At 45.0% G+C, this 144179-nt stretch overlaps 1 protein-coding gene across 1 annotated transcript; it reads right to left on the bottom strand.

Moving 5' to 3' along the window:
• Positions 1-50563: 50563 nt before the first annotated feature.
• PTGES3 (prostaglandin E synthase 3) lies at positions 50564-90360 on the bottom strand. Its single transcript, XM_077297621.1, has 8 exons — positions 89950-90360; positions 68252-68365; positions 57760-57829; positions 57014-57112; positions 56813-56902; positions 56660-56722; positions 51072-51096; positions 50564-50926 (listed from the first exon to the last, which is right to left on the bottom strand). Coding segments are annotated over exons 1-8 (483 nt in total). The 5' UTR covers positions 89952-90360; the 3' UTR covers positions 50564-50906.
• Between the last annotated feature and the right edge of the window lie 53819 nt (positions 90361-144179).

Here is a 144179-nt window from a genome sequence, read left to right on the forward strand (position 1 = left end):
ACAGAACTGGAACAGGAAAGCAGAACTGTTACTGGTACAGATTAAACTGGACTGGTACAGGAACCTGATCACTAGCTAGCAGATTGCAGACGGACTAACTACAATTGAGGGAGGAGCAGAAGGATGCAGGGACACTGGTGTTACAGGTTGAAGCTGGAGTCCTCCACCTCAGCCCAAATGGTCGAGCGCGTGGTTATGGACAGATTTATTCACTCCCTTCGTGGACTGGTGCAGACCAGGGAGGTCCTTGGAATGCAGATCACCTGGTTGGCCTAGTGAAAAGGTACTAGGTGGTAGAAAAGTAATTAGGGAAACCAGGTGTTATTCTGTCTTCCTACAGGGGTACCCAAAATTAGGCTGATTCATATTTGCCCATTGCCCCATGTCCACTGAACCGATGGACTGCAACCTAGGGCGGCACGGTTTGTATTACGCCTATCCGGCCTCCAGTGTGGAATATCAACCTGGGAGCGGGCTACAGACATGACTCATGACAATAAATGGAGTGTGTGTGTCTGGACTCTTGGATACAGGGAGTTGATCCCCTGAAACAGTGATGGGTGTCCTCTGAATTCACGGAGACACTAAGAATTACCATATTGCCAGAGTGACCATAAAAACAAACTGTAGCACTGAGCCAGAGCCGGACTGGGACTAAAATTCAGCCCTGGCATTTGAAGTTACACAGACTAATAATATCTTTGTACACTTGTAGGTTACAAGAAGTGAGGGGAGTGTAACACGACTATATAACATATAATCACAGCTGTATTCAGCATTACAGCTCAGTCCTATTTATTGCTTTTAGTTGCATTACCAAGAAAAGCCGCTACTTTACCTACATAACTGGATCTCGTAGATAATGAAGGGATTGAGACTACCAAAGGCTATGGAACCGCATTCTGATGCTCCATAAACTTTGCCTACAGCCACTTTTGGTTCCGCTGCGCAGCACGAGACCCGGAGACTCTGAAGAGCGGTGACATCAGTAACGTCACCGCTCTTCAGACATTCCGGGTCTTGCGCTGAGCTTCGTGACTGTGAAGAGCGGTATTGTTACTACCGTCACTGCTCTTCAGAGTTGTTGGGTCTCACCAGGTCTGGGCTAGTAGTGGGAATGTCTGATAGACACCTCTCCATTGCTTACACCAGGAATTGATAGCAGCTGACATTACGCAGCTGACATCAACCCTAAAAATCATTACACATACCAGAATTAAATGCTCTGACGGCTGGGAAAAGCAGTAGAGTTAGTGCTATTCCCAGGCGCCGGGTGCTAACTACAACTGTCATCATCCTTGCCTGGTCTTCCTGCGAATCATTTCTGCTGTATTTACATGCGCTAATCTCAGGCCACTAAACGAGTGTGATCGACAATACTGAAGTCGTTCGCTTGTTTCCTGGCCTCTTTACACCAACTGAGAAAGAATGATGGGGAACAGAACAATCACAATTAGATCAATCTGTCCCCATACAGTATCATGTTTTCAGCAGCACATCTACAGTTTACACCGGCGATGTGCTGCTGAGAACAAGGATTTCTGTTCCCACATAAACAATCCAATCACTCAATGAATACGCAGCATTTTGCTTGCTTAGTGTAAGACACCTGTTGTGAATTTGGTTTCTGGGCTCCCCCGGTGGTTTCTGGTGGTACTGCACTTGTGTGCTTCATCTCCTCTGTTCACCTGTTTCCATCAGGATGTGGGAGTTTTCTATTTAACCTTGCTCCTCAGTCATTTCTATGCCGGCCAACAATGTTACCAGAAGCCTTTCTGTTGCATGTTCCTGCTCCTAGACTACTATCAGCTAAGTTGGACTTGTAGTCCTAAGTTTGTTTTGCATTTTTGTTCCAGTACTCTGTGATTGATTATTTCTGAGGCTGGAAGCTCTTGTGAGCTGAAATTGCCACTCTGGTGTCATGAGTTGATATTAGAGTCTTAAAGTAATTTCAGGATGGTGTTTTGAAAGGGGTTTTCAGCTGACTGTGAAGTTCCCTTTTCTGTCTTCCTACTATCTAGTTAGCGGACCTCAATTTGCTAAACCTATCTTCATACTTCGTATGTCAATTTCCTCTGAAATCACCGACAATATATGTGGGGGCTACTGTCTGCCTTTTGGGGAAAATTTCTCTAGAGGTAAGCCAGGTCTGTATTTTCCTCTGCTAGGGTCAGTCAGTTCTCCGGCTGGCGCTGGGCGTCTAGGGATAAAACGTAGGCACGCTACTCGGCCACTGTTAGTTGTGCGGTAGGTTTAGCTCACAGTCAGCTCTAGTTCCCATCTTCCAAGAGCTAGTCCTTTTTGTATGCTTTACTATGTTCTCTTGCCATTGAGAACCATGACAGACACCCCATAGTCCTCCATATATTATAATGTGCACCTCAGTCCTCCATATAGTATAATACACTCCTCAGTCCTCCATATAGTATAATACACTCCTCAGTCCTCCTTATAGTATAATGTAGTGCCAGTCCTCCATATAATACAATACACTCCTCAGTCCTCCAAATAGTATAATACATTCCTCATAGTGCTCCATATAGTATAATGCCCCACCATTGTCATCCATGTAGTACAATTCACTTCCCATAGTATAATGCACCCCATTGTTCTTCATATAGTATAATGTATTCCCCATAGTCCCCGATACAGTATAATGCAGCCCACATATAATATAATGATGCCACCCCAGAGTATAATGCAGCCACCCCACAGAATATATTGTAGCCCCGAGTATAATGTAACCCCCCAGATAATATAATGCAGCCCCCTCATATAGTATAATGCAGCCCCTGCATATATATGGAGCCCCCTCATAGAGCATAATGCAGCCCCCCATACAATATAATGTAGCCCCTCCATAGAATACAATGCAGCCCTCATATAGTATAATGCAGCTCCCCATAGAATATAATACAGCCCCAAATAGAATATAACGTAGCCCCAGAGAATGTAATACAGCCCCCCCAATACAATGTAATACAGCCCCCCCATAGAATGTAATACAGGCTGTATTACATTCTATGGGGGGGCTGTATTACATTCTATGGGGGGGTTGTATTATACAGCCTCCCCATAGAATGTAATACAGCCTTCCCCCATAGAATGTAATACAGCCCCCCCATAGAATGAAATACAGTCCCCCCATAGAATGTAATACAGCACAGCCTGTTGTGAACTCTATTTTTGGGCTCCCTCTAGTGGTCACAAGCGGTACTGTGTAGTGTTGTCTTTCTGCAGGTTGGCAGCATCAGCTGGTTCGTTATCCTTGGTTGGTTTCCTATTTAGCTCACCTGGATACTCAGTTCCTTGCCTGCTCTCAATGTATTCAGTGCTCTTCAGATTCCTTGTGACTACCTTGCTCCCAGTCTCTCCAAGGCAAGCTAAGTTTTTGTTTGTTTATTTTTTGATTATCAGCATTTATCATGTTTCTTGTCCAGCTTGCTAAAATGTGATTTCCTCGCTTGCTGGTTGCTCTAGGGGACTGAGTTTCTCCCCCCACACCGTTAGTTGGTGCGGGGGTTCTTGAAATCTCAGTGTGGGTATTTTGTAAGGGTTTTTTACTGACCGCACAGACCCCTTTTCTATTTTCTGCTATCTAGTATTAGTGGGCCTCATTTGCTGAATCTGCTTTCACCCCTGTGTATGTGCCTTCCTCTTACCTCACCGTTATTATTTGTTGGGGGCTTCTATATCTTTGGGGATTATTTCTCTGGAGGCAAGTGAGGTCTTTCTTTCTCCCTAGGGGTAGTTAGTTCATCAGGCTGGCTCGAGACGTCTAGGATTTTAGTCACGTTCACCGGCTACCTCTAGTGTGTTGGATAGGTTCAGATTTGCGGTCAGTCCAGTTTACCACCTCCCTAGAGCTTGTCCTATGTTTTGTTACTTAGCTGGAGTATTTTGTGATCCTCAACCACTAAGGATCATAACAGTAGAGCAGGCCAAAAAGTGTTTAATGCATCGCAGAAGTGGGATAAAAAGAAGACCTGAGTACATTTTTTTTTTTCTTCCTCCCGCTTTTCCTTTGCTGCAGTCTGTTTAGCTTCTTTCATCCCCTTGAACTCTGGGTGGTTTTGAGCTCAGCTGCAGACATGAATGTTCAGACTCTGGCTTCTAGTGTGGATCATCTTGCTGCACAGGTGCAAAGTATTCAGGATTTTGTTATTCATAGCCCTATGTCAGAACCAAAGATACCCATTCCTGAGTTGTTTTCTGGAGATAGATCTAGGTTTCAAATTTTAAGAATAATTGTAAGTTATTTCTATCTCTGAGACCTCGTTCCTCTGGTGATTCTGCTCAGCAAGTTAAAACTGTTATCTCCTTGTTGCGTGGCGACCCTCAAGATTGGGCTTTCTCTCTGGCGCCAGGAGATCCTGCATTGCTTAATGTAGATGCATTTTTTCTGGCTCTTGGACTGCTTTATGAGGAGCCTAATCTTGAGAATCAGGCAGAAAAAGCGTTGCTGGCTATCTCTCAAGGTCAGGATGAAGCAGAGGTGTATTGTCAAAAATTTCGGAAATGGTCGGTGCTTACTCAATGGAATGAGTGTGCCCTGGCTGCAAATTTCAGAGAAGGTCTTTCTGAGGCCGTTAAGAATGTTATGGTGGGGTTTCCCACCCCTACAAGTCTGAGTGATTCTATGGCTTTAGCCATTCAGGTTGATCAGCGTTTGTGGGAGCGCAAATCTGCTCATCCTTTGGAGGTATTTTCTGAACAGAGACCTGAGTCTATGCAATGTGACGGAACTCTGACCAGAATTGAGCGACAAAGTCATAGACGTCAAAATGGGTTGTGCTTTTACTGTGGTGATTCTACTCATGTTATCTCAGCATGCTCTAAACGCTTAAAAAAAATCGCTAAACCTGTCACCATTGGTACTATGCAGCCTAAATTTATTTTGTCTGTTACTTTGATTTGTTCTTTGTCGTCCTACCCGGTTATGGCTTTTGTGGATTCGGGTGCTGCCCTGAATCTGATGGATTTGTCGTTTGCCAGGCGCTGTGGTTTTGTCCTGGAGCCTTTGGAATTTCCTATTCCTCTGAGGGGAATTGATGCTACGCCATTGGCTGAGAATAAGCCTCAGTATTGGACGCAAATGACCATGTGCATGACTCCCGTACATCAGGAGGTGATTCGCTTTCTTGTTCTGCATAATTTGCATGATGTTGTCGTTTTGGGTCTGCCATGGCTGCAGGCTCATAATCCAGTTTTAGATTGGAAAGCTATGTCTGTGTCAAGTTGGGGTTGTCAGGGAATTCATGGCGATGCTCCGTTGGTGTCTATTGCTTCTTCCACTCCTTCTGAGGTCCCTGAGTTTTTGTCTGACTACCAGGATGTATTTGATGAGCCCAGGTCCAGTGCCCTGCCCCCTCATAGGGATTGTGACTGTGTTATAAATTTAATTCCTGGTAGTAAATTCCCTAAGGGACGACTTTTTAATCTGTCTATACCAGAGCATGCCGCGATGCGGAGTTATATAAAGGAGTCTTTGGAGAAGGGACATATTCGCCCATCCTCTTCCCCTCTTGGTGCAGGATTTTTTTTTGTGGCCAAGAAGGACGGTTCTTTGAGACCTTGTATAGATTATCGTCTTCTGAATAAAATCACAGTCAAATTTCAGTATCCTTTGCCATTGTTGTCTGATTTGTTTGCTCGGATTAAGGGTGCCAGTTGGTTCACCAAGATAGATCTCCGTGGTGCGTATAACCTTGTGCGCATTAAGCAGGGAGATGAATGGAAAACAGCATTTAATACGCCTGAAGGCCATTTTGAGTACTTGGTGATGCCTTTTGGACTCTCTAATGCTCCTTCTGTGTTTCAGTCCTTCATGCATGACATCTTCCGAGAATATCTGGATAAATTTATGATTGTTTATCTGGATGACATTTTGGTCTTTTCTGATGATTGGGAGTCCCATATGAAGCAGGTCAGGATGGTGTTTCAGGTCCTGCGTGCTAATGCTTTATTTGTGAAGGGCTCAAAATGCCTCTTCGGAGTACAGAAGGTCTCCTTTTTGGGTTTTATTTTTTCTCCTTCTACTGTGGAGATGGACCCAGTCAAGGTCCAGGCTATTCATGACTGGACTCAGCCCACGTCTGTTAAGAGTCTTCAGAAGTTCTTGGGTTTTGCTAATTTTTACCGTCGTTTCATCGCTAATTTTTCTAGCGTGGTTAAACCTTTGACGGATTTGACCAAGAAGGGTTCTGATGTGACTAATTGGTCTCCTGCGGCCGTGGAGGCCTTTCAGGAGCTGAAGCACCGGTTTTCTTCAGCTCCAGTCTTATGTCAGCCAGATGTCTCTCTCCCCTTCCAGGTCGAGGTTGATGCTTCTGAGATTGGAGCAGGGGCTGTTTTGTCGCAGAGAAGCTCTGATGGCTCTGTGATGAAGCCATGTGCTTTCTTTTCAAGAAAGTTTTCGCCTGCCGAGCGGAATTATGATGTTGGTAATCGGGAGTTGTTGGCTATGAAGTGGGCATTTGAGGAGTGGCGACATTGGCTCGAAGGAGCTAAACATTGTGTGGTGGTCTTGACTGATCACAAAAATCTGATTTACCTTGAATCTGCCAAGCGCCTGAATCCTAGACAGGCTCGTTGGTCGTTGTTTTTCTCCCGTTTCAACTTCGTGGTCTCATACCTGCCTGGTTCGAAGAACGTGAAAGCTGATGCACTTTCTAGGAGTTTTGTGCCTGACTCTCCGGGAGTTTCTGAGCCGGCTGGTATTCTCAGAGAGGGAGTGATTTTGTCTGCCATTTCCCCAGATTTGCGACAAGTGCTGCAGAAATTTCAGGCGGATAGACCTGACCGTTGTCCACCAGAGAGACTGTTTGTCCCGGATAGATGGACCAGCAGAGTTATTTCCGAGGTTCATTCTTCGGTGTTGGCGGGTCATCCTGGGATTTTTGGTACCAGAGATTTGGTGGCTAGGTCCTTCTGGTGGCCTTCCTTGTCGCGGGATGTGCGTTCCTTTGTGCAGTCTTGTGGGATTTGTGCTCGGGCTAAGCCTTGCTGTTCTCGTGCCAGCGGTTTGCTTTTGCCTTTGCCTATTCCGAAAAGGCCTTGGACGCACATTTCCATGGATTTTATTTTGGATCTTCCAGTATCTCAGAAAATGTCTGTCATCTGGGTGGTGTGTGATCGTTTTTCCAAGATGGTCCATTTGGTGCCCTTGCCTAAGTTGCCTTCTTCCTCCGATTTGGTTCCTCTATTTTTTCAGAATGTTGTTCGCTTGCACGGCATTCCTGAAAATATTGTGTCTGATAGAGGATCCCAGTTTGTGTCCAGGTTTTGGCGGACTTTTTGTGCTAAGATGGGCATTGATTTGTCTTTTTCGTCGGCCTTCCATCCTCAGACTAATGGCCAAACCGAGCGAACTAATCAGACGTTGGAAACTTATTTGAGATGTTTTGTTTCTGCTGATCAGGATGATTGGGTGACTTTTTTGCCATTGGCCGAGTTTGCCCTTAATAATCGGGCTAGTTCTGCTACTTTGGTTTCGCCTTTTTTCTGCATTTCTGGTTTCCATCCTCGTTTTTCCTTGGGTCAGGTTGAGCCTTCTGACTGTCCTGGGGTGGATTCTGTGGTGGATAGGTTGCAGCAGATTTGGAACCATGTGGTGGACAATTTGAGGTTGTCACAGGAGAAGGCTCAGCGCTTTGCCAACCCCCGCCGCGGTGTGGTTCCCCGACTTCGTGTTGGGGATTTGGTGTGGCTGTCTTCTCGGTATGTTCCTATGAAGGTCTCCTCTCCTAAATTCAAGCCTCGCTTCATCGGTCCTTATAAGATCTTGGAAATCCTTAACCCGGTGTCTTTTCGTTTGGATCTCCCAGCATCGTTTGCCATTCATAATGTGTTCCATAGGTCTTTGTTGCGGAGGTATGTGGTACCTGTGGTTCGTTCTGTTGAGCCTCCTGCTCCGGTGCTGGTCGAGGGCGAATTGGAGTACGTGGTGAAGATTTTGGATTCTCGTATCTCTAGACGGAGGCTTCAGTATTTGGTTAAGTGGAAGGGCTATGGTCAGGAGGAAAATTCCTGGGTTGTTGCCTCTGATGTTCATGTGGCCGATTTGGTTCGTGCCTTCCACGCGGCTCGTCCTGATCGCCCTGGGGGTCTTGATGAGGGTTCGGTGACCCCTCCTCAAGGGGGGGGGTACTGTTGTGAACTCTATTTTTGGGCTCCCTCTAGTGGTCACAAGCGGTACTGTGTAGTGTTGTCTTTCTGCAGGTTGGCAGCATCAGCTGGTTCGTTATCCTTGGTTGGTTTCCTATTTAGCTCACCTGGATACTCAGTTCCTTGCCTGCTCTCAATGTATTCAGTGCTCTTCAGATTCCTTGTGACTACCTTGCTCCCAGTCTCTCCAAGACAAGCTAAGTTTTTGTTTGTTTATTTTTTTATTATCAGCATTTATCATGTTTCTTGTCCAGCTTGCTAAAATGTGATTTCCTCGCTTGCTGGTTGCTCTAGGGGACTGAGTTTCTCCCCCCACACCGTTAGTTGGTGCGGGGGTTCTTGAAATCTCAGTGTGGGTATTTTGTAAGGGTTTTTTACTGACCGCACAGACCCCTTTTCTATTTTCTGCTATCTAGTATTAGTGGGCCTCATTTGCTGAATCTGCTTTCACCCCTGTGTATGTGCCTTCCTCTTACCTCACCGTTATTATTTGTTGGGGGCTTCTATATCTTTGGGGATTATTTCTCTGGAGGCAAGTGAGGTCTTTCTTTCTCTCTAGGGGTAGTTAGTTCATCAGGCTGGCTCGAGACGTCTAGGATTTTAGTCACGTTCACCGGCTACCTCTAGTGTGTTGGATAGGTTCAGATTTGCGGTCAGTCCAGTTTACCACCTCCCTAGAGCTTGTCCTATGTTTTGTTACTTAGCTGGAGTATTTTGTGATCCTCAACCACTAAGGATCATAACAATAGCCCTCATAGAATGTAATGCAGCCAGGCCCCATAGAATGTAATGCAGCGAGCCCCCATAGAATGTATGCAGCGAGCCCCCATAGAATGTAATGCAGCCAGCCCCCATAGAATGTAATACAGCACAGCCCCCATAGAATGTAATGCAGCCAGACCCATAGAATGTAATGCAGCCAGCCCCCATAGAATGTTATGTAGCCAGCCCCCATAGAATGTAATGCAGCCAGCCCCCATAGAATGTAATGCAGCTAGCCCCCATAGAATGTAATGCAGCCAGCCCCCATAGAATGTAATGCAGCCAGCCAGCCCCCCATAGAATGTAATGCAGCCAGCCCCCATAGAATGTAATGCAGCCAGCCCCCATAGAATGTAATAAATCCCCCCATAGAATGTAATACAGCACAGCCCCTATAGAATGTAATACAGCCCCCCATTAGCCCCACAATCCAGTTATCACTCATTGATATATTTAAAAAAACAACAAAACACTCTCCTCACCTCTCCTCGTTCACCGCGCTACTCCTGGCTCCGGTCTCAGCGGCTGCAGTCTGCCCGGCACACAGCAGGTACGCGACGATGACCTCATCGCGCACCCGCAGTGTCAGAGGCAGAGCGGGGAATGATGGGAGAGGGAGCGACAGCGGACGCTCTCTGTTCCATCATTGCATTCAACTGTACCGGCGTCTCGCCGGTATAGTTGAATGCGGCGGCGTTGGAGGGGGGGCGAGTCGGCGCTGGGGGGAGAGTAGGCGCTGGCGAGTGGCCTACTACTGCCAAGGGCCCTTCTGGCATTTGCCAGAAGTGCCCGATGGCCAGTCCGGCCCTGCACTGAGCCCCATGATGTCGGAGGACCTGATACACCCGGTTATAATAGGACAAGACTTCACCTTATTCTGGGACTTTTGGTGAAAGGGGAGGGTGCCACGTTAGTTAGATAAGAGCAGGCTCGCTCTTTAAAAAAACCCTGAGGCGGATGGGTTTAACCTGTGTATGTGTGTTTGTTGGCAATGAGGACGAGACAGCGACCCAGGAGACTGACATCCCTGAGGCTTTTGGGGAGAAGTTTGGGACTGCTCAACTGAAGGACCCTATGCTAAAAGGGGGTTTGATAATGTCACTGGTCTAAATGAGGATGCTCAGGAGCTGGGGCCAACACCAAGTTCCTATACTTCGAGGTAAATGGCGACTTGCTATATCAGGCGGCTAAGGTGGGGGGAAGGTATTGGAGCAACTGGTAGTACCGGGGCCCTATAGGTGCGGAGTTTTAGACAAAACTGTGACGACACAGCATTTAATCTTAATTATCCAGACGGAAATTCAGTAGGCCCATAGACATATATTATTATCTTTATGTTGACTTTTGAATTTATGTGCCTTTCTTTTGTTGGTCAAAAACACAGACTATCGTTCGTATGAGCTTTTAACATTGACTCGTGAGAAGTGATGAGTGAGTGTACTCGTTGCTCGGGTTTTCCCGAGCACGCTCGGGTGACCTCCGAGTATTTGTTAGTGTTCGGAGATTTAGTTTTCATCACCTCAGCTGAATGATTTACAGCTACTACCCAGCCTAAGTACATGTGGGGGTTGCCTGGTTGCTAGGGAATCCCCACATGTATTCAGCCTGTCTAGCAGCAGTAAATCATTAGCTGCCGTGATGAAAACTAAATCTCCGAGCAGTCACAAATACTCAGGGATCACCTGAGAGTGCTCGGTAAAACCCGAGCAACGAGTACACTCGCTCATCACTACTCGTGAGTTGACGTTTGTTGTAGCATATTCTGTTATTATCTTGTAAGACAGGGATGCAGGGTCATTGAACAATTGATGTTTGATAACATGTTGATTGACCATTGTGTGGGACCCTGTGGCTTGCTGACATGCAAAGCAGAGAAGGAAAAGCTATGCAAATTGATTAAATACTCAAACAATGAGAGTTAAACTCATCTGTTATGATTTTCCCAATGGCAGGGAAATCAAAATAACAACGGACTAGCTCTCGGGTGATGGGAACTAAAGTGACCGTGACCTGAACCTGACACGACACTGGAAGTAGCCGGGGAGTGTTTCCTACGATGCCCTAGACACCACGCGCCAGCCGGAGATCTAACTACCCCTATCAGAGGAATATACAGGCCTGCCTTACCTCCAGAGATGAACCCCAAAAGGAGATAGCAGCCCCCCACAGATATTGACGGTGAGTCAAGAGGAAAAGACATACGTAGGATGAACAGCAGATTTAGCACAGTGAGGTCCGCTTACTAGATAGCAGAAGTACAGGAAAGAGTCACTTCACGGTCAACTTCAAAACACTACTCAAAAACACCATCCTGAAATTACTTTAAAACTCCAGTGACAACTCATGCCACTGGAGTGGCAATTTCAGTCCACGAGAGCTTCCAGCTACAGAGAGTCACATTGCAAATAGCTGGACAAAAATAGCATTAACTAGAAACAAAATTCAACTTAGCTGAACAGGATCTTGAGGCAGGAGAATGCAACAGAATGCTACTGATACATTGTTGGCCGGCATCGGACCAGCAGCCAAGCAGCCTTAAATAGGAAACTCCCCTAATGGGTGTCAACAGGTGATCAAGGATAGAAGAAGGCAAATAAGTGGCACTACCATAAAACACCACCGGGGGAGCCCACAAACAGAATTCACAACAGTACCCCCCCCTTAAGGAGGGGGCACCGAACCCTCACCAGAACCACCAGGGCGATCTGGATGAGCACTATGAAATGCACGAACCAAATCAGGAGCATGAACATCAGATGCTGTCACCCAAGAATTATCCTCCTGACCATAGCCTTTCCACTTAACCAGATACTGAAGTTTCCGTCTGGAAACACGGGAGTCCAAGATCTTTTCCACCACATACTCCAACTCACCCTCAACCAGCACAGGAGCAGGAGGATCAGCAGACGGAACAACCGGCACCTCATACCTCCGCAACAATGACCGATGAAAAACATTATGAATAGTAAAAGATGCTGGGAGGTCCAAACGAAAGGACACAGGATTGAGAACCTCCAGAATCCTATAAGGGCCGATAAACCGAGGCTTAAACTTAGGAGACGAGACCTTCATAGGAACAAATCGAGAAGACAACCAAACCAGGTCCCCAACACAAAGACGAGGACCGACACGCCGATGACGATTAGTGAACTGTTGAGTCTTCTCCTGGGACAACTTCAGATTGTCCACAACCTGTCCCCAAATCTGATGCATTCTATCAACCACAGCATCTACTCCAGGACAATCCGAAGACTCCAATTGACCGGACGAAAAGCGAGGGTGAAACCCTGAATTACAAAAAAATGGAGAAACCAAAGTGGCAGAACTGGCCCGATTGTTAAGGGCAAACTCTGCCAATGGCAAAAAATCAAGCCAATCGTCCTGATCAGCAGACACAAAACACCTCAAGTAAGTCTCCAAGGTCTGATTAGTACGCTCAGTCTGGTGTTATGGTTCTCAATGGCAAGAGAACATAGCCCAGCAAACATAAGTACTAGCTCTTGGAAGGATGGAAACTAAACTGACCATGAACTAAACCTGCCGCACAACTAACAGTAGCAGGGTAGCGTTGCCTACGTTTTTATCCCTAGACGCCCAGCGCCGGCCGGAGGACTAACTAATCCTGGCAGAGGAAAATATAGTCCTGGCTCACCTCTAGAGAAGTTTCCCCGATAGGCAGACAGAGGCCCCCACATATATTGGCGGTGATTTTAGATGAAATGACAAACGTAGTATGAAAATAGGTTTAGCAAAATTGAGGTCCGCTTACTAGATAGCAGGAAGACAGAAAGGGCACTTTCATGGTCAGCTGAAAACCCTATCAAAATACCATCCTGAAATTACTTTAAGACTCTAGTATTAACTCATAACATCAGAGTGGCAATTTCAGATCACAAGAGCTTTCCAGACACAGAAACGAAACTACAGCAGTGAACTGGAACAAAATGCAAAAACAAACGAGGACTAAAGTCCAACTTAGCTGGGAGTTGTCTAGCAGCAGGAACATGCACAGAAAGGCTTCTGATTACAATGTTGACCGGCATGGAAGTGACAGAGGAGCAAGGTTAAATAGCGACTCCCACATCCTGATGGAAACAGGTGAACAGAGGGGATGATGCACACCAGTTCAATTCCACCAGTGGCCACCGGGGGAGCCCAAAATCCAATCTCACAACAGTACCCCCCCCTCAAGGAGGGGGCACCGAACCCTCACCAGAACCACCAGGGCGATCAGGATGAGCCCTATGAAAGGCACGGACCAGATCGGAGGCATGAACATCAGAGGCAGTCACCCAAGAATTATCCTCCTGACCGTATCCCTTCCATTTGACCAGATACTGGAGTTTCCGTCTGGAAACACGGGAGTCCAAGATTTTTTCCACAACGTACTCCAACTCGCCCTCAACCAACACCGGAGCAGGAGGCTCAACGGAAGGCACAACCGGTACCTCATACCTGCGCAACAATGACCGATGAAAAACATTATGAATAGAAAAAGATGCAGGGAGGTCCAAACGGAAGGACACGGTTAAGAATCTCCAATATCTTGTACGGGCCGATGAACCGAGGCTTAAACTTAGGAGAAGAAACCCTCATAGGGACAAAACGAGAAGACAACCACACCAAGTCCCCAACACAAAGCCGAGGACCAACCCGACGCCGGCGGTTGGCAAAAAGCTGAGTCTTCTCCTGGGACAACTTCAAATTGTCCACTACCTGCCCCCAAATCTGATGCAACCTCTCCACCACAGCATCCACTCCAGGACAATCCGAAGATTCCACCTGACCAGAAGAAAATCGAGGATGAAACCCCGAATTACAGAAAAAAGGAGACACCAAGGTGGCAGAGCTGGCCCGATTATTGAGGGCAAACTCCGCTAAAGGCAAAAAAGCAACCCAATCATCCTGATCTGCAGACACAAAACACCTCAAATATGTCTCCAAGGTCTGATTCGTCCGCTCGGTCTGGCCATTAGTCTGAGGATGGAAAGCAGACGAGAAAGACAAATCTATGCCCATCCTAGCACAGAATGCTCGCCAAAATCTAGACACGAATTGGGTTCCTCTGTCAGAAACGATATTCTCCGGAATACCATGCAAACGGACCACATTTTGAAAAAACAGAGGAACCAACTCGGAAGAAGAAGGCAACTTAGGCAGGGGAACCAAATGGACCATCTTAGAGAAACGGTCACACACCACCCAGATGACAGACATCTTCTGAGAAACAGGAAGATCCTAAATAAAATCCATCGAGATGTGCGTCCAGGGCCTCTTCGGGATAGGCAAGGGCAACAACAATCCACTAGCCCGAGAACAACAAGGCTTGGCCCGAGCACAAACGTCACAAGACTGCACAAAGCCTCGCACATCTCGAGACAGGGAAGGCCACCAGAAGGACCTTGCCACCAAATCCCTGGTACCAAAGATTCCAGGATGACCTGTCAACGCAGAAGAATGAACCTCAGAAATGACTTTACTGGTCCAATCATCAGGAACAAACAGTCTACCAGGTGGGCAACGATCAGGTCTATCCGCCTGAAACTCCTGCAAGGCCCGCCGCAGGTCTGGAGAAACGGCAGACAATATCACTCCATCCTTAAGGATACCTGTAGGTTCAGAGTTACCAGGGGAGTCAGGCTCAAAACTCCTAGAAAGGGCATCCGCCTTAACATTCTTAGAACCCGGCAGGTAGGACACCACAAAATTAAACCGAGAGAAAAACAACGACCAGCGCGCCTGTCTAGGATTCAGGCGTCTGGCGGACTCAAGATAAATTAGATTTTTGTGGTCAGTCAATACCACCACCTGATGTCTAGCCCCCTCAAGCCAATGACGCCACTCCTCAAAAGCCCACTTCATGGCCAAAAGCTCCCGATTCCCAACATCATAATTCCGCTCGGCGGGCGAAAATTTACGCGAGAAAAAGGCACAAGGTCTCATCACGGAACAATCGGAACTTCTCTGCGACAAAACTGCCCCAGCTCCGATTTCAGAAGCGTCGACCTCAACCTGAAAAGGAAGAGCAACATCAGGCTGACGCAACACAGGGGCGGAAGAAAAGCGGCGCTTAAGCTCCCGAAAGGCCTCCACAGCAGCAGGGGACCAATCAGCAACATCAGCACCCTTCTTAGTCAAATCAGTCAATGGTTTAACAACATCAGAAAAACCAGCAATAAATCGACGTAAGAGAAGAGGGTTGCGTCCAATCACAAATAGCCTGAACCTTGACAGGATCCATCTCGATGGAAGAGGGGGAAAAAATATATCCCAAAAAGGAAATCTTTTGAACCCCAAAAACGCACTTAGAACCCTTCACACACAAGGAATTAGACCGCAAAACCTGAAAAACCCTCCTGACCTGCTGGACATGAGAGTCCCAGTCATCCGAAAAAATCAAAATATCATCCAGATACACAATCATAAATTTATCCAAATAATCACGGAAAATGTCATGCATAAAGGACTGAAAGACTGAAGGGGCATTTGAAAGACCAAAAGGCATCACCAAATACTCAAAGTGGCCCTCGGGCGTATTAAATGCGGTCTTCCACTCATCCCCTTGCTTAATTCGCACCAAATTATACGCCCCACGGAGATCTATCTTAGAGAACCACTTGGCCCCCTTTATGCGAGCAAACAAATCAGTCAGCAGTGGCAACGGATATTGATATTTAACCGTGATTTTATTCAAAAGCTGATAATCAATACACGGTCTCAAAGAGCCATCTTTCTTAGCCACAAAGAAAAAACCGGCTCCTAAGGGAGATGACGAAGGACGAATATGTCCCTTTTCCAAGGACTCCTTTATATATTCTCGCATAGCAGCATGTTCAGGCACAGACAGATTAAATAAACGACCCTTAGGGTATTTACTACCCGGAATCAAATCTATGGCACAATCGCACTCCCGGTGCGGAGGTAATGAACCAAGCTTAGGTTCTTCAAAAACGTCACGATATTCAGTCAAGAATTCAGGAATCTCAGAGGGAATAGATGATGAAATGGAAACCACAGGTACGTCCCCATGCTTCCCCTTACATCCCCAGCTTAACACAGACATAGCTTTCCAATCAAGGACTGGGTTATGAGATTGCAGCCATGGCAATCCAAGCACCAACACATCATGTAGGTTATACAGCACAAGAAAGCGAATAATCTCCTGATGATCCGGATTAATCCGCATAGTTACTTGTGTCCAGTATTGTGGTTTATTACTAGCCAATGGGGTGGAGTCAATCCCCTTCAGGGGTATAGGAGTTTCAAGAGGCTCCAAATCATACCCACAGCGTTTGGCAAAGGACCAATCCATAAGACTCAAATACACAATCATAAATTTATCCAGATATTCACGGAAAATATCATGCATAAAGGACTGAAAAACGGAAGGGGCATTCGCGAGACCGAAAGGCATTACCAAATACTCAAAATGGCCTTCAGGCGTATTAAATGCGGTCTTCCACTCATCCCCCTGCTTAATCCGCACCAAATTATACGCACCACGTAGATCGATCTTAGTGAACCACTTCGCCCCCTTTATGCGAGCAAAAAGATCAGTCAGTAAAGGTAACGGGTACTGGTATTTAACTGTAATCTTATTCAGAAGTCGATAGTCGATACAAGGTCTCAATGAACCATCCTTTTTACCCACAAAGAAAAACCCTGCCCCCAGTGGAGACAAAGAGGGGCGAATATGACCCTTTTCCAAAGATTCTCTGATATACTCCCGCATAGCAGTATGTTCAGGTACAGACAAATTAAACAAGCGACCCTTAGGAAATTTACTACCGGGAATCAACTCAATAGCGCAGTCACACTCTCTGTGAGGGGGGAGAGAATCAGTTTTAGGCTCCTGAAAGACATCATAAAAATCTGACAGAAATGCTGGGATCTCAGAGGGAGTAGATGAAGAAATGGGAACCAAAGGTGCATCCCCATGAATCCCCCGACATCCCCAGCTCAGCACAGACATTGATCTCCAGTCCAAGACTGGATTATGAATTTGTAACCATGGTAATCCAAGTACTAATACGTCATGTAGATTAAATAACACAAGGAAACTAATAATCTCCTGATGGTCTGGGGAAAGATGCATAGTCACTTGTGTCCAATATTGTGGTTTATTGCTAGCCAAAGGTGTAGAATCAATACCCTTTAAGGGAATAGAAACCTCCAGAGGCTCTAAATCAAACCCACAACGCTTGGCAAAGGACCAATCCATGAGACTCAGAGCGGCGCCAGAATCCACATAAGCATCCACAGTAACAGATGATAAAGTACAAATCAATGTCACGGACAAAAGAAATTTAGACTGCAAGGTACCCATAGAAAAAGATTTATCAACCTTTTTATCAACCTTCTTTATGCGTTTAGAGCATGCTGATATAACATGAGCTGGATCTCCACAATAGAAGCACAACCCATTTTTGCGCCTGTAATTCTGTCGTTCGCCTCTAGACAATACACTATCGCATTGCATATGCTCTGGTGCCTTTTCAGAGGTCACCGCCAAATGATGCACAGGTTTTTGCTCAGAAGATACCGCCATATGGTGCACAGGTTTTTGCTCAGAAGATACCGCCATATGGTGCACAGGTTTTTGCTCAAAAGATACCGCCATATGGTGCACAGATTTTTGCTCAGAAGATACCGCCATATGGTGCACAGATTTGCGCTCCCGTAAACGACGATCAATCTGGATAGCCAATTTCATGGCATCATTCAGACCTGTAGGCACAGGGAACCCCACCATGACATCCTTCACGGCATCAGAGAGACCTTCTCTGAAATTAGCTGCTAGAGCGCACTCATTCCATTTAGTAAGCACCGACCATTTACGAAATTTTTGGCAGTATATCTCAGCTTCATCTTGCCCTTGGGAAAGAGCTATCAAGGCTTTCTCAGCCAAAATCTCTAAATTAGGTTCTTCATAAAGCAACCCCAAAGCCAGAAAAAACGCATGTACATTTAATAACGCAGGATCCCCTGGCGACAATGCAAATGCCCAACTTTGTGGGTCACCCCGCAATAGAGAAATAACAATTTTAACCTGTTGCGCAGGATCACCAGCAGAGTGAGATTTCAGAGACAAAAACAATTTACAATTCTCTCTGAAATTCAAAAAACGGGATCTGTCTCCGGTAAAAAATTCAGGCATAGGGATCTTAGGTTCAGACATTGGAGCACGTATAACAAAATCTTGTAAGTTCTGGACCTTTGTAGCCAGGTTATTCAGACCTGCAACCAAACTCTGTGGATCCATGATTCAAACAGGTGTAACCAAAGCCATTCAGAGATTAAGAGGAGAGGAAAAAAAAAAAAAGGCTGAAGACTGCAGTTTAAGCAAGGAGTACAAATAAGCACTAAGGTGCACTTTCCAAACACAGAAGGAAAAAAAAAACCTTTTCATATCCTTTCCTGCTTTAGTGCATAGTTTTAACACATATGGGCCGGCCAAACTGTTATGATTTTCCCAATGGCAGGGAAATCAAAATAACAACGGACTAGCTCTCGGGTGATGGGAACTAAAGTGACCGTGACCTGAACCTGACACGACACTGGAAGTAGCCGGGGAGTGTTTCCTACGATGCCCTAGACACCACGCGCCAGCCGGAGATCTAACTACCCCTATCAGAGAAATATACAGGCCTGCCTTACCTCCAGAGATGAACCCCAAAAGGAGATAGCAGCCCCCCACAGATATTGACGGTGAGTCAAGAGGAAAAGACATACGTAGGATGAACAGCAGATTTAGCACAGTGAGGTCCGCTTACTAGATAGCAGAAGTACAGGAAAGAGTCACTTCACGGTCAACTTCAAAACACTACTCAAAAACACCATCCTGAAATTACTTTAAAACTCCAGTGACAACTCATGCCACTGGAGTGGCAATTTCAGTCCACGAGAGCTTCCAGCTACAGAGAGTCACATTGCAAATAGCTGGACAAAAATAGCATTAACTAGAAACAAAATTCAACTTAGCTGAACAGGATCTTGAGGCAGGAGAATGCAACAGAATGCTACTGATACATTGTTGGCCGGCATCGGACCAGCAGCCAAGCAGCCTTAAATAGGAAACTCCCCTAATGGGTGTCAACAGGTGATCAAGGATAGAAGAAGGCAAATAAGTGGCACTACCATAAAACACCACCGGGGGAGCCCACAAACAGAATTCACAACACTCATCCCACCTCCCCTTGACCTGTGGATGATGACCTCAAACACAGATCTGGGTATAAAAAAGGATTTCTATAACTCTGCAAGGAGACTCTTTACAAAACTACAGACAGGAACAGTCTACATGACAGCAGCCAGGAAATCATGGCTCCATCACGAGAACACAGATTTGACATTTTACAGGATGTTAGTTTAGGGGACAATGGACCCGGATGAATACCGAGCTGCTCCATTGATCATCACTGAACCCATAGATACATTTGAGGAAGCTAGGATTGGGACCCAGCAGTCACCTGGCTCCATGGAGACCTTCAGAAAACCCAGGTTTTGACCATCTGGTCACCTGGCCATGCATTTCAATGGACTGTCAGTTTCCTAAGCTTGTTGTTACCTCCTCTCTTTGGGTGCCCCAAAGCTGCAGCTGATCTAATCCCGGCGAGTAAGCGGAAGGATGAGACTCCGTAATTTTGAACCATCTTGAGTATTTTGCAGGGACTGTTCTATATGCTATGGTGTTTTTTTGTTCAATAAAGTATTGCCACTCTGCTATGCCCTCACCCTGTGTTGTCTTAGTACTATGCTCACGGGAAAAGAGAGTGGGCATTCAGTGTGATGAGCCCCGGTCCATGCGGTCTCGGACCAGTGAATGAGAGCAGCCACTAACACACCCTCATGTCTCCACATTTGGTGGCAGCAGTGGGATACTACCCAGCCCTGCAGATCTGGGGGAGTTTCACGGGACTGTTGTTCTTAGACACCATCCAAGGGCTCCACAACCAGGGAGGTATATAGGCTCCCTAGGTGACCATAGGTGAGGCATACACAGCAGGTGTCACACGTCGCTGTGTCCAAACCCACTAGCTCTGCCTTGGAAAAAGGACCAGAGTGGATGTATAAAAGCAACAAGAAACGGCAACTACAGTAGCTGTGCCAGCTTTGATGGACTGAATACCAGGCCACCGACACTTAATCCAACTTAGTCAAGGAACCACGGGGTGTGGAGGACGCCATGTGTGGACACAATGGATATGAGTCGGTTCTCGTCAATTTATGTGCAGTTTATTCGCAAGGGAAACATGGAATATGCTCCGAGGAAACTGGATGATACAAAGTTTTGTTCTCAAGAAGGTGAGACCTCTTACATTCGTGTCTGTGTCTAAAGATCTGCTGATAGACTGTCCCCGATAAGTGGAAAAGGATGATTGAAAGCCTATCACATCTGGCTAATTAAGATGGGGGAGAAATATGATGACACAGCATTTAATCTTAATTATCCAGACTTAAATTCGGTAGGCCCACAGATTATTATCTTTATATTGACTTTTGAATTTACAGCTCTGGCAAAAATTAAGAGACCACCACATTAAAACCCTGTCATGGGATGCCCAATCTTCAGACTTGAACCCCATTGAAAAGCTCTGGAATGTTATCAAGAGGATGATGGATAGTCATAAGCCATCAAGCAAAGAAGAACTGCTTACATTTTTGCGCCAGAAGCAGTGTGAAAGACTGGTGGAAAGCATGGCAAGAATTATGAAAGCTGTGATTAAAAAATCATGGTTATTCCACAAAATATTGATTTCTGAACTCTTCCTGAGCTAAAACATTAGTATTGTTGTTTCTAAATGATTATGAACTTGTTTTCTTTGCATTATTTGAGGTTTGAAAGCACTGGGTTTTTTACAATTTTGACTATTTCTCCTTTTCAGAAAAAAAATACAACATTTATTGCTTGTAAATTCGGAGATGTTGTCAGACGTTTATAGAATAAATGAACAATTTACATTTTACTCAAAAATATACCTATAAAGAGAAAAATCTGAAAAACTGAACATGTGTCTTTCTTCGGTCAAAAAATACAGACTATTGATCGTATGAGCTTTTAACATTGACTTGGACTCTTGATCATAAGATTTTCATAATTCCACTTTTCTTTCTTGGTGTTACAATTTTAATGGTGGCACAATAAAAAATACTTTGCAAAATATAAATATTTTTGGCACATTTTCGAAGAGTAACAACCTCTTTATTTTTCTGTAGCTATATGACGGCTTACTTTTTTCTGTACAAGTTTTTTTGGGGTACCAGCTTGGGGTAAATGTGACCTTTTAATCACTTTTTTATTCAATCATTTGTGAGACACTGAAAAATAACAGTGATTCACTGGGTAGGATAACTAGAATGCTCATATTTTAGCTTTGCTCATTACAGGCACAATGATGCCTAATAACTAGTTTATTATGTCACTTTTTTTTTTACAATAAAATCCACTTTCATGTTTCACTCTATTGTAAGAGCTACAGCTTTTTATTATTTATTTTCATAAAGAAGCAAGGTTAATTTTTGAAGGACAGTCAACACCATTTTGGATTTCATGAGACTTTTAGTAGTTATAATTCAGTGTTTATTACTTTCACACAATAAAATTCAATTACGGTAACAACTTTTTTTTTTGCTTTGTCTTTTTTTGTTTATGTTGCCAGATTTTGAGAGCAATAGCTATTTTTTCAAGGACGTGGGAAAAAAAGGGTTGGGTTTTTTTTGGTAGGGGGTTGGGAAGAACTGTAATTTCAGTATGTATATTTTGGGGTCTTGTGACTTTTCAATGGTTTTTTATAATTTGTTTTTCTAAATGCAGTCGCACAAAATATAGGAATTTAGGCTATTTTTTTCATGGTTTTCACTGGGTGAGCAAAGTGATAAGTTAGTTTTATAGTTCAGGTCCTTATAGACAGAGTGATGCCAAGTATCTGAGGTTTTTTTTTTTCAATAATAGCCCTTTCTTAGATGAAAGAAAGGGCTACTTCCATTCTTTTTTACCTCATTTTTTTTTCTAAACATTTGCTGGTGTGATACACAAATATTGTTGCAAAGGAACAGGAGATCACACATCTTCTTTCTCCGGTCTCTGCTGCAGTCTGTCAGATTCCCTGCAGCACCCATCTCCTTCCTCACACAGGCTGTTGGAGGGGTATAGGGGGACTTTATAACCTGGGGCTGACACTGACAGCTAGGGGGCCCTGAGCAAGATATGTGTCCGGGCCCTCCACCTTTTATGGCGACAAAGCTATATATACACGTGGTCAAAATTGTTGGTACCCCTTGTTTAATGGCTCCCATTCCCTCAGCGTATCCAGTCCAAATTACTAATACTGACCTACAAAGCCATCCATAACCTGTCTCCTCCATATATCTCTGAACTAATCCGATATCTTCCCTCACGTAATCTCCGGTCCTCCTTCTCTCCTCCACGCTTATTCGCTCCTCACCCAACCGCCTCCAAGACTTCTCCCAAATGTCCCCCATCCTCTGGAATTCTTTGCCACAACACGTCCGACTATCAACCACATTCGGATCCTTCAGACGGAACCTGAAAACCCACCTCTTCAGGAAAGCTTACAGCCTGCACTGACCCTGCTGCCTCCTCACTACTACCGGACAGGGCCGGCGTTAGGGGCAGGCAGACCAGGCAGCCGCCTGGGGCCCCCGCTCCCCCAGCTAGTGGCAAGTCACGCAGCCGCTATGGGGCCTCTGTGAGGCGGGGGCCCGCCTGCCGCCAGCGCTGACTCCCCCGCCGCATTGAACTATACCAGTGTCTGCCGGTACAGTTCAAAGCAATGATGGAGGAGAAAGCGTCACCTGATGCACCCTCTCCCATCATTCCCTGCTCTGCCTCTGACAATGCAGGTGCACGTCATCGCGCACTCACTGTGTGCCAGGCAGTGAGGTGGCAGCCGCTGATACAGGATCAGCACGGGCACGAGGAGAGGAGCTTGTTTTTTGTTTTTTTTACCGGACTGTGGGGCCATTCTCGGGAGGGAAGGGGGGATGTGGGCTATGCTGTATACTACTGTGTGGGCTGTGCTGTATACTACTGTGTTGGCAGTGCTGTATACTACTGTGTTGGCAGTGCTGTATACTACTGTGTGGGCTGTGCTGTATACTACTGTGTGGGCTGTGCTGTATACTACTGTGTGGGCTGTGCTGTATACTACTGTGTGGGCAGTGCTGTATACTACTGTGTGGGCTGTGCTGTACACTACTGTGTGGGCAGTGCTGTATACTACAGTGTGGGCAGTGCAGTATACTACTGTGTGAGCAGTGCTGCATACTACTGGGTGGGCAGTGCTGTATACTACTGTATGGGCTGTTCTATATACTACTGTGTGGGCTGTGCTGTATACTACTGTGTGGGCAGTGCTGTATACTACTGTGTGGGCAGTGCTGCATACTACTGTGTGGGCTGTGCTGTATATTTCTGTGTTGGCAGTGCTGTATACTACTGTGTGGGCTGTGCTGCATACTACTGTGTGGGCTGTGCTGCATACTACTGTGTGGGCTGTGCTGCATACTACTGTGTGGGCAGCGCTGCATACTACTGTGTGGGCTGTTCTATATACTACTGTGTGGGCTGTGCTATATACTACGTGGCTGTGCTATATACTATGGGGGTATATTATATTCTATGGGGGAGGCTGTGTTATATACTATGTGGCTGTTATATATTTGGGGGGTACATTATAGTCTATGGAGGAGGCTGTGTTATATACTATGGGGGGCTGCATTATATTCTGGGGGGCTTTATTAGATTTTATGAGGGATGATTGCATCATACTCATTGATGAGGCTACATTATATTCTATGGGGAGGTGGGCTGTATTATATCCCGTTCGAGGCTACATTATATTCTATGAGGGGGCTGTATTATATTTATATTCTATGAGGGGTGATTGCATCATACTCTATGAGGGGGCTACATTATACTATATGGGGGGGCTGCATTATACTCTGTGGGGTGGTGGCTGCATTATACTATATGTGGGCTGAATTTACTGCATTGAGGACTATGGGGAATACATTATACTATATGAAGAACTATGGGGTGCATTATACTATGGGAAGTGAATTGTACTACATGGATGACTATGGCGGTGCATTATACTACATGGAGCACTGTGAGGAGTGTATTTTGCTATATGGAGGAACTGAGGAATATATTTTAATATATGGAGGACTATGAGGAGTGTATTATACTATATGGAGGACTATGGGAAGTGTCTAAAACTATATGGAGGACTATGGGGTGTTTTATACTATATGGAGGACTATAAGGAGTGTATTACACTATATGGAGGACTATGGAGCATTTATATTATATGGAGGACTATGGGATGTGCATTTTACAATATGGAGGACTGTGGTGCACATTATAATATATGGAGGACTTTGGGGTGTATTATACTAAACAAGCAAAATGCTGCATATTCATTGGGTGATTGGATTGTTTATGCCAGAATAAAAATCATTGTTCTCAGCAGGACATCGCCAGTGTAAACTGTAGATGTGCTGCTGATAACATGATACTGTATGGTGATCTGTTAGTGATCTATTAGTGATCGTTCTGTCCCCATCATTCTTTCTCAGACGGTGGAAAGAGGCCGGGAAACAAGCGTCCAACGACTTCAGTATTGTCGATCACACTCGTTTAGCGGCCTGAGGTCAGCGCATGTAAATACAACCGAAATGCTTCTGTGTGATGTGCAATATGTTAGCATTTGGGGCCCCATTTTAAACTTTGCATAGGGCCCCACTTTGCCTAAAACAGGCCCTGCTACCGGAGCTACCGTCTCACCAACACCAGAGCTGCTGCAACCCCCCAACTTACTGTCTCCTTCCCCACCATTCTGTAGAATGTCAGCCCGCAAGGGCAGGGTCCTCTCCCCTCTGTGATTGTTAGTTTGCTTACTGTGATATCTGTAATTTGTTTGTAACCCCTTCTCATGTATAGCACCATGGAATCAATGGTGCTATATAAATAATAATAATAATGACAGAAAAACCCACAATGGTCACAGAATTAACTTGAATCTGACAAAAGTAATAATAAAAAAATCTATGAAAATGAACAAATGAAAGTCAGACATTGCTTTTCAACCATGCTTCCACAGAACTGAAAAAAAAAAAAAATAAAACTCATGAAATAGGCCTGGACAGAAATGATGGTGCCCTTAACTTAATATTTTGTTGCACAACCTTTTGATGCAATCACTGCAATCAAACAATTCCTGTAACTGTCATTGAGACTTCTGCACCTTTCAACAGGTATTTTGGCCCACTCCTCAAGAGCAAACTGCTCCAGTTGTCTCTTGTTTGAAAGTTGCTTTTTCCAGACGGCATGTTTCAGCTCTTTCCAAAGATGCTCAATAGGATTTAGGTCAGGGCTCATAGAAGGCCACTTCAGAATAGTCCAATGTTTTCCTCTTAGCCATTCTTGGGTGTTTTTAGCTGTGTGTTTTGGGTCAGTATCCTGTTGCAAGACCCATAACCTGCTACTAAGACCAAGCTTTCTGACACTGGGCAGCACATTTCTCTCTAAAATCCCTTGATAGTCTTGAGATTTCATTGTACCCTGCACAGATTCTAGACACCCTGTGCCAAATGCAGCAAAGCAGCCCCAGAACATAACAGAGCCTCCTCCATGTTTCACAGTAGGGACAGTGTTCTTTTCTTGATATGCTTCATTTTTCCATCTATGAACATAGAGCTGATGTGCCTTGCCAAAAAGTTCCTTTTTTTGTCTCATCTGTCCACAGGACATACACACCATGTCACCAAACAGCAAAGTGAGTATCTGTAGCCCTATATACAGGCCCACTCACTGATTCCAAGATTTTAGACACCTGTGATGCTATTTAGTGGACACACTTTGATTTAACATGTCCCTTTTGTCACTTTATTTTCAGGGGTACCATCATTTCTGTCCAGGCCTATTTCATGATTTATTTATTTTTTTTAAATTCTGTGGAAGCATGGTTGAGAAGCAATGTCTGACTTTCATTAGTTCATTTTCATAGATCTTTTATTTAAAATTACTTTTATCAGATTCAAGTTATTTCTGTGACCATTGTGGGTTTTGCTGTCCTTAAACGAGGGGTACCAACAATTTTGACCACGTGTGCGTATGTATATATATATATATATATATATATATATATATATATATATATATATATATATACTGCTCAAAAAAAATAAAGGGAACACTTAGAGAACAGAATATAACTCCAAGTAAATCAAACTTCTGTGAAATCAAACTGTCCACTAAGGAAGCAACACTGTTTGACAATCAATTTCACATGCTGTTGTGCACATGGAAAAGACAACAGATGGAAATTATTGGCAATTATCAAGACACACCCAATAAAGGAGCGGTTCCGCAGGTGGGGACCACAGACCACATCTCAGTACCAATGCTTTCTGGCTGATGTTTTGGTCACTTTTGAATGTTGGTTGTGCTTTCACACTCGTGGTAGCATGAGACGGACTCTACAACCCACAGAAATGGCTCACGTAGTGCAGCTCATCCAGGATGGCACATCAATGCTGCTGTGGCAAGATCTGCTGTGTCTGTCAGCGTAGTGTCCAGAGGCTGGAGGCACTACCAGGAGACGTGGAGGGGGCCGTAGGAGGGCAACAACCCAGCAGCATGACCGCTACCTCAACCTTTGTGCAAGGAGGAACAAAATGACCTCCAGCAGGCCACAAATGTGCATGTGTCTGCACAAACGGTCAGAAACTGACTCCATGAGGATGGTCCGAATGCCCAACGTCCACAGATGGGGTTGTGCTCACAGCTTAACACCGTGCAGGATGCTTGGCATTAGCCACAGAACACCAGGATTGGCAAACTCGCCATTGGCGCCCTGTGCTCTTCACAGATGAAAGCAGGTTCACACTGAGCAAAAGTGAGACGTGAGAGTCTGGAGACGACGTGGAGAGCGATCTGCTGCCTGCAACATCCTTCAGCATGACCAGTTTGGCAGTGGGTCAGTGTTGTGAATTCCGTTCTCGGGCTCCCTCCTGTGGTCGTGAATGGTACTTCGGTGAGTTCTGTCCGTGGACTCCCTCTGGTGGCTGTGAGTGGAGCTGCTGGTTCTGAGATTCCTTCTCCAGCTGCCCTCGTTTGGGGCTAGGCTGATTCTCTATTTAACTCCACTCAGATCGTTACTCCATGCCAGCTGTCAATGTTCTAGTACTGGTTCAGATCTCTCCTGGATCTTTCTGAGGACCTGTCTACTCCAGCACAAGCTAAGTTCCTGCTTGTTCATTTGTTACATATGGTTTTTCTTGCTAAGTTCTAGTCCAGCTTGCTATCATGAAACTACCTGGCTAGCTGGAAGCTCTGGGGGTGCAGAGGGGCACCACCACATCGTGAGTCGGTGCGGGGGTATTTTTTGCACACTCTGCGTGGTTTTTGTAGCTTTTTGTGTTGACCGCAAAGATCCCTTTTCTATCCTCAATCTGTTTAGTTAGACTGGCCTCTCTTTGCTAAAACCTATTTCATCCTGTGTTTGTGATTTCCTCTTATCTCACAGTCAATACTTGTGGGGGGGCTGCTTTTACCTTTGGGGAAATTTCTCTGAGGCAAGTAAGGCTTTGTTTCCTTTCTTTAGGGGTAGTTAGCTCTTAGGCTGTGAAGAGGCGTCTAGGCAGAGTCAGGCACGCTCCACGGCTGTTTCTAGTTGTGTTGATAGGAGTAGGGTTTGCGGTCAGCAGAGTTCCCATTTCCCCAGAGCTCGTCCTGATTCCGTGTTTAACTATCAGGTCATTCCTGGTGCACCTAACCACCAGGTCCATAACAGTACAGCTGGCCCACAAAGTGTTAATGCATCTCAATAGAGGGAAAAGAGAAGTTCTGAGACCATTTTTTTTTCTTTCTCTGCAGTGTGTTTTGCCTTTCTTTTCCCCTTAAACTCTGGGTGGTTCAGAACTTAGGTGTGGATATGGACATTCAAGGTTTGTCCTCTAGTGTAGATCAACTCGCTGCAAGGGTACAAAACATTCAAGATTATGTAGTTCAGAATCCTATGTTGGAGCCTAGAATTCCAATTCCTGATTTGTTTTCTGGGGATAGATCTAAATTTCAGAATTTCAAAAACAATTGTAAACTGTTTCTTGCTCTGAAACCCCGCTCTTCTGGTGACCCTATTCAGCAAGTAAGAATCATTATTTCTTTGTTGCGTGGCGACCCTCAGGACTGGGCATTCGCCCTGGTGCCAGGAGATCCTGCATTGCGTAATGTAGATGCGTTTTTTCTGGCGCTGGGTTTGCTTTATGATGAACCGAATTCTGTGGATCAGGCAGAGAGAATTTTGCTGGCTTTGTGTCAGGGTCAGGATGAAGCGGAGGTATATTGCCAGAAGTTCAGAAAGTGGTCTGTGCTTACTCAGTGGAATGAGTGTGCCCTGGCAGCAATTTTCAGAAAGGGTCTTTCTGAAGCCCTTAAGGATGTTATGGTGGGGTTCCCCACGCCTGCTGGTCTGAATGAATCAATGTCCTTGGCCATACAGATCGATCGGCGCTTACGTGAGCGCAAAACTGTGCACCATTTGGCGGTATCCTCTGAGCAGAGGCCTGAGCCTATGCAATGTGATAGGACTTTGACCAGAGCTGAACGGCAAGAACATAGACGTCAGAAGGGGCTGTGTTTTTACTGTGGTGACTCCACTCATGCTATCTCTGATTGTCCTAAGCGCACTAAGCGGTTCGCTAGGTCCGTCACCATTGGTACTGTACAGCCTAAATTTCTTTTGTCCGTTACTCTGATTTGCTCTTTGTCATCCTATTCTGTTATGGCATTTGTGGATTCAGGCACTGCCCTGAATTTGATGGACTTGGAGTTTGCCAGGCGCTGTGGTTTTTTCTTGGAGCCCTTGCAGCATCCCATTCCTTTGAGGGGAATTGATGCTACGCCTTTGGCCAAGAATAAGCCTCAGTACTGGACCCAGTTGACTATGTGCATGGCTCCTGCGCATCAGGAGGATATTCGCTTTTTGGTGTTGCATAATCTGCATGATGTGGTCGTGTTGGGTTTGCCATGGCTGCAGGTCCATAATCCAGTATTGGATTGGAAGTCAATGTCAGTGTCCAGTTGGGGGTGTCAAGGGGTACATGGGGATGTTTCATTATTGTAAATTTCTTCCTCCACTCCTTCTGAAGTCCCTGAGTTTTTGTCGGATTACCGGGATGTATTTGATGAGCCCAAGTCTAGTACCCTACCTCCTCATAGGGATTGTGATTGTGCTATTAATTTGATTCCTGGTAGCAAGTTCCCTAAGGTACGACTTTTCAATTTGTCTGTGCCAGAACACGCCGCTATGCGGAGTTATATAAAGGAGTCCTTGGAGAAAGGGCATATTCGCCCGTCGTCACCATTGGGAGCAGGGTTCTTTTTTGTGGCCAAGAAGGATGGTTCTCTGAGACCTTGTATAGATTACCGCCTTCTTAATAAAATCACGGTCAAATTTCAGTACCCTTTGCCTCTACTGTCTGATTTATTTGCTCGGATTAAGGGGGCTAGTTGGTTCACCAAGATAGACCTTCGAGGGGCGTATAATCTCGTGCGTATTAAACAGGGCGATGAATGGAAAACAGCATTTAATACGCCCGAGGGCCATTTTGAGTGCCTGGTGATGCCATTCGGCCTTTCTAATGCTCCCTCTGTGTTTCAGTCCTTTATGCATGACATCTTCCGAAAGTATCTGGATAGATTCATGATCGTATATTTGGATGATATTTTGGTCTTTTCGGATGATTGGGAGTCCCATGTGAAGCAGGTCAGAATGGTGTTCCAGGTCCTTCGTGCTAATTCCTTGTTTGTAAAGGGATCTAAGTGTCTCTTTGGAGTTCAGAAGGTTTCCTTTTTGGGCTTCATTTTTTCCCCTTCTACTATCGAGATGGATCCTGTTAAAGTCCAAGCTATTTATGATTGGACTCGGCCTACATCTGTGAAGAGCCTTCAGAAATTTCTGGGCTTTGCCAATTTTTACCGTCGCTTCATCGCTAATTTTTCTAGTGTTGTTAAACCATTGACTGATTTGACCAAGAAGGATGCTGATGTGGTGAATTGGTCCTCTGCGGCCGTTGAGGCTTTTCAGGAGTTGAAACGTCGTTTCTCTTCGGCTCCTGTGTTGTGTCAGCCAGATGTTTCGCTCCCTTTTCAGGTCGAGGTTGATGCTTCTGAAATTGGAGCAGGGGCTGTTTTGTCTCAGAGAAGTTCTGATTGCTCTGTAATGAAGCCATGCGCTTTCTTTTCGAGAAAGTTTTCGCCTGCTGAGCGTAATTATGATGTTGGCAATCGGGAGTTGTTGGCTATGAAGTGGGCATTCGAGGAGTGGCGACATTGGCTTGAAGGAGCCAAGCATCGCGTGGTGGTCTTGACAGATCACAAGAATCTGACTTATCTCGAGTCTGCCAAGCGGTTGAATCCTAGACAGGCTCGTTGGTCGCTGTTTTTCTCCCATTTCAATTTAGTGGTTTCGTACCTTCCGGGTTCTAAGAATGTGAAGGCTGATGCCCTTTCAAGGAGTTTTGTGCCTGATTCTCCTGGGGTTCCTGAGCCGGCTGGTATTCTCAGAGAGGGGGTAGTTCTGTCTGCCATCTCCCCTGATTTGCGGCGGGTGCTGCAGGAGTTCCAGGCTGATAGACCTGACCGTTGTCCAGCGGAGAAACTGTTTGTCCCTGATAGATGGACTAATAGAGTTATCTCTGAGGTTCATTGTTCGGTGTTGGCTGGTCATCCTGGGATTTTTGGTACCAGAGATTTGGTGGCTAGGTCCTTTTGGTGGCCTTCCTTGTCGCGGGATGTGCGTTCTTTTGTGCAGTCTTGTGCTCGGGCTAAGCCCTGCTGTTCTCGTGCCAGTGGGTTACTTTTGCCCTTGCCGGTCCCGAAAAGGCCTTGGACGCATGTTTCCATGGATTTTATTTCAGATCTTCCTGTTTCTCAAAGGATGTCGGTCATCTGGGTGGTTTGCGATCGCTTCTCTAAAATGGTCCATTTGGTACCCTTGCCTAAATTGCCTTCTTCCTCTGATTTGGTTCCATTATTTTTCCAACATGTGGTTCGTTTGCATGGCATTCCGGAGAACATCGTGTCTGACAGAGGTTCCCAGTTTGTTTCAAGGTTTTGGCGGTCCTTTTGTGCTAAGATGGGCATTGATTTGTCTTTTTCTTCGGCTTTCCATCCTCAGACAAATGGCCAAACCGAACGAACCAATCAGACTTTGGAAACTTATCTGAGATGCTTTGTTTCTGCGGATCAGGATGATTGGGTGACCTTCTTGCCATTAGCTGAGTTCGCCCTTAATAATCGGGCCAGTTCGGCTACTTTGGTTTTGCCTTTTTTTTGTAATTTTGGTTTTCATCCTCGTTTTTCTTCAGGGCAGGTTGAGCCTTCGGACTGTCCTGGTGTGGATTCTGTGGTGGACAGGTTGCAACAAATTTGGACTCATGTGGTGGACAATTTGACCTTGTCCCAAGAGAAGGCTCAACGTTTCGCTAACTGCCGTCGCCGTGTTGGTCCCCGACTTCGTGTTGGGGATTTGGTTTGGTTATCATCTCGTTATGTTCCTATGAAGGTTTCTTCTCCTAAGTTTAAGCCTCGTTTCATTGGTCCTTATAAGATTTGTGAAATTCTTAATCCTGTATCATTTCATTTGGCCCTTCCTGCTTCTTTTGCCATCCATAATGTGTTCCATAGGTCGTTGCTGCAGAGATATGTGGCGCCTATGGTTCCCTCCGTTGATCCTCCTGCTCCGGTGTTGGTCGAGGGGGAGTTGGAGTATGTGGTGAAGATTTTGGATTCTCGTATTTCGAGACGAAAACTTCAGTACTTGGTCAAATGGAAGGGCTATGGTCAGGAGGATAATTCCTGGGTTGTTGCCTCTGATGTCCATGCTGCCGATTTAGTTCGTGCCTTTCATTTGGCTCGTCCTGATCGGCCTGGGGGCTCTGGTGAGGGTTCGGTGACCCCTCCTCAAGGGGGGGGTACTGTTGTGAATTCCGTTCTCGGGCTCCCTCCTGTGGTCGTGAATGGTACTTCGGTGAGTTCTGTCCGTGGACTCCCTCTGGTGGCTGTGAGTGGAGCTGCTGGTTCTGAGATTCCTTCTCCAGCTGCCCTCGTTTGGGGCTAGGCTGATTCTCTATTTAACTCCACTCAGATCGTTACTCCATGCCAGCTGTCAATGTTCTAGTACTGGTTCAGATCTCTCCTGGATCTTTCTGAGGACCTGTCTACTCCAGCACAAGCTAAGTTCCTGCTTGTTCATTTGTTACATATGGTTTTTCTTGCTAAGTTCTAGTCCAGCTTGCTATCATGAAACTACCTGGCTAGCTGGAAGCTCTGGGGGTGCAGAGGGGCACCACCGCATCGTGAGTCGGTGCGGGGGTATTTTTTGCACACTGCGTGGTTTTTGTAGCTTTTTGTGTTGACCGCAAAGATCCCTTTTCTATCCTCAATCTGTTTAGTTAGACTGGCCTCTCTTTGCTAAAACCTATTTCATCCTGTGTTTGTGATTTCCTCTTATCTCACAGTCAATACTTGTGGGGGGACTGCTTTTACCTTTGGGGAAATTTCTCTGAGGCAAGTAAGGCTTTGTTTCCTTTATTTAGGGGTAGTTAGCTCTTAGGCTGTGAAGAGGCGTCTAGGCAGAGTCAGGCACGCTCCACGGCTGTTTCTAGTTGTGTTGATAGGAGTAGGGTTTGCGGTCAGCAGAGTTCCCATTTCCCCAGAGCTCGTCCTGATTCCGTGTTTATCCATCAGGTCATTCCTGGTGCACCTAACCACCAGGTCCATAACAGGTCAGTAATGGTGTGGGGTGGCATTTCTTTGGAGGGCCGCACAGCCCTTCATGTGCTCGCCAGAAGTAGACTGACTGCCATTAGGTACCGAGAGGAGATCCTCAGACCCTGTTGTGGATTCTGTTTGTGGGCTCCCTCTGGTGGTTACTGCTGGTACTGGGTGACTTTGGTGGGTTGCGGCCTTTGGTTTCCACCTGTCCATCAGAGGCTGGGTGTTTCCTATTTTACCTGGCCTTTCTGTCATTCCCTTGCCGGCTATCAATGTATTCAGATGTGCTCTGTTTGGTTCCTGCCTACCTGCTCCCTGATCTTTCAGGATAAGCTAAGTGCTGATTTTCAGTTGTTTTTTTTGTCCAGCTTGCTTATTATGTCTCTATGCTAGCTGGTAGCTCTAGTGGACTGAGGTTCTCCCCATGTGCCATGAGTTGGCACATGGGTTCTTGTAATCTCAGGATGGTTTTTTGATTAGGGTTTTTTGCTGACCGCTCAGACCCCTTTTGTATCGTTCTGCTTTCTAGTTTACAGCGGGCCTCAATTTGCTGAACCTATATATATCATCTCTATGTGTGTGCCTTCCTCTCATTTCACCGTCAATACATGTGGGGGGCAACTATACCTTTTGGGGTTCATTCCTCTGGAGGCAAGTGAGGTCTTTATTTTCTCTGCAGTTCTAGTTAGCTCTTAGGCTGGTGCGTGGCGTCTAGAACCAACGTAGGCACGCTCCCTGGCTATCTCTAGTTGCGTTTGTCAGGCGTAGGGCAGCGGTCAGCCCAGGTTCCATCACCCTAGAGCTCGTCCGATATTTTGTATTACTTTGCTTGTCCCTTGCTATCCCTAGCCATTGGGATTCATGACAGTATAGCCGGCCCACAAAGTGTTAATTGTTTGGGCTGAAGCAGGAGAAAAAGAAGTGTTTAAGGGAAATTTTTTTTTTTTTTTTTTTCCTTCAGAGTTTTGCTGCCTAGCCCTTAATTGCTGTCTAGCTGCTTCTTACCTCCTCTTAACCCTTGAATGGCTCTGATATTAGCTGTTTAACATGGATGTCCAGAGTTTGGCTTCCAGCCTGAGTAATCTCGCGGCAAAAGTTCAAAACATACAGGATTTTGTTGTTCACACTTCCATGTCTGAACTTAGAATTCCTATTCCAGAGTTCTTTTCTGGAGATAGATCTACCTTCCTGAATTTCAGGAACAATTGTAAATTGTTTCTTTCTTTAAAATCTCGCTCCTCTGGAGACCCTGCTCAACAGGTCAAGATTGTAATATCTTTCCTGCGAGGCGACCCTCAGAATTGGGCATTTGCATTGGCACCAGGGGATCCTGCATTGCTCAATGTGGATGCGTTTTTTCTGGCATTGGGATTGCTCTATGAGGAACCCAACCTGGAGATTCAGGCTGAAAAGGCTTTATTAGCCCTCTCTCAGGGGTATGATGAAGCGGAAATATATTGTCAAAAATTTTGGAAATGGTCGGTGCTTACTCAGTGGAATGAGTGCGCCCTGGCTGCAAACTTCAGAAATGGTCTTTCCGAGGCCATTAAGGATATTATGGTGGGGTTCCCTACGCCTACAGGTCTGAATGAGTCGATGGCTATAGCCATTCAGATTGATCGGCGTTTACGGGAGCGCAAACCCGTGCACCAGTTGGCGGTGTCTTTTGAACAGGCACCTGAGACTATGCAATGTGATAGAATTCAGTCCAGAAGTGAACGGCAAAATTATAGGCGGAAAAATGGATTGTGTTTTTATTGTGGTGATTCAGCTCATGTTATATCAGCATGCTCTAAACGCACAAAAAGGGTTGATAAATCTTTTGCCATTGGTACTCTGCAGCCTAAGTTCATTTTGTCTGTGACTCTGATTTTTTCACTGTCTTCCATTTCCGTCGATGCCTATGTGGATTCGGGCGCTGCCCTGAGTCTTATGGATTGGTCATTTGCTAAACGCTGCGGTTTTAGTCTGGAACCTCTGGAAGTTCCTATTCCTCTGAAGGGAATTGACTCTACACCATTGGCTATGAATAAACCGCAGTATTGGACACAAGTGACCATGCGCATGACTCCCGTTCATCAGGAGGTGATTCGCTTCCTTGTACTGTATAATTTACATGATGTACTAGTGCTTGGTCTGCCATGGTTACAAACTCATAATCCTGTCCTGGACTGGAAAACAATGTCTGTGTTAAGCTGGGGATGTCAGGGGGTTCATGATTATGCACCTCCGATTTCAATCGCTTCATCTACTCCTTCTGAGATCCCTGCGTTTTTGTCTGACTATAGGGATGTTTTTGAGGAGCCTAAGCTCAATTCGCTCCCTCCGCATAGAGATTGTGACTGTGCTATAGAATTGATTCCTGGCAGTAAGTTCCCTAAGGGTCGTTTATTTAATCTGTCACTGCCAGAGCATACTGCTATGCGGAATTATATTAAGGAGTCCTTGGAAAAGGGACATATTCGTCCATCTTCGTCCCCTCTGGGAGCAGGTTTTTTTTTCTTGGCAAAAAAAGATGGTTCCCTGAGGCCTTGTATAGATTATCGCCTTCTGAATAAGATTACAGTCAAGTATCAGTATCCATTGCCATTATTGACTGATTTGTTTGCTCGCATTGAGGGGGCTAGGTGGTTCACTAAGATAGATCTTCGCGGTGCGTATAATCTGGTGCGGATAAAACAGGGTGATGAGTGGAAAACCGCATTTAATACGCCTGAGGGCCATTTTGAGTATTTGGTAATGCCTTTTGGACTCTCCAATGCTCCGTCAGTCTTTCAGTCCTTTATGCACAATATTTTCCGTGAATATCTGGATAAGTTTATGATTGTGTATTTGGATGATATTTTGGTGTTCTCTGATGACTGGGAGTCTCATGTTCTACAGGTCAGGAAGGTGTTTCAGGTTCTGCGGGCCAATTCTCTGTTTGTGAAGGGCTCAAAGTGTCTCTTCGGAGTCCAGAAGATTTCTTTTTTGGGGTACATTTTTTCTCCTTCTACTATTGAGATGGATCCCGTCAAGGTTCAGGCGATTTGTGACTGGACACAACCTACATCTGTTAAGAGCCTTCAGAAGTTCTTGGGGTTTGCTAATTTTTATCGTCGGTTCATTGCTAATTTTTCCAGTATTGTTAAACCTTTGACTGATTTGACTAAAAAGGGTGCTGATGTTGCTGATTGGTCTCCTGCGGCCGTGGAGGCCTTTCAGGAACTTAAGCGCCGGTTTTCTTCTGCTCCTGTGTTGTGTCAACCAGATGTTTCACTTCCTTTTCAGGTTGAGGTTGATGCTTCCGAGATTGGAGCGGGGGCGGTTTTGTCACAGAGAAGTTCTAATGGCTCGGTGATGAAGCCATGTGCATTCTTCTCTAGAAAATTCTCGCCCGCCGAGCGCAATTATGATGTGGGTAATCGGGAGCTTTTGGCCATGAAGTGGGCATTTGAGGAGTGGCGTCATTGGCTTGAGGGTGCTAAACATCGTGTGGTGGTCTTGACTGATCACAAGAATCTCATTTACCTTGAGTCTGCCAGGCGTTTGAATCCTAGACAGGCTCGTTGGTCGTTGTTTTTTTCTAGTTTCAATTTCGTGGTTTCATACCTGCCAGGTTCAAAGAATGTGAAGGCAGATGCTCTTTCCAGGAGTTTTGTGCCTGACTCTCCTGGAGACTCTGGGCCTACTGGTATCCTTAGGGATGGGGTAATATTGTCCGCCGTATCCCCAGACTTGCGACGTGCATTACAGGAGTTTCAGGTGGATAAACCGGATCGTTGTCCACCAGAAAGACTGTTTGTTCCGGATGATTGGACCAGTAGAGTCATCTCCGAGGTCCATTCTTCTGTGTTGGCTGGTCATCCTGGAATATTTGGTACTAGAGACTTGGTGGCCAGGTCTTTTTGGTGGCCTTCCTTGTCTAGGGATGTGCGTACCTTTGCGCAGTCTTGTGAAGTGTGTGCTCGAGCTAAGCCTTGCTGTTCTCGGGCCAGTGGGTTGTTGTTATCCTTGCCCATCCCGAAGAGGCCTTGGACGCACATTTCCATGGATTTTATTTCTGATCTCCCGGTTTCACAGAAAATGTCCGTTATCTGGGTTGTGTGTGACCGCTTTTCTAAGATGGTTCATTTGGTGCCCTTGCCTAAGTTGCCTTCCTCCTCTGAGTTGGTCCCTTTATTTTTTCAGAACGTGGTTCGTTTGCATGGGATTCCGGAGAATATCGTTTCTGACAGGGGATCCCAGTTTGTGTCTAGATTTTGGCGGACGTTTTGTGCCAAGATGGGCATTGATTTGTCTTTCTCGTCTGCATTCCATCCTCAGACGAATGGCCAGACGGAGCGAACTAATCAGACCTTGGAAACTTATTTGAGGTGTTTTGTTTCTGCTGATCAAGATGACTGGGTTGCTTTTTTGCCACTGGCCGAATTTGCTCTTAATAATCGGGCTAGTTCTGCCACGTTGGTCTCTCCTTTTTTTTGTAATTCGGGGTTTCATCCTCGTTTTTCCTCTGGTCAGGTGGAGTCTTCGGATTGTCCTGGAGTGGACGTGGTGGTGGACAGGCTGCATCAGATTTGGAACCAGGTGGTGGACAATTTGAAGTTATCTCAGGAGAAGACTCAGCAGTTTGCTAATCGCCGTCGCCGCGTGGGTCCCCGACTTCTTGTTGGGGATTTGGTGTGGTTGTCTTCTCGTTTTGTCCCTATGAAGGTCTCTTCTCCTAAGTTCAAGCCTCGGTTCATCGGTCCTTATAGGATCTCGGAGATTCTTAACCCTGTATCTTTTCGTTTGGATCTCCCAGCATCGTTTGCTATTCATAATGTGTTCCATCGGTCGTTGTTGCGGAGGTATGAGGTGCCCGTTGTTCCTTCGGTTGAGCCTCCTGCTCCGGTGCTGGTGGAGGGAGAATTGGAGTATGTTGTTGAGAAGATCTTGGATTCTCGTGTTTCCAGACGCAAACTCCAGTATTTGGTTAAGTGGAAGGGTTATGGTCAGGAGGATAATTCCTGGGTGGTCGCCTCCGATGTTCATGCGACTGATTTGGTCCGCGCCTTCCATAGAGCTCACCCTGATCGCCCTGGGGGTTCTCGTGAGGGTTCGGTGACCCCTCCTCAAGGGGGGGGTACTGTTGTGGATTCTGTTTGTGGGCTCCCTCTGGTGGTTACTGCTGGTACTGGGTGACTTTGGTGGGTTGCGGCCTTTGGTTTCCACCTGTCCATCAGAGGCTGGGTGTTTCCTATTTTACCTGGCCTTTCTGTCATTCCCTTGCCGGCTATCAATGTATTCAGATGTGCTCTGTTTGGTTCCTGCCTACCTGCTCCCAGATCTTTCAGGATAAGCTAAGTGCTGATTTTCAGTTGTTGGTTTTTTTGTCCAGCTTGCTTATTATGTCTCTATGCTAGCTGGTAGCTCTAGTGGACTGGGTGGTGGGTCATATGGGTGGTGTTTTCGGGTCTTTTATTAACCCCTTTTTTTCCCGCTGGCCGCACGCTGGTCGCGAAATTGACTTGACGTTGATTCGCATTCCTAGTTAACGCGTGCGCAAAGCAATCTTGCCTTGCGCACTCGCAGTATGCTTTGCTCAACTGCAGGCAAAGCCGAAAACCATTAGTGCGCATGCGCAGGCGCACTATGTCCCGGAACACAGCGAAATACTTCCGGGACATAGTGCGCCGGCGCATGCGCACTAGTGGTTTTCGGCTTTGCCCGCAGTCGGGCAAAGTATACTGCGCGTGCGCAAGGCAAGATTGCTTTGCGCACGCGTTAACTAGGAATGCGAATCAACGTCAAGTCAATTTCGCGACCAGCGTGCGGCCAGCGGGAAAAAAAGGGGTTAATAAAAGACCCGAAAACACCGCCCATATGACCCAAAAAAGGACCTGCCAAATTCAGGTGACAGGTTCCCTTTAAAGCTATAGACTGGCCTGCCCGTTCCTCAGACCTGAATCCGACTGAACACATCTGGGACATTATGTCTCGCACCATCCACCAACATCACGTTGCACCACAGACTGTCCTGGAGTTGGCGGATGCTTTAGTCCAGGTCTGGGAGGAGATCCCTCAGGAGACCATCTGCCGCCTCATCAGGAGCATGCCCAGGCGTTGTGGGGATATCATACAGGCACGTGGAGGCCACAAACTACTGAGCATCATTTCCTTATCTTGAGGCATTTCTACTGAAGTTGGATCAGCCTGTAACTTCATTTTCCACTTTGATTTTGAGCATCCTTCTAGTGTGTGTGTAAAATATGGGACCTGTATGTATTTAAAAGAATGTTTTCAAGGAAAAAAACTGGCGTTGGCTATTGCACAATTTTCTGCGCCAGAGAGGGAAAGCCAGTGACTGAGGGCAGATATTAATAGCCTAGAGGGGGACCATGGTTATTGATCCCTCCCTGGCTAAAAACATTTGCTCCCAGCCACCCCAGAAAAGGCGCATCTGTAAGATGCGCTAATTCTGGCACTTAGCCTCTTCTCTTCCCACAGCCCTGTAGTGGTGGCATATGGGGTAACAAGGGGTTAGTGGCACCTTTGTATTGTAAGGTGACATTAAGCCAGCTTAGTAATGGAGAGGTGTCAATAAGACATCTATCCATTACTAATCCTACAGTTTATAAAGGGTTAAATAAACACATGCACAATAAAGTCTTTTAATTAAATAAGATACTAAACACTGTTTGTTCATTTTATTGTACTGGTAATCCAAGCGAAGCCCTCGATCTCCTGTAAAAAATGAAAAAAATAAACCAACAATATACCTATACCTGTCCGGCGTACAGTCAGTCCCACACCGTAATCCATATCTGGGGTATATAGAGTTTACAACCAGGAGCGTTGCTAATGCGACCGTCCCGGCTGCAAACTACTGGGGAATGAATGAAATGCTGGGAGCGGAGCTTCAGTGACTAGCGGTGAAGTCACCGAAGCTGCGCTCCCTGCCGGCCTGAACTAAGATGAACTCTTCAGCGTGGGAAGATCAGCTGTAATTTTCCCACGCTCAAGAGTTTGAGTTCATGTGATTTGATCCATTCCTGGGGCCCTTTGGATGTTCCGGTGCAGCCCAGGGACAGCCAAAAGTTTGGATAAATGTATATGAAACAATAATAATGAGCAGAATAAAAGTTTGGCCGATTGGATTGGCCCTCCACAACAGTAAGTCTCTCGTGGCCACTTGGGAAAATTATTTGCCCACCTCTGATCTAGATGGTTAAAGTGTGGGGGTTCCCTCTTTAATCCAAATCAGCACCCTGAGATCATGATTGTGTTACACTGATGGTTACCATGCCAGTTCACAGCCAAAGCATTGCCTTAGAGATTGACAGCTACAGTTCAGAAGTTGGTAAAATCAAGGGTACGTTCACACATTGTTTTTTTCAGCGTTTTCTTTCATGCAAATTTTCAGCTGCGTTTTACAGTACCAGCAAAGTGTATGAGATTTCAAAAATTTCATGCACAGGTTTTTTTTTGTCCTATTTTTTGCATAACCTTGTTTTTTGCAGAATGAAGAGTCACTTCTTTCAGCATTTTTCACACATTGCTTTGGGTGCATAAAATGCTGAAAAAACGCAGGTATCAGTTTTTACTGCAAAACCCTGATGGAAGTAGAATCAGATTTTTTTTTTTTTTAATACAGTTAACTTTATCAGCACGCACAAGAGACAAATGTACCACGACAAAAACGCAGGTAAAAATGCACTAAAAACAAAGCAAAACTTGATTTTTTTTTGCAGCAAGTTTCTTACTGCCATGTTCCTGAAAAACACCTGATGGGTTAATATACTGACAGCAGTTTTGAATATGGTGAGAAGCATGGTTTTTAAAATGCTATCACTTTTGGGGGTTTCCAATATACAAGTCTCCCAAAGTCAATAAAAAACTGAATAGGTCCCTAAAAAAATACATTTTGTAAATTTCCTTGAAAAATTATACAATTTTAAAGCTTCTAACATACTAACAAAATAAAAACATTTTACAAATGGTGCTGATGTAAAGCAGACATTTGTTACTTAACTATTTTGTGTGGTATGACTATCTGCATTAACCCCTTAACCCCCAAGGGTGGTTTGCATGTTAATGACCGGGCCAATTTTTACAATTCTGACCACTGTCACTTTATGAGGTTATAACTCTAGAACGCTTCCATGGATCCGGGTGTTTCTGACAATGTTTTCTGGAGACATATTGTACTTTGTGATAGTGGTAAAATTTCTTTGATAGGACTCGCATTTATTTGTGAAAAAAATGGAAATTTGGCAGAAATTTTAAAAATTCCGCAGTTTTCCAACTTTGAATTTTCATGCCCTTAAATCACAGAGATATGTCACAAAAAATACTTAAAGGGAACCTGTCACCCCCCCCAGGCGTTTGAAACTAAAAGAGCCACCTTGTGCAGCAGCAATGCTGCATTCTGACAAAGTGGCTCTTTTAGTTCTGGGTGCTGTAACTGCAGAAATAATCTGTTTTGTAATTTGTCAGAAAATACCTTTCTTCAGTCCTGGAGGCAGGCCTTTCCCCCCTGCTGCAAACGCCACACAGCCGTCACTCAAATCTTCTTGGCGCCGCCTCCTCAGCGCTGTTTTGAAATGAGCCGGCGCCTGCGCTCTTTTCTCCTGCCTTGGGCAGGCGCAGTGAGCGCTGCCCGTCCTCATATGCAGTCTAGCTGACTGCGACTGTGCGGCCGCCCTGCCTGTGAATCCCAGCCCCGCAGTGTCTTCTGATTTATTCACATTGCGGGGCTGGGATTCACAGGTCCAGCATGCGGCCGCAGCTTCTCCAGCGACCGCTTCCGAATCCAGCGGTCGCGTCACTTCAGGTCGCGGCCAGCGTGGAGGATGGTGCCGGCAGCAGCGCCGGCCTCGGTGAGGGGCACAGCGCGGTCACCGCAGCGGCGGTAAGGAGGGCAGGATCAACCAGGTAAAACCTATATAAACTCACTAGGGGGGTCTGTATACCGCCGGCCATCCTGACAAAGGAGCACTCGGCTATACGTTCAGGTTGTTTTCTGCACTATGGAGGAGACTGCCAGACCTGCAGTGACCAGGGGAGTGACCAGCTTCAGGGGCACGTGAGTGGGCTATGTAAAAGCCATACCACAAAGCTCACCCCTCCCCCTGCTTCCCTACTTACGTAGCCCACACATCTCTATTTATCCTAGGCTGAGCCTCCCATCCCCACAGCCGAAAGGAAAAAATCGGGGAAAAATAAATGCCTGATATGTGCCACTAAGTTTCCGGAAAATTGGCGGAAACCATTGTGCAAATCGTGCACATCCAAAATTGTGGGTGATGAGCAGACGACGCTACTATCCAGTATGAGGACCATGATTCGACAGGAGGTTCAGGCTTCTATCTCAAGCTTGAATCTTTCCCAGGCAACTCAGTCAGGACCGCAGACTTCACGGAAGAGGCCAAGGGATTCTAGCCCCTCTTCCGAGGGTGAGGTTTCGGAGGATTCCGACCAGAAAGAAAGAGACGGATCTTTTGGCAGAGGGAAGAGATATCTCTTCTCTGCAGCAGACACAGATGAGCTTCTTTATGCTGTGCGTAACACCATGCAGCTACAGGATACGCCAGAGGAGACCTCGATCCAAGACGAGATGTTTGGCGGATTACATGCCCAGGTGACAAAAGTCTTCCCCGTCAACAACCACATCCATTCCATGATCCTGGAAGAGTGGCAGGAAGCGGAGAAGAAACTGGTGACTCCCAGGGATTTTAGACTTCGTCTGCCCTACAATCCAGAGGACATTAAAGTGTGGGATGAAGTTCCCAAGATCGATGTTCCACTAGCAAAAGTGGCAAAGAAGACCTCAATCCCATTTGAGGACTCTTCCGCATTAAAAGATCCTATGGATCGTAAAGCGGACGGTTTGCTAAGGAGAACTTGGGAGTCCTCCGCAGCAATAATACGGGCCAATATAGCGGCAACATCCGTAGCCCGGTCAATGCATTTATGGATTGACGATTTAGAGGATCATCTCAAAGCCAAAACTTCCAGAGAGGTTATCCTTAAATCCCTGCCGTTGCTCAAACTCGCAACAGGCTTTATGGCGGACGCTTCTGCCGAATCTGTACGTTTCGCGGCTAGAAGCGAATCTTTGTCTAACGCGGCCAGAAGAGCCATATGGCTAAAAACCTGGTCGGGGGATCTCCAGTCAAAAAATAAATTATGTGGAATCCCATTCTCAGGGAATAACGTATTTGGGCCTATTCTAGACAATATCCTAGAAGAAACCTCAGATAAAAAGAAGGGATTCCCTGAGAATACCAAAAAGTATCAGCCCTTTCATAGGCCCCGACCTAGTCAGAGGACAGACTACAGGGGGAAAGGGAAGACTGGGAGGTGGTCTTATCCCAAGGGTGGAAAGGGTAGAGACTCCATCTTCCCAAGTGCAGGTACACCAAAGTCAAATAAATGACATCAAGGTGGGAGGTCGGTTACAAAAATTTCTAGGGGGTTGGCAGAAGGTGTCCCAGAATCCTTGGATTCTACAAGTGATTGCGCAGGGATACAAATTAAGGCCCCGTCTCACTTAGCGAGATCGCTAGTTTTGTGACGCAACAGCGACCTCAGTAGCGATCTCGCTATGTGTGACACGTACCAGCGATCAGGCCCCTGCTGTGAGATCGCTGGTCGTGTCGGAATGGCCTGGACCTTTTTTTGGTCGTTGAGGTCCCGCTGACATCGCTGAATCGGTGTGTGTGACACCGATCCAGCGATGTCTTCACTGGTAACCAGGGTAAACATCGGGTTACTAAGCGCAGGGCCGCGCTTAGTAACCCGATGTTTACACCCTGGTTACCAGCATAAATGTAAAAAAAAACAAACAGTACATACTCACCATCTGATGTCCGTCAGGTCCCTTGCCGTCTGCTTCCTGCTCTGACTGACTGCCGGAAAGTGAGAGCAGATCACAGCAGTGACGTCACCGCTGCGCTCTGCTCTCACTGTACGGCGGCTCAGTCAGAGCAGGAAGCAGACGGCAAGGGACACCGAAAGGCGAGTATGTACTGTTTGTTTTTTTTGGTAACCAGGGTAAACATCGGGTTACTAAGCGCGGCCCTGCGCTTAGTAACCCGATGTTTACCCTGGTTACCCGGGTGCTGCAGGGGGACTTCGGCATCGTTGAAGACAGTTTCAACGATGCCGAAGTCGTTCCCCTGATCGTTGGTCAATGGAGAGAGCTGTCTGTGTGACAGCTCCCCAGCGACCACACAACGACTTACAAACGATCACGGCCAGGTCGTATCGCTGGTCGTGATCGTTGGTAAATCGCTATGTGAGACGGAGCCTTTAGAGTTCTCCAGCAGTCCCCCAGAAAGATTTGTAGTAACCCGACCCTGCCCGCTCTCCGACTCCTCCATGTGGACAAACATCCAGGAGCTGTTGGATTTAGAGGCGATTGTACCAGTTCCCATCTCAGAAAGAGGCAAAGGCCATTATTCCCATTTGTTTTCAATAAAGAAACCATCCGGGGACTCCCGGACGATTATAAATTTAAAAACGCATACTATCATGTCCCAATACACATCTCCTACCAAAAATTCCTGAGATTTGCCATAATGAACAAGGGGATAGTACATCACTTCCAGTTCAGATGTCTCCCCTTCGGGCTTGCTTCAGCACCCAGGATTTTTACCAAGTTGATGTTGGAAGTTGTGGCCTATCTAAGAAACCAGAATGTTACCATAGTCCCATACTATACTATACAAAATAGACTGCACTTTCACTCTTTCCATCCTACAGGAGCTGGGATGGATTGTGAACTGGAAGAAGTCCTGCCTGGTCCCAAATTCCAGAATAAAATTTTTGGGGGTGATGTTGGATTCCAATCTAAGAACATCTTTTTTACCAGAAGACAGGCAAGAGGCCTTGATCAGGCACATTCATCAGTTCAGAAGAAGTACCCCCTCCATGAGAGAGGCAATGAGGATACTCGGCTTCATGACAGCATGTATACCTTGTGTGAAATGGAGCCAATTCCACTTGCGGGAGTTGCAAAGAGAAGTCCTAGGATCCTGGAACAGGAAACAGAGTTCCCTAGACAGGAAGATGGTTGTGTCTCCGTCTGTAAAGAGATCCCTAACCTGGTGGACCACACTGGGAAACCTGAGAGAGGGAGTTCCATGGATACTCGATCCCTGTGTTACGGTTACCACAGACGCCAGTCAATACGGATGGGGCGGTCATATAGGAAGAACATACTACCAGGGAGAATGGACTCCTCAGATTGCCGCAAGATCGTCAAATTTCAGGGAGCTTTATGCGATCTGGAAAGTGTTGTGCCAGGCCCAGTCATTGGTCCGAGACAGACACGTGAGAATACTGTCCGACAATGTCACAGCAGTGGCATTTCTGAGACACCAGGGAGGTCCGAAACATCCACCAATGCAACACTTAGCAGACCAGATTTTCAGGTGGGCAGAAAGATCTGTCAAATCCATCTCGGCAGTTCACCTGGAAGGCGCCAAGAATCAGGTAGCAGATTTCTTGAGCCGAAAGTCGGTACATCCCGGAGAATGGGAACTGAACCCAGAAGTATTCAGCAGTCTATGCCAGAAATGGGGGACACCTCAGGTGGACCTCTTTGCCACCAGGTCAAACACAGGCCAGAGCATTTTTTCCGCTCAGTCCTCCGGACGGAGCCACTGCAGTAGACGCCTTGTCTCAATATTGGGGAGGTCTCCTGTACGCATTTCCACCTCTTCCTCTGATACCGAAGACACTCAGGAAGATACGAGACGAGAGAGCAACCGTAATCCTGGTGGTTCCTTTTTGGCCGAAAAGAAGCTGGTTTTCTCTACTATCCAAGATGTCAACAGAGGAACCAGTCTTACTACCGAACAGGCAGGACCTTCTACTTCAAGGTCCGGTGTTCCACAAGAATCCAGACTCTCTTCACCTATCTGCTTGGATCCTGAACGGCAAACCCTAAGATCCAGAGGCCTGTCAGAAGATGTCATTACCACACTCCAGGCAAGCAGAAAGCCGGTGACTTCGGCAATTTATAACAAGATCTGGAAGCGGTATTGTTCCTTTCTGGGAGAAGGTCCTGTGGATACTTCGAAACCAGACATTCCCAGAATCCTCGATTTCCTGCAACTCGGATTTGACAAGGGCCTTCGGCCTAGTACTCTAAAAGTGCAGATTGCAGCACTTAGTGTCTTTTTTGATACATCACTAGCCTCCCATCCTTGGATAGCGAGATTTTCCAGGGCTACGCAGAGAATGAGGCCACTCGTGAGGAAATCAACTCCTCCTTGGAACCTAAACCTGGTCCTTAACACTTTGTGTAAAACCCCTTACTTACTGTCGGAAGATATGGACATAGCCAATCTCTCCTTTAAGACTGCCTTCCTAATTGCCATCACATCGGCTAAAAGGCTGGGGGAGATGCAGGCTCTTTCTATCCAGAATCCATATCTTCAAATCTTTGACGACAGAATAGTCTTCAAACCTAACCCAGCTTTCCTCCCCAAAGTAGTATCCTCTACCAATATAAATCAGGAGATAATCCTTCCTTCTTTCTGCCAACACCCTAAAACCGCAAAAGAGGGGGTCTACCATAACCTTGACGTTAGGGAGACTGTTCTAAAATACCTGGGGGCGACAGAAAGCTGGAGACAGGACACTAACTTATTTATACAATACGGTGGTCCAAATAGGGGTTGTAAAGCAGCCAAATCAACCATTGCTAGGTGGATTAAAAACATGATTAGCCTAGCATATACAGACCAAGGGAAAGATCCCCCGGATACTCTTAGGGCCCACTCAACACGAGCTATTTCTACATCATGGGCAGAGAAGGGGGGTGCCTCAGCTGAGCAAATCTGTAGGGCGGCGACTTGGACTAGTCTTTCTACCTTTGCTAGACACTATAAATTAGATGTCGTATCAGACCAATTAGCCTTTGGTAGGAAAGTCTTACATGCAGTAGTCCCACCCTAGTCTCCAATGGTGCTGTCAGGTGGTGGACTGGAAAACAGTAATTAGTTCTTACCGGTAATTGTATTTCCAGGAATCCACCTGACAGCACTACTAGTTCCCTCCCACTGCAAGCTTATACTACTAATGTGATGTAACATTGGTGTGTAATTGTAAATAAACGCTCTTTTTGCATCCATCCAGATGTGGTACTTAGAAAATCACTGGTGGGTGGAGTGGGGAGGGTCCTTTTAACGGCTTGTGGTTCCTGTCCCACTGAGGGTAAGAAGGACGTCCTCCAATGGTGCTGTCAGGTGGATTCCTGGAAATACAATTACCGGTAAGAACTAATTACCGTTTTTGCTACTTGCTCTTTCTTTTGGATGTGGCACACAGCCCTTCTGGAGATTCTTTCTTCTGGTTAACTCTTACCCAGATTTTACAATTGGACATGCTTCACTGCATGCTTTGCACTTGCAATTCCTTGAGCAAATTACTTATTCTTTATGTACCTGTTGGTATCTGTCTCTGTCTGTGGTTCCACCTAGTCTGGGTTACCTTTGTCGCATCCCTATCTACTTTTGATCTTATGCTTTTCATAATAAAGTTTTGATATGTTAATATTACTTGGTTCTATCTGGTGCTTCTTTTCATATGATTCCCCCAGTTAAATGTGTACGGTGATCCATGTTCGTATTACATGATTCCTCGTACATCTATATATTCACCTATTGCATCCAATATCGCTATTTATACGGGAATACCAAATTTAGAATAATTATGAACCTCTCCTTGTGAAACATGTCAAAATAGATTCTTATACCATAATGCGTTCCTCTTGTATCGTCATCCTGCGACCACTGTAAATATTGTGCACCATGTATTTTCTGTTCACTTCACATAAATTTAGGCTATGTCCTTACATGTTTGCTTTACAATAACTGACATAGCGGATATCTCCTTATATCCTTACATGTTTGTATATATTTTCAGTTTTGGGTGATCCTTTTTTCCTACCTAAGTGTATGTTTCAATCAGATCTTGCACTGACCTGTGGATCTGCAGCAGCCACCATTAATATATGTCCTTCCTTCAATTTCACCAGGTGAGTATTTCTCTTGGTGGGCAACTCTGTGTAACGTTTGATAAGACCCTATTTGCACTTTTGTGTCTCCCTCTTTTCTCTGACAATATATAGATTACAACATCAGGATTTATTGTGGATTGCCCATTTAATACATTCCGAAATTTGCATCAAGGAGTGCCAAGTTCCCTGGATTTATTGGATTTGGGGTGAAACCATACTTGTAGTGCTGTGCATTCCTTTATCTACAGGAATTGCAGATACGAGTTCCACCACATGGCAAACTCTTCAGAGCTAAAAAGTAACACTGATATTGTCTACAGGAGTGGTATAAATGTTGAGCTCTTGTGGCACTACGGCACATTCCCAAGAAGTCTTGACTTTGGTGCCTCCGGTTTTAGACCTATTGAAATTATTAAAATCATCGTGTATGGCTCATGAGCCAGGCTATAGAGTCGGTAAGCCAAACCGCAACTCAATTTCCCTGACTCCGACTCCCTCATACACGCTTCACTACTGAGTATGTACATAAAGTGTAGAAGGGACTAATCTCAACCAATCCTTAGATCAGGAATAGAAAATACATTTTTAGGACATTTCATAACGCTGCCATATTTTTATGAAAAAAATATTCAGCACATACTGCATTGAACTACCAGTACCCCAATTTAGTGTATATTTTTTATTATATATTTTAGGGGACTTGAACATGCGATCAGCCAATCACTTATATTATACATTGCAATACCACAATATTGCAGTACAAAGTCTAGATCTTGGGTCTACTTTGAAGCTCCGTGTACAGCTGAGCTTCAGAGAAGTCAGGGCTGTGGAGTCAGTAAGTCAAAACTCCGACTCCTCAGCACTGGTCACTACTGAGAATGTACATAAAGTGCAGCACAGATTCATCTCAACTAAAAGCAGAGATCCTTAGATCAGGAACAGAACGGACATTTATATAGCACATTTCATAACTTTCCCAAATTATGAAAACATTTACAGCACATCCTGCATTGTACTACTGTACACAATGTATTATATATTTCAGGAGTCTGAGTCCGTCCACTTTATTCCGACTCCACCTCCACAGCCCTGCTCATGAGCATGTGGCTGTGCAGGGAAATGTATACCATGTGAAGAGGAGGTTTGGCTTAACATGTGACAATGTGTGCCAAATTTTAGGTGCAAAATAAGTATGCCAACAGAGGAGCGGTGTAACATTAAAACATACGCTGTCTAAAGATTTGCTAAGTTTATCATTCAACATTAACAACAAATTTGATGAATTTTAAGACTTTATATAACAGAAAAAAGATGTGCAAAGGATCCCAATTCCACAGCAAGAGCAAACCGAAAATAGTAAATGATCCAGCACTTCAATTAAGTGTTATTTTTTTCACCCGGTTAAAACCATCAAAAAATTGCATAATCAGAGGAAAAATTGCAGAGAAATGTACAAACAAGGCTGATTGGTTTTCCCAGATAACAGTACAATCCAAAAAAGTTTTACATTTTATTGAAGTGCTGAATCCACTTCAATTTTTGGTGTGCTCATCTAAAAATTTGGACTATTGCAGAGAATTAGTACATCTGCCTCACTATATCTAAATGTTTCTAATAGAATAATAAGGCCGTTGAGTACCTGCTACTCTCTACACCAACTTGTATGTGTGAGCCTTATGTTGTGAAAAAGGAAAGCTGAAAAAAAAGAACTGGTCAAATACTTTAAATAAATAAAGAAAATAATCATAATTAAGTCTCTTAATAGTTTATTAGAAATAATGCAGACAATTAAAAAAATCCCCATCAATTCCAATACAACTTAGGCTTTTCACCCGATTAAACAAAACAAAAAACAGTATAGTGTATTAACATTGTTACTCTTTCCTTTTTAATATATACTGTGACAGTGCAAATACAATTTGGTCTAAATGTACAGACTGATGAGAGAAACAATGTACAGCTGTCTACACTCTTCCAAGGTGGAAATGCAAAGGGTTAGACCAATTGTACAGGACTCGTGGTTACAAGTGGGATAGTCTCATACACCTTAGGCTAGATTCACATATCCGAGCCTCACAGCCCAAGCACGGGCCGGCTGTGGGTCTCCTGACCCCTAACTCGGTAGCCATTAGATCACGGTCTGTGCTCGGATATGTGAATCTAGCCTTAGTGTATACAGAAAGCTTAAATCATTGTATCTATGAATAATAATAAATAAATACAAATGATTTACTTAAAGGGCTTGTGTAAGACTTAGGTCACCAATAGGTGATTGGTGGGGGTCCGACATCCCACCTTTTCAGGTGAAAAATGCTCCAGCACAACTGGATATAATCGCTGTGGGGGGGGGTCAGAAAACCAAATAGCTTGCCAAGTGACCACTCAAGTACTATCATTTATCTCTCATTTTAGAATGGGAAACACCAGTACTCTTATCAGCCACTAGGTGTATGGGACTATTAGGGTGTGTGTCCACGTTCAGGATTGCATCAGGATTTGGTCAGGATTTTTCATCAGTATTTGTAAGCCAAAGCCAGGAGTGGGTGATAAATCCAGAAGTGGTGCATATGTTTCTATTATACTTTTCCTCTAATTGTTCCACTCCTGGTTTTGGCTTACAAATACTGATGAAAAATCCTGACCAAATCCTGATGCAATCCTGAACGTGGACACACACCCTTATGCTCCACCCTATACACCGCTTATATCTGGCGCCCACCAGAGCCCACATCTTAATGCAGAGTATCGGATTCCCAGACAGATGGGTCATCAATTACATCCTTGACAGCCACCTTTAAAGTATACTGGTCTGAATAAGATTACCTTAGCTGGATACACAATTTTTTTTTTTTTTACACAGTTTTTAATCCAGCATTTAATTTTGGAGAAACCATGCTCATGTAAACCGGGTTAATGAAAATTGACTACCCACAAGTCATAAGGGATATACAATATGCGCAAATCTAGAATGGTTGTCACCATTTAAAATAGCAGCTCCTTAGTATTAAGGTTTCAGGGATGTCCTGTACAATTGTAACTCCTAACCCCAGGTAAGCGCCATTCGGTGATACACGTACAAGGCTGGAAGTACTCTGTATTTACAACTTGGGTATCGGCAACTGTTGAAATATTCTTTCCACCCATTCTCCCACCCTCCTCCCAATTTTAAGATGCTCTTTATTCTTACTCCAGGTCAGGCATTTCTAGAAGAAATTAAAAGTATGTGTTAAAAACAAATAATTCTTATATATTGTAAAAACCATAATATACTTAGTGAATCTTATTATAGGCATAATACACTCCCAAATTGTTTGGGTCTCAGCCTAGAATTCCAAGAATACAACTTACTTTCATCATCACTGTCTGGCGAGTCCTAATGGGAAAAACAAAACAAAAACACAGATTAACAGTTGTGAGAAAGTAATGCAAAGTCTTCTCCAGGACAACACATGCATGATGTATTAAAAGGATATAATTATCTGCTGCCATTCATCGCAATGCTAGACACTGATAGAAGCTACCGAATTCACAGGTGCACAAGAAGTAGTAACTGTTAAGAACAATTATATTACTGTATGGTGGAATAATTAATACGTGTGCGTTAATCTCATTGGAGAGAGAATATGGAACAATTACAGAACTCAGTTTTATACATCTCATATCACGTTTAGGTAATCTTATTACTGCTAATATGGAGAACCTGCTTTGCTTCTACTTTCTCTTTTGAAGACCTTTAAGGGCAGACCTTTCTAAATGACAGAATACAGGTTTTAACCCATTCACAATATGACATACAGTGGTGTGAAAAACTGTTTGCCCCCTTGCCGATTTCCTATTCATGTGCATGTTTGTCACACTTAAATGTTTAAGATCACCAAATTTAAAACTATTAGACAACGATAACACAAAATGCAGTTTTTAAATGAAGGCCATTATTATTAAGGGAAAAAGAAATCCAAACCTACAGGGCCCTGCGTGAAAAGGTAATTGCACCTCCCCCTCCCCACTTAAAACAAATTAACTGTGGTTAAATTAGGAAGCACAGTTCAAATTCCCTAGCCACACCCAGGCCGGATAAGTGCCACACCTCAATCAAGAAATCACTTAGATAGGTCCTGCCTGACAAAGTGAAGACGACCAAAAGACCTCAATAGCTAGATGATATGCCGCAATCCAAAGAAATACTGGAACAAATGAGAAACAAAATAATTGAGATCTATCAGTCTGGAAAACGGTTACAAAGCCATTTCTAAAGCTTTTGGACCACAGTGAACCACAATGAGAGCCATTATGCAAAAATAGCAAAAACACTGAACAGTGGTGAACCTTCCCAGGAGTGGCTGGCCGACCAAAATTACCCCAAGAGCGCAGCTACGACTCATTCAAAAGGTCACAAAGACCCCACAACAACATCCAGAGAACTGCAGGCCCAACTTGCCTCAGTGTTTATGACTCCACCATAGGAAAGACTGGACAAAAATGGCCTGCAAGGCAGATTTCCAAGATGAAATCCACTGCTGACCAATAAGAACATAAAGGCTCGTCTCAGTTTTGCCAGAAACAATCTTGATGATCCATAAGACTTTTGGAAGAATACTCTGTGGACTGAAGACAAAAGTTTAACTTTTTGGAAGGTGTATGTCCCATTACATCTGACGTAGAAGTAACACAGCATATCAAAAAAGGAACATCACACCAACAGTAAGATATGGTGGTGGTAGTGTGATGGTCTGGGTCTGTTTTGCTGCTTCAGGACCTGGAAGACTTGCTGTGGTAAATCGAACCATAAATTCTGCTGTCTACCATAAAGTCCTGAAGGAGAATGTCCAGCCATCTGTTTGCAACATCAATAATAATAATAATAATCTTTATTTATATAGCGCCAACATATTCCGCAGCGCTTTACAGTTTAACAGTTTCAAACACAACAGGCATAAGTAACAACATTAACAATACAATAATTAAAGCAAAATAAGACGACCCTGCTCGTGAGAGCTTACAATCTACAATGAGGTGGGAGAGATACAAAGTACAGGTGTGTATTTACAATGATGTATTTACAATGATGGTCCAGCCATCTTCAGGGGGTGGGGGATAGATGGAGATAGTGAATGGGCTACACACACAAACATAAAATGACTGATTAGTGAACGTGGTAGGCCTCTCTGAACAAATGTTTTTTGAGCGAGCGCCAATGTGAAGCGCACTTGGGTAATGCAGCAGGACAAGAATCCAAAACACACCGAAAGTCCACTTCTGAAACGCTTCCAAAATTAAGACTTTGGAGTGGCTTAGTCAAAATCCTGAGCTTAATTGGACTGAGTTGCTGTTGCTTGACCTTAAAAAGCAGTTCATGCTCGGAAACCTTCCAATGTGGCTGAATTACAACAATTCTGCAAAGATGAGTAGGCCAAAAACGAGTGCATTGTAAAATACTCACTGCCAGTTATTGAAAATGCTTGATTGCAGTTGTTGCTGCTAACGGTGGCCCAACCAGTTATTAGGTTTAGGGGGCAATCACTTTTTCACGCAGGGCCCTGTAGGTTTGGATTTCTTTTTCCTTTAAGACCTCAATTTAAAAACTGCATTTTGTGTTTACTTGTGTTATCTTTGTCTTATATTTACATTTGTTTGGTGATCTAAAACATGTGACAAACAAGCAAAATAGGCAATCAGGAAGGGGGCAAACACTTTCACACCGCTGTATATATACACATCATATGTTGCATTCTCCCCCACTTGAGGAGAGTTCTGGAGCTGGGCCCGCATCTATTGAAGCATGACAGCTGATTGGATCTGCTGGCAATCAGTTGTAACTGCAGAGTTGTTAGGTCAGCTGATGTGGGTGGTGACCACTCCCACCATCCCTTAAATTATCACCTGATGCATCAGCTGACTGTCGGTGTGGGGTGACAGCGAGGTACGATGTTCCTGATGGTGGTGGGGGGGAAAGACCCACTTAGGGCCCTAGGGGAGTGCAGGGTCAGGTTAGGTTTGAGCAAGAGGTGACCATTCCTCATCTCTTTACCATCCCGTTTGTTATTGCCACGGTCAGAAGCCCATACAAAATACGAAAAGTAATCCGATCAGTAAACGGAATAACAAGAAGAAGAAAAATCAAAACGCCAGAATTACATTTTTTTGGTCGCTGCAACATTGCCTGTTATTGCATTTTATTGCAATCAAAACATCGTATCTACCTAAAATAGTATTAATAAAAAAAGTCAGCTTGGCGAGCAAAATATGAGCCCTCACCTCAGGGTGGATTGATTTAAATCACGCCGATTTAAATCATGATTTAAATCACGATTTAAATCAAAAGATTTTTTTCTATTTAAATCGGATCGATTTAAATCATGATTTTAATCATGATTTAAATCACTGATTTAAATCAAAAGGTTTTTTTTAATATAAATCACGATTAAAATGAGAAGTGAGAGTGCAGTATGAGATAGTTACACGGACGAAACTAGGGGCAACGATCTAACGCCAGGGTGAGGGGGGGACCCCAAAGTAAGTAAAAATCTTTTTTGTTTTACTATATGGCAATAGGTAGGTGTTTAAAAGCAGCATGTCTTAATTGTATAAACTATTACTAGCCTCCACATTTTGTTCATACTGCCCCTTTAATTCCACACTTCTAGCTTGGTTTCACTTTTGGTTTAGTTTCTTTTTCCATTCAGTTGACATGCCCAAACTTGTTGGATAGTCAGCATCCTACAGAAACCTCTGGAAGAGCATGGCATTGTGAATGTTACACATATACAGCCTTTATTCTACTGAGTTAAACAACTCAGCTTTATCTCATGATGGAAGAACCTTTGGATGGTAAAATATTTTCCTCAAAAAGCCGTTTATTGAAAAAAATCCGATTTAAATCAAAAAAATCCGATTTAAATAAAAAAAATCCGATTTTTTTGATTTTTTAAAAAAAACATTGATTTTTATCCACCCTGCCTCACCTAGCCTCAGATACCGCTACAGGTCTCGGAATTTTTTTCTTTCTTTTTATTACAAACTTTGGATTTTATTTTCACCCGCTTGAAAAAAAACTTCTACATGTTTGTTATCTGGGTACATGTAATGACCTGGAGAATCATAATGGCATGTCAGTTTTAGCATACAGTAAACATGGTTATTAAAAAAAAAAAAGCAATCGTGGAATTGCAATTTGTTTTGCAATTATGCTTCACTTGTTGGATCCAAAATGGCCAACTTCAAAATAGCCACCATGGTCACCACCCACCTTGAAAAGTTTCCCCCCTCCCATATACTAATGTGCCACAAAAAGGAGGTTGATATCACTAACCATCCCCATTATATTTAGGTGTATCCATATAAATGGCCCACCCTGTATGGTTTCTTTTACCAGACGGCTGGGGAGTAGAAGTATACATGTTGGAAATCTAGGCACTGTCCACCCCTGAAGGAGTGGATCTCAGGGCTTTCCAAATCCTGCAGATGGAGGAGCTAGCGACATGATACATACACCGTTCGTAGGAATTTCTGAAACTTGGGATACGGGTTTTAAGCTAGCACATTTTTCTTAAGGCATTACCATTCCTTAGTTTCATGTATTTGAGGAGTACCATCACTGGATTTTATTTAGTATTGGGATACATTCAAGAAATGTTCAATCCAATCTTTAAAACTAGGGTGCTGTACTTGGCGTATATTACTTTATGTCGAAGGTATGTTTTCCATAATTGTAAATTCTTTGATGTTTCACAAAAGCTTACTGAAGCATAAAAGTTGTACATTACAGCATGTAACATGTAAGGCTAGGGTCACATTGCGTTATGTGACCGCGTTTAACGGACTACGTTACACCGCGGCATAACGCGGTGTTAACGTAGTCCGTTAACGCCGCCATAGCCTGTAATGGTGAACACGTCGCTAGCGCCCGCCCACATTGGGCGTGCGCTAGCGATGTGCCGTCATTTGAGTGACGGACCTCGGACGCTGCTTGCAGCGTCCGCGGCGCGCCCGAGGTCCGTTCCTCGCAAGTGCAGATCGGGGATCTGCGCTAGCGGGGACGCCGAACGCGGACCCTAGAGAAGCATTGCGTTAGTGCAATCCGCTAGCGCTATGCGCTTAACGGATTGCCCTAACGCAATGTGACCCTAGCCTAAGGGTATGTGCACACGTTGCGGATTTGCCTGCGGATTCGCAGCAGTTTTCCATCCGGTTTACAGTACCATGTAAACCTACGGAAAACAAAGTCTGCAGTGCACATGCTGTGGAAAATACCATGCGGAAAAGCTGTGGTGTATTTTCTGCAGCATGTTAATTCTGTGTGCGGATTCCACAGCGATTTACACCTGCTCCTCAATAGGAATCCGCAGGTGTAAAACCGCAGATGAAATCCGCACATAAAACGGTGGAAATTCTAGTGTAATCAGCAGGCAAAAAGCATGGCGTTTTAGCTGCGGATTTTTCAGAATCTGCACGGAAAAATCTGCACACGAATCCGCAACGTGTGCACATAGCCTGAAGCTGCACCAACTAGGAAACAAAGTAAGGCAATTTACTACAAATGACAGGTTGTAGACCTAGCCGAGCCCCGTTACAACCAAAATTAGTCCTCACTCCTTGATAGAATATATATTTTTAGGATTTGACTTGTGGTTGCATGACCTCAAGAGATTCTTATGAGGAAAAAGTTCCACACCTGCAATAATTCTGACACGGGTCACAATTCATGAGATTGTCACAGTAACTGCAATAACTGAAGGCGTAGGCCACGAATTTAACAGAAATGACACGTCACACGCTGGACTGTGCAGAATTGATGCTACATTGATGGAGACAATTACTGTAACAAAAATAATTAAATGATCTGAAATGAAACGATAAAAATCGAGGAAATGTCTCATTACAAGACTAATGAATCTTGAGAAATCACAATTTTTCCAAGTTTTAAAACAACAACTTACATCATCTGCACCATCTACTTCTGGTAAGTCTACATCTTCATCTCCTCCCATATTGTTCATCATCTGTAAAAAAGGAACCGTTGTTAGGGGAAACCATGGATTACAGCTGGTCTGCATAAAAATCTCTAAAAGAAAACTAGAGAATTCTCAAACCTCGGAAAAGCGGTCGAAGTTGGACATGTCTTCATCTGAGTCGTCTTCCCAATCTTTCCAGTTGTTGAAGTCCACACTAAGCCAATTCAGCTGTAAATAAAGGACCAACGTTATGTAAGGCGGGAATATGGCAGAGACTAGTGTCCTACTACAAGTTGATACACAAAATAGGAAGATTACGATCAAGAAAACAAAAGCTACCTTTGCCTTCTCTTTTGTCAGTCTTGGCCACGACTGGCCAGATTCTGCTTTTCGTAAACAGCACAGGACAGATCTGTCTGTTCTTTTACGTTTAGACTCCTATCAGGAGAAAAGTCGAAAGTGAGCTAAACAAACCGTTTTCACGCCTATTGTTGTACCAGGCATTCTGCACATTGGTTCATGGACTGATTTCCCAGCTACAATACTAGTATACCCTACAGTCATCTATTAACCTTACACACCATTTCTTAAACTACCATTCCGCTGTTTCTTTCCCAGTATCTTATTGCTATTATTAACGTATGCTCAAAGTGTGCATTCAAATAGTTACCGTTCGCTATATGGTCATTTCCCATGTTGTTCTGGAGCTTCTGTGCCATCTTGTGACCGCAGCTATATCTTGCCAGATCTCACCACAGACTGTTACGTGCTCTTAATATAAGTCTAGGAGTCTCGTTCTGAGTCTCAGATTTATATTGAGAAAGACTTCAGTGGTGCAACTGGAACTACTGAGCCGGCTACTCACGACTGTGGTCATGTCCTCCAGTAGAGGATTGGCACAGCGCGCGACCTGTAAGTATGTGAATGTACACACTGAACAGAGATAAATGAAGAGAAGAAAAAAAAAAAAAAAGGAAAGAACCCTGGAATGGTACTTTAATTTCTACATCCAGTTGCTAAATATTTGCTGATTTCTGGCAGATGAATAAAAGACAGAAGAAAAAGAACAAACAAAAAAAACTTACATTGGGGTCAATAGACTGATACAGGTCGACTTCATTTAAGTGTTTAATGTTATCGGCTCCTCCCAGACAACTGCAAAATGACAAGGAGACAGAATAGCAGGGTGTGAAGCAGTTAACTATTTCCTCCATTGATGAAATTAATACATTTGTGTCAATGGTAAGAACTACCAAAGGAAGCATTAACAGGTCTCAAATACTAGTGGACATTCAGCATTTATGGAGTCAACAATCAGTATTTTTATTGCTCACCTTAATTATTTACCTCTTTCCTAGTTAATGGCGCACTAGATTACAGAAGCACCACGATTAAGTTTATACACGTTTGCCTGGTGTACGGCATTAGGCGTGTTTCATGACACCAAAGAATCCGTGTGTCACATCTGCCCTCCAACCCATGCGCCAGGTGTTAAGGCCCCCATACACAGACTAATATCACCTGAACCCACAACTATTGACGGTTCGGCCAACAGTCTAATGTGTATGGGGCGCCGGCCAAATGATGGCCGGGAGAGATGCTGCTCATGCATTTTTTATTTCGGACTGGTGATCGCATTATTCTCCCTGAGATAAGCCGCCGGCCAATGTATCAGTCGGTGGCTTCCTTATTTAGAACACAGGAGTGCTCGGCCGAGCGGGCGCTCCTGTACTCGAGAATGTTGGCTGAGATGGCCAGCATTACAGTTTTAGCTTTGCGGTGTGTTCCCTAAAATAGCAGTTCCCATTTAATAACAATGGCATATTGCTCAGACATGCCATTACAATGCAGGCAAAAAAAATCTTTACATATAAAACAGACGTCATGATTTCACTTCTTAACCCCTTCACACCGAAGACTGTTTACACCTTCCTGACCAGGCCAATTTTTACAATTCTGACCATTGTCACTTTAGGGCATAACTCTGGCACGCTTCAATAGATCCCACTGATTCTGACATTGTTTTCTCGTGACATATTGTACTTCATGATAGTGGTAAAATTTCTTTGATATGACTTGTGTTTATTTGTGAAAAGAGACGCAATTTTCAAACTTTTAGTTTTTATGCCCTGATTTCTCTTTTTAAAAGCAAAATTTCCAAAATAATTTTTTTAGGGACCATTTCACATTTGAAGTGACTGAGGGGCCTTTATGATAGAAAATATCCAGAAGTGACACCATTCTAAAAACTGCACCCCTCAAGGTGCTCAAAACCACATTCAAGAAGTTCATTAACCCTTGAGGTGCTTCACAAGAATTAATAGAATGTGGAAGGAAAAAAAAAAACATTTAACTTTTTTTTCACAAAAAATTTCCTTAACCCCTTTCTACCATTGGACGTACTATTCCGTCCATATGGGGTGGGCCCTACTTCCCAAGGACGGAATAGTACGTCCAGCGCGATCAGCCGCGCTCACGGGGGGAGAGCGGCCGAGTGTCAGCTGACTATCGCAGCTGACATCCGGCACGATGCCACGGACCGCCCCCGGCACACTGCGATCAAACATGATCACAGTGTTCCGGCGGTATAGGGAAGCATCGCGCAGGGAGGGGGCTCCCTTAGTGCTTCTTTGAGACCCCCGGAGCAACGCGATGTGATCGTGTTGCTCCGAGGGTCTCCTGCCTTCCTCTCCCTGCAGGCCCTGGATCCAAAATGGCTGCGGGGCTGCATCCGGGTCCTGCAGGGAGGTGGCTTACCAGCGCCTGCTCAGGGCAGGTGCCGGGAAGCCTCCCTGCTGTGCATGTCAGATCCCTGATCTGACACAGTGCACAGCAAAGTGTCAGATCAGCGATCTGACACTTTACTGTGATGTCCCCCCTGGGGCAAAGTAAAAAAAAAAAAAATTTACATGTGTAAAAAAAAAAAAGTGACCCGATTTTACAAATTACACCTCTCAATGAATTAAGCTAGGGGGTCAGTGATCATTTTGAAACCACAGGCGCATCACAGAATTTTAGACCATTGGGCAGTGAAGAAAAAGTAATTTACATTTTTACCACTAAGATCGAATGTTAGCCTCAGATTTTACATTTTCACACTGGTAAATGGGTAAAAATGTCACTAAAATTTGTCCCACAATTTCTACTAAACGTGGCAATACCCCATATGTGGCTGTACAGTGCTGCTTAGCCATACAAAATGTCTCGGGAGGAATGGAGTGCTATTGGCCTCTCGGAGCGCAGATTTTCCTAGATGTTTGTAGACTCCATATAAATAATCTCTAAGTGCTAGAAAAGCAGAATTCCCCCTCAAGTGACCCTATTTTGGAAATTATACCCCTTTGGGAATTTATCTACAGGTGTAGTGACTATTTTGACTCCATGGGTGTTTTCCATAAACAAGCAGCAGTTGATGTAAAGGAGTGAAAATTGCCATTGTAGCGATGAGGAAAAAAGGGAAGTTGCCCCAGCTTCTTTGAATCCAAAATTCATTAGAAAAATGCTTCTTAAAAACCATGGCAATGAAAAGGTTCACATGGTAAGGCATATTAACACGTTTCATACGCTCAAGGAATTTGAATCGCGTTACTATACCTTACTATGTGAACCTGTACATTGCCATGGTTTTTTAAGAAGCATTTTTCTAATTAATTTTGGATTCAAGGAAGCTGGGGCAACTTCCCTTTATCCTAATCAGTACTGCACGTGTGACCACACGAGATCCGCGCTTCAGCAAGCCGTAGGTGAGCTGGTATTTTTCTTTTTTTGCCATTGTAGTGCCCAGTACATTATGCCCAGCTCATGCTACTGGAGACATCGACATGTAAATCAGGCGGGCTCTCATCACTACAAAAATGCCAAACATGTGGGCGCTAAATGTGGTTTAGAGACACTGGGGCTCAGAAGGAAGGTGGGGCATTTGGATGTGCCAAATTTGCTGAATTTCTTCTTTGGGAGGGGGAAGGCGGAGGCGAGGAGCCATTTAGCCTTTCCGGAACCTTTGTGCTACAAGTAACGTGGAAGCCCAATATATTTCCGTTAACAGATGATGATGGTCCAGAATGGGGACTTGCTTTTTTGTGGATTGAGTTGAAGCTTTTATTGGAAACATTTTACCTAACATTTGGGATCACATTTATCCGGAGCTCTACGCCGAGCACTTACTTTGGGGTTTCCATCTAAATCTCCGAGCTGACTTGACAAATGAAACCCCTGAAGGATTCAGTCACTATAATGAGACAGTAGATTTACACTGGACTCCATCTGGCCAGTGGTGTTCTTTTCAGAAGTGCACAAAACTGTGGCTGACTGCACTTTTATGCTTTTTGCATCACTTTATACTGAGAGCTATAATTTTATTTTTCCGCCGAGAGCTTTATGGTGGCTTTTTTACTTTGCAGCACATGACGCCGTTTTCAGTGGTACCATTTTTATTTACATTCGCCTTTTTGATCACGATTTATTGCACTTTCTCTTTGGCGGTATGATGAAACAGTTTTTTGCAGTGTTCACTGAAAGGGTTAAATATTGTGGAGCAGTTTTATAGGTTGGGTAGTTTCAGATACGGAGATACCAAATGTGTACCTTTTTTTTTTTTTACATAAGTAAATGCATTTATAGGATTAATATTTTTCCTTTTTTTGTTCTTTAGTTGAGGATTTTTTTTTTAAAAAAAATATTTTACACTTAACTTTTTTTTTTTTTTACACATTGTCCCAGGATGGGACATCATTGTATAATGACAGATGGGTGTTCCGATACTCTGCACTGCAGGGCATCAGAGCAGCATATGACAGGCAGGGGAGGTGGAGTGTCAGCTCTTGCTCTTAGCAGGTGCTCACAGGCCACCTTTCCTAATGGCCCCCATGGCCATCTTGCGGCCCAGGGTCACTATGGAAACCATCAGCACAATGCGTTGTGTCAATGGAAGCAGAGAGGGAGCTCACTCCCTCTGCAATGCTCCTCGATATCACTATTGACAGCAGCATCAGAGGGGTTAAATGTCCACGACTGGTGCCATCATAGGTCTGAAACCTGCACCAGAACAAGGGGGCGCTAAGCGTGAGCCAAAGCGATCGCGGCCCTGTACATATATAGCAGTTTGCAGGAACACAGCGCATGTCGGGAAGAGGTTAATAGTGCACTAATGGGGGAGATCATCAAAGATGGTCTCATAGCAAAACTTGCAAAGTTGCCAGTAATGGTAATGTAAGGGTGACGTGACAAAACACTAATTGAAATATCCACAATAAAACACTTGAATGTTAAGATTTTAGGGTTTCGTTGAACTCAAAGTACAGCCCTGACAAGATCATTTTTATGATCAGTGGGGGCAAAACCTTTGTGGATCACACAAATAGAGCGCTGAATCAACGCTGTGTCCCCTTCACTGTTTTTTTTTCTCCCAGCAGTGGCTCCTTGATTATATAGCCATGCAGGGAACTTCAGAAAAGCTCCATTGAAGTGGATTTTGACAGCTGCAGTACCCTGCTCTGCCAGATTGGCAAGGGGCACCATTGTGAAGGAAACACAATACATGGGATGTACTGCTTAATCAGTATTGTGGCCCCTTCATTTTAAGGGATGGACCCAAATATCAGATCCGTACGATCATAAAGATAGAATATCCAAAGAATATAAGCCTCACTTTATAAGATGGAAATAAACCGTTAAAGCAACCTGTGAAGGAACCAGATTATATCTTAATTAGCAAATCAAGAAAAATATGCTGTTATCTATACTTTTGCTTCTGTAAGCATGTAAAGCTGGAGTTACACTAAACGACTTACCTACGATCACGACCAGCGATACGACCTGGCCGTGATCGTTGGTAAGTCGTTGTGTGGTCGCTGGGGAGCTGTCACACAGACAGCTCTCTCCAGCGACCAACGATCAGGGGAATGACTTCGGCATCGTTGAAACGGTCTTCAACGATGCCGAAGTCCCCCTGCAGCACCCGGGTAACCAGGGTAAACATCGGGTTACTAAGTGCAGAGCCGCGCTTAGTAACCCGATATTTACCCTGGTTTCCATTATAAAAGTTAAAAAAAAAAACCACTACATACTCACATTCTGATGTCTGTCACGTCCCCCGCCGGCGTCCACAGGGTTAAAACTGCTTTCGGCAAGAGCGCTGCTAATGCACGCGCTGCTGCCGAGAGCTTCCCTGCACTGAATGTGTCAACGCCGGCAGTAACAGCGGTGACGTTACCGCTGTGCTCTGCTTTACGGCCGGCGCTGACAGTCAGTGCAGGGAAGCTCTCGGCCGGAGCGCGTGCATTAGCATCGCTCCTGCCGAAAGCAGTTTTAACCCTGTGGACGCCGGGGGACGTGACAGACATCAGAATGTGAGTATGTACTGTTTTTTTTTTTTACTTTTACAATGGTAACCAGGGTAAATATCGGGTTACTAAGCGCGGCCCTGCGCTTAGTAACCCGATATTTACCCTGGTTACAAGTGAACACATCGCTGGATCGGCGTCACACACGCCGATCCAGCGATGACAGCGGGTGATCAGCGACCAAAAAATGGTCCTGATCATTCCCCAACGACCTCCCAGCAGGGGCCTGATTGTTGATCGCTGTCACACATAACGAGATCGTTAGCGGGATCATTGCTACGTCACCAAAAGCGTGACGTTACAACGATATCGTTAACGATATCGTTATGTGTGACTCAGCCTTAAGTGACTTGTAAGCTGATATTTCATATAACAGTGTGCGCTTATCTTTGATGACCAGTGACGTTTGCTAATATGCTAATTATGCATTGTAATTTGGAGCCAGTTTGTTGAAAACAGAGAGGGAAAAACTATGCAAATAGATTAAATAATCAAGTAATGCTACTTGATCTCATCACCGTTGCTTCCTTTATCTTGATGCTGGACTGAAGGAAACTTGTTAAATCTAAAAATAGGATACATGCCTCTGTATAAAGAGACTTTCTTCTGGTTGGTGTGACTCTTCAGGATCTCAGCTTAGGGTTCAACAGACCTGGCTGGAAGAACACAGGACTGCTTCATTGACCATCACTGAAACCCCAGAGACGTCTTAAAAAATCCAGGATGGGACAATTGGTTCACTTGGCCACATACCTCACTGATCTCGAATAGCTTCCTAAGCTTGTCGTTACCTCCTCACGGTGGAGGCCTCCCAAAAGTGGGGAGCCACTGGTAGGGCACACAACACTGGAAGCAGCTCTTATCCTGACGAATCAGCGGAAGGGTCAGACTCTTATTTGCACCATCTTGGGTATTTGTTGGGACTGTCCTGTAAGCTATTGTGTGTTAGTGGTTCAATAAATGATTGTCACACTTTTACCCTCACCACGTGTTGTCTGGGTAGCGTTATGCCCATGTTAAAAGGGAGAGCGGGCGTTCGGCAGGACGATCCCTGGTTCATGCAGTTCTGGCTAGCGGACCCTGGGGCTCTCGCCGATGTGTCACCACCCCCCCCCCCCGTTTGTCTTCACACAACCCTCCATTCAAGGCAGATAATGTGACAGTATCTGGCAACTGTATGTCACCAAACCTTCTGCCATACTCATGAATGATCCCATTTGCATGCTCGATGCCACCTTTGTACCTTTACAAAACCTATGCAGAGAACGGTACGAGACTCTGGGACATTAAAACCCCCTTACACCTTCCCTGCATGGACACCACACCAGGGTTCATTAGGGTGCTTTCATATTGTGTTCAGGCGCCCGTTCAGTGATCCCGTTGGGGCTTATGACGCAATCTACTACCTCTGTGTCCACCTCCAGTAGGTGTAAACGCCTGAAAACGATGCACGGCAGAGCGTGCATCTGCACTGTCGGCACCATTATAGTCTATGGCACAGTCAGCGCATACATCTTAATCCTGCTTTGAGGGAGATTCCGACACAATCCCTAACAGGGCCACTGAACGGGATCCTAAACGCAATGTGAAAGCACCCTTAGAGGGGGTACTTTAAGATTTCCTAAATATGGTTTAAATAGTTAAGTCTGAGTCTATATTGGCCGTTCGGTTAAGATGCAAATTAGGAATCAGAACGCACAAAAGGTTGCAGGATCATCTAATAGTAGGACACTAATTACGTTCACTATGCATTTACCATATATAACTTTAAGTTTTGACTGTAGGGCGAATAAGTGCACATAGCCAGCTTTAGCGTGTTAATTGTGTTACAGAATTAAGAATGTCATTTATTGTCCTTAGTGTCACAGTCCGACACCAACAGATCCTCTGAACTGTTGTTTCTGCAAGTGTCAAGAGACTTATCTGCAAAACAGCCAGATCACAATGGGAATATCTTAATGACAACAGTTGGGAGTGGGAAAACCACAGAGAACATGGCAATTTGTGTATAAGCATGAAGGTGGTACTGTGAGAGGGCTGGAAACAGGTTCATGGCAGACAGCTTTATAACATGTCTTATAGTGTTAGAACAATAACAGGAGAGTTCTAGGGTGCACGGCAAGCAATGAGATGAGAAGCTCAGGAGAGAAAAGGCAAATATGGGTAACTAATGCAGTATGCCATTGGTGATGTGATTGCAGTATACTTACATGACAAATATAACGGCAACAAGTCAAGTTTTTGAAAGTTTTAACAAGTGCCCTCAATAAGAGCAGGACTACAATCAAGTCTGGCACAACATAGGCCAGTACTTTAAAGCTATGCAAATCCCCCTCTGATCCTAGAAAGTGGGATCAGCTGTAGTCCCCTTCAGAGCCACCTGGCCAGATATTCAGGAAGCACTCAAAACTAAATCATGGCTACACTTTACAATTAAAGAGAATTTGAAAACCCCCTGTACCCAGGCGCAGGTTGTGCCGCCGCTCCCGCTGCGTTATTATCTGGAGCGTTGAGGTCACGTCGTCACCACTGCGGCCAGTACCTGAGCGCAGTGGCCTGTGCTGACTACTTGGCAGAACAGTTCAATTCAGTTATTGGCTACAGACAACCAACAGAAACAGGAAGCGGGAACAGCAGCAGCGACTTACACTTTTAATCGCACTATAATACTTTGTGGGACAACTTGAGGTTTGCATTGGGGACTTTGGGGTACCCATGACGGAGCACTTTAATTGAGGTTTTGAGAAAAACAAAGCAATTCTGACGTTTAGTTAGATTTTTTAAAAAAAATTTTTAAGTTAAAGAAACTGATTTTTTTTTATTATATATGGGTCACTATGCACGTGGTAATATGTACAGGTTTTTATTTCTCATAAGGCTGCACCCAAAAATCCAAGTGTGGGCACAGCTTCCCTGCTAGAGCCATCACTGCGCAGTATTAGTATGACAACTTGTGTTAAATTCCTACATGCAGCGATGTATAACCGTATATGCCAGCACGGCAACTGGTTACTGATACTATTTAACCCCTTCACCCCCGGAGCTTTTTCCGTTTTCGTTTTTCGCTCCCCTCCTTCCCAGAGCCATAACTTTTTTATTTTTCCGTCAATTTGGCCATGTGAGGGCTTATTTTTTGCGGGACGAGTTGTACTTTTGAACGACATCATTGGTTTTAGCATGTCGTGTACTAGAAAACGGGAAAAAAATTCCAAGTGCAGTGAAATTGCAAAAAAAGTGCAATCCCACACTTGTTTTTTGCTTGCCTATTTTGCTAGGTTCACTAAATGCTAAAACTGACCTGCCATTATGATTCTCCAGGTCACTACGAGTTCATAGACACCTAACATGACTAGGTTATTTTTCACCTAAATGGTGAAAAAAAATTCCAAACTTTTCAAAAAACAAAACAAAACAAAATTGCGCCATTTTCCGATACTCGTAGCGTCTCCATTTTTCGTGATCTGGGGTCAGGTGAGGGCTTATTTTTTGCGTGCCGAGCTGGCGTTTTTAATGATAGCATTTTGGTGCAGATACGTTCTTTTGATCGCCCGTTATTGCATTTTAATTCAATGTCGTGGCGACCAAAAAAAACGTAAATCTGGCGTTACGCCATTTAGCGATCAGGTTAATGCTTTTTTTTATTGATAGATCGGGCGATTCTGAACGCGGCGATACCAAATATGTGTAGGTTGGGGTTTTTTTTTATTGATTTATTTTGATTGGGGCGAAAGGCGGGTGATTTAAACTTTTATATTTTTTTATTTTTTTCACATTTTTAAAAACTTTTTTTTTTTTTTACTTTTGCCATGCTTCTATAGCCTCCATGGGAGGCTAGAAGCAGGCACAGCCCGATCGGCTCTGCTATGCAGCAGTGATCATAAGATCGCTGCTACACAGCAGATTTCCAGGTGTGCTGTGAGCGCCGACCACAGGGGGGCGCTCACAGCCACCGGCAATCAGTAACCATAGAGGTCTCAAGGACCTCTATGGTTACAATGGAGGAGCATCGCCGACCCCCGATCATGTGACGGGGGTCGGCGATGCGCTCATATCCGGCCGCACGGCCGGATGCGGTAGTTAAATGCCGCTGTCTGCGTTTGACAGCGGCATTTAACTAGTTAATAGGCGCGCGCAGATCGCGATTCTGCTCGCGCCTATTGCGGGCACATGTCAGCTGTTCAAAACAGCTGACATGTCCCGGCTTTGATGTGCGCTCACCGCCGGAGCGCACATCAAAGCGGGGGTCCCGACATGTGACGTACTATACCGTCAGATGTCGGGAAGGGGTTAAAGTACACAAGTTGCCAACACAGGGCAATAACATGCTACACATATTGAGAAGGAGTATTGCACATGTGACTTTCCTGGCTCTGTGCACTGGAGGCATGTGGCTGGCACTGGTATTTGGGAGCTTTGTGGATGCTGTGGTTTTAGTAGTACCCTAGATCTGGCACTCTAGGGGGTAAAAGGAGTACATGGTTAGAGGATGTGGAGATTTGAAACCCCTTAAACAAGGGCTATAAAGGGCTATTGAAATAATAATCAAAAAACACCTTTGAAATAATGGGGTCAAGAGCATAGTGTAGTCAATCTCTCCCCACCATAGAGTATAGAAAATATTACTGTGGAGTACTCCAAAATACAATATTTAGAACCACAAAAAGATGGAGTAACAAAAAGCCACAATATGGATAAAAATTACCAAAGACATATTTATTAAGACAAATTTTAGCTTTATCAAAGTGTCACTTATCCCCTTTGATAAAGCTATCTGCGAAAGGGGCCATCTGGGGTGCAGGTTTGGTCTGGACTACTATGGGTAAGCTGGCTGATGAATGAATGTTGTACATTTGATGTGGTCACTATATACGGACTTTGGTCCTCTTATTGCTGATCTTCTTATTACTCCTGGAGTGGCTGCAGCATTATTTACAGTAGCTTCCTTTCCCTAGTCTCTTTACTTTTTTGACCATTTACTCACCCGACATATACCTCTTTGTCCTCCTTGGTGAAAACTATTGTATTTATATGGATTTGGCTTGACCTGTTTTTATATTTATCTTAATAAAGATGTTTTTGGTCATTTTTATCCATATTGTGGCTTGTTGTTACTCCGTCTTTTTGTAGTTCTATATAAAGGGCTATCTGCGGTTAATGAAGCATTTAGTACGGTGAGGTCTGTCACTATAGGCAAACATTACAATTTTAAGAACGCGTACTCACTGACAGAACTTACCTGAAGGTAAATTTATCTTTTTCAAAGCCTACTTTCACTTCTTTGCTGTCCTCAACGCAGAATTCGACAAAGACATAATCCCTCCTATCGTACCACTTTGCAGAGGCTGGCTGCCTGTGGACGCAGATAGAGGAGTTAAGAAATATTTGTAACAATTACATGATCATTTAGGGCTCATGCTGAAATCTGTGGATTCTGGTCGGATCAGGACCTAGCTTGACCGGCTTAAGAGAAATATATGAAGGAGTCATGCTCCGCCGGACTTGTGGTCCGTTCGTGATTGGACCGAAATCCACACATCAGCATGAGCCCTGAAAAGGAACAAAACAAACACCCAAGTAAGTATTATCATTGAGATTTAAAGACCTATCACCTAGTCAAACGTGGGCAGAATTTACCCTCATTTTATTCCGACTGGCCCCAAGTATTCAATTTTTATTCTCTTTAAATATGTCACACGTTTCCAGATATGGGTCTTTTATTTGGTGCTACTTTTTCTTATCTTTACCAAGGAGGCATTGCCCACCCGACAATGCAGAGCAGCATAATCACTCAACCCCAAAGTCATGTGAGCATCACCCCCCTTGGCAAAAGAACATTAAAATTAGCACTAAATAAAAAGTGCCCATATCTCTGGAAACAGTTGGATTAAAAAACTAAAATACTTTAACTCCTTAACGACTAATGACGGATCTAGCCATCATTGGACACCTCCCCGTTTGGTGTGGGCTCTGGCGATGAGCCTGCATCTTTCCAGCACGACAGCTGATCTGATCAGCTGACATGCGATGCTACCAGCTGCGGGAGGAATTGCTATCCACCCGCGGCTGATAGCCTGTTAAATGCCGCTGTCAAACGCTGACAGCGCCATTTAACATCCATTTCCGGCAATCGCACCAGAAATCCGCCCATCGGTGACCCCCGTCACGTGATCGCGGGTCACTGATAGGTTGGCATGACAACCAGAGGTCTCCTGGAGACCTCTATGGTAGTCACTGCCGGATTGCTATGAGCGCCACCCGGAGGTCAGCGCTCATAGCAAGTGAGGTATTCTGCTACATGCAGGCGATCTGATTATTGCCTGTATGTAGCAGAGCCGATTGGGTTATGGTAGCTGCTAGTCTCCCATGGGTCATTCCATATCAAGTGATCCAAATATTAATTTTTTTTTACCCGACGTCTTTAGCTTTTTTTAAATTATTTTTATGAAGTACAACTTTAGTTAATTACAAATTAAAAGTTTTTAATTTTTTTTCTTCATTAGTTAGATTTTTTACAGACTTCTAAAGTTTTGAAAAAGCGTGGATTTTGGCCTGGTATGGCTTTACATTTTTTATCATATCTCGGGCTAGAATTAAGATAAAGAGGTGGGAGAGGCATCATTTTTCTCAGAACGGTACCGGCTTTGTCACAGACTGTCACAAGACTATGCTTCATGACTATGTCACAAGGCTATGTTTCTTTATATTTTGTTTTGGACAAATCAAATTCTAAATTTTGATGCGCAATTGTGAAAAAAAAATGTATGTTTTAAATTTGTGAAAAAATGCATGTGTGTTACTTGTGTTCTTGTTTATATTTGTACAAATTTTTATTTTTTTTAAGCCTTGAATCATGTGATTTTATGTTTGTGCGAGTTTCTTCCCTTTTTCTTTTCAAATTACAACTTATTGAATTCAACATTTATATGCTACAATAAAGACACACAAAAAACAAATAACGAAATGCCAGAATAAATACATCTTAATCATCATAACACAACTTGCTCAGCATTTCCAACCTGAATGCATTGAACAAACCAAAAGAAAAAAGGTGATCATATCCTCGAGTGCGATTTTCAAAATACAGTCTCATCCTAATTATGTTAAAAACCAGATTGAAAGAACCAATATCTTGACCACCTATTTATACATGTAACAATGTTTTCTATTATATCACTAAACATGTCATTTATGAAGTGTTTAAGCAGAAGAGTACAGTAGTTAAATCCTCGTTCTATAAAATACGAACTAATCAAACAATTAATTGTGCGTTTTTAAACTGGCCTTTTATCAGCAATGTGTCCCTTCTAGTGGGTGAAATGTAATCTTGTCCATAAGTGCGTACTAGCAATGGCCATTTCCTTTTGTGTCAGAGTATGTGCGGCTGTCATGGTGTTCGGCTTCACCTGAGTTAATATCTGATTTTTGTTAACTTTTAAAATGTCTGGTTTTCTTGGATACACAAATGATGGCGCTGGACCAGGAGGTGCAGAAAAGTCACTTCTACTTCTTCATTTTCACAATCTTTTGGAGAGTACATTAGCCGCCACCAGCGCCAATCATATTCACAGGTCACATCACCAGTTCTGTCATCCATTGCCAATCTTGTGCCGCCTTCTACCACTTCATGGACTTCACTGACTGTGCTGAATTAATGAACATGGCCTCTGGAATCTACCCCTGTTCATTCTCAGATTGAGCCCTAACAAAGCTTTCTCCTCTGTCCTCTCCTGCTTCTAAGCTGTAACATAATACAATAATACAGTAATATCTAAAAATCATGGATTATTTGGCAAATATAGACCCCAAACTTTTAGACCCCAGGCTGAACAGATCTGAATTCGAGATTTTCGAATTGACACTCTAATAATTTTAATTTTTTAAAATATGATCCCAGCTTGTATTTTGGTACAGATGTGGCTAGGAGCATAGCAGGGACATGTGCAGTTTTTTTAATTTTTAAATTAAACTTTTTTTGGGGGAAATGCGTTTTAAAGTTTTGCATTTGCATGGGTAAAATATTATCAAAGATAATCTTGTGGCATATCTGGTGAAAGCCTGTACAGTTCTGAGTAGAATGGTTTTTATTTTGTTTCTCTATCTTTTTTCTAGCCTGAGTTATGAGGAGAAATGTAAAGGCAGGCAACACCGAAATTCGCACTTTTTCCGAACTTTGAAAATGTAAAAAAAAAAAAAAAAAAAAAAAAAAAAAATCCAGAAATTTTTTTTCTTCACATTTTGCATTATCTGACACTATTACCAAATAAAATCTCAAAAGAAGTAAAGATATAAAAGTTCAAATCACCCCCCTTTTTGCCCCATTCAAAATAAAAGAAAAAAAATCAAACCTACACATATTTGATATCGCTGCATTCAAAATCCCCCGATCAATTAAAAAAAATAATTAACCTGATCGCTAAACGGCGTAGCGAAAAAAAGTAAAAATGTCAGAAGTATGTTTCTTTGTTCACCGCGACATTGCATAAAAATGCAACAACGGGCGATCAAAAGATCGTATCTGCACCAAAATGGTATCATTAAAAGAGTCAGCTCGGCGCACAAAAAATAAGCCCTCATCCAATCTGAGATCACGAAGTTTGGAAATTTTTTTCACCACTTAGATAAAAATAACCTAGACATGTTTGGTGTCTATGAACTCGTAATGACCTGGAAAATCATAATGGCAGGTCAGTTTTAGCATTTAATGAACCAAATAAAAAAGCCAAACAAAAAGCAAGTGTGGAATTGCGCTTTTTTTTTTTGCAATTTCACCGCTCTTTGAATTCTTCTCCCGTTTTCCAGGACACGATATGTTAAAACCAATGGTGACGTTCAAAGGTTGTCATGGCTGCCGCGACCAATCAGCGACGGCCACAGTCCGATTAGTCCCTCCCTACTCCCCTGCAGTCAGTACCCGGCGCCCGCTCCATAGTCCCCGCAGTCAGTGCCCGGCGCCCGCTCCATACTCACCTCCAGTCACCGCTCACACGGGGTTAATGCCAGCTGTAACGGACCGCGTTATGCCGCGGGTAACTCACTCCGTTGCAGCATCAATAGTAAAAAGATCTAATGTTAGAAATAAAAAAATAAAAAAAATGAAAAACCTGCTATTCTCACCTTCCGTAGTCCGACGATACGCTCGCACCTGCCGCCAGCTTCCGGTACCAAAGATGCATTGCGAAATTACCCAGAACACTTAGCGGTCTCGCGAGACCACTAAGTGATCTGGGTAATTTCACAATGCATCCTGGGAACGAAAGATGGCGGCAGCCGCGCGCATCGCCAGAGGTTCGCTGGATCTACGCTGGATCCCGGCGGGTGAGTATATAACTTTTTTATTTTAAATATTTTTTTTTTTAACAGGTATATGTGCCCACACTGCTAAATACTATGTGGGCTGTGTTCTATACAGCGTGGGCTGAGTTATATACTACATGGCTGCTATATACTACGTGGGCAGTGTTATATACTACGTGCTATATACTACGTGGCCACTGTTAGATACTATGTGGGCTGTGCTATATATTACATTGGCTGTGTTATATATTACGTGGCCAGTGTTACATACTATGTGGGCTGTGTTATATACTGCGTGGCTGCTATATACTGTGTGGGCTGTGTTATATACTACGTGGGCTGTTATTTACTGCGTGCCCTATATTAACGCATCGGGTATTCTACAATATGTATGTATGTATATAGCAGCCACATGGTATATACCACAGGCCACGTAGTACTTCTATATACTACGTGGCCTGTGCTATATACTATGTGGCTGCTATATACATACATACATATCCTAGAATACCCAATGCGTTAGAATCGGGCCACCATCTCGTAAAGGAAATAAGAGCAAAACCTGGTCACTCGACCTGGTGGCAGGCCTATAAGTGTGAGATTTTCTGTGGGTGCCATCTAGAAATTAGGTTACAAAATCAAGTGAGCTTATTAATATGGCATATTACATTAACTATGAAGTGCAACATATTTGTTCAATTAAGACAGACAATTTTGTAAGTAATAGTGTAACACTCTGTACATTTTTTAAGCAACACAAGCCAAAACCAAAATGAGAAACACTGAATTACTAAATACTTCAAAAAAGTCACGGCATTAAATATTGCCATATGAAAAAGATTCTCATGACAACGCTGGTTAAAGAGGAGTTATAAATTGCAAAAACTAGGAAAACATGCTCAAGACACTAAACTATAGTAATTGAATGGTGAGATTAGGTGACCCAAACTGTATAGTCCAGGAGTCCACTCAAGAAAACACCAGGGGTAATGCAAAAATCGGGATTTTATCAGAGGGTTACTTCATAAAATTGGAGCAGGCAGATATTTCAGCTACCTTTTTTTTTTTTTGAACATGGCGAAGTCTGAAATCCTTTCAGACAGCGAGCTGAACCTATCCACCATCTTCAGCCCGTACACACCAAATTGCTCTAAGGAGAAGAGTATTATTGTTCTGAGATCGGGCACTTTATTAGGCAAATACTTTCTATACGTTCAGCATAAAGCAGGCTCCCAGCACCGAACACTGGAGTTTTACTTTACACAGGGTATTTTCTTATCAGAAATGTTCCCAAAGGGCTGACTGCTTAATGACAATTTCCAGAGGCTTTCGGAAGTCATTTGGAAACTACAGCTGTGTCAGCAGGAAATATGCGAGGAGTTTGATCACTCCTTTTACCTGATGTATTAGATGGTCACAGGTGTGACAAGAGTTAAAGCGGGCGCTTCAGCCAATTTATTTTAAACACACACATACATACACGCTGCTAAAAAAATAAATAAAGGGAACACAAACAACAGAAAACAGAATATAACTCCAAGTAAATCAAGCTTCTGTGAAATCAAACTGCCCACTTAGGAAGCAACACTGATTGACAATCAATTTCACATGCTGTTGTGCAAATGGAATAGACAACAGATGGAAATTATTGGCAATTATCAAGACACACTCAATAAAGGAGTGGTTCTGCAGGTGGGGACCACAGACCACATCTCAGTACCAATGCTTTCTGGCTGATGTTTTGGTCACTTTTGAATGTTGGTTGTGCTTTCACACTCGTGGTAGCATGAGACGGACTCTACAACCCACACAAGTGGCTCAGGTAGTACAGCTCATCCAGGATGGCACATCAATGCGAGCTGTGGCAAGATTTGCTGTGCTTGTCAGCATAGTGTCCAGAGGCGCTACCAGGAGACAGGCCAGTACACCAGGAGAGGGCTGTAGGAGGGCAATAACCCAGCAGCAGGACCGCTACCTCAGCCTTTGTGCAAGGAGAATATGGAAGAGCACTGCCAGAGCCCTGCAAAATGACCTCCAGCAGGCCACAAATGTGCATGTGTCTGCACAAACGGTTAGAAATCGACTCCATGAGGATGGTCTGAGTGCCCGCCGTCCACAGATGGGGGTTGTGCTCACAGCCCAAGACCGTGCAGGATGCTTTGAATTTGCCACAGATCATCAGGATTGGCAAATTTGCCACTGGCGCCCTGTGCTCTTCACAGATGAAAGCAGGTTCACACTGAGCACATGTGACAGAGTCTGGAGACGCCATGGACAGCCATCTGCTGCCTGCTACATCCTTCAGCATGACAGGTTTGGCAGTGGGTCAGTAATGGTGTGGGGTGGCATTTTTTTGGGCGGGCTGCACAGCCCTCCATGTGCTCACCAGAGGTAGCCTGACTGCCATTAGATACCGATATGAGATCCTCAGACCCCTTGTGAGACCATATGCTGGTGCGGTTGGCCCTGGGTTCCTCCTAATGCAAGACAATGCCAGACCTCATGGCTGGAGTGTGTCAGCAGTTCCTGCAAGATGAGACCATTGAAGCTATGGACTGGCCCACCCGTTCCCCAGACCTAAATCCGATTGAACACATCTGGGACATCATGTCTCGCACCATCCATCGTCACGTTGAACCACAGACTGTCCAGGAGTTGGCAGATGCTTTAGTCCAGATCTGGGAGATCCCTCAGACGACCATCCGCTGCCTCATCAGGGGCATGCCCAGGCGTTGTAGGGAGGTCATACAGGCACCTGGAGGCCACACACAACTGAGCATAATTTCCTTGTCTTGGGGCATTTCCACTGAAGTTGGATCAGCCTGTAACCTAATTTTCCACTTTGATTTTGAGCATCATTCCAACTCCAGACCTCCGTGGGATATTAGATGTGATTTATGTTGATCATTTTCAGGTTTTATTGTTCTCAACACATTCCACTATGTAATGAATAACGATTTACAACTGGAATATTTCATTCAGTGTTATCTAGGATGTGGGATTCTAGTGTTCCCTTTATTTGTATGAAAATATATATATATATTATATATACACACATACAGTGCCTACAAGTAGTATTTAACACCCTGCAGGTTTACACATTTGGAATTAACTTGGCATTGTGACATTTGGACTGTAGATCAGCCTGGAAGTGTGAAATGCACTGCAGCAAAAAAGAATGTTATTTCTTTGTTTATTTTTTTTTTAAATTGTGAAAAGTCTTTTCAGAGGGTCATTTATTATTCAACCCCTCAACCCACCAGAATTCTGTTTGGTTCCCCTAAAGTATTAAGAAGTAGTTCAGGCACAAAGAACAATGAGCTTCACATGTTTGGATTAATTATCTCTTTTTCCAGCCTTTTCTGACTATTTAAGACCCTCCCCAAACTTGTGAACAGCACTCATACATGGTCAACATGGGAAAGACAAAGGAGCATTCCAAGGCCATCAGAGACAAGATCGTGGAGGGTCACAAGGCTGCCAAGGGGTACAAAACCCTTTCCAAGGAGTTGGGCCTACCTGTCTCCACTGTTGGGAGCATCATCCGGAAGTGGAAGGCTTATTGAACTACTGTTAGCCTTCCACGGCCTGGACAGCCTTTGAAAGTTTCCTCCCGTGCCGAGGCCAGGCTTGTCCGAAGAGTCAAGGCTAACCCAAGTACAACAAGGAAGGAGCTCCGGGAAGATCTCATGGCAGTGGGGACATTGGTTTCAGTCAATACCATAAGTAACGTACTCCACCCCAATGGTCTCCGTTCCAGACGAGCCCGTAAGGTACCTTTACTTTCAAAGCGTCATGTCAAGGCTCGTCTACAGTTTGCTCATGATCACTTGGAGGACTCTGAGACTGACTGGTTCAAGGTTCTCTGGTCTGATGAGACCAAGATCGAGATCTTTGGTGCCAACCACACACGTGACGTTTGGAGACTGGATGGCACTGCATACGACCCCAAGAATACCATCCCTACAGTCAAGCATGGTGGTGGCAGCATCATGCTGTGGGGCTGTTTCTCAGCCAAGGGGCCTGGCCATCTGGTCCGCATCCATGGGAAGATGGATAGCACGGCCTACCTGGAGATTTTGGCCAAGAACCTCCGCTCCTCCATCAAGGATCTTAAGATGGGTCGTCATTTCATCTTCCAACAAGACAACGACCCAAAGCACACAGCCAAGAAAACCAAGGCCTGGTTCAAGAGGCAAAAAATCAAGGTGTTGCAGTGGCCTAGTCAGTCTCCTGACCTTAACCCAATTGAAAACTTGTGGAAGGAGCTCAAGATTAAAGTCCACATGAGACACCCAAAGAACCTAGATAACTTGCAGAAGATCTGCATGGAGGAGTGGGCCAAGATAACTCCAGAGACCTGTGCCGGCCTGATCAGGTCTTATAAAAGACGATTATTAGCTGTAATTGCAAACAAAGGTTATTCCACAAAATATTAAACCTAGGGGTTGAATAATAATTGACCCACACTTTTATGTTTAAAATTTATAAAAATTTAACTGAGCAACAAAACTTTTTGGTTTGTAAGATTTATGCATCTGTTAATAAATCCTGCTCTTGTTTGAAGTCTCTAACTTATTTGCATCTTATTAAACCTGCTAAATCTGCAGGGGGTTGAATACGACTTGTAGGCATTGTACATGTACATGTACATATATATATATATATATATATATATATATATATATATATATATATATACATACACACACATACAGTGGTGTTCAAAAGTCCTGCATAGGCATAGGATTAATTGATTTTTCAAGTTTTAAACGTTTTCTGTCGAATATCTTCGATGCTAATATGACATATTATATATGGTTTTGTTCAGAATACAATTTTGCATTCTCTCCCTGTAATATTTTTAGCTTTTGAAGCAGTTTTGCCTGAAATTATTGCAACAATATAGGAACTGAAAGCACAACTAAATATTGTACTGCTTCAGATCAAAAATTAGGCAATCACAGATGAGGTTCTTGTGACCAATCATAACCTGGATATGGCAGCCAATCACATTGCATTACATTGCATCACATCTGCTGCTTTGTTTGTTTGTTTTATCTGTTGGTCTATCTAGTGAATCATACTGTAGAGTTTTATGATGGGAGCCTTCAGATTTTTGTCAGCGGAGGATCGTGTGCGAGTTGTGGTGCTACATGAAGAGGGTGAACTGGCCCCCAGATCGCAAGGAAGGTCGGCTGTAATCAGAGTACAGTCGTAAGAATTTTGCAGAAACATAAGCAGCTTGGAATTACCCAGGACAGGCCCAGATCTGGTCAGCCCAGAAAGTCAACTAAAAGGGAGGATGGGGCTGAATGCCAGCCAATGGTGTTGGAAGGCTTCATATTGTGGAGGGTATGGTTAATGCAAAAAAATACATAGACATCCTTAATAAGAAAATGCTGCCTTCTGCTCAACACCTGTTTTCAGGGGATTATACCTTCTAGGATGATAATGCTCCTTGTCACAGAGATAAGACAGTAACGGAATGGTAAAAAAAGAACAAGGTGGCTACTATTGACTGGCCAGCTCAGTCCCCAGACCTCAATCCAATTGAAAATTTGTGGCACAAGGTATCATTAGAGATATCTAGAAAACAGCCAAGGACCAAGAGTGAGTTGATTGAGGCTCTGATACAGGCCTGGAACCACATCATCACTCGTGAACATCTGCAGAAGCTTGTTCACTCAATGCCACAGAGATGTAAGCTGGTGCTCAAGAGCAAACGCTGGCCAATAAAGTATTAGAAGCTAAAGATGCACTCACAAGGCCCTTTTCAGGACTCTGAATTAAATAAAAAATAATAAATCTTAAAAAGTAAAATATAAGTCTGTGTTACCTTGCATTGGAAGTTAATGAACTTGGAAACCTGTTCACCATTCTACACACTGTACTGGTGTAGGTATGGTTATACTGTAAAAAAAATTATCAAAAATGCGCATACCATAACAATTTATACACTTGGGACATTCAAAAATGAGTATGGCATACAATGAGGGATTACAAAAACATATATGTTCCACCAGTTTCACTGTAGAGATGCAGAAGTATGAAACATATAGTTTTCTTCACGCCTATGCAGGACTTTTGAACATATATATATATATATATATACAGCCCACGCAGTATATAACACAGCCCACGCAGTATATAACACAGCCCACGCAGTATATAACACAGCCCACGCAGTATATAACACAGTCCACGCAGTATATAACACAGCTTCATAGGCATCAATAGTAAAAAGTTGGTCTCACAGGGCTAATAGAAGCGTTAAAGGAGTGCGTTACACCGTGGCGTTACAACGCGGTCCGTTAACGCTGCCATTAACCCTGTGTGAGCGCTGACTGGAGGGGAGTATGGAGCGGGCGCCGGGCACTGACTGGACGGAAGTAGGGAGGGACTAATTCTCGGCCGACATGTGCCCGTCGCTGATTGGTTGCAACCATTCAGCAACGCGGGATTTCCGGGACAGACAGACAGACGTAAGTGGACCTTAGACAATATATATATATTTCTTTATTTTTTTTTTCCTTTTTTTAAGAGACCACTGCAAAATGTTCAGTTTGCCTGATTTTTCTCAGTATAGATATATGGTATATTTTTCAGTGAAAAGTAGATTGTTAATTTATTCTATAAACTTCTGACAGGTCTCCGAATTTCATAGCAATAGATTTATTATTTCTTTTCTGAAAATGAGAAATGGACAAAATAGAAAAACAGTGCTTTCAGACCTCAAATAATGCAAAGAAAACAAAGTTCATAATCATTTAGAAACAACAATATTAATGTTTTAACTCAGGGAGAGTTTAGAAATCAATATTTTGTGGAATAACCATGATTTTTGCTTCTGGTGCAAAAATGTAAGCTGTTCTTTGTTTGATGGCTTGTGGCTATCCATCATCCTCTTGATTACATTCCAGAGTTTTTCAATGAGGTTCAGGTCTGGAGATAGGGCTGCCCATGACAGTGCTTCGATGTGGTGGTCTCTTAATTTTTGCCAGAGATCGTTATTTAGAGAGGCCTGGGAGTTTGAGGGTTCTGCGCAGGATCTTAGTTGTTCCCAGCATTGCGCTTTTCTGGACAGAGCTCAGATGTTGCTCCTGGGGTCTGTTGTAGCCATTCTTCCAACTTAGAGGTCACTGCTCCAAGTGCTCCTATCACCACTGTAATCACTGTTGCCTTCACCTTCCACATCTTCTCCAGTTCTCCTTTGAGACCCTGGTATCTCTCCAGCTTCTCATATTCCTTCTTTCTGATATTGCTGTCACTTGGCACTGCCACATCTATTTTCATTGCTGTCTTCTGATCCTTGTCTACTATCACAATGTCTGGTTGGGTAGCCAACATCTGCTTATCCGTCTGGATCTTGAAGTCCCACAGGATTTTAGCCCTTTCATTCTCCACCACTTTTTCTGGGGTCTCCCACCTGGACTTAGCCCACATGATGGGCAGATGTTCCTCTATACAATTCCCGCTACTTGGTTGTGGCGTTCGTTATACGCCGTTCCTGCTTGCATTTTACATCCTGCCACTATATGTTGGAAGGTTTCTGTGGTTTCTTTGAATAGTCTGCATCTGGGGTCTTGTCTTGTGTGGTAGGTTCCCGCTTCTATGGATTTTGTGTCGCTATGATTAGTGCCTCTGTGCTGTCTCGGAGTTTAGCTTTCTCCAGCCATTGGTAGGATTTCTCCATGTCAGATATATATATTTCTCCTTCTCACCCCCAATGGGGGTGGTTTGTGTTGCCCTTTATTATTCTCGGGTTCTCTACCAGAAGCCTGTGAGTTTAAGGGTTCTGCGCAGGATCAAGATCTTAGTTGTTCCCAGAATTGCGCTTTTCTGGACAGAGAGTTCAGATGTTGCTCCTGGGATCTGTTGTAGTCATTCTTCCAACTTGGGGGTCACTGCTCCTATCACCACTGGAATCATTGTTGCCTTCACATTGTAGAGAGCCAGGCATTCACAGATCCATGTGTGTGGCATTGAGTCATAGGCTTTCCTGTAGGCAATCCAGGCTGTGCCGAGACTGGTCTGTCTGGATCTTGAGAGACTGCTCTATCTACTAGGAGCTGGTGCTTAGAGTGTCTGGTGTCGGCCCCAATGCCTTTCTGAGCTGTATTCATGTACTGTTTCATACGGTTCTGTAGCTTGGTGGCTATGATGCCTGACAGGAGTTTCCATGTTGTTGTAAGGCAGGCTATTGGGCCATAGGCCTCTTTCACACTTCAGTTGTTTGGCGTCAGTCTAAATCCGCCATTTTCCTCAAATAACGTATCCGTTTTTTTTGTGACGGATCCGTTATTTTCCCCATAGACTTGCATTAGCGACGGATTGTGACAGATGGTCGTCCGTTCCATCCGTCATGCGACGGATCCGTCAAAATTTGGCGGACGTCATCTAGACATTGACGGTCATTGCAACGTTTGTCTGCGTTGAAATGGCGGATCGCAACGGATCCGTCGCGTCCGTCATTTCATAGAATGGCCACCTATGGATCCGTCGCGACCGTCATTTCGGCGGTTCCGTCGCCCCAATCCGTTTTTTCAATTTTTTTCAATTGCGCATGCTCCAAAAAGTATATACAACCCCCGAGTAACGGATCCGTCAAAAAAACGGATCCGTTACATCCGTTTTTTCAACTATTGTGACGGATCCGTCGATCAGTCATTATGTCGGAAGTGACTGACGCCAAAAAACTGAAGTGTGAAAGAAGCCATAGTCGGATGGAACTGTATTTTTGTGAGGATTCTTCATGATCAGCACTGTTCTACCTTGTGTTAGCCAATCTGGGTGGTGGCCTGCTTCTAGCAGCTGGTTCATCTGCTTTGCCATGCGTTCATGTACCGATGTTAATTTCTTTAGCCAGTAGGGGTGGTTATGTCTGGGCCAGGTGCTGTCCAGCTCTTCATGTTCTTGACCCACTGTTTGGATGTCTGCTTCTCTTTGCAGATGCTGTTCTGGTGGGATTTAAACCCAGAACCCCAGCGTTGCAAGGCTGCAGTGCTAACCACTGAGCCACCATGCTGCCCTACATACATATTTCCTATATGTGGGGATTGCCTGAAATAAGCTTCAGCTAAATTTAGGGGTCCGTGAAACAAGGTCAATGTGCAGACTGGTTGTGGGTCTCCTGACCGGAGTTTTACAGCCTCAGACATTTATGAAACCTTTGAATTTCAGTGGAGACCAGTGGCCAGTCCATACACGGACATCTAAATTCGGCCTTACAAAGTTTCCTGACACAAGACCATATTGACTAGCCAACTGTGCAATGATTTTTACAAATGATTTTGTCAATAGCACAATGCCACATGTAAACAGGGAATGAGCTGCCGATAACATGTACTATATGGGGACAGGTATTAACGATTGTCTTGCTTGCCTGTATAACCAGGACAGTGAACGACCATATTTCAACTTGTATATAGCCTATTGGACGATCAAAACATGGCCAAAATGTATCCCATATTAGATGTTTAACCAAGTGGACAAATGAAATGCGTCAGTGGAATTAACCCTCATAAGCTGTCTATACGGGCATGCAGGTCATAAGAAGATGAATAAAATGGTGCCTAAGTGGTTAGCACTGCTGCTTTGCCGTCCTTGGTTCAAATCTCACCAAGAAAACCACACGCAAGAAGTTTGTATGGTCTCCCCGAGTTTGCATGGGTGTCTTCCCACATACTAAAGACATACTGATAGGGGATTTAGATTGTGAATTTCAATGGAGACAGGGATAATTATTTATTTTATATAACATATTACGCAGCGCTTTACAGTTTGCACACATTATAGTCGCTATCCCCAATGGGGCTCACAATCTAGAATCCCTATCAGAATGTCTTTGGAATGTGGGAGGAAACCAGAGCACCCAGAGGAAACCCACGCAAACACGGGGAGAACATACAAACTCCTTGCACATGTTGTCCTTGGTGGAATTTGAACCCAGGACTCCAGCGCTGCAAGGCTGCTGTGCTAACTACTGAGCCACCGTGCTGCATTCAGATAATGTCTGAAGCACTGCAGAATATGATGTCGCTATATGAGCAAAGCATAATAAATACTACCTTGATATCTGCAATCTGATGAATGGTTCCAGAGAATTTCTTATTTTTCTCAATATGTAAAATTAGCTGTTAAAGGGAAGATGTCACCAGAAAGAACGCTATTAATCTGCAGGTTAAAGGGAATCTGTCAGCAGGTTTTTGCTATGCAATCTGAAGACAGTAGATTGAGACTGAAACACAGAATTCAGGGGTGTATCACTTGTCAAAAAGAGTGTTGTAGTTTACTATCTGTGAAGGATTTATCACTAAGATTAACATTGCCCAACTAGACTGGCAACTAAGTACTTGTCTATGCACTTTGGACATGCAGAGCCTGGGGTGGGGGCAGCTTTCTCAGTTCTGCTTCACTCAAAGGCTGTGTGCACACGTTGCGGATTTTTCATGTTTTTTTTCGCTATAAAAACGCATACATTATGTATCCCATCATTTAGAATGCATTCCGCAATTTTTGTGCACATGATGCGTTTTTTTGCCACGAAAAAAAAAAAACGCATTGCGGTAAAAAACGCAGCATGTTCATTAATTTTGCGGATTTCCCACTATATCATTGCATTGGGAAATCTCCAGAAAAAACGCGCAAAAAAACGCATGTGGATTTCTTGCAGAAAATGTCCAGTTTTGCTCAGGAAATTTCAGCAAGAAATCCTGAACGTGTGCACATAGCCTAAATCTAAAAACTCTTAGGCTATGTGCACATGTTCAGGATTTCTTGCAGAAATTTCCTGAGCAAAACTGGACATTTTCTGCAAGAAATCCGCATGCGTTATTTTGCACGTTTTTTCCGGAGCTTCCCAATGCATTAAATAGCGGGAAAAACACGAAAAATCTGCAAAATTAATGAACATGCTACGTTTTTTACCACGATGCATTTTTCTCACGGAAAAAAAACCCATCATGTGCACAAAAATTGCAGAATGCATTCTAAATGATTGGATGCATAATGTATGCGTTTTTTGTGTGTTTCTATAGCGGAAAAAAAAACCACGAAAAATCAGCAACCTGTGCACACAGCCTTAACCTCTTCATGACCCAGCCTATTTTGGCCTTAATGACCTTGCCGTTTCTTGCAATTCTGACCAGTGTCCCTTTATGAGGTAATAACTCAGGAACGCTTCAACGGATCCTAGCGATTCTGAGATTGTTTTTTCGTGACATATTGGGCTTCATGTTAGTGGTAAATTTAGGTCGATAATTTCTGAGTTTATTTGTGAAAAAAAACGGAAATTTGGTGAAAATTTTGAAAATTTCGCAATTTTCACATTTTGAATTTTTATTCTGTTAAACCAGAGAGTTGTATGACACACAATAGTTAATAAATAACGTTTCCAACATGTCTACTTTACATCAGCACAATTTTGGAAACAATTTTTTTTTTTGCTAGGAAGTTATAAGGGTTAAAATTTGACCAGTGATTTCTCATTTTTACAACAAAATTTACAAAACCATTTTTTTTAGGGACCACCTCACATTTGAAGTCATTTTGAGGGTTCTATATGGCTGAAAATACCCAAAAGTGACACCATTCTAAAAACTGCACCCCTCAAGGTGCTCAAAACCACATTCAAGAAGTTTATTAACCCTTCAGGTGTTTCACAGCAGCAGAAGCAACATGGAAGTAATAAATGAACATTTAACTTTTTAGTCACAAAAATGATCTTTTAGCAACAATTTTTTTATTTTCCCAAGGGTAAAAGGAGAAACTGGACCACGGACGTTGTTGTCCAATTTGTCCTGAGTACGCTGATACCTCATATGTGGGGGTAAACCACTGTTTGGGCGCACGGCAGGGCTCGGAAGGGAAGGAGCGCCATTTGACTTTTTGAATGAAAAATTGGCTCCAATCTTTAGCGGACACCATGTCGCGTTTGGAGAGCCCCCGTGTGCCTAAACATTGGAGCTCCCCCACAAGTGACCCCATTTTGGAAACTAGACCCCCCAAGGAACTTATCTAGAAGCATAGTGAGCACTTTAAACCCCCAGGTGCTTCACAAATTGATCCGTAAAAATGAAAAAGTACTTTTTTTTCACAAAAAAATTATTTTAGCCTCAATTTTTTTATTTTCACATGGGCAACAGGATAAAATGGATCCTAAATTTTGTTGGGCAATTTCTCCTGAGTACACCAATACCTCACATGTGGGGGTAAACCACTGTTTGGGCACATGGTAAGGCACGGAAGGGAAGGAGCGCCATTTGACTTTTTGAATGAAAAATTATCTCCATCGTTAGCGGACACCATGTCGCGTTTGGAAAGCCCCTGTGTGCCTAAACACTGGAGCTCCTCCACAAGTGACCCCATTTTGGAAACTAGACCCCCCAAGGAACTCATCTAGAGGCATAGTGAGCACTTTAAACCCCCAGGTGCTTCACAAATTGATCCGCAAAAATGAAAAAGTACTTTTTTTTCACACAAAATTTCTTTTAGCCTCAATTCTTTTATTTTCACATGGGCAACAGGATAAAATAGATCCTAAAATTTGTTGGGCAATTTCTCCTGAGTATGCCGATACCTCATATGTGGGGGTAAACCACTGTTTGGGTGCACGGCAAGGCTCGGAAGGGGAGGCGTGCCATTTGACTTTTTGAATGGAAAATTAGCTCCAATCGTTAGCGGACACCATGTCGTTTGGAGAGCCCCTGTGTGCCTAAACATTGGAGCTCCCCTACAAGTGACCCCATTTTGGAAACTAGACCCCCCAAGGAACTTATCTAGATGCATAGTGAGCACTTATAACCCCCCAGGTGCTTCACAGAAGTTTATAACGCAGAGCCGTGAAAATAAAAAAATAATTTTTCTTTCCTCAAAAATGATTTTTAGCCCAGAATTTTTTATTTTCCCAAGGATAATAGGAGAAATTGGACCCCAAATGTTGTTGTCCAGTTTGTCCTGAGTACGATGATACCCCATATGTGGGGGTAAACCACTGTTTGGGCGCACGGCAGGGCTCGGAAGGGAAGGCACGCCATTTGGCTTTTTGAATGGAAAATTAGCTCCAATCATTAGCGGACACCATGTCGCGTTTGGAGAGCCCCTGTGTGCCTAAACATTGGAGCTCCCGCACAAGTGACCCCATTTTGGAAACTAGACCTCCCAAGGAACTAATCTAGATGTGTGGTGAGCACTTTGAACCCCCAAGTGCTTCACAGAAGTTTATAACGCAGAGCCATGAAAATAAAAAATAATTTTTCTTTTCTCAAAAATGATTTTTTAGCCCACAATTTTTTATTTTCCCAAGGGTAACAGGAGAAATTGGACCCCAAAAGTTGTTGTCCAGTTTCTCCTGAGTACGCTGATACCCCATATGTGGGGGTAAACCACTGTTTTGGCACACGTCGGGGTTCGGAAGGGAAGTAGTGACGTTTTGAAATGCAGACTTTGATGGAATGCTCTGCGGGCGTCAGGTTGCGTTTGCAGAGCCCCTGATGTGCCTAAACAGTAGAAACACCCCACAAGTGACTCCATTTTGGAAACTAGACCCCCAAGGGAACTTATCTAGACGTGTAGTGAGCACTTTGAACCCCCAAGTGCTTCACAGAAGTTTATAACGCAGAGCCGTGAAAATAAAAAATGTGTTTCCTTTCCTCAAAAATATTTTTTTAGCCCAGAATTTTTTATTTTTGCAAGAGTAACAGGAGAAATTGGACCCCAAAAGTTGTTGTCCAGTTTCTCCTGAGTACGCTGATACCCCATATGTGGGGGTAAACCACTGTTTTGGCACACATCGGGGTTCGGAAGGGAAGTAGTGACGTTTTGAAATGCAGACTTTGATGGAATGGTCTGCGGGCATCATGTTACGTTTGAGCCCCTGATATGCCTAAACAGTAGAAACCCCCCACAAGTGACCCCATTTTGGAAACTAGACCCCCTAAGGAACTTATCTAGATGTGTGGTGAGCACGTTCAACCCCCAAGTGCTTCACAGAAGTTCACAACGCAGAGCCGTGAAAATAAAAAATCATTTTTCTTTCCTCAAAAAAGATGTTTTAGCAAGCAATTTTTTATTTTTGCAAGGGTAACAGGAGAAATTGGACCCCAACAGTTGTTGCCCAGTTTGTCCTGAGTACGCTGGTACCCCAAATGTGGGGGTAAACCACTGTTTGGGCGCACGTCGGGGCTTGGAAGGGCGGGAGCACCATTTGACTTTTTGAACGCAAGATTGGCTGGAATCAATGGTGGCGCCATGTTGCGTTTGGAGACCCCTGATGTGCCTAAACAGTGGAAACCCCTCAATTCTAACTTCAACACTAACCCCAACACACCCCTAATCCTAATCCCAACTGTAGCCATAACCCTAATCACAACCCTAACCCCAACACACCCCTAACCACAACCCTAACCGCAACACACCCGTTACCCTAATTCTAACCCTAATCCCAACCGTAACCCTAATCCCAACCCTAACCACAACTGTAACCCCAACACACCCCTAACCCTATCCGTAACCCTAACCACAAGCCTAATCTTAACCCTATTTCCAACCCTAACTCTAATTCCAACCCTAAGGCTATGTGCCCACGTTGCGGATTCGTGTGAGATTTTTCCGCACGATTTTTGAAAAATCTGCAGGTAAAAGGCACTGCATTTTACCTGCGGATTTACAGCAGATTTCCAGTGTTTTTTTTGTGCGGATTTCATCAGCGGATTCCTATTGAGGAACAGGTGTAAAACGATGCGGAATCCGCACAAAGAATTGACATGCTACGGAAAATACAGCACAGCGTTTCCGCACGGTATTTTCTGCACCATGGGCACAGCAGATTTGGTTTTCCATAGGTTTACATGGTACTGTAAAACCTGATGGAAAACTGATACGAATCCGCAGCGGCCAATCCGCTGCGGATCCGCAGCCAAATCCGCACCGTGTGCACATAGCCTAATTCTAACCCTAACCCTAGTTCTAACCCTAATTCTAGCCCTAACGCTAACCCTAGCAGAAAAAATATATATATTTATTTTATTATTGTCCCTACCTATGGGGGTGATTAAAGGGGGGGGGGGGGGTTATTTATTATTTTTTTATTTTTATCGCTGTGATAGAACCTATCACATCGATCAAAATGTACCTGTAACGAATCTGCCTGCCGCCCATTTTGGAAGATGGCACCCATAGAGCAGACGGACGGACACCGGAAGTCGGTAAGTATGAGGGGGGGCGGACAGGAGGAAGGATGGGAGCGGAGGACAGCAATGACAGGATGGAGGGGAGGAGTTCGGTGGCAGCATCGGCCGTGGCTGGATTGTAATATTTCACCAATCTTCATTGGTGAAATATTACTATCGCTCTGATTGAAAGTGAAACGTCACTTTCAACAGCCAATCAGAGCAATCGTAGCCATGGGGGGGCGAAGCCACCCCCCCTGGGCTCATGTACCACTCCCCCTGTCCCTGCAGGTTGGGTGAAATTACAGTTAACCCTTTCACCCGGCCTGCAGGAGCGCGATCCGACCATGACGCATATGCTGCGTCACAGGTCGGATTGGCACAGGTTTTCATGACGCATGCGCTGCGTCAAAGGTCGGGAAGGGGTTAAGGGTAGGTGAACACGGTCAGTAAACGTTGGGGGTTGGACGTTGTGCACTTGCGCAACGTTCAGATGTTACAGCATAGTGGATTTTAAGAAATCCCATGCCCACTATGCGTGCACAGATGCCACGGGTCACAGGCGGAGACGGAAATGCGGCGCATCCTTCCTGACCGCAGCATGTTTATCTTGCAGAGACACGAGCCTTCGCAAGATAAATATCACCCGTAAAATGCATTGGAAGCTGTGAATCCACACGGTTCAGTAAACACATGCAGATTTACCTGCGTTCAATAGCCGGAAGCGCTCTGGATGCGGCGCATGTCCACTGCGTCCAAAGCGCTGCCAATTTCTTAACGTGTGCACATACCCAAATTGTATCAGAACAGCTGCACCCAGTAATCTAAGTGATACATTGATGGATTCAGCTTCTCTGTCTACATCATGGTTCTCTCAGATTGGGAAACACACCTGCTCACAGATTCCCTTTAATGGCAATATTAACCTGCTCAACGCCTGCACTTAAAAACTCTGCAGGGCGAAAAAACTGGGCTGTGGAGTCAGTAAGCCAAACCACCGACTTCTCAATTTCCCTGACTTTCGACTCCGCAGCACTGATCAATACTGAGCATAAACATAGAGAGCAGCACAGATTCAGGGATTGCCTGTTAGCCGCGACACATGCAGCTGCAGCAACTCTAACATAGTATTCGAGCACACCGAAGGTACTCTGAGCACAAGAGCGTGCTCGGCTAACACTATCTGAGCAGAGAATTATCCGGCAGCGCCTCTCCCCCTCTGGGCACCAGGCAGATTAATAAGACTATTAACCTACAAGTTAACCCCGTATCTGCAGGTTACTAGTGTTTTTCTGGTTCCCTTTACGATTTAAGGGCCAGACACAAATGTGCAGGAGAATGTGCTCCAGATCTGATTACAAATGACAGGTTGGTACCAGTGTGAGACGTAGAGCAGACTGTCAGCCATTACATGTCTCACACTGGGAACTCCCCCTTTCATGTATAAGCAGCTCTGGAGGCAGATTCCCAGGAGATCTATGTCTGACCCATAGATCTTAACCGCTCATTAATAGAAGTGTGGATTCTTCTGGAATAAGACATCAGATTGCAGTGCATCGTTTTATTCGGCTTCCTACATGCCTATAACAGGAGGGACGACAGACAGCTTCCATTTTACCTTCCAAAATGTGAAGACTGAAGGAGCCATTTACTTTGTCAGTAACTTATTTATTATCCGTCGTGTGACCATATGGCTGTGACAGATGTATGGAGGGGGTTCAGCACCCGATGCCAGCACCTTACCTGGGAAATACAGCATCCCCTCCTTCCAATATCAGATTTGGGGGGGTGTCAGTACATTTTAATGGTGAAGTAAATGGACTAATTTACAACTAACCCAGCACAAAATAATCCTCATGGGGATGTTAGGGGAGAAAAGAAAAAGCTACGGTTCTAGGAACAAGGGGAGAGACTAAAGTGCAAACAGGGGCAACGTCCTGGTTAGTAAGGAGTTAACAGTTGCCATCACCAGATATATCAATGGCACTTATTGGATGTGACTGGCCGCGGGGGGATGGGGGCACTGATCGCCGGCACCGGACGTGCCGCACTGGCTGTTCTGGGAGGGTCTGCAGTAAGCACACGTGACTGTGGCCCCAGGAGCCGGCAGGGCCCCAGAGCCTCCTCCCACGGCCGCAGCGCCAGTAGGGGGCAGCAGAGGAGCCTCCCGCCGCCCAGGTGACGGCGCAGGAATGGGAGATGCGCACTGCAATGAATGGAGTAAGCGGATTACAGCTCGCGGTGTGGCGTGGACTGGGGCTTCTGGTGACCAGGCCGGGGACAGGGCGGGCCCTCCTCCAGCGACCGGACCGAGAGAGACACAAACGGGAAAGGTCTGGCCAGCGGCCGCCATAGTGGGGAAGGCTCGCCCGGCGGCTCTCTGCCGGCTCTTATGTGGTACCCTGGGACCGGCCGCGCCCCCTGCCGGAGAGACCTCTGCGCCCTCCAGCCCTCAGCTCCGGCCACTCACATGTTGCTGTGCTGCTCCCGGCTTTCCGCTCCACGCTGCTTTCTCTCGTCGTCTCCGCCACACGCCGCTCAGCTCCTCCTCCAGCTCTCCCGGGCCTGCTGAGTGACGTCACCGGCGGCGGGCGGGGCCTGCTCCCAGCCTCACTCTGAGGAGAAACGCGCCGGATCTCGCGGCAACACAAAGGAGGGGAGGGGGCGGGGCGACGCAGGAAACTGAAGCTCCTCCCCCCGCTAACGGCTGCCCTGGGCGCAGCACCACAGAGTGCTGCGTGTGACGTCACTCCCTCAGGTGTCAGCAGGTGCTTCCTATGGTCACGTACAGCGGACAGGAAAGCCTCTGTTGACAAGCCTCTGTACACAAGCCTCGGAAGGTGTGTGCAAAGCACCGTGATAACGAGCAGTACGAGGCGTCAACCGTGCGCAACAATACGAGCACTATATACGGAAATTAGGGCTTGTTTTCTATGTGCGGAAAAAAAAATGTTCATTTTTTTTTTCAATTTGGAACAGAGAAGTATTAACAAAGGTGCAGGTGTCATAGTGTCCACTAGATGGCAGCAGAACCAATCCTTTCTGTGACGAAGAAAATAGTCCGCGCTGTCCCCACAAATCAGGCAGCGAATGCTGCAGCAGTCTCTCCTGTCTGTTGTGTCCGTGCTGTCTTATCCCATAAAGCTTCACAAAAAAAGAATCAGAACCAATTGTCATCCCTTTAACAAATTCATTTGCCCAGAAAACGAGACGTGTTCATAGAGGACTAGCAAAAATGGATCTATGCAAAAAGGATGCAAGGAAACACAAAACAGAAGCCCAAGTTTAACTATCTAACCATACCGCCCAACTTTCAAAAAACGGAAAGACGGACAAAGTTTGATTCCATGCTCAGCGGGAAATTTTAGGCCACGGCCCCGACCACACCCATTTAACACCGCTGATCACACGGTTTCATAAACAATAATTATAAACAGAAAGAAATAAATGTATTTGCAAGTAATGAATTAACCCCTTAGTGACTGAGCCAATTTGCACGTTAATGACCAGGCCAATTTTTACAATTCTGACCACTGTCACTTTATGGGGTTATAACTCTGGATCCCGGCGATTCTGACAATATTTTCTCGTGACATATTGTACTTCATGATAGTGGTAACATTTCTTCGATATTACTTGTGTTTATGAAAAAAATGGAAATATGGCAAAAATTTTGCAATTTTCAAACTTTGAATTTTTATGCCCTTAAATCACAGAGGTATGTCACACAATATAGTTAATAAGTAACATTTCCCACATGTCTACTTTACATCGGCACAATTTTGGAAACAATTTTTTTTTGTTAGGACGTTATAAGGGTTAAAAGTTGACCAGCGATTTCTCATTTTTGCAACAAAATGTACAAAACCATTTTTTTTAGGGACCACCTCACATTTAGGCTAAGTTCACACGTTGCAGAATTGCCGCGGAAATTTCCGCGGTAATTCTGCGCCTCCTGCCGCGGGTATATCGCATGCAGAATTAGCATGCATATGCCCGCAGAAAACTAGCGTTTTGCAAGCATAATTAGCTTGCAGAATGCTAGAGTTTTCCAAGCGATCTGTAGCATCGCTTGGAAAACTGACTGACAGGTTGGTCACACTTGTCAAACATACTGTTTGACAAGTGTGACCAACTTTTTACTATAGATGCAGCCTATGCAGCATCTATAGTAAAAGATCGAATGTTTAAAAATAATAAAAAAAATAAAAAATATGGTTATACTCACCTGCAGACCTCAGCGGCGTCCGTTACTATAGCTGGAGTGCAGTGAAGGGCCTGCGATGTCGTCACTGTCTTGTGATTGGTCGCATGAGTCACATGAGCGGTCACGCGACCAATCACAAGACAGTGACGTCATCACAGGTCCTGAACCACATCATCTATAGGAACGGAAGAGAGATCATGCACCGGAGAGGCGGGAACACTTCGGGGGCCATCAGAGGGTGAGTATAGGACTATTTTTTATTTTAGTTCTTTATTTTTTACCAATTATATGGTGCCCAGTGCGTGGAGGAGAGTCTCCTCTCCTCCACCCTGGGTACCAACCGCACATGATCTGCTTACTTCCCGCATGGTGTGCACAGCCCCGTGCGGGAAGTAAGCAGATCAATGCACTCCTATGGGTGCAGAATCGCCGCGATTCCGCAATTTTAATGAACATGCTGCGTTTTTTTCTGGAATGCGATTCCGCTCAGGAAAAAATGCAGCATGTGCACAAAAAATGCGGAATGCATTCTATTAAATAGAATGCTTAATGTAAGCGTTTTTTTCGCGGTTTTATAGCGTTTTTATAGTGAAAAACCGCGAAAAAAACACGAAAAATATGCTACGTGTGCACACAGCCTTAAAGTCACTTTGAGGGGTGTACATGACAGAAAATACCCAAAAGTGACACCATTCTAAAAACTGCACCCCTCAAGGTGCTCAAAACCACATTCAAGAAGTTTATTAAGCCTTTACGTGCTTCACAGGAACTGAAGCAATGTGGAAGGAAAAAATTAAGTTAACTTTTTTTTACAAACATTTTACTTCAGAACCAATTTTTTTTATTTTCACAAGCGTAAAAAGAGAAAATGAACCTCAAAATTTGTTGTGCAATTTCTCCTGAATACGCCGATACCCCATATGTGGGAGAATACTGTTTGGGCACACGTCGGGGCTCGGAAGGGAAGTAGTGATGTTTTGGAATGTAGACTGTGATGAAATGGTCTGCAGGCATCACGTTGCGTTTGGAGAGCCCCCGATGTGCCTAAACAGTGGAAACCCCCACAAGTGACCCCATTTTGGAAACTAGACCCACCCATGGATCTTATCTATATGTGTGGTGAGCACTTTGAACGCCCAATTGCTTCACAGACGTATATAACACAGCTGTGAAAATAAAAAAATCATTTTTTTTCCACAAAAAAGATTTTTTAGCCTGCTTTTTTTTATTTTCCCAAGGGTAACAGGAGAAGTTGCTGGCTCATGCGCCTGCCATTTTCTTACCGGAAGAAGATGCCAGCGGCCGTACGGGAAAAGTAAGATCCCGGCCGGGACAGAGTCTCAAAATCGGGACTGTCCCGCTGGATCTGAGATGGTTGAGAGGTCTGTATTTAACCCCTTAGTGACAGCCAATTTTGTGCTTAATGACCAAGCCAATTTTACAATTCTGACCACTGTCACTTTATTAAGTTATAGCTCTGGAATGCTTCAACGGATCCCACTGATTCTGAGAATATTTTTTCATGACATATTGTACGTCATGTTAGTAGTAAATTTCATCGATATGAGTTGAATTTATTTATGAAAAAAATGGAAATTTGGCAAAAATGTGGAAAATTTTGCAATTTTCAAGCTTTTAATTTTTGTACACTTAAATCAGAGAGTCATATCGCACAAAATAGTTAATAAATAACATTGTTTACTTCACATGTTTACTGTACATCAGCAAAAACATTTTTGTTAGGAAGTTATAAGGGTTATGTTGACCAGCGATTTCTCATTTTTCCAACAAAATTTACAAAACCATTTTTTTAGGGTCCACCTCACATTTGAAGTGAGTTTGGGGGGGGGGGGGGGGGCAATATAACAGAAAATACCCCAAAGTGACACCATTCTAAAAATTGTACCCCTCAAGGTGTGCAAAACCACATTCAATAAGTTTATTGACCCTTCAGGTGCTTCACAAGAACTAAAGCAATGTGGAAGGAAAAAATGAACATTTTACTTTTTCACCAAAAATTTACTTTGTAACTAATTTTTTTATATTTTTACAAGGGTATCAGGAGAAAATGGACCAGAAAATTTGTTGTGCAATATCTCTTGAGTATGTCGATACCCCATATGTGGGGAAAAGTCACTGTTTGGGCGCATGGCAGGGCTCAGAAGGGAGGGAGCACCGTTTGACTTTTTGAACGCAAAATTGGCTAGAATCAACGGTGGCGCCATGTTGCGTTTGGAGACCCCCTGATGTACCTAAACAGTGGAAAGCCCCCAATTCTAACTCCAACCCTAACCCCAACACACCCCTAACCACAAACCTAACCCTAACACACCCCTAACCCTAATCCCAACGCTAACCGTAATCCCAACCATAACCACAACCCTAACCCTAGCCCAACTCTAACCCTGATGGAAAAATGGGAATAAACATTTTTTTATTTTAACCTAACTAAGGGGGTGATAAAGGGGGGTTGATTTACTATTTTTTTGTGATAGGGTCTATCACAGTGATCAAAATGAACCAATAGGAAATGCACTGCGCATGCGCCCGCCATTTTCGGGGGACTTCACTGGGGGTTGCAGGGATACCAGAGGTACCGGGGGGATCGGGGGACCCCATTTCTCTCTCCTCTGATGTGCGATCACATCAGAGGAGAGAGAAATTTAATGGGAAATTTGACTTTTGTGGTCGCCGTTACTCTGTTAATAATGGCGACAGCAACACTGGGGTCGGTAAAAACCGACCCAAATCATGTTCTCTGGGGTCTCAGCTACCCCCTGTAGCCGAGACCCCGGAGAAATTCTGATGTTGGGGGGCACTATATGCTTATTTCTCAGCGCCGTTAAAAAGCGGCACAGAGGAATAAGTACCCTTAGGCTACTTTCACACTAGTCCGTCGGTACGGGCTGTCACAAACCGTCCACCTGACGGACAGTGTGCTAATTAATCACAACGTGGGCAGCGGATGCAGTCTTACGACGCATCCGCTGTCCAGTGTGATGAGCGGGGAGGAGGGGACGGAGTTTCGGCCGTGCATGCGCGGTTGAAAATGGTGGACTCGACGCACAAAAAAGTTACATGTAACGTTTTTTGTGCCGACGGTCCGCCAAAACACGAGGCATCCGTAGCACGACGGATGCGACGTGTGTCCATACGTCGCAATGCGTCGCTAATGTAAGTCTATGGGAAAAAAACGCATCCTGCAGACAACTTTGCAGGATGCGTTTTTTCTCCTAAACGATGCATTACGACATATGCAAAACGATGCTAGTGTGAAAGTAGCCTTAACTGCTGCCGTGAAAAGGCGTATCGGCATATGTTAAGGGGTTAATGGCTGTACTCGGAGGGAATAAGTAGGATTTCACACTATGTAGCTCTTTCACAGACATGCCCAGCAATGCCTCAATATGGTCACATTGTCCCTCCATTACTGAGAATTAAGTGTTTGACCTTTATATGCAAATGAGGCTGAAGGACTATGGTAGATATGAAGCCTCTGTCACTCCAGCTCTATTCCCTCCGCCTCCTCCACTTGGCAGCCTCTATGCTGTATGACTGCAGACAGAGAAACCGTCAGTCAAGCAGGAGGAAAGAGCTACATAGAAAATTTTATTTATTTATTTCTTTTGGGGGGGGGGGTTATTCTACTGTCACGATCCCAAATACTGTTAATTTGCTGGTAAGTAGCATTACAATGTTGTTCGCTCCCTTACTGAAAGCATGGCTGTAGAGACAAAGTAAACTTTATTCCTCCCAGGAGTTGGCGGCTTTTATACATAGGGGCATGTACGGAGCAGCTTCAGTCACATAGTGAGTGGCGGCTGTTAGCATGCCCCGGTAATATCTACTACCAACAGAGACAGTGAAGTCACAACACGATCAAATAGTAAGAAACAAATGGCTTTATTAGGATATCAAACAGGAAAATTCCATAAATAGCATAAATACAGTATAAATATATCTCACTATGAATAACCACATATATACTACGCAACAGAGATAAATAAAACAACTCTGTTGCTCATGGACAGAAGATCACTAGCAACAGAGAAAATAGAGAATGTGACTCATGTATCCTAACACTGCTGATCTATTAACCAACATAAATGTATAAAAGATGTCATATCATGTAACAAATATCCCATATGATGTCAATCTACAAAGCCTCTATACACCACCTATCATGGATATGCATGATAACTTAATCCACCATAAGTCTTGGCCAAAGTTAGGCACCAGTAGGCTCAATCTTATAAGACATGCTTAGTTTAAATAGGTGTATCGGTTATTATTTATTTATATAGCACCATTAATTCCATGGTGCTGTACATGAGAAAGGGGTTACACACAGGGTTATAAATATCATTTACAGTAAACAAGTTTACAGTGACAGACTGGTACAGAGGGGAGAGTACCCTGTCCTTGCGGACTTACATTCTATGGGATAGTGGGGAAGAGACAGAAGGTCAGAGGTGCAGCAGCTCTGGCGGTGGTGAGGCGGCTGCTCTGGCGATGGCGAGGCGGCAGAATGGTTATTGCAGGCTGTAGGCTTTCTTGAAGAGATGGGTTTTCAGGTTCTGTCTGAAGGATCCGAGGGTGGTGGATAGTCGGACGTGTTGAGGCATGGAATTCCAGAGGATGGGGGATATTCGGGAGAAATCTTGGAGGCGGTTGTGTGAGGAACGAATAAGTGTAAAGGAGAGTAGGAGGTCTTGGGAGGATCGGAGATTACATGAGGGAAGGTATTGGGAGATTAGTTCAGAGATATAGGGAGGGGACAGGTTGTGGATGGCTTTGTAGATCAGTGTTAGTAGTTTGAACTGAATTCGTTAGGGAATTGGGAGCCAGTGGAGGGATTTGCAAAGGGGAGAAGTAGGGGAGTAGCGAGGAGAGAGGTGCATTAGCCGGGCAGCAGAGTTGAGGACAGACTGGAGTGGTGCAAGAGAGTTAGCGGGGAGGCCACAGAGGAGGGTGTTGCAGTAGTCGAGGCGGGAGATGATAAGGGCATGCACAAGAGTCTTAGTAGATTGTGGGGTGAGGAAGGGACGGATTCTGGCAATATTTTTGAGTTGGAGGCGACAGGAGGTGGCAAGAGTTTGAACGTGCGGTTTGAAGGACAAGGCAGAGTCGAGTTACCCCGAGGCAGCGGATTTCAGGTGCGGGAGAGAACGTGATGCCGTTTACCATAATAGATCAGGTAGGGGGGATACGTGAGGTGGGGGAAAGATGATGAGTTCGGTTTTGTCTACATTGAGTTTTAGGAAGCGAGAGATGAAGAAGGAGGATATGGCTGACAGACACTTCGGGATTTTGGACAGAAGAGAGGCGACATCTGAGCCAGAGAGGTAGATCTGAGTGTCGTCCGCATACAGGTGGTACTGGAAGCCATGGGACTTTATGAGTTGCCCTAGGCCAAGGTTATAGATGGAAAAAAGTAGGGGCCCTAGGACAGAGCATTGAGGGACTCCAACAGAGAGCGGGCCGGATGAGGAGGTAGTGTGGGAGTGGGAAACGCTAAATGTGCGGTCGGAAAGGTATGAGGCAATCCAGGACAGGGCAAGGTCTTTGATGCCAAGGGAAGAAAGAATCTGTAGCAGTAGGCAGTGATCGACTGTGTCAAAAGCAGAGGACAGGTCAAGAAGGAGGAGGATGGAGAACTGTCTGTTAGCTTTGGCTGTAAGTCATTAGTAATTTTTGTCAGGGCAGTTTCGGTGGAGTGGTGGGGGCGGAAGCCTGATTGGAGGTTGTCAAGGAGAGAGTTAGATGAGAGGTAGGAGGAAATTTGAGCATGGACATGCTGCTCAAGGAGTTTTGAAGCAAACGGGAGCAGTGATATAGGGCGGTAGCTGGGCATAGCAGTTGGGTCAAGGTTAGATTTTTTGAGGATGGGTGTGATGGTGGCATGTTTGAAGGCAGAGGGGAAGGTACCAGAAGATAGTGATAGGTTGAAGAGATGGGTTAGGGCTGGAATGAGCATGTTAGTGAGGTTGGGGAGCAAGTGGGAGGGGATGGGGTCAAGTGCACAGGTTGTGAGGTGCGATTTGGAAAAGAGGCGAGTAAGCTCTCCTTCAGTGATGTTGGAGTGGGAGGTTATTAGGGAAGGGCAAAGGTCTGGTATATGGAGTGGTTGGGGTGGTGGAGCAGTTAGGGTTTGCCTTGTTTGGTCGATCTTGTTTTTGAAGTAGGTGGCAAAGTCCTCAGAGGAGATGAGGGGAGTTGGAGGTGGCAGTGGTGGGCGGAGGAGGGAGTTAAATGTGCTGAACAGTTGTGTTGGGTTGTAGGATAGTGAAGATACAAGGTTAGTGAAATAGGTCTGTTTAGCGGAGGTGAGGGCTAATTTGAAGTCAAATGTAGCTTGTTTGAAAGCAGTGAAGTCGTCTGGCAGGCGTGTTTTCTTCCAATGTTGCTCTGCAACCCTGGATGCTTGTCGAAGTTTTTTTGTGAGATTGTGATGCCAAGGTTGCCTATTGGTTCGTCGCACTTTGCCATGCATGAGAGGGGCCACTGAGTCTATGGCTGTTGTGAGAGTGGAGTTATAGAACGCGGTGGCGCTGTCCGTGTTGTGGAGTGAAGATATGGGGGACAGGGGTAGGAGAGAGTCTGAGAATGTCTAGATGTGCGAGGTTTCTGCGTGGATGTGGTAATGGCTGGACATGGGAGGTAGGTGAGGAGGACAAGGATGAGAAGGTGAGTAGATGGTGGTCAGATAGGGGGAAGAGAGAGGTTGCGATATTAGATAAGGAACAGAGGCGGGTGAAGATGAGGTCTAGTGTATGTCCGTCTGTGTGGGTGGCTGTGGAGGACCACTGAGTGAGTCCAAAGGATGAAGTAAGGGCCAGTAGCTTGGAGGCTGCTGGCTGGCGGGTGTCAGTAGGGATATTAAAGTTACCCATGATGATGGTTGGGATGTCAGCGGAGAGAAAGTGAAGGAGCCAGGTGGAGAATTGGTCGATGAAGGCAATGGCTGAGCCCAGTGGTCGGTATATGACAGCCATTTGGAGATTGGAGGGAGCGTAGATACGGACAGAGTGAACCTCGAAAGAAGGGAGGATAAGGGAGGGTGGGGTTTGGATAGGGTTGAAAAAACAGTTTTTAGAACGAAGGATACCCACTCCTCCACCATGTCTGTTGCCAGAGCGAGGAGTGTGGGTAAATTGGAGGCCACCGTAACTCAGTGCTGCAGGCGAGGCCGTGTCATCGGGCGTCAGCCAGGTCTCGGTGAGGGCCAGGAAGGAAAGGTTGCGGGAAGTAAAGAGATCATGGATCACGTGGAGCTTGTTGCATATAGAGCGGGAATTCCAAAGTGCCCCAGAGAGAGGAAGCAGGGGGGTGGGGGTCAGTGGCACAGATTTTAAGTGTGAGGGGTTGCGATAGTTTCTCATAGTGTGAGGATAGGGGGAGGATTAGTGATGGATGAGGTGGGGGGGTAAGAGAGGGGAGATAGTTATGTGGTTTGAGGGTATGGGGATAGTGGAGGAGAGTGAGGATTAGTGGAGCAAAAACCGGTGGGGGAAATGTGAGCAAGGTTAAAGAGCAGGGGAGAAAGGAAAGGCAAGTAAAGTTAGTATCATACCTCTGCTGCCGCCTCCTCGCTCGCTCCCGGCCTCTGCTTCTCATGCGCGCGCGCATACCAGGTTCAGTGCTGCGCGTGTGCACTTCTGATCTTCTGTTGGCGCTCCTCTTCGTCTCCTCTATGGTCCTGGAGGACTAGTACCTGGAAGTCGGTCCTCCTTATTGTCCTCTCTATGGTTCTGGAGGTCTGTTACCCGGAAGTGCTACCCTGCCTATAGGTATTTAAACTGCTTCCTGCCATCCCTCTGTGCCTGGTTATCATTTGTTTCTTCAGGTGTTCCTCGCCGCTCTTAGTCTCTGTGAAGTTCGTTTTCCCTCTGACTTTGGGTTTATCCTCTCTTTCCTGTATGCTGCTAGCCTCTGCATTTTCTCAGTTCCTCCGCCAGTCCCTGTACTGCTGCAGTTTACCCATCAGTCCTGTTTTACCCATCAGTCCTTTTTCTCTGCAGTACTCGCCTATCCTGTGGTCCTACTATCTCCGCCTCTTCTTGGTCTTCTCCCGTCCTGGTCCTCCACCTTCCGTGGCGATAGTTCCTCACGGGCCTGCCCCTAACTCTCCCTGTATAGGGGCGGTCTATCTTGTCAGCTCGTCCGTGAGGGGTTGTCGTCGCGGTCTAGAGGGTCCACTCTCCGTTTTTCCCTCTTTGAATCGTGACACTTAAATAGGACTGCACTCGGGTGATACTCCACAGCAGGGGACAATTAGCAGATTGCAGTTAATACAACAATACAACAGGCTCCATCCACCTGGGACACAGAAACTATATCTGGCCCTACAACAAGGTATTCTATGGAGCTTTTCCCCTCTTTTCTCCCCCTTCCTTCTGCTATGCATTCCACCATACTTTATATTTTGACTATTATGGACACACTTCATGGGACCAGTCTTGAACTAGTGGACATCTTACTGCCATATATAGTAGGACCCCTCTTCTGTTTCCTCTATTCAGGGACACACCTTATGGGACCTTACCTATATGTCCTATAACGCCTTTTACATGACCGCATATATGTGGGTATTCTAATAACATACCTAATACATTCTCCACAGCTACAGGCACCTATGACCACTAGGGGTTCTTTTCCTTCTCCCTATTACACTAAAAATATTCTTTTTTGTATATACTGTTCATCCATACAGTTTAATATAATTAACATCTTATCATAATGACAGGTTATGCCTGGAAGGGATCGTTTACTTATCCTTTACCACTGCCACTGTTTTGTATATATATATACCAAGGATCTGAGGTAATGAAAATGCATTTTTTACCTACTATACCTTACCCGACCTAGCATATTGCCAGATGCTGATTTTCGTTGCTTCCTATTGTTAGTCCCTCACCACCTCTGGCTGCCTGTTTTTAATCTTACTTCTAATTTTTTGGTGTTGTTTTATTTTATTTTACCTTATGTTGTTTTGCTATCATTGTATATAATATTGCTATATGACAAAGAGTTGTTTATACTGTTGTTTTTACTTTTCTAGCAACCCCATGAATAAGACCCGGGAAGGTCGAAACGTTGGGTTCTTTCCACAAGTATCAATGTGGCAATCTTCTGTATATCGTGTTTAAATAAATTTGGCACATACCTTTTTTGCATCATACCAGAATTGAGTGTGCGGTGAATTTCTCTACATGAACAGGTCCAACAGATCCCTGTTGAAAAAGCTTACCGCGAAACGCGCGTCCAGGGCCTTCAGGTGGTGTGTGGTCGGGTTCCCTCTGTTCCATGGGTAAGTGCACATGATTAACAATAACAACTTTACTTGTATGTTCACCGGTGCAGGGAACGCTTATTTACCTATGGCGCTTTGTGGTATTGTTTCCCTGTGACATGCTAAATCAGTTTTATTATGTGCACCAGTTAGGGATGTTGCCCAGCAGTACCACACCCCACCTGATGTACCGTCATATCCTTCTTGTTTTGCCTACCCTGTTTGGTATATTTCTGCACACAGCAGATATACACTTATGTTTGTTAAATTGATTATCTATTAATAAATTGTATTATAATGCTGCTTTGGACTGTCTTACTCCATTTCTTTGTGTCGCAATATTTCTGGAGTTGTCCAGTTAGGTGGAGGCCCTTGGGGCATCCGGGGAGAGTTTTATACTCTCAAGTTGTGTCTGTATTGGGGCTTTTTGATTATGGTCATATAAATTGTGGAGTATTTAGGTCAAGGCATGACTACAATCAACATTGCCAAGACACTTCATCGTGATCATCGCACAATCAAGAAGTATGTAGCTGATTCCCAGCACACATGTGTGCGTGCTGATAAGGAAAAATTGAGGACTCTTTCCAACAGGCAATTGTGTAAGGTTAAAAGAGCAGCGCAAAAATGCCTTGTCATAGCAGCAGACAAGTTTTTGAATCTGCTGGTGCCTCCAACGTCCCCAGAACAACAAGATGCAGGGTCCTTCAGAGGTTTGCAGCTGTGCGTAAGCCATCCTGTCGACCACCGCTATCCACTGCACACAAGCAGAAACGGCTCCAGTGGGCCAAACGATACATGAAGACTGACTTCCAAACTGTTTTGTTCACCGATGAGTGCCGTGCAACGCTCGATGGTCCAGATGGATGGAGTGGAGGATGGCTGGTTGATGGACACCCCATGAAAACACGGCTAAGGCGCCAACAAGGAGGAGGCGGAGTAATGTTTTGGGCTGGAATCATGGGGAGAGAGATTGTCGGCCCCTTTATGATCCCTGAAGGGGTAAAGATGAACTCCATAATTTATGTGGAGTTTCGAAAACACTTCCTGCCATGGTTCAAGAGGAAGAACCGTGCTTTCCGCAGCAAGATCATTTTCATGCATTATAATGCACCGTCTCATGCTGCAAAAAACACATCTGCATCTCTGGCTGCTATGGGCATGAAAGAGGACAAACTTATGGTGTGGCCACGATCTTCCCCTGACCTCAACCCCATTGAGAACCTCTGGAGCATCATCAAAAGGAGTGTCTATGATGGCGGGAGGCAGTTCACATCTAAGCAACAGCTCTGGGAGGGTATTCTGTCCACATGCAAAACAATTGAAGCAGAAACCATCCAAAAACTGACAAATTCAATGGACAAGAGAGTTCAGAAGCTTCTTTCGAACAAGGGGTCCTATGTGCAAATGTATCATCACCTAGAATAAAGTTTTCACTTGAAAACTGTTTGATTTCATTTTGTAATAAGCTGATAATGCTTATAACTTCACAATTGACCATTTTTTGGTTCAAAATAAAAAAAAAAGTTGAAAACTCTGCTGTGCATAATAATTTGGAACATGCATTTTGAGTCTTTATTTTTTTTAAAAAGATACTGTTTTCATAGGCAGTTTGTTCCAAAACATTGCAATTATACTAGAATAGTAGATGACAGGAAAATAACAATGACTGCAATTCAGATAGGTAATTTAGAGAAAATATGAGGAAATATTATTTGCATAATAATTTGGAACACAGTGTAGTGGCTATAATTACCCGAGTGTCTGCAGCTGTAACGGCGCATCCCCGGCATGTTGTCGCCCGGTGATGAGAGCATCGCTCAAGGATCGCGTCTTCCGGTCACATGATCCGGTCAGCTGACCGGACCTGTAACCAGGTCAACGCGATGCCTGTATAGAGCGCCGGCACTCACACCGAACAGCAGCGTATATGCAGGTTGCGCACAAGTCTGCAAATACAATAACACCTAACAGGTATATCAAACCTAGAAGTAATGGTCAATTATTTAAAAATAAAATCAAAATAGAATTGCGCCCTTGTATAAAGACATCATATGTGAGAATATCTATAATTAACTATTATTATTATTATTATTATTTATTGTTATAGCGCCATTTATTCCATGGCGCTTTACAAGTGAGGAGGGGTATACATAATAAAAACAAGTACAATAATCTTGAACAATACAAGTCATAACTGGTACAGGAGGAGTGAGGACCCTGCCCGCGAGGGCTCACAATCTACAAGGGATGGGTGAGAATACAGTAGGTGAGGATAGAGCTGATCGTGCAGCGGTTGGTTGATCGGTGGTTACTGCAGGTTGTAGGCTTGTCGGAAGAGGTGGGTCTTCAGATTCTTTTTGAAGGTTTCGATGGTGGGCGAGAGTCTGATGTGTTGTGGTAGAGGGTTCCAGAGTAGGGGTGATACGCGAGAGAAATCTTGTATACGATTGTGGGAAGAGGAGATAAGAGGGGAGTAGAGAAGGAGATCTTGTGAGGATCGGAGGTTGCGTGTAGGAAAGTACCGGGAGATGAGGTCACAGATGTAAGGAGGAGACAGGTTGTGGATGGCTTTGTACGTCATGGTTAGGGTTTTGTACTGGAGTCTCTGGGCAATGGGGAGCCAGTGAAGGGATTGACAGAGGGGAGAGGCCGGAGAATAGCGGGGGGACAGGTGGATTAGTCGGGCAGCAGAGTTTAGAATAGATTGGAGGGGTGCGAGAGTGTTTGAGGGGAGGCCACAGAGCAGGAGGTTGCAGTAGTCAAGACGAGAGATGATGAGGGCATGGACTAGGGTTTTTGCAGATTCTTGGTTGAGGAATGAACGGATTCGTGCAATATTTTTGAGTTGAAGTCGGCAGGAAGTGGAAAGGGCTTGGATATGTGGTTTGAAGGAGAGATCAGCGTCAAGGATAACCCCGAGGCAGCGAGCTTGTGGGACTGGGGAGAGTGGGCAGCCATTTACTGTAATGGATAGGTTCGTTGGGGGGGTCACGTGAGATGGGGGAAAGATGATGAATTCTGTTTTGTCCATGTTAAGTTTCAGAAATTTAGCGGAGAAGAAGGATGAAATAGTGGACAGACATTGAGGGATTCTGGTTAGTAGGGAGGTGATATCTGGTCCAGAGATGTAGATCTGTGTGTCATCAGCATAGAGGTGATACTGAAAGCCATGAGATTCTATGAGCTGTCCCAGGCCAAAGGTGTAAATGGAGAAGAGCAGGGGCCCAAGGACTGAACCTTGTGGGACTCCGACAGAGAGGGGGCGAGGTGAGGAGGTGGTGTGTGAGTGGGAGACGCTGAATGTCCGGTCTGTTAGGTATGATGAGATCCAGGATAGGGCCAAGTCTGTGATGCCAAGGGATGAGAGGGTCTGTAATATAACTATACGCCACATCCGTATAGCTTTCCTACCAACAATTACTATCTTATGTGCATTGTGTTGATTATATAACAACAATCAATATAGTGACAGATATAATAGCAATAATACAATAAATATAAATAAAAATAAAAAATACAAGTGCATAACAATTATTTATATAAAAGACTAACCCTATATAGCTACAAATAGAAAGTGCTGAATAGCACCTAATATATCCATATATAATAAAATATACAAAAAATAAATAAGTAGTGAATAGATTAAAGGGCCACTGTCACCCCCCCCAGGCGTTATAAACTAAAAGAGCCACCTTGTGCAGCAGTAATGCTGCAGTCTAACAAGGTGGCTCTTTTAGTTTTTGATTAAGTTATTACCGCAATAAAACGTTTTAAAAATTGGCCAAACGTACCAGCGATTGTACCGGGAGGCGGTCCGAAGCGTCCTCTATGAATCTTCAAACTGCCGTCACTCTTCTCTTCAGGGCCGATGGTACCCGCCCCCTTCGCGTTGTTGCTTCAAATCCGGCGCCTGCGCTGTGCGTGCCTGCCTGGGGCCTGCGCAGTCTTCTTTGGCCGTCATCACTCACACGCAGGGTGCCTGACTGCGTCTGTGCGGGCAGTGCGGCCGCCCTGTTACTGAATCCCCGCCCCGCACTGTGTTATTCATTATGCACACTGCGGGGCTGGCATTCCTGGGCATGCGCACTGCACTGCGCTGTTCAGGCCCTCCCCCAGCTCGGACGTTCTCCCTTGTCTGATGTTGCCCCTGCTCCCCCGCCTTCCGGCATTATTTTCGGCTGCCAGATTCCAAAATCTGGTGAGGATTAGTGTATATGGCGGCAAGCTGCTGTGTGCTTTGTCTCTCTCTATGTGTTTGTATGTTTTAATGCAAATGCATATTTACACCAGCAGCAATGAAAATTTGGTACTTGTGTGGGTGGCCATAAATTACAAAGCACTGATGATCAATACTGTTTTTTGGGGAGCATTATAGGTTTACATTGCGTTCGGGCAATACGTTTTGCGAATATAGCTAGCGTATTGCACCAGCGCAATGTCTTTAGCGGGATTGCTTTTGCCGATCCCGCTATCGCAGATCCACAATCTGCGCTAGCGAGGAACGGAGCTGGGACGCTGAAAGCAGCATCTGAGGTCCGACTGAAAATAACGGCACATCGCAAGGGCGTGCCTAAAAAATGGCATGCGCTAGCGATGCGATCCAGATCCTAAACACATTGCCGTCAATGGGTGCGCTAACGGACCCGTTGCATGGCGTAACTTGCGACAATCACGCCATGCAGCGTACTCCTTTAGCGTTAACCCATTAACGCTTAGTGAACCTATTCGTAACGCACTGAACATCACTAAAGGAGGAGGGGTCTGCATTATACCACATCAAAGAACAATAAACGTTGAGGGGTGACCATTATTACACCGTACTGCAGATCAATGCACGGTCAGGGGTCTGCATTATTATACCGCACTGATCATCAATAAACGGTGAGGGGGGATCATTATTATTCCGCACTATAGATCTATAAACGGTCATGGTGGAGCATTGAGTGGAGCACTTAAATACGTGGCACTGAAATACGTGGCACTGAAATACGTGGCACGTGGCAATGAAATACGTGTCACTGAAATACGTGGCGCGTGGCAATGAAATACGTGGTACGTGGCACTGAAATACGTGGCAATGAAATACGTGGTACGTGGCACTGAAATACGTGGCACTGAAATACGTTGCACATGGCACTGAAATACGTGGTACGTGGCACTGAAATACGTGGCACTGAAATACGTGACACGTGGCACTGAAATACGTGGCACGTGGCACTGAAATACGTGGCACTGAAATACGTGGTACGTGGCACAGAAATACGTGGCACGTGGCACTGAAATACGTGGCACTGAAATACGTGGCAATGAAATACGTGGTACGTGGCACTGAAATACGTGGCACTGAAATACGTTGCACATGGCACTGAAATACGTGGTACGTGGCACTGAAATACGTGGCACTGAAATACGTGGCACGTGGCACTGAAATACGTGGCACGTGGCACTGAAATACGTGGCACTGAAATACGTGGCACGTGGCACTGACGTGGCACGTGGCACTCAGTGCCACGTATTTCAGTGCCACGTGCCACGTATTTCAGTGCCACGTGTCACGTATTTCAGTGCCACGTATTTCAGTGCCACGTATTTCATTGCCACGTGTCACGTATTTCAGTGCCACGTGCCACATATTTCAGTGCCACGTGCCACGTATTTCAGTGCCACGTACCACGTATTTCAGTGCCACGTGCCACGTATTTCAGTGCCACGTGTCACGTATTTCAGTGCCACGTATTTCAGTGCCACGTATTTCAGTGCCACGTGTCACGTATTTCAGTGCCACGTGCCACGTATTTCAGTGCCACGTGCCACGTCAGTGCCACGTGCCACGTATTTCATTGCCACGTGCCACGTATTTCAGTGACACGTATTTCATTGCCACGTATTTCAGTGCCACGTATTTAAGTGCTCCACTCAATGCTCCACCATGACCGTTTATAGATCTATAGTGCGGAATAATAATGATCCCCCCTCACCGTTTATTGATGATCAGTGCGGTATAATAATGCAGACCCCTGACCGTGCATTGATCTGCAGTACGGTGTAATAATGGTCACCCCTCAACGTTTATTGTTCTTTGATGTGGTATAATGCAGACCCCTCCTCCTTTAGTGATGTTCAGTGCGTTACGAATAGGTTCACTAAGCGTTAATGGGTTAACGCTAAAGGAGTACGCTGCATGGCGTGATTGTCGCAAGTTACGCCATGCAACGGGTCCGTTAGCGCACCCATTGACGGCAATGTGTTTAGGATCTGGATCGCATCGCTAGCGCATGCCATTTTTTAGGCACGCCCTTGCGATGTGCCGTTATTTTCAGTCGGACCTCAGATGCTGCTTTCAGCGTCCCAGCTCCGTTCCTCGCTAGCGCAGATTGTGGATCTGCAATAGCGGGATCGGCAAAAGCAATCCCGCTAAAGACATTGCGCTGGTGCAATACGCTAGCTATATTCGCAAAACGTATTGCCCGAACGCAATGTAAACCTATAATGCTCCCCCAAAAAACAGTATTGATCATCAGTGCTTTGTAATTTATGGCCACCCACACAAGTACCAAATTTTCATTGCTGCTGGTGTAAATATGCATTTGCATTAAAACATACAAACACATAGAGAGAGACAAAGCACACAGCAGCTTGCCGCCATATACACTAATCCTCACCAGATTTTGGAATCTGGCAGCCGAAAATAATGCCGGAAGGCGGGGGAGCAGGGGGAACGTCAGACAAGGGAGAACGTCCGAGATGGGGGAGGGCCTGAACAGCGCAGTGCAGTGCGCATGCCCAGGAATGCCAGCCCCGCAGTGTGCATAATGAATAACACAGTGCGGGGCGGGGATTCAGTAACAGGGCGGCCGCACTGCCCGCACAGACGCAGTCAGGCACCCTGCGTGTGAGTGATGACGGCCAAAGAAGACTGCGCAGGCCCCAGGCAGGCACGCACAGCGCAGGCGCCGGATTTGAAGCAACAACGCGAAGGGGGCGGGTACCATCGGCCCTGAAGAGAAGAGTGACGGCAGTTTGAAGATTCATAGAGGACGCTTCGGACCGCCTCCCGGTACAATCGCTGGTACGTTTGGCCAATTTTTAAAACGTTTTATTGCGGTAATAACTTAATCAAAAACTAAAAGAGCCACCTTGTTAGACTGCAGCATTACTGCTGCACAAGGTGGCTCTTTTAGTTTATAACGCCTGGGGGGGGGTGACAGTGGCCCTTTAAGCTAAACATAAAAATTACTTAAAGTGCACAAGTGCCTATATATTACGAGGTACAAAAGCTACAGGAAAATAAATTAATATATGCCCCGGTATTTTGACTGATCGCTCGCTCTGCAGAGTCGGCTGTCAATAAAAATGCCTGGAAATACTTACAGCCACCTTTTACAATGCTTTGAGCGTTGATTATAGCTGCTCCGTGCACATCCCCATGTCTGAAAGCCAGCGACTCCAGAGAAGATTAAAGTTCACTTTCATTGGACACTATTTGGACTTTCCTGTTGTGTCTGTCTTGAGGGTATGTGTACACGTTGAGTATTTGCTTGAAGAAATCTCTGCGAGGTTTCTTCATGCCTTGGCAGCAAAAATGCTGTGGCAAAAACTTGTGTCTTGTGATGTATTTTCTTGGTTCAACACCTTTTTTTATTCTGATGCAGTAGCATGAGGGTAATGGGATTAGGGCTTGGTGGCAGTAGCTGTAGCTGACACCAAGCCCTAACTTTAGTACTGAAGAGGTGTTAGCCAGACACTCATTGCTAAACTGGTAAGTAAAGTGTTAAATAAACACACACACACATTGTCACTAGGCTATGTAGGAGCGTGAACAGAAGGAACCTACATAGTCTGTAACCAACAGCAACTGTTAAATATTACAAAAAAAAATGAGAAAAAAAAATTGCATGGGCTCCCTCGTAATTTTCATAACTAGCAGAGGAAACACATAGGGCTGATAATATTCTGGGAAGGAGCCAATAGCCATAAAGGTTCTCAGGCTACTAATATCTTACAGCTATTTGCTTAGTCTTTACTGGCTAGATAACAAGGGGACCTGATAAAAAAAAACATAGGGTCCCACTATAAAATATAACCAGCAAAGGCTAGGCAGACAGCTGCGGGCTGATATTGATATGATTAGCAATAAAGAACACGTGGGAGCTTAAATCCCTAGCTAATTAATCAGATATATTATTTATTATTATAGCACCATTTATTCCATGGTGCTTTGCATGTGACGAGGGGTATACATAATAAAAACAAGTACAAATATCTTAAACAATACAAGTTACAGTTGGTACAGGAGGAGAGAGGACCCTGCCCACGAGGGCTCACAATCTACAAGGGATGGGTGAGGATACAGTAGGTGAGGATAGAGCTGGTCGTGCAGTGGTTTGGTCGATCGGTAATAACTGCAGGTTGTAGGCTTGCCGGAAGAGGTAGGTCTTCAGGTTCTTTTTGAAGGTTTCGATGGTAGGTGAAAGTTTGATATGTTGTGGTAGAGAGTTCCAGAGTAGGGGTGATGCACGAGAGAAATCTTGTATGCCATTGTGGGAAGAGGAGATAAGAGGGGAGTAGAGAAGGAGATCTTGTGAGGATCAGAGATTGCGTGCAGGAAAGTACCGGGAGACGAGGTCATAGATGTATGGAGGAGACAGGTTGTGGATGGCCTTGTATGTCATGGTTAGGCTTTTGTACTGGAGTCTTTGGGTAATGGGGAGCCAGTGAAGGGATTGACAGAGGCCAGGGAATAGCGGGGGGACAGGTGGATTAGTCAGACAGCTGAGTTTAGAATAGATTGGCGGGATGCGAGAGTGTTAGAGGGGAGGCCACAGAGCAGGAGGTTACAGTAGTCGAGGCGGGAGATGATGAGGGCATGGACTAGGGTTTTTGCAGATTCTTGGTTTAGGAATGTACGGATCCGTGAAATATTTTTGAGTTGGAGGCGGCAGGAAATGGACAGGTCTTGGATATGCAGTTTGAAGGAGAGATCAGTGTCAAGGATTACCCCGAGGCAGTGAGCTTGTGGGACTGGGGAGAGTGGGCAGCCGTTTACTGTAATGGATAGGTTCGTTGGGGGGGTTGCGTGAGATGGGGGAAAGACAATGAATTCTGTTTTGTCCATGTTAAGTTTTAGAAATGTAGCGGAGAAGAAGGATAATATAGCGGATAGACATTGAGGGATTCTGGTTAGTAGGGTGGTGATATCTGGTCCAGAGATGTAGACCTGTGTGTCATCAGCATAGTCAGTCCCTGGTAGTTCAGGCCCAGGTCTATGGCTCTCTCCTGTAAACTGGATACAGTCCAATTTCTGTACTCACTCTGTGTGTGGTTCTCCATTAGGTTACGCTCTGTTGATCCCGCTGCTTGCCACCAGTTGTCACGGGTTCCTTCTCCGGTATCACACAATCAACAGAGCAAGAGAATAGTGAACAATTCCAAGACCTTTATTTAGGCAAAACATGAAAGGTCCATATATACGATCCATCACACAAAGGATAAAATATTCCAGAACACGAATGCATTTCAGTAACAGGATAAAAATCCAACAATCCAGCACAGAGGATAACAGTCCATATTCCCTTCTTTCTCTCTGATATGCTCTTCACATCATGGTTCCACATCAGACTGATCTCTGTGTCTCACTTCCCTGATATTTACAAGTCTTCCCCCTCATTCACAGGCCAGGAGGGGGAAGGTCGCAGGGGCTCATTGTTTCAACAAGCTAGGTCAACATGTCATTAGCATATTAGCAAACAACATTATTCACTGACCCTGTGGAGAGATAATACAGAACTGTGGAGAGAATATCAGATGGCAAATAACAACTCATCCTACAAGATACAGTAACACCATGATAATCAGTAAAATAGAAATATACACTGTAGGGATTGGCTCGGGTGAGCAGAGGTAGGGCCGCAGTAATGAGGCAACACACAGGCTTACAGTCCAAACTTCAGTGGTTTATTGGCACTTTAAACAGTCCATGACAGAAAGTAAGAGAAAAAAACCCAAACATACTCCAGCTTGGAGAACCACTGGTCTCAGACTCACCCTTACACGGGACTGGCTTAACTAAGCGGCTGCCAAGTCAGCGGCTTCCGCCAGGTGCCATTCCCAGGGTTGCTAACAGTCATGTCACCGTCCTTTGCGGCATATGTGGCAGAGAAAAACAGTTCAGGCTCATTCCAGCCCAGCTCCAAATCCAGAATAACATGTGCCAAACAAAAGAAACTCCATTACATAGTCTATAGCCACACCCACAGGTGAGGTACCCATCACATGGGCTGATCACGTGATCGTGACATCACTGCAGGTCCTCAACCTTAGGAAAATAACAAGCCAAAACTTATCCTGCTGGGAGAAATATATCTTCCGTCCAGCACTACACCTTTTACTGCACCACATACCTCCCCCCTTTGTTCAACCCTATGGGGGTGGACACATGACATACAGTGGACTCTGGACAGGGCATCTGCATTCCCCTGTAGTCTGCCTGCCCTATGTTCTACTGAAAATTTAAATTTTTGCAGGGACAGAAACCATCTGGTAACTCGTGCATTTCTTTCCTTAGCTTGACTCATCCATGTAAGAGGGGATTGGTCTGTCACCAAGCGAAATTTTCTCCCCAGCAAATAATAGCGAAGAGACTCAAGGGCCCATTTAATGGCCAGGCACTCTCTCTCCACAATACTGTACCTGCTTTCGGCTGGGGTAAGCTTCCGGCTCAGGAAACTAACGGGATGCTCTTCTCCGTTAATTTCTTGAGACAACACGGCACCAAGACCTATCTCAGAGGCATCAGTTTGCACGTTTGCACGATGAACTCTCTTTTGAAATCGGGTGTAATTAGAACGGGTGTACCACACAGTACTGATTTTAACTTTACAAAGGCCTGTTCTAATTGATCATTCCATTGGACCATCACAGACTTTCTCCCTTTCAAGCAGTCTGTTAGAGGCGCGGACAATGTTGCAAAGTTGGGAACAAATCGCCTGTAATATCCCACTAAGCCTAAAAAGGCTTTTACCTGCTTGGTTGTGAGGGGACGGGGCCAGTTCTGAATTGCCTCCACTTTGTTTATTTGAGGCTTAAGAACCCCTCTCCCGATGAAATAACCCAAGTACCGAGCTTCCTCCAACCCTATGGAACACTTCTTGGGATTGGCTGTTATCCCTGCTTGTCGGAGGGAATCTATCACCGCCTGTACCTTGGGTAAGTGACTTTCCCAGTCTGCACTGTACACAATAATATCATCCAGATAGGCTGAGGCATAACGGCGATGGGGACGGAGAACATTAGCCGTTGGAACGTCGCCGGTGCGCCATGCAAACCAAAGGGTAATACCTTATACTGAAACAGCCCTTCGAGCGTTACAAAGGCCGTTTTTTCCTTAGCTGCCTTTGTTAGGGGCACCTGCCAATACCCTTTTGTAAGGTCAAGGGTTGAAAAATACCGTGCCTGCCCAAACCGCTCTATCAACTCATCCACCCGGGACATGGGGTAAGCATCAAATTTTGAAACTTTATAACGTTTCATTACAGAATCTTAGCGTCCCATCAGGCTTAGGTATTAGGACTATTGGACTGGCCCAGTCACTCTGCAACTCTTCTTATGACCCCTAATTGTAACATATTTTCCACCTCCCGTGATATGGCTTGTCGCCGGGCCTCAGGCACCCGATAAGGCTTTAATCGGACTTTGACCTGTGGCTCCGAAACAATGTCATGTTGGACTATGGAGGTACGTCCAGGGAGCTCAGAGAAAATGTCCGTATTTCGGCAAACAAACTCCCGGACCTCCTGAACCTGTTTAGGAGACAAAGTATCTGCTATTTTGACTACAGACAAGGCTTCTCCTGACTCACTCAGCGGTAATGGAGCCTTCTCTACAGGAAATGCAGGCAGCGGACTATCCCTGCCAAGGTGGTCTCTGTCTTTCCACAGTTTAAGTAAATTAATGATAAACCTGCTCTGGCTTCCTCCGACCTGGTTGATGTACCTTATAGTCTACCGGTCCCACCTTTTCCATAAACTCATAGGGCCCCTGCCACCTTGCCAGAAATTTGCTGTCCACTGTGGGCACAAGTACCAATACCCAATCCTCAGGACTAAAGGTTCTTACCCGAGCCTCCCGGTTATAGACCTGACTCTGAGACCGTTGTGCTGCTTCCATATGTTCCCGGACCAATGGTAGGACTCTCTCCATCCTTTCCTGCATTTTTGCAACATGCTCTATTACACTCTTGTGGGGGGTTGGTTCTCCCAAGCCTCTTTGGCTATATCAAGTAAACCCCAGGGATGTCGGCCATACAATAATTCAAAGGGCGAGAACCCCGTAGATGCCTGCGGCACCTCCCGTACTGCAAACAACAAATATGGGAGTTAAAGATCCCAATCCTTCCGGTCTTTAGAAATTTTTTTTTTAGCATGCTCTTTAGCGTCTTATTGAATCTTTCTACCAGCCCATCTGTCTGGGGATGATAAACTGAGGTGCGCAACTGTTTGACATTTAACAAGCGGCCGAGCTCTTTCATAATTTTTGACATAAAGGGGGTTCCTTGGTCTGTTAAAATCTCTTGCGGAATCCCCACTCTAGAAAACATACCCATGAGTTCCTTTGCTATGAGCTTAGCTGACGTGTGGCGCAGCGGAACAGCCTCAGGATACTGGGTGGCATAATCTAGAACTACTAGGATGTGTTGGTGCCCCCTTGCTGACTTATTGACAGGACTGACCAGATCCATTGCCAATCTTTCGAAAGGCACCTCTATAATAGGTAAAGGCACTAAAGGACTCCGAAAGTGTAGCTGGGGACTGGTTACCTGGCACACAGGACAGGAATTACAATACCGGTTAACTTCTTCATAGACCCCTAGCCAGTAAAACCGCTGCAAAATTCGGTCTAGGGTTTTCTTTTGGCCCAAATGCCCACCGAGTACATGCGCATGCGCTAGGTCCATTACCAGCCTACGATAGGCCTGAGGTACCAATAACTGCTCTACCATTTCCCCACGTACTTTCTCAACTCGATACAACAGGTCTCGGTTAAGCTCAAAGTGTGGCAACTCGGTGGCTGCCCCAGGTTGTTGGGGTTCCCCGTTAACAAACAGTACATTTTCCCTGGCCCGAGTCAAAGTAGGGTCTCGGCGTTGCGCTGTACCAAAATTATCGCACAATACATTTAAGTCTAACAATTCAGGTCCTGGCGGCAAGTCTTCCACATTCCCGGCCAACACTTCTTCCTCTGGGCTACCAGGTTCATGCCCCACTTCTGGAGAATGTAACCTGGTTGTCACCGGTGTCGGCAGTTGTCCACTGGGTGAGACCACTGTTGGCCAAAGTACAGAAAATAAAGGAAAATCTCTACCAAGTATCAATTCATAATGTAGGTTAACCACAACCCCCACCTCGTGGCACCGCCTCCCCGCTGGCGTGTTTATCACTACTAGTGCGGTAGGATAGTCTTTTAAGTCCCCATGTATACATAACACCCCAATTTTCCGACCAGTGTACTCACTGGAATGAACTAGACTGGCTCGTACCAGAGTCACGAGACTCCATGAGTCCAGTCGGGCCATGGCTGGGGTACCCTCTACATCCACCTTACACAAATGTCCCATATTGGATCCTTCCTGGATACCTGTAGCGCAAATCAGTTCAGCATAATGGGATTGGCGATACCCAAAGTTTGTCTCCATGGGCTCAGCCAGGTGGGGGCAATCAGCTCTCATATGACTAGGCTCCTGGCACTGCCAGCAGACTATGGGCTTCTTTCTCCTCCATCCAAGTCTTGAGTGGCCTTCCTAGGCTCTGCTCACCGAGCCAGGGGTGGAGATTTAGGGAACCTTCCGGACACCTTCCGGGGAGTCCCTCATTGGAGCTCTTTGGTTGCCCCATATCGTTCTATCAGGTCCATCATCTGGAACGCATTAGTAGGGGATGCTTGCCCGATCCATGATTGGAGGGAGTGGGGCAAACCCCTCCAAAATTCATCAGTCACTATGCTGTCCAGCATGGCCACGGGAGACAGTACCTCAGGCTGCAACCATTTCTGAAATAAGTGCAACAGGTCATAATACTGAGAGCGAGCTGGCTTGGAGGGGTTAAACTCCTACTGATGTACCTGCTGGGCCCAAACCAACACATTTACCCGAAGACGTGCCAGTATCTCACCCTTGACGACTGCGTAGTCCTCCCTCTGCTCGGGGGGTAGGTCTTGATAGGCTTTCATAGGTCCTGGAGCCAGAAACGGAGCAATGACTTCTGCCCACTGGTCCCGGGGTAGTCTCTCCCGCTCAGCCACTCCCTCAAACATCTCCAGGTATGTCTCGACGTCATCGGATTTCTCCATTTTGGGGATCGCTGTACGAACTGCTTTCCGGACATCATGGATTCCCCGTGAAGCTCCTCTTGTCTGCAACGCTGTGATATGCTGTATCAACAGCTGGTTGGTTTCCTGCTGCTGCTGCGTAGCCTGCTGCTGTTGTCGCATAGCATCCACAAGCACTTTTATTGTGGCCTCCATTTCTGCAGGGTTCCCCGACTGGGTCAGCGCCACTTCTTTCACCCAGGACATAAGCCGGAGTTCAGAGTAAAAATAAGCAAAAACAGCCTGGCCTCACTGCGATTGCCCGCATTCGAACACCAAAATGTAGGGATTGGCTCGAGTGAGCAGAGGTAGGGCCGCAGTAATGAGGCAACACACAGGCTTACAGTCCAAACTTCAGTGGTTTATTGGCACTTTAAACAGTCCATGACAGAAAGTAAGAGAAAAAAACCAAACATACTCCAGCTTGGAGAACCACTGGTCTCAGACTCACCCTTACACGGGACGGGCTTAACTAAGCGGCTGCCAAGTCAGCGGCTTCCGCCAGGTGCCATTCCCAGGGTTGCTAACAGTCATGTCACCGTCCTTTGCAGCATATGTGGCAGAGAAAAACAGTTCAGGCTCATTCCAGCCCAGCTCCAAACCCAGAATAACGTGCCAAACAAAAGAAACTCCATTACATAGTCTATAGCCACACCCACAGGTGAGGTACCCATCACATGGGCTGATCACGTGATCGTGACATCACTGCAGGTCCTCAACCTTAGGAAAATAACAGGCCAAAACTTATCCTGCTGGGAGAAATATATCTTCCGTCCAGCACTACACATTTTACTGCACCACAACATAAAAATGATACCCATATAGCATATCACACCATCACAACCTCTCCCCCCTCATAATAAGTGAGCACGCCATTAGGTCTACACAGACCTCTGGCCTGCTCACTTTAGTCCACTTTTCTCCACTGTTTATAGTTCCTTGTACAGTGGCAGGGGTTGCAATAATCATGAGCACTTGTCCATAAATTCCTGCATCCTGGCTTTATGGTCATACCAGGCTTTTGACTGGACTGGGCCGTTCGCTGATGTTCATTAGCCAAGGTAGCTAGCCGGGCGAGACAGTCTCTGAACTCTAGAACGTAGGGAATGATGGGCGTTACGGTATCTGCGATATCTCCCTCCAATTGTTCTTTCAGAAGGAGAGGCCCACGGATCTTCTGCTCCCACAAAATGACTTTGCAACTCCCCAATGTCATTTCCAAGGAGGATATCTGCAGGAAGTCCTCCCATAACTCCAATCCAACACAGTTTTTCTCCAAAACCAAAATCCAAATGTACCAAAGCTCTTTGTATATATTTGCGGACACCCCCCGCAAGGACAATGGGAATTCCCGGCCCTGGTGAATTGCCTCGGGTCGAACCACAGGGGGGTCAGCGATAGTCAGGAATGCTCCCGTGTCTCTAAATCCCGACACTTTGTATCCATCAATTAAGACATCCTGCAGGTGGCAATACCGTTGCTGTGTATTTCTGATGGACAAAGGCCGGAGTCCGTAGACTCCAGGAGGTGTATCTATGGTGCTGTGGTCAGTGGTCCACTCTGGTGGGGGTGGTGGTAGCTCTTCCTCAGGCGGGATGGAGTGCACAAGATGCACTGGACGAGGTGGAGCTGCGTGGGGCTCCCTCCGAATCCTTGAGGGACAGCCAGACTGCAAATGCCCAGGTTGCCCACACCCGTAACATCTCCTCTCTGTTATACCCCCAGGTCGTGGTCGGAACTGTTGGGGCCCAGGATTGCGAGCTGTGATTGTCATCGGCCTGCGGCTGGGTGGAGGGGCAGATATAATCGGAGGGGGACGGGGCGCAGGAGAAGGCCGTGGTTCATTGTCCAGAAGCCTCCTCCATTGCGGTCCGATAGTAAGGGCTTCATCGGCCAGGGCTGCAGCTCTATCCACGGTGCACGGCGTGCGCTCCCGGACCCATTCCCGTACCTCTGCGGGGCACTTGGCAAGAAATTGTTCTATAAGGAACGCCTGTATAACATCTTCCACAGTAAAGGCGTTTTCTGCTTCCAGCTATCTCCGACAAGCCTGGGACATCTTATGTGCATACATCCTAAACGATCCCCCCATGGTGCATGAGAGGTCTCGGAACTTGGCCCTATATGAGTCTGGGGTGATAGCATGGTAATCCAGGATAGTCTGCTTTACAATGTTATAATCCCGGTTCCGCTGGGAGTCAATGGTTCGGTAAGCCTCCGCCAGGCTACCGTTCAGGAGTCCCACTAACAAACACATCCAGCTAGAGTGGGGCACCTCCATCACAGCACACTGCTGCTCAAAGTCCTTGAAGAACCCCTCCACATCTCCGGAAGCCTCATCAAATGGCTTAAACTCTGTCCGGGTGATCCGTACAAGCTCCCGGATCATTGGGTTTACATTCCACATTGCGTTACTCCCTCTTTCAAGCTCCATTGCTTCTTGTCTCCGTTGTGCCCAGCGGGCAACCTCCTCCTTGTACTCCTGAGAGACGCCTGGGCCCAGAACCGCCATCTCTTCTTCGTACCACACCACCCACTGGCTTTTTGGGATGGGGGTCCTCGTCTCCAGTGCTCATCCTTCAGACATATGGGAGGAGGTGGTCTGGTTAGCACCCACCAGTAGATCAATTAAGGCCTCTTTAGTCAGTCCCTGGTAGTTCAGGCCCAGGTCTATGGCTCTCTCCTGTAAACTGGATACAGTCCAATTTCTGTACTCACTCTCTGTGTGGTTCTCCATTAGGTTACGCTCTGTTGATCCCGCTGCTTGCCACCAGTTGTCACGGGTTCCTTCTCTGGTATCACACAATCAACAGAGCAAGAGAATAGTGAACAATTCCAAGACCTTTATTTAGGCAAAACATGAAAGGTCCATATATGCGATCCATCACACAAAGGATAAAATATTCCAGAACACGAATGCATTTCAGTAACAGGATAAAAATCCAACAATCCAGCACAGAGGATAACAATCCATATTCCCTTCTTTCTCTCTGATATGCTCTTCACATCATGGTTCCACATCAGACTGATCTCTGTCTCACCTCCCTGATATTTACAAGTCTCCCCCCTCATTCACAGGCCAGGAGGGGGAAGGTCGCAGGGGCTCATTGTTTCAACAAGCTAGGTCAACATGTCATTAGCATATTAACAAACAACATTATTCACTGACCCTGTGGAGAGATAACAATACAGAACTGTGGGGAGAATATCAGATGGCAAATAACAACTCATCCTACAAGATACAGTAACACCATGATAATCAGTAAAATAGAAATATACACAAAAATTATACCCATATAGCATATCACACCATCACAAGGGGGCGAGGTGAGGAGGTGGTGTGTGAATGAGAGACGCTGAATGTTCGGTCAGTTAGGTATGACGAGATCCAGGATAGGGCCAAGTCTGTGATGCCAAGGGATGAGAGGGTCTGTAGTAATAGGGGATGGTCCACTGTGTCAAAGGCAGAGGACAGGTCCTGGAGGAGGAGGATAGAGTAGTGTCGCTTGCTCTTGGCAGTTAATAGGTCATTGGTGACCTTAGGGCAGTTTCAGTGGAGTGGTGTGACCGGTAGCCTGATTGTAAGCGGTCGAAGAGGGAGCAGGAAGATAGATGTGAGGACAGTTCAAGATGGACGTGTTGTTCCAGTAGTTTTGAGGCATAGGGGAGAAGTGATATAGGGTGATAGCTAGATACAGAGGATGGGTCAAGAGAGTGCATTTTGAGGATAGGTGTGATTGAGGCATGTTTAAAGCTTGAGGGGAAAACACCAGTTGTTAGTGATAGGTTGAAGAGATGAGTTAGAGTTGGGATGAAGACTGTGGCGAGGTTTGGGATGAAGTGGGAAGGGATCGGGTCAAGTGCACAGGTGGTGAGATGCGATCTTGAGAGTAGAGTGGAGAGTCGATCTTCTGTAATGGTGGAGAAGTTTGTTTTAGAGCTGGAGGGCTGGGTAGTTGGGAGGAAGGGCTCTGGGGGTTGTCGACTAAAACTGTCTCTGATGTTCTCAAACTGCTTGAAAAATGAGGCAAACTCTTCAGCTGAGATGAGTGGGGAGGGAGGAGGTGCTGGGGGATGGAGGAGAGAGTTGAAGGTGTTGAATAACTGTTTAGGGTTGTGAGACAAGGAGGATATGAGAGATAAGATGTAGGTTTATTTTGCTGTGGCGAGTGTGGTCTTGAAAGTAGTGAGGGACTGTTTGAATGCGATGAAGTGGTCGTTGGAGTGGGATCTTTTCCATCTGCGCTTAGCAGCCCTGGAGGCTCGCCTCAGTTTTTTGGTCAAGCTGGTGTGCCAGGGCTGTCTGTTGATTTTGCGAGCTTTGGTATGTGTGAGAGGGGCAAGAGATTCCAAAGCTGCAGCTATTGTGGTGTTATATAGAGCGGCAGTGTCATCCACGTTGTGTAGGGAACTTATGTCTGTGAGAGGGAGGAGGGATTCAGAGAGTGAGTGTAGATCAAGGTGTTTAAGATTTCTGCGAGGGTGTGCAAGTTTGTGGGGTGGGGATTGTAGGTAAGGAGTGGAGAGGGAAGAGAATGTGAGTAGATTGTGGTCAGAAAGAGGAAGAGTTGAGTTACAGAGGTTAGATAGGGAGCAGAGGCGGGTGAAGATGAGGTCTAGTGTGTGACCATCTTTGTGAGTGGCTGCAGAAGACCATTGAGTGAGGCTGAAGGAGGAAGTGAGAGATAGAAGTTTAGTGGCAGCTGAGAGGGAAGTGTCAATGGGGATGTTGAAGTCGCCCATGATGATAGTGGGGATGTCCGCAGAAAGGAAATGAAGTAGCCAGGTGGTGAAGTGGTCAAAGAAGATGGTGGCTGGCTCTGGGAGGCGGTAAATGACAGCCAGTTGGAGATTGGAGGGGGAGTAGATACTGTTGTGAAATTGGATTTTGGGCTCCCCCGGTGGCCACTGGTGGAATTGAACTGGTGTGCATCATCCCCTCTGTTCACCTGTTTCCATCAGGATGTGGGAGTCGCTATTTAACCTTGCTCCTCTGTCACTTCCATGCCGGTCAACATTGTAATCAGAAGCCTTTCTGTGCATGTTCCTGCTGCTAGACAACTCCCAGCTAAGTTGGACTTTAGTCCTCGTTTGTTTTTGCATTTTGTTCCAGTTCACAGCTGTAGTTTCGTTTCTGTGTCTGGAAAGCTCTTGTGATCTGAAATTGCCACTCTGATGTTATGAGTTAATACTAGAGTCTTAAAGTAATTTCAGGATGGTATTTTGATAGGGTTTTCAGCTGACCATGAAAGTGCCCTTTCTGTCTTCCTGCTATCTAGTAAGCGGACCTCAATTTTGCTAAACCTATTTTCATACTACGTTTGTCATTTCATCTAAAATCACCGCCAATATATGTGGGGGCCTCTGTCTGCCTATCGGGGAAATTTCTCTAGAGGTGAGCCAGGACTATATTTTCCTCTGCCAGGATTAGTTAGTCCTCCGGCCGGCGCTGGGCGTCTAGGGATAAAAAACGTAGGCAACGCTACCCGGCTACTGTTAGTTGTGCGGCAGGTTTAGTTCATGGTCAGTTTAGTTTTCCATCCTTCCAAGAGCTAGTACTTATGTTTGCTGGGCTATGTTCTCTTGCCATTGAGAACCATAACAGTTTGACCGGCCTAAAAGGGTTAAATTAATTGACAGAGAAAGGAGAGAAAAGAGAAGTCTGCTGAAGATTTTTTTTTTTTTTTCTCCTTCCCTTCAGTTCTGAGTGTGCTTGTAATTGAATCTCTTGCAAGTCTGCCTATATTGCAGCCTTTCTCTCTCTCTCTCCTTCTAATCCTGGAATGGCTCTGTGTTCACCTGTTTAAAATGGATATTCAGAGTTTAGCTGCAGGTTTGAATAATCTCACCACGAAAGTTCAAAATTTACAAGATTTTGTTGTTCATGTTCCTATATCTGAACCTAGAATTCCTTTGCCTGAATTTTTCTCGGGGAATAGATCTTGCTTTCAAAATTTTAAAAATAATTGCAAGTTGTTTTTGTCCCTGAAATCTCGCTCTGCTGGAGATCCTGCTCAGCAGGTCAGGATTGTGATTTCCTTGCTCCGGGGCGACCCTCAGGATTGGGCTTTTGCATTGGCTCCAGGGGATCCTGCGTTGCTCAATGTGGATGCGTTTTTTCTGGCCTTGGGGTTGCTTTATGAGGAACCTCAGTTAGAGCTTCAGGCGGAAAAGGCCTTGATGTCCCTATCTCAGGGGCAAGACGAAGCTGAAATATACTGCCAGAAATTCCGTAAATGGGCTGTGCTTACTCAGTGGAATGAGTGCGCCCTGGCGGCGAATTTCAGAGAGGGTCTCTCTGATGCCATTAAGGATGTTATGGTGGGGTTCCCTGTGCCTGCGGGTCTGAATGAGTCCATGACAATGGCTATCCAGATCGATAGGCGTCTGCGGGAGCGCAAACCTGTGCACCATTTGGCGGTGTCTACTGAGAAGACGCCAGAGAATATGCAATGTGATAGAATTCTGTCCAGAAGTGAACGGCAGAATTTAAGACGAAAAAATGGGTTGTGCTTCTATTGCGGTGATTCAACTCATGTTATATCAGCATGCTCTAAGCGTACTAAGAAGCTTGATAAGTCTGTTTCAATTGGCACTTTACAGTCTAAGTTTATTCTATCTGTGACCCTGATTTGTTCTTTATCATCTATTACCGCGGATGCCTATGTCGACTCTGGCTCCGCTTTGAGTCTTATGGATTGGTCCTTTGCCAAACGCTGTGGGTATGATTTGGAGCCTCTTGAAACTCCTATACCCCTGAAGGGGATTGACTCCACCCCATTGGCTAGTAATAAACCACAATACTGGACACAAGTAACTATGCGGATTAATCCGGATCATCAGGAGATTATTCGCTTTCTTGTGCTGTATAACCTACATGATGTGTTGGTGCTTGGATTGCCATAGCTGCAATCTCATAACCCAGTCCTTGACTGGAAAGCTATGTCTGTGTTAAGCTGGGAATGTAAGGGGACGCATGGGGACGTACCTGTGGTTTCCATTTCATCATCTATTCCCTCTGAGATTCCTGAATTCTTGACTGAATTTCGTGACGTTTTTGAAGAACCTAAGCTTGGTTCATTACCTCCGCACCGGGAGTGCGATTGTGCCATAGATTTGATTCCGGGTAGTAAATACCCTAAGGGTCGTTTATTTAATCTGTCTGTGCCTGAACATGCTGCTATGCGAGAATATATAAAGGAGTCCTTGGAAAAGGGACATATTCGTCCTTCGTCATCTCCCTTAGGAGCCGGTTTTTTCTTTGTGGCTAAGAAAGATGGCTCTTTAAGACCGTGTATTGATTATCGGCTTTTGAATAAAATCACGGTTAAATATCAATATCCGTTGCCACTGCTGACTGATTTGTTTGCTCGCATAAAGGGGGCCAAGTGGTTCTCTAAGATAGATCTCCGTGGGGCGTATAATTTGGTGCGAATTAAGCAGGGGGATGAGTGGAAGACAGCATTTAATACGCCTGAGGGCCACTTTGAGTATTTGGTGATGCCTTTTGGTCTTTCAAATGCCCCTTCAGTCTTTCAGTCCTTTATGCATGACATTTTCCGTGATTATTTGGATAAATTTATGATTGTGTATCTGGATGATATTTTGATTTTTTCGGATGACTGGGACTCTCATGTCCAGCAGGTCAGGAGGGTTTTTCAGGTTTTGCGGTCTAATTCCTTGTGTGTGAAGGGTTCTAAGTGCGTTTTTGGGGTTCAAAAGATTTCCTTTTTGGGATATATTTTTTCCCCCTCTTCCATCGAGAGGGATCCTGTCAAGGTTCAGGCTATTTGTGATTGGACGCAACCCTCTTCTCTTAAGAGTCTTCAGAAATTTTTGGGCTTTGCTAACTTTTATCGTCGATTTATTGCTGGTTTTTCTGATGTTGTTAAACCATTGACTGATTTGACTAAGAAGGGTGCTGATGTTGCTGATTGGTCCCCTGCTGCTGTGGAGGCCTTTCGGGAGCTTAAGCGCCGCTTTTCTTCCGCCCCTGTGTTGCGTCAGCCTGATGTTGCTCTTCCTTTTCAGGTTGAGGTCGACGCTTCTGAAATCGGAGCTGGGGCAGTTTTGTCGCAGAGAAGTTCCGATTGTTCCGTGATGAGACCTTGTGCCTTTTTCTCGCGTAAATTTTCGCCCGCCGAGCGGAATTATGATGTTGGGAATCGGGAGCTTTTGGCCATGAAGTGGGCTTTTGAGGAGTGGCGTCATTGGCTTGAGGGGGCTAGACATCAGGTGGTGGTATTGACTGACCACAAAAATCTAATTTATCTTGAGTCCGCCAGACGCCTGAATCCTAGACAGGCGCGCTGGTCGTTGTTTTTCTCTCGGTTTAATTTTGTGGTGTCCTACCTGCCGGGTTCTAAGAATGTTAAGGCGGATGCCCTTTCTAGGAGTTTTGAGCCTGACTCCCCTGGTAACTCTGAACCTACAGGTATCCTTAAGGATGGAGTGATATTGTCTGCCGTTTCTCCAGACCTGCGGCGGGCCTTGCAGGAGTTTCAGGCGGATAGACCTGATCGTTGCCCACCTGGTAGACTGTTTGTTCCTGATGATTGGACCAGTAAAGTCATTTCTGAGGTTCATTCTTCTGCGTTGACAGGTCATCCTGGAATCTTTGGTACCAGGGATTTGGTGGCAAGGTCCTTCTGGTGGCCTTCCCTGTCTCGAGATGTGCGAGGCTTTGTGCAGTCTTGTGACGTTTGTGCTCGGGCCAAGCCTTGTTGTTCTCGGGCTAGTGGATTGTTGTTGCCCTTGCCTATCCCGAAGAGGCCCTGGACGCACATCTCGATGGATTTTATTTCGGATCTTCCTGTTTCTCAGAAGATGTCTGTCATCTGGGTGGTGTGTGACCGTTTCTCTAAGATGGTCCATTTGGTTCCCCTGCCTAAGTTGCCTTCTTCTTCCGAGTTGGTTCCTCTGTTTTTTCAAAATGTGGTCCGTTTGCATGGTATTCCGGAGAATATCGTTTCTGACAGAGGAACCCAGTTCGTGTCTAGATTTTGGCGAGCATTCTGTGCTAGGATGGGCATAGATTTGTCTTTCTCGTCTGCTTTCCATCCTCAGACTAATGGCCAGACCGAGCGGACGAATCAGACCTTGGAGACATATTTGAGGTGTTTTGTGTCTGCAGATCAGGATGATTGGGTTGCTTTTTTGCCTTTAGCGGAGTTTGCCCTCAATAATCGGGCCAGCTCTGCCACCTTGGTGTCTCCTTTTTTCTGTAATTCGGGGTTTCATCCTCGATTTTCTTCTGGTCAGGTGGAATCTTCGGATTGTCCTGGAGTGGATGCTGTGGTGGAGAGGTTGCATCAGATTTGGGGGCAGGTAGTGGACAATTTGAAGTTGTCCCAGGAGAAGACTCAGCTTTTTGCCAACCGCCGGCGTCGGGTTGGTCCTCGGCTTTGTGTTGGGGACTTGGTGTGGTTGTCTTCTCGTTTTGTCCCTATGAGGGTTTCTTCTCCTAAGTTTAAGCCTCGGTTCATCGGCCCGTACAAGATATTGGAGATTCTTAACCCTGTGTCCTTCCGTTTGGACCTCCCTGCATCTTTTTCTATTCATAATGTTTTTCATCGGTCATTGTTGCGCAGGTATGAGGTACCGGTTGTGCCTTCCGTTGAGCCTCCTGCTCCGGTGTTGGTTGAGGGCGAGTTGGAGTACGTTGTGGAAAAAATCTTGGACTCCCGTGTTTCCAGACGGAAACTCCAGTATCTGGTCAAATGGAAGGGATACGGTCAGGAGGATAATTCTTGGGTGACTGCCTCTGATGTTCATGCCTCCGATCTGGTCCGTGCCTTTCATAGGGCTCATCCTGATCGCCCTGGTGGTTCTGGTGAGGGTTCGGTGCCCCCTCCTTGAGGGGGGGGGGGTACTGTTGTGAAATTGGATTTTGGGCTCCCCCGGTGGCCACTGGTGGAATTGAACTGGTGTGCATCATCCCCTCTGTTCACCTGTTTCCATCAGGATGTGGGAGTCGCTATTTAACCTTGCTCCTCTGTCACTTCCATGCCGGTCAACATTGTAATCAGAAGCCTTTCTGTGCATGTTCCTGCTGCTAGACAACTCCCAGCTAAGTTGGACTTTAGTCCTCGTTTGTTTTTGCATTTTGTTCCAGTTCACAGCTGTAGTTTCGTTTCTGTGTCTGGAAAGCTCTTGTGATCTGAAATTGCCACTCTGATGTTATGAGTTAATACTAGAGTCTTAAAGTAATTTCAGGATGGTATTTTGATAGGGTTTTCAGCTGACCATGAAAGTGCCCTTTCTGTCTTCCTGCTATCTAGTAAGCGGACCTCAATTTTGCTAAACCTATTTTCATACTACGTTTGTCATTTCATCTAAAATCACCGCCAATATATGTGGGGGCCTCTGTCTGCCTATCGGGGAAATTTCTCTAGAGGTGAGCCAGGACTATATTTTCCTCTGCCAGGATTAGTTAGTCCTCCGGCCGGCGCTGGGCGTCTAGGGATAAAAAACGTAGGCAACGCTACCCGGCTACTGTTAGTTGTGCGGCAGGTTTAGTTCATGGTCAGTTTAGTTTTCCATCCTTCCAAGAGCTAGTACTTATGTTTGCTGGGCTATGTTCTCTTGCCATTGAGAACCATAACAAGATACACACAGAGTGCACCTCAAAGAAAGGGAGGGTAGCAGAGAGTGGCAGTGGGATTGGGGTGAAGGAGCAGTTATCTGACAGGAGAAAACCAACTCCTCCGCCATGCTTGCTGCTGGGGCGGGGTGTGTGAGAAAGGTGGAAGCCACCATGCGAGAGTGCAGCAGGAGAGGCTGTGTCAGAAGGGGTGAGCCAGGTTTCGGTGATGGCGAGGAAGAAAAGTTTGTGAGTAATAAAAAGATCATGGATGTAAGAAAGCTTGTTGCAGACAGAGCGAGCGTTCCACAGAGCTCCTGTTAGTGGCACTGGGGAAGCGGGGGCCGGGCAAATGTGTATAAGGTTAGAGAGGTTACAGAAATTTGTGATAGAGCGTGGATGGCAGGTAGAACTGACTGTGGGGATGTGGTGAGGAGGACCAGGATTTGGAGAGATATCACCAGCAGTGAGAAGGAGCAGAGAAAGTGTTAGAAGGTGGGAGCAGGAGAGGGCATGAGGTGGCTGTCTGTGCTTTGAGACAGAGGATTGTATGTTGAGGAACAGTTCTGAGGAGGAGGTGAGATGGATGGGGAGGATTGAAGAAGAGATGAACAGTTCCTTACTAGGTGTAGGAATTAGGGGAGTTAGCAGAAAGTGAAGGATTATAGAGGTGAAAGTGAAAACAAACAGAAACATTGTTTACAGTGACTTGCTAGTTACCTTCAGTTCCCTTCTGGTTTTAATTCTAAATTAATCTTCACACTTCTAGGACACACTTATAGGAATCACACTGCAGACTGAAGTCATTGCAGACTTGTGCTATGCAATATATGTACAACTAAGTGCATTCAGGTGTGAAGCAGAGAGGAGTGGTCTCTGCTCATCATGGTCAGAGAATTAAGGGTGGACCAGATGCATACAATCAAGCCAAAGTAAACAAGGTCATAAATAACACTGGGGTAAGCTGGGGTTCGCTGAAAGGCATACCATGTGAATGCTAGGAGCGGAGGAAAGTCTGTGTGGAAAGTTGGGTGATGTACTATGTGCACTTTATAGACAGACAAGGCAGGAGAGCAGGCTGGAGAGCTGGGTGCATGAACATACCTGTAGGAAGAATAGACATGCTGGTTAGAGTGTGATGGTTGCAGATAGCAGGGCACAGTCTATATAGCATGCACAGTATATGTGTGCATGCTAAATAACAAAGAATTCAATCTCAACCCCGTTTGCACAAAAGTGCAAAAATAACTTTATTCAATAAAATAAATCAGGGCAAAAGAGTTATTATAATTAGGCAGACCGGTTACACCACAGATATAGTGATTAAAACACAGTTTAAAAAACAGAGAATAACAATGCAACCATGGTGCGACCACACAGGCAAGAGATGGTTAGATCAGGGATCAATATAATCTAATAACATGACAACCGTGTCAAATGCCCTGATCTTAGACACATGGAAAGTAGGAAAAGCCACACAGGATATACTAATAAATGTAAGCTGGGGTCTATATATGATTTTATATGAACCACATAGACCATCCAAAGTTCCGTATCCCATCATAAAAGACCCATAGAAGTGTATATCCAAATGAGGCTATTTGTATGAAAGTCAGTCAGTGCTGACATAAAGCCAAATCAAGTCCTCTTACCCATGTCTTGCAAGTGTGATGCGAGAAACTCGCACGAGTCTCTTGCATCAATTCCTGGCACAGTTGCAGGCACTCAGGACCGGAGCGTGCGGCTGCATAGAAATACATGCAGCCGCACACTCCAGTCCCGAGTGCCAGCGGCAGCGCCGGGTATTGATGCGAGTTTCTCGCATCACACTTGCAAGTGTGATCTCGGCCTTAGCCTCGCTCTTCCCATTTGCCTTGTAGCAGTGGCAAGTGGGGTATTATTCGTGGGGTTGATGTCACCTTTGTATTGTCCGGTGATATCAAGCCCACGGATTAGTAATGGAGAAGCGTCTATAAGACACCTATCCATTAATAATCCTATAGTTATATGGTAAATAAAGACACAGCCAAAATAAAGTCCTTTAATTGAAATAATCACAGACTCCTTTATTGAATGTTAATTTACCATACATACAGAATGCCTAATCCCCAACTCCCTTTATCTCCTGCAACAAAAATAAAATAATAAACCCACATAAATACTCCCTGTCCGACGTAGTCCATTGCAGAGTGTCCCACGATAATCTCACATGTAGAAAAGTCACATCTGGGAGGGATCACCTTTTATCAGTGCATCACCAGAGGCTGAGTAGAGCAGTCACATCTCCCGATGTGACTGTTCTACACATGAGATCTTAGTGGGACAATCTGGATTACCTGGACTACAGCGGACAGAGTATATGTTGGTTTATTATTTTTGCTGCAGGAGACGCGGGCGTTGGGGATTAGGTGTTTGGCGAGTATGAATGTTTTTTTTTGTTTTACAATTGAACACAGTTGCGGATGATGGGACTACTGTCCCATCATCAGCTCATGTGGTCACTGTTATATGTGATAGCAGACATAGCCAGATGGGAGTAGTAGTCCCATCAGATGACGCCTGGCTACACAGACACCCACAGACAAGCACACATTCTCCACTTGCACACATTCTCCGTCCACGCACTCTTCCTTCTTTCTTCAGCGTTTTTGGCACGCAAATCCACAAACCTTTTTACACCTGCAGTTTGGCTGCAGATTTGACTGACTCAATGTAAGTCAATGGGTGCAGAAATGCTGCAGATCCGCAAAAAGAATTGACATACTGCGGAAAATAAAACCTGAGAATCGGAACGGAATTTTCCGCAGCATGTGCACACCAATTCTGGATTCCCATTGATTAACATTGCTTGAGCAATCCTTTGCAGATTTGGTGAAATTCTGCGCAGAAAAACGCTGCGGATCCGCAACAAATCCACAACGTGTGCACATTCCTTAGTGAATCTAAATTAAATTATACTCATGTCATCGCCCAGTCCACTGAAGCCAACGTCTCCTGTAAATGAATTAAAATAATAAACAACAATATTCCTCATTTGTGTTTTTATTTGAATATGTTTTTAATTATTTTACATGTTTTATTTTTTTAAGTTTGAGCAGAGACGCTGGCTGACGAGAGACTACTTATCCCATCAGCGGCACCTTCTACCACCGTTATCAGTGACAGCAGACATAGTCTGATGGGACTAGTAGTCTCTCATCAGCCGACGCCGGATGACCTGTGGTAAGCTATTTACCGTGGGTCACAGTCACATCTGCAGGGTCACGCTGACATCTGACAGAGTGATCCTGCAGCACTCTGACCAACGATAATGATCTACTGGCGGTAACATTACTGCCAATCAGAAGCACCGTGCCAGTGTTTCCCATGCTGTCACACAGATGACAGTGTAGGAAACACCGTAGGAAGTCCGTAAAAACTCAGCAAATCCACCAACATTTTTATACCTGCGGATTTGACGCAGGTATAATTGAAGTCAGTGGGTGAAAAACGCTAAAAATCCGTACAAAGAATTGACATGCTGCAGATAAAAGCACACTGCAAATACTCAAAGGAAAATTACTGATCATGTGCACAGCACTTCAAGACTCTCATTCAATTAGCTAGCATTAGGATTCCATAGCATTTTTGGCCCATTTCCGTGCGGACAAAATGCACCATTTGCACACAGCGTAAGGGGTTTCTGCTCCATCTGAGATCAGCATAATGTACTAGCAGAGACCCTATTCCAACGATGTATCACTTAGTTTACTGGGTGCAGCCATTGTTACACAATCACAGTTTTTAGCTTGTAGCAGAGCTTCCCCACTGGCCACACCAGGTTCTGTATGTACATAGACTACAGACAGTGAGCTGCTTATCACAGGAGGGGATGTGGTTGGACCAGGGCCCCTGTGTAGTGATAATCTCCTGGTGATGAAACATTCATTGTGTGGAAACAGCACACAACCTAATAAGTGTCACATCGCTGATATCTGTGCCTCAGCTGCTATATTATGCTGTATTATGATTACGTAGCAAAAACCTGCTGATAAATTTCCTTTAATACACAATAGTGTAACCTCATTGAAGTTAATGTCTACATGGCCAGGGGAGGTGGGGAGAATGTCTCACTACTTTTTGGATATTGAGATAGAAGCCCACCCTGGAGTGCTGAGCTAAATAAAAAGTGTTTAGTTGACATATAGTCCTATAAAATATAGTCCTTGAGACAAATATTTGTTTTGAATTAAAATATATCCAAACCACTCCAGGTTCCTATATATTTATTTTTCGGACTATAAGATGCAATTTTCCCCAAAAAAATAGTGAGGAAAATGGGGGGTGAGTCTTATCGAAATCGAATGGAGGCTTACCGGTTGGTTGCGGCAGTGGTGTGGCGGCAGCAGAGGTGCAGTAATTCTGAGGTGCGGTGGGCGGTACGGCATGCACCTGAACAGGGTCTCTTCCTCAGGCGAGGTGACGCCGCAGCCTGGTACCCAAGGTGAGCAGCAGAGCCGGGTGAATCACGGGTTTCTCAGTGGTGGCGGCAATCTTCCTGAGGCCGTGCGTGCGCAGATTGAGTTCTCTGCTTCCTGAGGCTTCAGGAAAATGGCTGCGGGAGGCCGCGTGTGCACAGATTGAGATCGCGGCGGCCATTTTCCTGAAGGCGAGTTCACAGATTGAGATCTCGAATAATTTATGCACCGTATATTCGAGTTATGCCCCCAGCAATTTTCTTCTTAATGGACTAAAGCAGCATACATTTTTTCTTTCCCGTCTATAGATGCTTTGACATGGGGTGCACCATTATAGGAGAGGATGACCCCATGATGCATTCCATACCATCTTTTCTGTCTGCCTTCTGTAAAGCAGGTGCCATGCAGTTTAGCACCCAATCTGCTGAATTGACCTGGAACACCGACATTCTCCTGGATGTCTTTTATGCTAGCTTGTTCAGTCTTGGATGTCATTTATGCTAGCTCGTTCAGTCTGGCGAAAGATGAACATGCTGGTAGAGATTTGTCGCCCTTTCTTGATGACTTCATTTCCCTTGCTGCCCAAGTGGACTTGCATCATAAAGAACCGTTTAAGGAAAAGAAGCTTGATTCTCATGTATCACATACCAGAACATCTTCAAAATGTCCTCCTAGAAAGGCTAAACAGGAGCCCATGCAAATTGGTCTGCAGAGATTATCTCCAGCTGAATGAGCCCATCGCCTTTTATGGTGGAGTATTTTTATATGGTGGTGAATGTGATCAATATTGTAATTGTTCCAAACTGAAGGCCAAATGAGAACTTTAGACACTGGGTGAGGAAGCCCCCTGAGGAAGCCCACACGAAACGTGCGTTGGGGCTGCACTGGACATCTCATCACACAGGCACTAGTATGTGTAAGCTGGTCTTTTTCTGATCACCTTAACTTTGGATCCAGCTCTTGCTATACCTTAAGTTCTAGGTGTATTTTTACATCAGCTATTAAGTATTATACCTTATTAACTATGGTACTGGCTCCTGTCTTCAAAGCTCAATATAATTATTTGTTAATTCTCCGCGGCTGATCGATTATGGTGTCGGTAGAGGGCCGCATGAGATGTTGCCATAGCCACACTTGTATATATATCACTGCTTATTAGCCCTCAGACAGTGGTTTTGATCAGCAGTAATTGTCTTGTTGTATTACACAACAGCGGAACGCAGAAGCTAGAGAAAGTTAGGATCAGACAGCATGATGGTATACACGGTATATAGAGAGAGATACCAATGCTTTGTGGCACAGAGAACATTTGCTTTTATTATTAACTTCTATCCAGAGGCACTGAGAACATGTGCGTCTTTCAGACACAGGGTTCCTATGGCGCATTTACAGCACATATTAGCCCTTATGAGATGTAAGTGTGAATATGCTCCGAGTACCAATGTTTTCTGGCACGCACTGAGTCAAATATAGAGGCACAAGGGGCTTTCCACTGGCACATTATTTTCTGTGAGATAAAAGCATAGAGTTGTATTTTTATGACACATGCTAGGTCACACATTTTAGCATAATGTTAAGTTCCCACGATGAGTATTTGGACCGTTTTTTGATGTGGCAGATTTCCTGCTGCATTTCTGCACCAATTAGCTAAATAAGGTTACTTTTTTGCTTTTTAATTGTGTTTTAAGTGCTTTTTTTTATGTTTTTAGGACAAATCTTCTAGATTTACTATCAACTGCAATACAAAAGTATCAGCCTATAGCTGAGCACCAAAGAAGTAGCAAGATGGCAGATATAAGTGCCTTCAGTTGGCCCCGTCTGCCATGGTAACCCATCGGTCCTTGGTGATTGCGTCACATTGGTGGGAATCAGTAAAGGTGCCGTTACACTAAAGGTACCGTCACACTAGGCGAGGTTGCAGCGATATCGCCAGCGATCCGTGACGTTGCAGCGTCCTGCATAGCGATATCGCTATGTTTGGCACGCAGCAGCGATCTGGATCCTGCTGGGATATTGCTGGTTGCAGGGAGAGTGGACAAACTTTCTTTCGTCGCAACTCTCCCGCTGACACCGCTGGATCGCCGTGTGTGACGCCGATCCAGCGATGTCTTCACTGGTATCCATGGTAAACATCGGGTTACTAAGCGCAGGGCCGCGCTTAGTAACCCGATATTTACCATGGATACCATGGTAAAAGTAAAAAAAAAAACACTACATACTCACCGTCTGTTGTCCGTCACGTCCCCTGGAGCTTGCCGTACTGACTGTCTCAGCGCCGTCCGGCCGTAAAGCAGAGCCCAGCGGTGAACCTGCAGTAACAGCGGTTCAACGCTGGGCACCGCTGTTACGGCCGGCCGGCGCTGAGACACAGTCAGTGCGGCAAGCGCCGAGGGACATGAAGGACGACAGAAGGTGCGTATGTAGTGTTTTTTTTTTACATGGGGACTTCGGCAGCGCTGAAGACAGTTTCAGCGATGCCGAAGTCGCTTGGTCGCTGGAGAGAGCTGTCTGTGTGACAGCTCCCCAGCGACCACACAGCAACTTACCAGCGATCACGTCGCTGGTCGCGATCGCTGGTAAGTTGCTTAAGGTGCCGTTACACTAAGCAACTTACCAGCGATCGCGACCAGCGACGTGATCGCTGGTAAGTTGCTGTGTGGTCGCTGGGGAGCTGTCACACAGACAGCTCTCTCCAGCGACCAAGCGACTTCGGCATCGCTGAAACTGTCTTCAGCGCTGCCGAAGTCCCCATGTAAAAAAAAAAAAAAAACCACTACATACGCACCTTCTGTCGTCCTTCATGTCCCTCGGCGCTTGCCGCACTGACTGTGTCTCAGTGCCGGCCGGCCGTAACAGCGGTGCCCAGCGTTGAACCGCTGTTACTGCAGGTTCACCGCTGGGCTCTGCTTTACGGCCGGACGGCGCTGAGACAGTCAGTACGGCAAGCTCCAGGGGACGTGACGGACAACAGACGGTGAGTATGTAGTGTTTTTTTTTTTACTTTTACCATGGTATCCATGGTAAATATCGGGTTACTAAGCGCGGCCCTGCGCTTAGTAACCCGATGTTTACCATGGATACCAGTGAAGACATCGCTGGATTGGCGTCACACACGGCGATCCAGCGGTATCAGCGGGAGAGTTGCGACGAAAGAAAGTTCGTCCACTCTCCCTGCAACCAGCGATATCCCAGCAGGATCCAGATCGCTGCTGCGTGCCAAACATAGCGATATCGCTATGCAGGACGCTGCAACGTCACGGATCGCTGGCGATATCGCTGCAACCTCGCCTAGTGTGACGGTACCTTAAGCGCTCACAGGCAATGGTATTATTTACATGCTGCTATCAGTGATTGCAACTAGAGCTAAGCAAATTTGATTGGAATCGGTTCCGAATACGATCGGCATCGAATATTGTTTTTGCAATATTCGTCGAACACAATTGAACGTCATTAGAGTCAATGGGAGTAGAAATTACCGAATATGTTCGTAACATTAAACATACATTCGGCACGAATAGTGTTTGAATAGTTATTTATTTATTTTACTCTTTTATATAGTGCCATTAATTCAACAGTGCTTTATAAACATTATGGTCACTGTCCCCATTGGGGCTCACAATCTAGAATCAGGCACGAATGTCAAAATCAGGTTCGGGGACAAAAAACAAACAAATTTGTTCATCTCTAATTGCAACATTTAAGTACTTCAAGGGGTGGTCCACTACTAGCACAAGGACAACCCCTTCTTATACTAAATGTTCAGTCCTAATAGAATAAAAAAGCCTATACAAACCTCCTGTGCAGGCGCCATTCCAGCGGCGTCAGCACTCGCGGTCTCAGTGCTTTGATCCAGAGGAATGATGCCCGGCACCCAATCAGCACCGGCGTCCCTGTCCCCACCTTCGGACAAACTGAACATGAAGAGGAGTCTTGGATCAGCTGCAGCCCAGACTTTCTCTTCAAGTTGTTTGTCTGAAGGTGGGGACAGGGACGCCGGTGCCGATTGTGTGCCAGGTATCATTCCATCACATCACATCACAGCCCTGGGACCGATATTGCAGATACCGCTGGAACGACGGCGGCACGGGAGGTGAATATACCCTTTTTTATTTTACTGGGGCCTACATTTAGTTTAAGAAGGGGTTGTCCTAGTAGTGGACAACCCCTTCAACCTTTTATATATTTCCATCAATATGGCCGTACGAGGGCTTGTTTTTTTGCAGGACGAGTTGTACTTTTGAATAGCACCATAGATTTTCGCACATAGTGTACTGGAAAATGGGAAAAAATTCCAAATGTGGTGAAATTGCAAACAAAAGTGCAATTCCACGGTTGTTTTTTTAAATTATAATTGATAATTATTATTATGATTTTAATAATCATATTCACTATATGGTAAAACTTACCTGGCAATATGATTCCCCATGTAAATACAGGCATGCAGATGCCAAATATATACAGTTTATTTCTTATTTAAGTGCTGGAAAAAAAATCCAAAATTTGTATGAAATAGTTTTTGCATTTGTCTCCATTTTTTGAGACCCATAGTGTTTTCATTTTTCATGATCTGGGGCAGGGGGCTTATTTTTGCACCCTGAGCTGATGTTTTTATTAATACCATTTTGGTGTAAATATGTTATTTGCATGTCTTATTGCATTCTATTGCAATGTTGTGGCTGCCAAAAAAAAATGTAATCCTGGGGTTTAGAATTTTTTTTGTTACACTGTTTACTGATCTGATTACGGTAATTTATTTGATATTTTGATAGCTCGTACATTTCTGAACGCAGTGATACCAAATATGAGTATGTTTGTATTGTTTCATTTTCAATTGGGCAAAAATGGGGTGATTTGAACTTTTGTTTTTTTTCTTGTTTTGTACTTTATTTAACCTCTTAACAACCGCCGATACGCCTTTTAACGGTGGCAGTTAAGGGTGCTTAAACTACAGCGCCGCTTTTAACGTCGCTGAGGTTTAAGTGTATCGTGCCCCCCAGAGTCAGAATTTCTCCGGGGTCTTGGCTACCGGGGGTAGCTGAGACCCCAGAGAACGTGATTTGGGTCGTATACCAACCCGGGTGCTGCGATCGCCATTATTAATGGTATAATGGCAACTGCAAAATAAAGTCAGATTTTCCATTTAATTTCTCTCTCCTCTGATGTGATCGCATCTGGTGCCTCTGGTGTCCAGGCATCCACCCATGAAGTCCCCCAGGCCGCCAGCTTCTTCCAGGAGAAAATGGGTGGCGCATGCACAGTGCACTCGCGGAGATCTGCCGGCCGGCAACAATAGGAAATTTTTCCTATTGGTTCATTTTGATCACTGTGATAGGCCCTATCACAGTGATAAAAAAAGTAAATAAACCCCTTTTTATCACACCCTTAGGCTGGTTTCACACTTGCGTTTTGATCTGCAGCGTTTTTAAAAAAAACGCAGGTGGTGAAAAAACGCATGTAAACGCGTGCAAACGCTGCGTTTTTTAGACGCATGCGTTTTTGCATGCAGAAAAAAAACGCGGCGTTTTGACGCGTTTACATGCGTTTTTTCCTGCGTTTGCGTTTTTGAAACGCATGCTGAGAAGTGTGTGACAGCTGCCAATCATCAAAATCAACTAGAAGACCCACTATTAATAGAATTAGCTAGGGTTAGGGTTAGGATCCCTAGGGTTAGGGGTAGCTTTTTATTAGAAGAATGTCCTGGTCACCAGGTCACTGATAAGCCACCCCCCACCATCAAGGTGATAAAGGGATCCAAACCCTAACCCTAACCCTAACCCTAGGGATCCAAACCCTACCCCTAACCCTAGGGATCCTAACCCTAAGGGTTAGGATCCTAACCCTAACCCTAAGGGTTAGGATCCCTAGGGTTACTAGGGATCCTAACCCTAGGGATCCTAACCCTAAGGGTTAGGATCCCTAGGGTTAGGGTCCCTAGGGATCCTAACCTTAGGGTTAGGGTTTTCTTGTTTTTTTTTGTGTTTTGTGTTTTTCTATAGAAACGCATGCAAACGCATGTGCTTAAAAACGCATGCGTTTACATAGACAGCAATACATTTTTTTGCCGCGAATAAACGCATGCGTTTTTTGCGGCAAAAAAACGCCGCTAGAAATTACTACAGGTTGCATTTCTGCAACTAAACGCACGCATAAAAAAACACATGCGTTGCAAAAAACGCGTCAAAACGCATGCAAAAAAACGCATGCGTTTTTAATGTTAAGTATATAAAAAAAAAGCATGCGTTTTTTAGCGCTAAAACGCAGCGGCAAAAAAAGCAAGTGTGAAACCAGCCTTAGTTAGGTAAGAATAGTGAAATAAAAAAAACATTTATTTCCATTTTTTCATTAGGGTTAGGGTTGGGCTAAAGTGAGTTGGGCTAAAGTTAGGGTTGTGGTTATGGTTGGGAGTAGATTTAGGGGTGTGTTAGGGTTAGGTTTGTGGTTAGGGGTGTGTTGGGGTTAGGTTTCTGGTTAGGGTTATGGCTAGGGTTGTGGTTCGGGTTAGGGTTGTTGTTATGGTTGGGATTACAGTTAGGGTTGGGATTAGGGGTGTGCTAGGGTTAGGCTTGTGGTTAGTGTTGGGATTATGGTTAGTGGTGTGTTGGGGTTAGGTTTGTGGTTAGTGTTATTGTTAGCATTGGGATTAGGGTTAGGGGTGTGTTGGTTAGGGTTGGGATAAGGGTTAGAGGTGTGTTTCGGTTGCAGCTAGAATTGGGGGGTTTCCACTGTTTAGGTACATCAGGGGGTCTCCAAAAGCGACATGGCGCCACCATTGAATACAGCCAATTTCCATTCAAAAAGTCAAACGGTGCTCCCTCCCTTCTGTGCCCTGCCATGCACCCAAACAGTGGCTTTTCCGCACATATGGGGGTATCGGTGTACTCTAGAGAAAATGCACAACAAATTTTGTGGTCCATTTTCTCCTGCTAACCCTTGTGAATAAAAAAAAATTGGTTCCCAAGTAAATAAAGACAAAAAAAAGGAGAAGCCAGCACTGCTTAAGGTCAAGACACAATACGTAAGGTGCACATGCACATACTAAATTCTATCTGTATTTCAAATATGAGACATTTAGCAAACAATTGATCAATTCTTTGAGCTACCCCACCACTTCACGGCATTCTCATAATGGGGCAGTCCTACTCTACGTATTTTATTTACATTGTGCTGTCGGGGCCGTAATAACGACAATTAATCCTAATTCACCAGTCATTCCAAATTGTAATGTGAACGCAGAACTTCTGGTACCGGAAAAAGAAATGATTCAGACACGTAGCTGATTCAATCTTTGCTGACGCTCTTGCGTTCACCTGTGTCCAGAGCCGAGCAGCAACTACTTTATTTTTTTTTATTGAATACACAGTACTATTGTTTAGGAAAAAGGAATGCATTAGGCGGAGTTTAAGCAGCATACATCTAGTGCTCAGTCTCTCTCTCTCATTCGTCAGGACATCTTCGATGGTTACTTTCTTCACATTCCAGAGTTATCTTTTTCAAGAGAAATAAACTTAACTCTTCACATTCTAAACTGAAATGAACAATGAACACTGGCAGCCATCTTTAGATACAATTACATTTGCATTAGCTAGCAGATAGGAAAAACTTATTGTTTCACAGTATAAAAGTATAACAGTACAAAAAGTGTATAAAGATTTATAAAAGTATAAAAGGTATATAAGAAATATATTTTCACCTTGACAATCCCCCCTAAACACTAAGTTTTTCCCTTAAAGAAAGATCCTTCGAGACTGTCCATGTGATGGGAAAAGGGGAGGTGGATTTCTTCATCCAGACACCTCAGAAACTCTCCCCTAGCGAGAGGCCTCCAGGCAGCTGAACCCTTCACTAACCTCACATGGAGTTCTCCCACTGTCCCTAAACTAAATCTCTTAGCATCATCTGAGAATGGGGGGTTTTGTCTACTCTCTTGAGGGGGAATGTACTTCGGGATCTTCCCTGGATCAGTACCATTGTACTCTGGTGGATCTACTTCTTGATTGAGGACGGTGCCAGTCGGAGTTACTTTGGCAATAACCTTTTTGTACAAAGAATAACACAACAGAAAATTATCGATTCAACTATAAGGAGGGCAATTAGTACTAAACAAACTTATTGAAGGAATCCCTTGATCCCACCTAACCAACTGGAGAAGAAAGATGTGTCTGCTCCAGCATACATGACACGTCGTCTTATTGTCCTAATTTGTTCAACTTCTTTAGAAACCTTCAGGTCTTTTGGATCTACATTTCGCCATTCAGGTCTGGCTGTCTATATTTCGTCTCGTATGTCTTTGGTCATACCGTCAATGAATGTATTTACCAATACTCTAACATCAAGTGGGTTTATGGGACTGTACTCCATGTCTTCCTATTTCAGCTGTAACCGTCCAAAGTATAGCTCTACACTCTCTCCTTTGTCACATTTGTAGAAAATCTTAATTTGCGTCTTAGCACGTCACCTGTTTTTGTGCTCACTAACTACCTAGGCCTGCCTAGGTGCACTTATACATCTATCATATTGTCATTATTCGTCTGTAAAATGAGAAAGGTTGGTTCTCAGGGTCAGCCAATTATTTTTGCGTAGCTAGCTAGTCAGAGGGCCTCCAGGGATAATACTCCTGTATCTGTCTTACCCTACCTGATGTGGTTGGTTCTCTGGTGGTGGGGGCGACATGACATGCTGGTCTACAGCTCCTTCCCAAAAGGATTACTGTCAGCCTACTCCTAAAAGTTAATGTCCCCACTATCCACCAACCACAATCCTGTGTCAGCTTCTTATATCACTGCATGTGATCTTGTCTGGACAGGATTCAGTGTAATTCTCTTAGGTCGGGTTGCAGCACGGGTCATACAAGTGTTAGGGCCCAAATCCTCAACTATACCCTGGAAGGCATCTTGGCTAAAATTGACAAATCTTTGTTCACTGTAATATATATATTTGATCCATTCAACATTTTTATTAATCTGCATCTGTGGTACTATAGAAGCAAAGCCGGCATAAATCTGGTTCTGGGCTTTAAATTGGTCAGGCACCCCCCTTGGCACTCCAATGGCATCAATATATACTAGTGGATCTTCTTCATAACTCATGTGGAGCTGATCAAGGCTTCTCCTCTTTCTGGTAGGTTCATCAGGTATCTTTGGATCCCAAGGTAAAATTTTGAACTGCATGGCTAGTTTAACAAGGGTGCATTGGCCTATCCAGGCATTAGGCAACCTAGGACGGAGCTTACCATCCCCACATAACCAATAAATGTCGTACATATAATGTGTATGTTTAATTAGCAAGTCAGTATCTAAAGAACTGTTCTCCCTGCAGAAACTTGTCTCGAAGATCCCTACTGGTGTATCTGTGGTGTCGTGGGAATTATAGCAGGTGTAATTGTCAGTTAATACGGTTACTTCTCCTGGGACCTTTAGTTTAGGTTTCTCATGAATTAGTGGAACATAGTCTGGGCAATCAGTGGGCTTCAAACCTTTCAACAGATTCATAACACAGGCAGTGATGTTGTCATCAGGGAAAAGCAGTCCATGTGTGTATAGGTGTGTATTCGCAGCAGCACAAGCAATACATCCTACAGAGATGTTCTGGACTTTTACATTGTATCTCACCCATTCTAACCATAGGTTTTTCCTTGGGGCTGTTTGTGTTTCTATGGAGAAAACCTCTTGCCAACTGAGACCTGGAATGGGGATTACTTCATTAACTATATTTTGCAAACGCTCACCTGGGCCTGTTTTAGGTGTACTGGTAACAGGGGCCTTGGTTGGTCTAGAGCTAATATCCTGGAGTTGTATATGACCTAAATACGCATGGGGTCCAGCACTAAATACATAATTATAATTCCTTCCCAATACGAACGTCTGCAGATCAGCAGATTGGGGATTTTCAAGATTTAGGAGGAGGGGGTAACAACTTTTACCCCATTTACAGCCCGTAAGTGGTTGCAGAAGGGCTGTTAGATGCATTCTCTCACGAAGACTCCTACCGTCCCATCCTTGGGAACATGGCTTCACTAGGTTTATATCCCCAATCATCTCCCGTGTTCCAGGCAGCATCTGTCTAATAATAACAGTTATTGTTGTCATTTCTGGTAACACACATATAAAACTGGATGATTCCCTCTACCACCCGTTCAGTCTCAAGGCACTTGACTACATCACAGAAATCAAATCGCCAGATATTCACCGGGGCTGTCAGGTTTATCCAGAGAATAATGGGACCAGAATTCTTATTTACAATAGGGGCCGAAGAGGTAGGGGCGAGGATGGCCCTCAGTTCCAGGATCAAAAACAACAGCAACATTTCCCTTCAGTCACTTCTGTGACTAAACACTGGTTCGGTCTCTTTTACAGTGTGAAGCGTGAATACAGGTGCTCTTTCCTTCAAGTTTTACTGCAGTGGGGGTGACCAGGATCACCGTGTGAAGTCCTTCAAATCTCGGCTGGAGACAATCTCTGCGCACAAACTTTTTCACATACGCCAGGTCTCCTGGCACATAGGGATGGTGTCCAGGAACCTTGTCTGGGTCTGGAAGAGAACTGAAAACGGTTAAATGCACTTTGGCAAGGTGTCCATGTAAGGCCTGCACATAGCTAGTCAAGCCCTGGTACTTGAGTTGCAACTGTTGTGGAAAGAAACATTCAAGATTGGGGCTCCTGCCAAACAGAATCTCATACGGTGACTGTCCTGTCTTCCTGTTTGGGGTATATCTTACTGAAAACAAAGCTAGAGGAAGGCATTCTGTCCATGGTTTACCAGTCTCTGCCATTGCCTTCTGGATTTTAAGCTTAAGAGTTCCATTTAGTCTCTCCACTTTTCCACTACTCTGCGGATAGAGTATGCAATGCTTGACTTACCCCCAGTGCTGCCATTACCTCTGACATGATCTCTCCAGTAAAATGGGAACTCCGATCGCTTTCAATGACTTCAGGAACTCCATACCTGCATATGATCTCAGCCATCAGTTTCTTCACCGTTGTCTTAGCCGTAGCTTTGGCAACTGGGTAGGCTTCTGGCCAACCTGAAAATAAATCAATGCAGACCAACACATACTCATACGTCCCTACTCTGGGTAACTGAATATAATCATTCTGCAGTCTCTGGAATTGGTTAAAGGGGCCGGGGAGTGTGTTTGGATGGGGTTTTCACTGTCCTACTCTGATTATGTGTGGCACATATCATGCAGCTCTGTACCTGCCTTTCTGCGCAGGTGGAAAACTCGGGGGCAATCCATTGTTTCTGTAGGGTGTCACACATGGCCGTCTTCGAGTGGTGCACATTCCCGTGCAGAACCTGTGCCATCATTGGGTACAGTACCTGTGGTAGGCAGACCTTTTCACCCCTCCCCCATAGTCCGGTAACGGTATCAGAGCAAGCCCCTATCTTTTGCCACCTATTTCTCTCCTCCTTACTTGCCTGTTCTTGTAACCGGGCTAAGATGTCTTTCAACACAAGTGGAGATGGTGGGGTGTCTAGGTGATGTACTTGAGAGGCTACAGGAGTGCTTGCTGCTTTCTTGGCAGCCTGGTCTGCCAGTGCTTACCCTTTGTCCGTCCATCAGTGCCTTTGGTATGTGCCTTTACCTTTATGATGCCTGATTGGGTGGGAAGCTGTAGTGCATTCATAAGTTGCTGGACTGCCTCAGCACGTTTAGAGGGGTGGCCATTTGCTGTCAGGAAAGCCCTGGCTCTCCAGATAGGCCCATAACCGTGTGTAATGCCAAAAGCATACCTGGAATCAATGTAGATATTTACAGTCTTACCTTCTGCTAGTTTGCTCTGCTTCTTGTGCAGACATATGAGCTTGCATTAACTCTGCCTTGATTATCTCATGTTCTGAGACCACAGCATATCTGGTACAGTAGCATCCTCGGTCATCTTGGTGACGGGATCCATCTACAAAAAGCTCAAAATCAGCATTAGAATAGGCACACTAGAAACCAGCCGTTTCCTGAGACATCAATTCTAGACAATCATGTGGTTTGGAAACCTAATCTTGTTCCTCTGGATCCATTCTAGAAAGAAAAAGAAAAAGAAAGTGTCCTTTTTCATGACACCTACTCCTCCCCCCTTTGGATCCAGGGGAACTAGGAGAAAAGTAGCGGGGTTTAGGACAGTGCACCTTTTCAAAGTCTCATTAGTAGGCATGAGAATAACACACTGAAGTCGCAGCTGTCCAGCCATGGACATGTGGCCAGGTTGTACTTGGTTAAGGATACTATGTACATCGTGTGGGGTGTGGACCATCAGTGGGTGATCCAAAACAATCTCTGAAGACTTGTGTAGCAACAGCTGGACAGACAACACGGTCCAAATACAGGAGGGACTTCCTCTTGCCACCCTATCCAGGCGGCCGCTGTAATAAGCAACAGGTCTCTATTTGTCTCCATGAAGCTGAATCAGCAAACCTGTAACATGTCCTGCATAGGTGAGCTCTGTCTGCAAGGCAGTCTGCAATACTGTACGGCAGTGCTCGGGTGTCTTGTAATCATATACGGGGCCTGCAATGTGTAACACTGTATCACAGGGCAAATTCCCTCTTTGGGTGGACATAGCGTCTCCTGGATACAAGGGGCCATAAGTGGCAAGGTAGACCTGACACTCTTGGGCTATGACTGGCCCCCCTTTGGCATAACTGTCCACGTCAATTGTCATCCCTGATAAATGAATGCAAACAGAACTGGCAATCTGGGTGTAATGGAATGCTGAAAAAGACATTGGCAAGATCGATAACTGTGAACCAAGCAGCATAATGAGATATCTGGGACAAAAGAGTATGTGGCTTAGGCACCACCGGAGTTTCTGGAACAGTAACCGCATTAAATACCTGTAGACCTTGTACCAGCCGGTACACAGGGGGTTGGCCGGGTGGGGTGTTTTTCTTAACGGGAAACAAGGGTGTGTTACATGGGGAAACACAGGGTATCAGGGCACCATTATCGAATAACATTTGTATTTGCCCCTTGAGACACTGCTCCTGATCATATTTCAAAGGGTATTGATGGACTTTAGAAAAAGGGGTACCAGGTTTGAGAAACACTTTTACTGGTTCTACAGGCATTATTGGGGGAGAATCTGGGTCTATCAGGACCATCATAACTGTGGGAAGGGCGTGTAGGATACACATCTCATTATATTCATCTGCATAGGAGTTATATAACGCAAGGACCATCTGACCATCATCTTGGAATTATATCCTGGAGCAGAACTGTAATAATAAATCTGCCCCCAGTAAATTTACCGAACATATAGAAAAGATTACGAACTGAGCAGTAACTTCAGGGAAAGGTCCCACAGGGATAGGTTTTATAAGAGTATATTCATTGGGTCTGTCATCTACTCTAATTAAAACAAGCTCTTGATCTGAGAATTGGCATGTCGGGGCTGGGGAGAGAGATTCCCAGACAGGGTTAAAAGGGATATTGGAGTGTGAAGCTGGACTTGCATGTACAATAGGAGGGGGCAGTGGTGTTTGCCCATGGAGATAAGAAACACTGATCTAGCAGCTGCAAAGGTGGGGGCTAGTGATTTAACCCCTTGTCTTTACTAAACCAAGGACAGAGAAAACTTTGGAATGCAATACATGGCCCCCCTTCCTGTAGCCCGCAGCGCCGAGGGGAAAAATTGCAAGCAAGTCGCGCAGGGATTCACTCAACCCCTCCCATCTAGTACACAGGGAGATAAGAACCTTCACTGCATTCCACAGCGCAAGAGGGAAAAACGAAACCCAGCACCTTGCCCCCCTCTCTCCGGCTTGTAGCGTAGATAAATAGAAAAGAGAGGAGAACTGACAAAGAAAT

Source organism: Ranitomeya variabilis, chromosome 3 (genome assembly GCF_051348905.1).
Source record: "Ranitomeya variabilis isolate aRanVar5 chromosome 3, aRanVar5.hap1, whole genome shotgun sequence".
In the NCBI taxonomy this organism is placed as follows: Eukaryota; Metazoa; Chordata; class Amphibia; order Anura; family Dendrobatidae; genus Ranitomeya; species Ranitomeya variabilis.

Bases quoted from the DNA above. Each gene is read 5' to 3' on its own strand.
- PTGES3 (XM_077297621.1), bottom strand. The intron at 57,830-68,251 runs GTAAGTTCTGTC...GTCATTTTGCAG, and splicing joins AAAGATAAATTTACCTTCAG to TTGTCTGGGAGGAGCCGATA. The intron at 50,927-51,071 runs GTAAGTTGTATT...AATTTCTTCTAG, and splicing joins GCCAGACAGTGATGATGAAA to AAATGCCTGACCTGGAGTAA.